The sequence below is a fragment of the Perissodus microlepis genome, chromosome 20 (assembly GCF_051167445.1).
Source record: "Perissodus microlepis isolate ML-2025 ecotype Zambia chromosome 20, ASM5116744v1, whole genome shotgun sequence".
Lineage (NCBI taxonomy): Eukaryota > Metazoa > Chordata > Actinopteri > Cichliformes > Cichlidae > Perissodus > Perissodus microlepis.
The window spans coordinates 21,250,042-21,375,795 of NC_140480.1; the positions used below are offsets into that span (position 1 = coordinate 21,250,042).

Here is a 125,754-nt window from a genome sequence, read left to right on the forward strand (position 1 = left end):
TTCTAAAGCACCCAAAATGTTTTGGGAGTGTATAAATTAAATCTCATACCAATTAATCTGTCAGAGCAATAATTTGTAAGTCATGTACAAATTATTTTCTTCTTTTATGCTCTTTGCTTAAGCACAGAAAGGTATGAGTTTTCTTCTGAAAGTCTGGTGGGAAAACATTAATGCTTAACACAAGCATGCTACAAAGTAGGCAGCATCTCACTCTGTCTGAGGCACAGGAAATATCCATAAAACCTCTCAGAGGTAACAATTATCCAAACACACTGATGAGCTCAGAGTACTTTGAATATCACTTAATTTCTACACATATTCTCAAGATATTAACGTTTGTTGAAACATTCTGGGTAATCTTTGTGTTGAAAAATGTAAATCCTATTTAACTTTTCCTTGCAGGTTGGGAATGTAAATAAAATACATAGTGTGGCTTGGACCCAAATTTGATGTCAGGAAAATCTTCAGAATGAAACGAGTGATTCAGTTTGGCTTCATATCACTGTCACCAGGGTGCAGGATCTTAAAAATGAGCTAACTGTTGTTGGCAATATTATGACAGATGTGACTAGAAGAGACGTACTGGCCCTGGATGATGCTCAGGCAACTGAATGGGAAGATTAAAATGACAGTACTTCTTTGGTTTTCAGGTGGGTTCTTCTTTGTTCACTACCGCTGGAAGGAAACAAAAATAGTGTTTCTATTACAGCTTTTTAATTAACTCTCTGTCCTGCGTTACTGTCTTCCTCTTACTTGATTTGTGGCAGCATGCCTTGCAGGTACAGGAGGGGAGGTGTTGGCAGATGATAACACCTCTAAAACTGACAACACCTGAGCACAGTGATCCATTTAAAACAGTTCTTGAAGCTCAGTTTCTGTCCTAGCTGACACTTTTTTTTGCACCATACTGCATCATACTCAACATTCTATCCCACCTATCTTCTCACAGCTTGTCTTAAACAAATTGGCTTGTTCAGTGACTTCTGCAGTGACAGACTTCTACTTTTACAAACACAGCATACAGAAAGAGATCACCATTGTGTTCCTTTGTGAATTGGTCAGTTATTTCAGTTGTGTCTAACCTACTTTAATACTCTTCCAGCTAGAAAATCTAATTAGACTAATATCCTGTGTTCGTGGATGACTTATTCATGTATGGGAGATTGGATATTATTATTCATTGATGAAATTATTGTTACTGGCAGTGTAGTGTAGTTTGGGTCACTACAGCATGCAGACTGTGGAAGTGAAGACAAGGGTAGGGATTCTAAATGAATTTTAAGCAGGAAATGATGACTTGGCTTAGGTCTTAACGAGGACATTTTTCACATCATAAGATGTGGAACCAGGATCAAGAGAAGAAAGAATCCAACAAGTAAATAAAATGCGAGCATAAGTGTGAAAGCACAAAGGATTTGATCCCTGAAACTATTAAAAACACTGCAAGTACTGGCACTTGGAGAAGAAGTTTATGATTAAAAGCTGTCCCTGAAACTGGAGCCTTGTTAAGATTAATTGTACTTCATTACTTTGAAATAAAGAAGGAGGAAAATGTAATAAATTCACATTTTGCTGCTTTTTGCTGCCAGTGTATACAAGGACCTTGGGATTCATCTACATATGCTCAGCCCTGTTTACACAGCTAGTTCACTCATTATTTGGCTCACTGAAGTAAATTTTCACATAAAGGGACAACAGTCAGGCACCCTTCCTGGTGCCTTGGGCAAGATTAGGATTTGATGTGCAGCGATTTAGGTAATTAAGTAATTTATTATTTATATTCTTCACAAAACAAACCAGATGATGTCTGTTAGTCTGGATTCTTATTGATCGACCAGCTGCAATTACCATCGTAACACAGGCTGTGGGAAAGTTGCTAGATGATAGTGTTGTCAATGTATCAGGACAAGAAAGCGGAGGACAAGCTTGTTGCAGATGGAAAAAGTTTGCTTTATGTGTTTGAATGTGAAGTGAATGTGTGCCTATATAACCTGTACCTTTTTATTTTTAGTAAATCTAATCTCAAAGTTTCTGATAATAAAAACCTACAAAGTAGCAGGATGCATGAGATATAATCTTGTTCCTTCTAGCTGAAAATCCTAGTTTAAACCACCACCTCATGTGTCTCCAATTTTAAACTTTGCTTAGTGTGTTTGTGCTTTCTCATTTGCATTTTGCTTTATTTCAAAGTACTCCCCTGCAAGGGGAAAAAACACTGCTAACGGGGTACCCAGTTCATTGAAGTATAACCAAATGGGGTCAGAATGTGACGAGCCGGCAGTGAGGATGTGTTGACTTAGCTTCTGCAGTCACTCCACGATCATACTTGCCTCCCCATCCTGCTACTGGCAGAGTGTAGCTATTTTGGCAGATGGCATTCAGCAGGGACATCTTGTTAAGGTGAGGTAGCCAGATCACGTCCATCTGTTTGCATGGAGTGCAACTGCTCTCAACTATATCTAAATCTGCAGGGTTAATGCAATAAGCCAGGTGTGCAAGGAAAAGAATGGGAAAAAATGATGGGCAGAAACAACAGCAGCTGATAGTGTTTTCAATCTCCCATGAAATGAAATGGGGAAAAAATATTTGGCTTTTTAACGTTGTTTCAAGGTCAAAGATGCTGCTAAAACATAGATTTAAATATATGAGCTCAATTTATACTGTATGAAAGCCTTTCAAGAATAATTCTTTTTCACGTTCATAATATATGCACGCGTACAAGAAAGGAAGTTCATGTAAAAACCTCTCATTTTAGGTGAATAGCTGACAAATAATCACCACTGTCAGTCAGGATTCGTGTTTTGGAAGTGCACACCGCTGTTGTAAAAGTCAATTAGGACTAAAAGTCCATGCCATCCTCTTAATGAAACCCCAATAAAACATGATGTGCATGTTTGTGTGTGCACACAAGCAGGACATAATACAAGAAAATAGGGATAGACACAAGTTACAAGTTAGCAGGATTGCTGAGACAGAAAGAGGCTGACCTTCACCTCAGGCAATGCTTTTCCTTAGAACATTTTTTTTCCTCAAACTGAAGGCTGATGCTCAAAAATACACGGATCAGTAAAGTAATCTAGTTGGCGGTCGCTTGACAGGACCGTCTGAGATGTATGGCTACAAGCTGATATGACAAAAAAAAAAAAAGTCTATTATTGACCTTTGGCCTAGGGTAGTGACAAGTGCACTCATGAGCTATTTCATGCTTGAACATGATGTTTGCGATAGCTTTTTAATGCTTAGTGCAGAACAATCAAAAGCTGCTATGTTTTAGGTCAGGGAGGCCATTCTTCCCATTACTAACCTCCATGTTTTTCCACTGAAGATGAATGAAATCCCCACATAAAGACAGATATATGGAACTACTACCAGATCATGGTAAATGGCCTGTATTTGTATAGCGCTTTACTAGTCCCTAAGGACCCCAAAGCGCTTTACACATTCAGTCATCCACCCATTCACACACACATTGGTGATGGCAAGCTACATTGTTGCCACAGCTACACTGACAGAGGCGAGGCTACTGGACACTGGCGCCACCGGGCCCTCTGACCACCACCAGTAGGCAACGGGTGAAGTGTCTTGCCCAAGGACACAATGACCGAGACTGTCCGAGCCGGGGCTCGAACCGGCAACCTTCCGATTACAAGGCAAACTCGTGGTTGGTAAGATCCAGTAAGTTAAAGTGAGGTAAGGCTCTCCAGGAAAAACACCAGAAAAGCAGTAGTGATCAGCAGGGGCTTGTGGCTATCCCGTCACAACAAGAAGCCCTGCCTATGTCTGATGCCTGAACTGCACTGGACCCAGTTTCAGTGTTTATGGTTGGAGGACTAAGTTGTTTCTTTTAGGGCTCTGTGTATAGTATTCAAAAGTAGTTAAAGAAAACCCCAATTAAATACCAAATAATATTTATTTATCATTCCATTTTACTTCTGAACAAATGATATTGCATTGGCTAAATATACGTTACACTTTTTTTTAAAACAATCTTTAATAATTTTAAAACAAGAAACAAAAGCTGTAAACATTTTCACAGTGCATCTGAAACATCACTGACAACAATGAGAATAATTTAATACATCTAACGCATTTGTTCAAGCCTATGTAGTTAGACAGAATTGTTTTCATATACATACATACAGACACACATATACATATTTACACAACACATTCAGCTTTGTTTGTGTCTAAGAAGCTGAAGAAAGGGGCATCAAAACTCCTGGTGTGTGTGTTCTCATGAACAAAACTGCATCTCAGAAAATAAAAAGGGAAACATGGATTGATTTAAAGACTTGGCTGTTTTAGTCAGAAAATTCTAGTTGCATTGCTCAATTACATTAATCTTTATTTACAATGCATTAATACAGCTATATGGACACAGTGCAAACAGAATGTAACATAATATTCTGACCAAGCATAGACTCAAAGGTCTTTGCCATGTTGCCAGGCTGTATCTTGACAGAATATAGAGATACAGAAGATACAGATACAGAAACCTCCAGAAAGAAGGTTAAGATTAATATGATTAGCAAAAGTTTTAACACACTCTAATGGTGGGAACAGGATTTATTAATGCAAGGACTAACTATAATTGCACCAAGCTTGAACTTTTTCAGACAGCTCAGACATATTGGCACTAAATGTAACCTCCCTCATTGTAAAATGCTCATATAAGCTTGTTTAACAACATTAAAGCCTTCAAAGTACTTAAATCTTTCAATTCAAGTTCACCAGATGCATGCACATTAACATCATTATAGATAAGTTTTCCACTTGGATAATGGGCTTTATATTATGGCCAATTGAATATCCAGCCTTTTTTCTCTTTTCTATAGACATTAGAAGGGAAAAAAAGGAAGTAAGCAGCTCGTTTGGACTGAAACCTTGTTTGGACTGCATTTAAAACATCAAGAAAATAAAAATCATCACCATTTCAAGACACTGCAAGGTGTTGCTCCATCTCTATTTTCATGTTTTGACTGATATTTATAATAACATACATCATAATTAGGCATTTGAACAAACACGTATTATCTTCATCCATGCAAACAATCTACATGAAATCCCTGACGTCAGATATATACAATGCAATATTATTTGAAGGAGTAAAGCCAGTGTAGATTACCCAGGTGAATGGCTAGTAGTACAGACTGCACACCTAGGTACTTGCAATATTTGTTCATAGAGTAGAACAGAATAGAAAAAATAGACATCAGAATCAGATGTTCACAGTTATGTTTCCTGTTTTGAATGTCCTTTTTTTGCCCAAAGACTGTGGGCAAAACAGAGCCTATCAAGCACTGGACTTGAAGCCGAGTCTTTGATATGTTGTTTTTCATTTTCTTTTCTTTTTTATTATGTTAACCTGGATATTGGTAGAAAAATATGACAGTCCAAGACAGTATTTTTTTGGCTTTGACAGTTAGTGTAAAGGTGACTGTAACCTTTGGTTGCAGCATGACAAGCAGAAAGTTCACACACTTCAGTTTTTATACTACTTTTCTCATGTTTAAAATGTTATAGTTACTATGAAACCACCATCATTAGTCACATATCAGAAAAATAAGTACAATCATTTGTTTCTTTCTAGGAAATGTTTACCATACCATCCTGCACACAGTTCAAAGGCTTTGTGTCACTTTTTTTTCCAACCTGGAGGTTGTGGAGCAAGAAACAGCAATGAGCTGCTTACCCTGAACATCCAGGAAATCTTTGATATATAAATGAAAAGCTGGAGATAATGTTGTCTACAACATCCTCATAAAAAATAAAAAACTGACTCTATGAGTCCGAGGAGAGCCTGTTGTTGTCTTTGCAAAGGGAGCAAGTTTTCACATGTACATGAGTCAGCTGAAATAAACTCGAGCTCCAGACGGCCCGAGGCTTTCCTCACCTCATTTCACAGTTAGCTCCAGGTTCAAAAGATTCTCAAACTTGAACTTCACAACACTTGACGTATATAACTCTTTTAATATGGTCAGACTCGAGATTTTCCATTGCTTTTATTCTCGTGAAATCTCATAAAATAGTTTTAAGAACAATCAGAGTTATATCACAGCAAATACTACAGATCTGGGCTTTGTAAACTCTGAGCTGAAGGTTGCCTGGGGTTATCCCACTTTAGAGACTGAAGCAGCTGTCATTTGGTGTTCAGCCAGGAAACAGCACTGCAGTAGAAAACGCAAAAGGCTGCACTGTTGGTGGTGTGTTGCATGAGGATGAAGACGCACCAACCTAGTATCATATTGCATTAAAGTACCTCCTGACTGATCTTTAGTGTCGGTGTGGGAGAGTTTTTATGCGATGCAGAAAGTGTTGACCTTATTAGCTTTGATTAGTCGCATAACCAAAATGGATACAATCATACTTATGGCCTTCCCTTATCTTAATGACATTTTAGTTAATGAATATTGTAGGAAATTATATATTCAATAAACTATTAAGATGTGACTAACTAATAAATAAAACCAAACTAATCATAAAGTCAGTAGTGGATCTGATTGAGTAACATATTCATGCAAAGCTGGTTTAAGTAATAGATGAGTCCCATCAGATGGCAAAACACTGTGAAGTAATTCCTAACACCGAGACAAAAGTTAGAATTACAACACTATGAGACATGCTTCTGCAACCTACCTCTCTCATATTCTGCATTGCTGTCACATATTTAATGGGTATCTAATGAGTTATCACATTTAATCACTATTCTGCCCTAACTTGTGTCTTTTCTTTGCAGAAGTAATTTCTTTAAAGGTGGAGAATGTGGCACTTGTTCATATCTGTGACATATATAAGTAAGCATGACTTAGTGCTCATACGTGTTTCAGAAAGAATTCTGCTAATATTTTAAAAATTCCTGGATTTTGAAATAGTTAATAAGTTTGGCAGTGTTTTTTGGGACAATTTTATTAAAGCTGCTTAAAATAAATTGGACTTCCCCCTCCTTTTCTTTCCTGGCTCATCCAAGGTTATACAGTTTACTGCCTGTGCACAGTACCAGAGCAAGTGAGGAAATACTGTGCAGCTGCTGTTTTCGGCATCGTCCACATTTGAATAATATTGTGTGCGGCTGTGCATATTCATTTTCATATTCAATAGACCTCAACACAAAGTTTTACATGCACAAAACCAAAAAGAGAAGTACATAATTCTGCTGAATCTCCCACGTATCAGTGTTCTAGCCTCAGCAAACTGAGCAGTGCTAATGTCAGCCTGAACACAACTTAAGTTCACAACTGAGAAATAAGCCTTGAGCTAACAAGCGTCTAAGCCCAGGGCTAAGTGTCTTGTGAAAAGCCCATGTGGAGTATTATAGTTCAGGTGGTATTAGTAATTTTGAATCCATTTCTCCATAAACTGTCCCGACTGAGGCTAGAGGAGTTATTGTAGCAAACAGCAGAATGCACCACATGTGCTGACCTGGTTGTTTTGCATGACTTTAAGCTAATTATTCCATGCCAAACTGAACGTGAAAGCAGAAAATCTGAAATGCTTTTGTAGTTTTTGTGTGTGTGTGTGTGTGTGTGTGTGCGCGCGCTTGTGTGTAAACTGCACAGAACTGCAGTCTTTGGTCTCAGCCTTTCTGTAAGAAAGGAATCGTGGTATCAAAGTCATGCCAGTTAATCACAAGTTGCACTCCAGCACATCTAATTAATTTTGCCCATGGCAGGTCGTTTTGTACTTTTGAGTTGATGGCCTATGCTGTCGGGAGGGAGGGGGTATAAAATTGCTTGTTGGACAAACATTTCAGTTAACCTCATCCATCCTCACTATGCTTTTTTTTAATTTTTATTTTTTTATTAAAATAATGTTGATGGGTGCTGAGGCAAAGCCTTGTGTCTCTCACATTAAAAACAAGCAAAAGAAGTACTAAAGGCAAGCGTTCTATCCACAGGCAGGCTTTTTTCTCCCATTTTGTTAAAATGGCTCTGATTAAAAGATCGCTCAGCTTTATTACAATTTTGGGTCTTAGTCTCATAGGTTTGGTGCTCAGTGAAGCCAGTAATAATAACAACACACTAACTTGTTTATTTGCGGAAATTTGGAACTGGACAACATTTTTTTAGTACCCTAATTAAAGCCTCTTTCCAAGCCTTAAGGCAACCAAAGTTAATGAAAAAGTTTGTTTTTCTAAAGTGCTTGTTTCAAACCAAATAACCATCTCACTTTTTCCTTGGCTAGTTGGGCTTCATTGTAGAGATGCTTCTGTGACATGAAAAAAAATCCTAACCCAAAATATGAAAAATAAGCTTTTAAGTTCTAAATGCTGCAGGTGTTTTGTTTTGTTTTTTCATTTTATTTATTTATTTTTTCTTCTTCCTTTTGAAAAGAATGAAAATATGACCCAGCTCTGCTGCCAAAGGCAACCTTATAATCTCAGGCTCGGAATTCAAGATAAATAAATCATCAATCAGCCTTTTAATTAGTCTTTTCCACAGTTAATGTCATAAAAGATACTAATTCATTTGCAGCAGAAATTCTGCACAAAGAAATTTCTTTTTGCTCTTTCAAACTAGTCTTCAGAAACTGCTAAAACCACCCAAACAGAATGACTGACAGAGTTCAATGTAGTTCTGATCACAAACAGGTAGTGTCCATAAGTATTTGGACAGTGTTTTCTTTTTTTTTGTGGCAATTTTGCCTCTGCACGCCATCACGGTGAGTTTTAAATCAGACAAGAAGTTTAACAAAAGTAACTGCAATAACCTAAAGCTTAAGTTCAGAAATTACAGTCATTTTTATTGTATTGTATTTTATTTTATTTTTTTCAATTTTATATGTCCCTCAATTTTAGAGGCTCAAATGTAACTGGACGATTTACTGTCAAAAGGTTTCATGCCCAGATGAGACCTGTTCCATCGTTACTCTACGACAAATTAAAACTGATGAACGAATTGGAGTTAATTGCTGAACATGATTTTTGGTAGCTGTTCACTCTAAATGTTGATATTTTCATTGTACATTAGGCTAAAAAGTCATATAAAATCTATCAAAGAGATAGTCTAAGGAGCTTGGAAAGAAAGTGGCTGAACTTCTTTAAGTTTTGTGAAGATGTTGCATGAAGACTTTTCACCTCTTCAGTTCTGAACTTCAGAACTGAAGGAGCGGCTTGGATGACAGGTGAAAGACCTTCACAAAGAAGTCCAGTTGCTTACTGTCCAATCTCCTTAGACTACCATGACCTGGATTACTGAGAACGTACATGGACATATCAGAAAAAACATTAGGACTGGTGAAATCAACAACTTGGTGACGTCCATGTTCTAGATTTCAGGCAATGATTGACTGCAACGTATTTTCATCGAAGTATTGAAAACAATAAAATTATGTTAGTTAGTCCAATTACTTTTGAGTCACTGAAAAAGGGCTTATTATAAAAAATGGCTGAAATGCCTAAACAGCTGACACTCTCCACTCCATCAAAATCTTCTTGCCTGGACAGAGGTGACTAGGAAAAATGGAAATAGAAGACAACATCTCCTCCCTGCAGATATACCTTCTGGACAAAAAGGTGGCTCACCAAGCCACATCTTTCCCTAAGTGCTTTGTATTAACACCCAAAGTGTCTGCTTTAACTATAGGAGTAGAGGTTTTGATTTCTCCTCGACAATGAGGTGAAAGCACTCTTTTCATTTTAGATACAACAACAAAGACAACAACAACAATAACAATAACCCTGTGGTCCTTCAATTTGAGGCATACATAAATACATAATATTTAAATACAGTACTCGTAATAAACAGATAAAATGTGGTTCAGGGAGTAGGAAGTTTCATCGTCAGTTCCTCCCTCCAAGTCCAGCGTAAAATGACTTGCATGGTGTCTCTTCAGTCTTGGTTTACACTTGAACTGATCAGATAGTTGCTGACACTTGTTCATTTGACCTGATAAAATGCTGATGCACACACCAGTGAAATGTTTGGCTTGCTTATCCTCCTGTATTGGCTTTTAACCACATATTTTTTTTGGCAGTATCACATATTTGAGGCATGAAAGTAGTTTTAAACTTTTTTTTTTCTTTTAAATCAGTCTTACCATTTTTGTTTGTTTGTTTGTTTGATTGCATTTTCACTTTCCCCCCAACTTGCACTTACTGTTATTTGGGCTTCATTCGTGCCACTTTTTGCTTCATACTTCATTTTTACAGTGACTTGTTGTCTAGTTCCTCCACTTGTTCCTCTAGAGAAAGTCACTCTGCATCTCATTGGAGAGCTGGCTGACAGCCACTTCACTGTGCACGGATCCTTGAAGAATCCTGGCGGTTTGCTGAGGACTGTAGTCTATACAGCTTTCTCTATTACCGGTGTCTGTTTCTGGGCAAGGACAGTGTCTGCAGGTCCTGTGGTTCTCTGGTAACCCATTGGATAACCTTGTAGAGTTGCATTCTTCTTTGTGATGGGACTGCCTGCAAATTCCCTTCTCTGCAGAGCCACCCTGGCACAAACATCCACAGAGTCTCCTTCTGCAATTCGCCACATCTCGACACAAGGACTTGCGAAAATTGGGCTTGAAAGCCAGGTAGACGATAGGGTTGTAAAGGGTGGAGGACTTGGCAAAGATAGCTGCCACAGCAAAAGCTATAGGTGGTACAGTTGTTGAGTTACCAAACGCTGCCCACATGGACACAATAGCATATGGACTCCATGCTGTCAGGAAACCGATGCAAACTGCCACTGAAAGCTAAAAAATAGACACAACACAGCAAATAACATGCAATGCAAACATGAATTCATGAAGGAAATAATATTTAGTATAAGTCATTTGAAAAGAAAATAATGCACGTACCTTAACGATAAGCGTTTGTGCATTGGTGATCTTGTTCTGTGGGGACATATGCTGCTGCACAGCCTGGTGTGAGCCACGGACAGTCAGCAGGATGAATGTGTAGGAAAGAAAAATTATAGTGCAGGGCAAAATATAGCAGAAGAAGAAGAGACAGATGATGTAGCTCATAGCTGCAGAATTATAGTTCGGCGCATGCCAGTTGATGCAGCATGCTGTACCATAAGGCTCAGGCCCGTACTCTCCCCAGCCCGACAGGGGACCGACAGCAAAGACTCCAGCGTAGCACCAGATGCCTGCAACCAGCAGGCATGCATGGACATATGAAAACTTGTTACCTAAAGAAGAGTGTAAGAAGGCAGAGGGAGGACAAGAGAAAAGAGTTTTAGAATTGATTATTGACAGATAAGGACATAAAGAAGATATAGTAGGCTCCATTTAAGATACACTGTGATTTATTAACATACTACAAGTAGTACTGCACTTATCCAGCAAATAAGGGGCTCAGAAAAAAAATGCCAAAACAACCCTGGCAACTAGTGATGTGCGATACCACTGATTTCCTTTCCGATCCGATACCAAGTAAAATTCAGGGTGGTATCGGCGATACTGATCCGATACGATACTTTGTACAAAAACTTATTTTATTTATTGTATCTTTTACTGTATCTCAGATTATAGCTTCATAATGATTACGGGACATCAAACTACTTGTTCTTATCGCTTAATAATGCAGAATTATCATATAGAAATAAAAAAGCTGAAGTTGTGCCTATTTGAAAACTTTGCCTGCAGCACTAAAGGACTCCGTGAGAGACGTCTGTCTCGCCCTAGCAGCACCTGTCCCTGTCCCCTCCTCCTCTTCAGTTCGCCTCAACATACGCTCGTCATATTCTGTGATATGATTTACTGTGAGGTGTTTGACGAGGTTAGTGGTGTTGCCACAACACCTCACTGTCTTACCACATGTATCGCAAACCACGTCTCGGCTGTTTGTGGAGGTAAAATACATCCACGCATGACTCCATTTACGCTCAGTCATTGTTGTGAGTGCGCACGCCAAGGGGCTGCGACACATTTATACAGCCGTATTTCGCACATGAGTATGAAAGGCGGAACAGGAAGTAGTTCCTTCAAAAGTAGACAATTATATAGTTTCTTTCCATTGTGTTCCTGTTAAAGATAAACTACAAATTTAGTTTATCATTACCAAAATATCGATATTTTAATATGAGAATTGATTCTAGAACATAAATGACTGGACTAGAAGGAGAGAGCATATTTCTCCTGTTTTGGCTTCCCTTCATTGGCTTCCTGTTAAATCCAGAATTGAATTCAAAATCCTGCTCCTCACATACAAGGTCTTAAATAATCAGGCCCCATCTTATCTTAATGACCTTGTAGTACCATATCACCCTATTAGAGCACTTCGCTCTCGCTCTGCAGGCCTACTTGTTGTTCCTAGAGTATTTAAAAGTAGAATGGGAGGCAGAGCCTTCAGTTTTCAGGCCCCTCTTCTGTGGAACCAGCTTCCAGTTTGGATTCGGGAGACAGAAACTATCTCTACTTTTAAGATTAGGCTTAAAACTTTCCTTTTTGCTAAAGCATATAGTTAGGGCTGGACCAGGTGACCCTGAATCCTCCCTTAGTTATGCTGCAATAGACGTAGGCTGCCGGGAGATTCCCAAGATGCATTGAGTTTTTCCTTTCCAGTCACCTTTCTCACTCACTATGTATTAATAGACCTCTCTGCATTGAATCATATCTGTTATTAACCTCTGTCTCTCTTCCACAGCATGTCTTTTATCCTGTCTTCCTTCTCTCACCCCAACCGGTCGCAGCAGATGGCCGCCCCTCCCTGAGCCTGGTTCTGCCGGAGGTTTCTTCCTGTTAAAAGGGAGTTTTTCCTTCCCACTGTCGCCAAAGTGCTTGCTCATAGGGGGTCATATGATTGTTGGGTTTTTCTCTGTATCTATGAAGCGCCTTGAGGCGACTTTTGTTGTGATTTGGCGCTATATAAATAAAATTGAATTGAATTGAATTGGTATCGGAGGAATCGATATTTCAGTATCTATTCGCACATCACTACTGGCAACACTCTTCTAAAGTTGATTTAAGGGGTAATAAGTGAAGATAAGAACAGAGGAAACCTTATCATGATACCACACAGCCCCTTCAGCAGGATGCCAGCCCGTTTTTATGGTTCAAGCTGATGGTGGGGGGAGGTCATTTTGCCCCAAGGCACTCACTCAACTGTGTCAGCAATTACAGTTGGCTTTTATCTGATTTTGGCCACCCATTTCCCAATCAGAACTCCAGCTATCCACGTGGCACATGAAGGAATTATTATTTCTAAGAAAGTCCACAACTCTCCCTTTTATAGTCTAACCCACTGGAAGCTATTAGAATCATTCTTACATAAAGTAGCGTGAGGCCAAGGATTTCTGAGGAGCAGATATGTTGGAGGCTTGCTCTGAGTCAATAAATTACACTTATTCTTGGTCTAACGTTCTGCAAGCAGATGGGATAAGTTGGTGTGAAACTCCTGTCACTGCATGGTTGCAATTATTGTCTGGATCCAAACATCCACATTGTTTTGTTTGTGTGCTTGTTTGACTAGGAGGGCTGTGTAACAGTGTATAAAAGCAAGAAAACAACACATTTGAACAAAGTTTCTTGCAGGAAAAAATATATGACAGTGTAATTATTTGTGCTCATTTGCATTTCAAACACATTTTCTTGTGAAGCTTGTAGTCTCTTGGCTTTTATTCTCTGCATTATAGACTGCGCGCCACTAAAAAACAGACAAGAGGAGCTATTTCATAACACAGCCTTCAATTATAATGTGCCTATTAGCCAAAGTTAGGACAAATCCTGAAATATCTGCATCATATACTGTAAGTGGACACTTTTCATTAGATGTATATAATCTCCACCTGCATCTCATAACTCATCCGGCAGCACTACATTAGTTTTGTGCTCTCTGTGCTCTTTTTTCCATTTGTTTTGATTTTGTTTCTTGAACAGCTTGACCTGCTTTCCTATTATATTATAGTACTAGAACATGCCTGTTAGGCAGGGTTTTACCTAGTGGACTATAAAGATGATCGATGCAGCTCCCAGTTCTGTGATCCCTGCAGTGTGTATGGGCAAGTGTGCAAAGGATATAAATGAGAATATTGCTTAAATCTGGCACTTAATCAGCACACCCATTCATCGAGTGAGGATAGTAATAAGGGTTCAAAATTAAAACTAAATTACAGGTTATCAATTAATTTATACTGCATATATAGTGTTTTTTAAAATTATGATTTATGAATTATAAATTATGAATTATAGTCAAGTGCTGCTTCGGATTATCAAAGTTTCAAATATTAAAGAAAAGGATGGTTTAATGAAGCACATACAAGTAAATGATAAGTCTTGAAAATTAACCTTTATCAACCATGAATTCAGTGCTTTTTGGATGTGCTAACAGTGTATTGAAATGTTACACTGACCCAGAATCAGCTATTTGTGCTGGTTTGGCTTAGTCATAGACAACTGTGTAGAACAACACATTCTCAGAGCCCACAAAACGTAACTGTGCTTTTTAACATTTTGTGGAGGAGTGCAGCAGCAGAATTTCCCCCAGTTTATAGTGTCCCATAAAACCCTTGGTTTCTATGGATTCAAGAGGAAAGGGCACCATATTACCATCAGATTTGTAGCAGTACAAACGCCAGCATGATGGTGAGAACTAAAGAGGTAAAATCCAGGATTAAAAACAAAATGCAAAACTGTGAATAATTAATATATATGACACAATGAAATTTTAACTGGTTTATACTGTCCAACTACACAAACATGAATGTTGCAATAAATGTTTCTCTTCCCTAATTCTGTTCCTGATTTTAGAATTTAATTTCAAAACTTTAGCATTTCTAAATCTGGTCTTTTTTTTCAATAATCAGTCTACTTTTACTCTTTTACTGCTGCTAATTAGCAAATAGCTGAACCCTTTTAGTTGTGACTGGAAAAAATCTCATTATTCTATCTGAACTCAATGGGAATTTTATCTAAAACTCCTAACCTTGAGATTTTTAGACTATGGATGCAAACCCACAAATAAAAGAAGGTGAGTAGAAGTATGATTAGTGAAGCTTCGCATAGCAATAACACTGAGAGTTTTGAAAGGTTGAGATCAAGGAATCAACACCTTGATTTTTAACCCAGAATAAAGATGCCTTTGATGCTTTCATGATATTTAGATAACTGAAATACTGAAATGTTATATTCATTACAGTTTTTAAGAACAATTACCAGTTTTTCTATAACAAATCATACTGATCTGAAGTGGTAAAAATGCACATGTGAACAACTAACATTTTAAAACACACAATGAATGACAGGAAACACAAACTTTTATGTATTAAAATTATTTGGATTCATTCAAGTCATCTATAGAAGCCTTTCTTGCTGCTAAAGCTGCAGTCATTAGTTGTTTTCGGACAATGACACATTTCGCGTTGTAATTTCTGTCTTTGTACACACCAGAGTGGATGATTAAATAAATTGTGACAAAAGTGCAGACTTTCAGCTTTAATTCAAGGGGCTTAACAAAACCATTAAAATAGTACAGCTATTTCTGGCCTTCATAATTTTCAGTGTAACTACTAATATAAACCTTGAGGAAACCCTCTTGTTATCTAGTCATGAAGACATTTATTGACTATAGACATATCGTGATTATAAACCTTGACAATGACACGCAAACTACCGTGGAGATGGAAGAGTTTTTCTTAACCATGGAAATAATTCTGTCATCATGTACTTTAGTTCTCTTCTGTGGTCTCTCATGCCTTTTGGCTGTTGAGCTGAGCAGTGCATTCCTTCTTTTAAAAAATATACCAAACATTGAAACCTTTGCTTCAGGAGCATAAATCTGATGGTTTATTTAGATTTTTCAACCTATAGATAACCCCTGTCACTTACATCGACAACTCTTGGGATTGTTTATTGAGAATTCCAGTGGAAATATATCACTAGAATTTTCAACATCAAATTTTCAAATTTTAATTTTCAAACTTTTGGAATAATAAGTTAATGAAATACTTTTTTTAAACCCTCTAAATTAAAGCTGAAAGTTTCAATCACATCGAAAGTGTTAAAATTAAAATGCAATGTGGTCCAAGGAAGGTGAACTGATGAAGCAACAGTGGGGACATTGGTGCCGATCTCTTCTAGGAAAAGAAAATGACTCAGGTTTCAGTACTGTACTATCCTGTAAAAGACCAACACAACTCTGAATTTATTAGTAATCCCTACAAGAATGAAGCTAAGCATGCTGCCAATAAATTGTGAATAACTGTGTATTTTTCAAGTATAAGACCTTGTTGGAAAATACATGTTTAAAGATGGGGAACATTTGAAGGCCCAACAAACATCTTCTTCAATAAATATGATGAGGCTGCAAGATGTTATAGCCTTGAAAATTAACATTACTGCAGCATGCCCCCTTACACTGTGTAATGAACTCTTGAGTTGCTGATGCACTTTGATTAGTTTCTTTTTCCAGAATCAAGGATTTTGCCTTCAAGGGGGGGGGGGGGGGGGCAACAAACATCATTATTAACAAGGATCAATATGGGCAAAGCCAAACTTCAAAAATAATTACTGTCAAAAAAAGAATACTCATAATATTTGTAAAGTGCCTAGTTTGTTGGCAAATGTGTACTTTTTTAATGTGGGCTAGAGCTACCATAGAGTGAGAGGAGGAGTACACCCTGGACAGGTGACCTATTCATTTATTAAACTTGTGTACTGTGTTACAGTACACAGTAGCTTCTTGTACAACATAGAATTTCACATCTATATGAGCAGGTTATAGAGTTAGATTACGAGATTAAAAGTGACATTTATGAGAACTGTCAGTGTCAGGAATAATATCACTTTGCATAGTGGCCCTAACAACATGTTAGGACATGTTGTTAGGGCCACATTATTCATAATTTAAACATATACATATATCACACAGAACCTTTGGGGATGTATGATACAGAATAAGAAAAAAACCCTTCTGAAACATTAACTTGTCTTGGTCTTCTTAGAGCTAAGGAGGAATTAAGCTATATCTACACTGGAAGCAATTTGGACCAGAGACCATTTGGTGACTTCAAGTGACTATTGAGTAAATGGAAATAACTACTGGTGATGTGAATGTGGCAGGATCACAGATACGTTTTTCCCAACTTCCAGGCAAACAATTGGTAAATAGTTTGGTTTTTGCACTTTTTTCTATCCCTAAGTGCTTTCTATCTAACATTCACAATATCATGAATCTATAGATCAACAAAAATGCAGACCAAACTCCTAAGCTACAGCCAGCCCTTTGATTCCTTGACCAAGTCAAATAAACAAGGTAAGGTATTTAGTGGCTAAGAGGCCAAATGTGGATATCAGATATGACTTGTTCATCCTAAACTGTAACAAGAATGGAACAAAGTATTTAATCATGTCATTCAATGAAGAAAGAAGAAATATCTGTTAAATGTGCAGGATTGAAACAGGAAAAAAAAGAGATGCATTAGCTTGGTCTCATTCCAAGGGCATGAAACATTGATGTTGTGTCAATTTGGTAGCATCTCACAGATATGCTCCACGTGCCATTTTTTTGTCAGCGCCTTATGTGCACAGTCTAGGCAGCAGTGAGACAAACCTCTCACTCACATGTTTGTAATAGACTCCTGCATATCATTTTAATGGAAGGGGTAAACACGCATTGAGGTAATTTCCAGTGCCAAAGCCTATTTTCTCTATCTTCGCCTAAGGAAGTACTCTGTACAGCACAACCTAACCAATAAGTTAAGTCCATCCATTCATTCTTCCACTCAATCCAATTCAGGGCTGGAGCCTATCCCAGCTGTCTTAGGAGAAGAGGCACCCTGGGCCTGGACAGGTTTCCAGTCTGTCACAGACCTAACAGTAGAGACAACCACTCACATTCACACCTATGAGCAATTTAGATTTACCAGTTGACCCCAATAATTGGATTTCTTTGGACTGTGAGAGAAGCCAGAGAGAACCCACACAAGCACAGGGAGATGCACATGCAAACTCCACACAGAAAGGCCCTGGCCTGATGGTGGAATTGAACTCAGGACTGTCTTGATGTGAGGCACCAGTGAGTCAGGTGAGAATAAAAAATAGCCACAAATGAAACAAATAAAAGGGTTAAAACAAAGCCAAAGCTCCAAACTCAAATATCCAAAAGGAGTATAAACAAGAAACTAGCATACTCCACCACCACTCCTCTCAATGCAGACTTTTTCTAGTAACATCCAATAATGCTGCTGCTTTGGCAGCCACTTAAAAAACAACAACGACAACAAAAAAAGAACAAAACAAAACACCTTCTGGATTTGTTTGTGATGTTATCTGCGTCTAACAAAAGAATATTACTTGATGCACTGCAATGTGTACGTGTTGGGAGTGTATGTTGTCTCTCTGTGCTTTTCTTTCTCTCTTCTTCTCATACTCCCCAATGGCTACAGCAGATTGCTCTCCCTCCCTGAGTCTGCATGGGTCTGCCAGAGGTCTCTTCCTGTTAAAATGAGTTCTTCATTCCCACTGCAGCCAAGTGGCTGCCGGGATAGTTGGATTGTTGGGGGGCCTTGGAATAATACTGTAGAGTCTTTAGTTACAATATAAAGCATCATGAAATAATTATTGTGAAGTGATACTGGAAAGAGGCAGGGACACTTGCGTCTTATGCCTGAGAACTCCCATAGAGAAACAGTTTGACACAGCAAAGTAGTTCATGTGAGTGAGTGAGCATAAGTTTGGTTGTGATTCAAAATGAGTTGCAGAATGAAAAAATGTTAAATGGAAAACACCTGAAAACTTGCTAAAAGGTTTATGTAGATCATCCATGGAAAACAACCAATAATGGAATTACATTTCAAGAAAACTCACTGGGATCACACATGCCATTAAAGCGACTCACACAGAATCTTATTTCACTGGTTTCACAATAACCCTAAACAACCATGTCTTTGATTTTCTTCATTGCCTCAGTTTGGGTCATTCTCGCGGATCACTAAATTCCTTAGTATTAAAATAGTGCATTGTTTCACTATTATGATGATAACTTTATGCTGAATTGCAATGTAAAGCATTAAAAACTGGTGTTGTTACCGTAGTTAGGACAGCAGACCTTGAGCCAGCAGACACAGGAGAGCACCGTTAGGTTGGTCAGACTGCACAGGCCAAACAAAACACCACAAAAGGCATACACAGTACAGGTTGTCTCATTAAACAACCACCTGAATGGAGAGAGAAAGAAAACAGAACATGTGTTACTGTGTGATATTAAGTGAGGGTTTGCCTGCAAATTCCCTTTGGTGAATTTCAGTCAATGAGACTGCAATACATTTTCTGGTCTCCTGGGTCATATTCAACTGTAGCATGCGGTGAAGCACTCTGACCCAATAGTGGTGCATATGACAGCTATCAGCAGCAAATCATCAGAGAATAAGACAGCAGGCAGACAATCATAGGAAGAGACAGAAGACAGACAAAGGTATTATGTAGGATGCATGAACAAAGGAGGCATAAATGCTTTCCACATTATCTAAAACATTTTTATCAGTGCAACACAAAGAAAATATTACAAAAATAGGAAACATGTTATTGTCCAAAGCTCAATGACAGTGGAGTTAAAAAGACATTTGCATTGTTTATTTTTTTGCACAAATACTACTTAAAATCATACACCTGGAAACTTCACACAGAGTTAAACTGAAAATGCTGGCTTTTCATCTGCACTACACAGGGCCTTGCTATGCTACTTGTGTCTTTCTCAGCATTTTTTCCAACCTTGAGTAGCATCTGTAGTCATCTTTTCAGGCTGCAGTTGGCCTCAACAACCTTGTAAAGCCTCAGAGGCAAAACTCTGGCCAAAAAGTCAGAAATCACTTACTGCTTCTTCCCAAGGTCTATGCTATGAGCACACAGCAAGAATTACAAGCAAAAATGATCTCAAAATTAGAATATCAACGTTTTCATAAATGTGGAGGGTTTTTTCAAATTTTGATTATTGAAGACACTGAAGACATTGCTCTGAAAGATTAAAGTGACAATATCAGATATACCATTAATGTGTTGCAAATCTAGCATGATAGTATATTTCCACCTCCATTTTATACACATGGAAAAATCACAAAATCCTTTAAAAATGCATTTATTTGTATTTTATCTGTCGTATCCACAAACAATCAATATGATAAATTTATGTCTGCAAGCATCTGCTTACAAAACCTTAATTTGTCTTTTAATGCATGTCCTAAACTACTGCTCAGGCTGTTAAAGCCCTGGTTTTCGTCGGCAGCTACAGCCTTGCCTTTCAAACCACTCCTCTAACCTCACTCTTCATCTGTCTTTTTCCTTCTATCCTTGTCTCTCATGAAGATAAAAATGTGAAGATGACATAAAAGAGGACTAGATGAAATTTGAAAAAAAATTGAAAACCTGAATTGTCACTCACATGTGTGTGTAGGTTGAAGGTATTGCAAATGGAAACAAGGTTACGGTCATGCTCAGGTCACTGATGGACAGGTTTACCACAAAGAACTCTGCTGGCTTCAAGGAGGACTTCTTTCTATAGGCCACGAACAGCAGGATGCCATTTCCAAGCACCGACAGCACACCTAGGACACAGAGCAATATAATGTAAAGAGCTGAAGAATTTGAGTCCACATTAAAAGGATTGACCTTGGGGGGATAAATCACTCACCAAAAATGGCGTAGAGCGTTCCCATGATGAAGTCATTGTCTTTTGATATTTTAGACATGAACAGAAATGTTTCAGAGGCATTTCCCATCTAGAACAAAAATGGAAAAACAGACAGGTATAATAAAAAGGAAGAAAAACACAGAGAATATGTGTTTTCACCCTCAGGCATAAAAAAAACACAAAGCAAAAAACACAACGGCAAAAATATCTGCATTAAAATGTTACATACTGATATCTTTGGAGGATTGAACACAACAACAAAATAGTTCACCCTGATCAACACTGTGTAAATAGGAGGCCATATCAAGCATATTTCCTCATTTACATCAGACAGTCATTAAAATTCAGTGACAAAATGAAATGGGTTTGCAATTGTATTTAATGTAACTCTCTTTCACCAACTTTCTGAAAGTGGGAACATATCAGCCACATAAGTAAGAATTCCTTGAAGTTGATGTGTTGGAGGGCAAAAATGGATAAGGATTGTAACTTAAGGTGACTTTACATGTCATGTTGGGGGCTGCTACTAATTTTCATGGTTAGTACCTTCCAAACCTTGTCCAAGGAAGATCAACTGATGAAGCAACAGTGGGGACATTGGTGCCCAAGGAAAAGAGTGCCAAAACTGCATACTGCAAACCATTTTGTTTCACACTTAAATGTGCTTGTGATGGACATCAGGACTAGACCATAGGTCAATGAAAGACAGTGAGGGTGGTCTGATGAGTCATGTAATTCTTTTTCAGTATGTTTACAGGCATGCTGCTGAAGTGCTGGCTTGTCCTTTCAGTTCTCCAGATGTCAGCCTGGTCATGCATCCATTGCATGTGCAAAAAAGTTACCCTTGTACCTTATTTTTCTTGCTATACTTCAAGAGACCAAAAGTCTTTTGGTTGCATATTGTGATTCTACAGAAGAATAGGCAAGTGGCTTTAATGCTTCCCCCTGCTTCTTTTTGAAACCTTCAGAAAATTCGCGCAGTCTCATCAAAGACTAGAGCAGAGAAGAGAACAGAAGATGGTGCAGAAATCCGATGCCACCCTTCACTTCATAATCACTCTTATCTTGAAAAGCAGGCAGAGATGTGCATACACAGCATGACCCACTGCCAATACAGTTTTCATTGTGACCAACACAAGTTGCTGAGGTAAGCTTTCTAAAGAAAATTATGGGCGGAGATAAGATGGAAATATATTCATAGCCTTTCTATTTACTCAATTACTTCACCTGTACTGAGGGGCACAGGCAAGTTAAATCACCTGGGGTTAAGAGTTGAGCTGCTTGTGTATAAATCCCTATAACCATTCACACTAGAATTTATCTTCAAAGAGCCAGAGATTTCTTTGTGTGGGTTTTCTAATTCAATTTTATGTGGCCCTTATGTGGCCAAGCATCGCTTGTAAGTAGATACAGTGTTGCTCAAGTTTGTGTGTAAGTGTAAATACTTGCTTTAGTATTTGCATAAGTATTGAGATATGCAATTTCAGTATTTAATTAGATTTTTTTCTCATAAACTGCTGGATGTAATATGCGACAAGCTGTAGTTACTACATCAGCTGATATGTATACTTTCAAGCCAGCCATGTTTTGTGACATATGATTTTTCGCCTTTTCCCTTTTCATTTGTTTTTTAAGATTAAATAGAAATATTACCTGAAACATCATATTTTAAAGTCCTAAAAGTTAATTGTGAGAACCTAATTAATCAAATTATATGAAACCATTACACTTGTTCATTTATCTAAGAAAAATAATTATACACTTCACGTTTGCAAAGGGCCATAATAAGTGAATCCCAGATTTATCAGTATGTTTGGTTAAATTAGAATTAAGTGTTTTCAATGGCACTAGTGGCAACTGTTCGTAGGAAACAATTTTTATTTAAGAAAGAAGGCTCTAATAAAATTTGATCTTCGCTTCATACCATGATGGAGAAAAAGGAGAAGGCTGGTCACGTACTTGATAAATACTCCACTTAGACAGGGTATACACATGAAGGAAATTCAAGACTATTGATCTGCTCTTCATGAGCGATCAAACGTCACTCCAGAAAGAGTTCACAAGCAACTACAAGCCTGTCCCATATTTGCTAATGTTCGTGTGTCAATAATCGTGAGAATACTGAGCAACAATAAAGCACTGCGTCCCCAAAAGAGCACTTGTGCACATCTGTTTTCTGCTAAAAATGAAATGATAGGCTTTTGGAATAATGTTTTGAGGACTGATGAGACAGTAATAGAACGTATTGTCTTATGTCTGGGGAAAGAAAACCACTGCATTCCCATTTGTGGAAAATGGTAATGGTTTTCAGCCTGGAGCTTGAACACAGAGCAAGTTGGAGCAGGTTATACTGTATGTGGAGCATAGGCTACCATAGTGATATATCCTAGTAAAAAGTGATCTACCCGAAGATACCAGACTAAGGGTCTAACCCTGCCACACACTACAGGCCCATTTTGAAACGGACAGCTGTAACTGAACCTTGACAGGGTCGTACAATTTGAAGGTGGAATAGAAGACAATACTAAAATACAACTAAAAATGGGGAATAAGACACCAGTTCTTGGTAATTGGGTGGACAGTAGCCAAAAGAGGGATGGAAACCAGGGAGTCAGGGACCAAGCTGAGAATTAAAAAGTTGATTGATATACAAATTTGTTTTTCAGAGATTCTAAAAAAAGAGGCAATCTTTTTTTGCATGTTTTATAATCAGGTCCAGAGAATGGTGGTTCAATTTTTGTATGATGGGCAGATAGCTGATTACAGTTTTTAGTGATGAAGAAAATGGTCAGCATGCAAACACAGAGGTATAAAGGAACCCAGAGTGAATGTATGCTGACCTCAAGTCCAGTAGCGAGAGCAAGAAGAAAATACTTACCAATGAATAGCAGAATTAATGAATTAATTAAAATACACCAGAAGTTCATCAACTTCTGGTGTATGAACTTCTTCAAATGAAGATGCATTTTTTTTAATATTCATTGAAAACAAAGTGGTTTTTTTCTCTTGATAAGTGAACAATTACATAATAACAATTACTCTTATCAAAAATAATTGTTAAATTGTCATCATCACTGAACACGTTGCTGTTAAAAAAACACAAAACAAAAACAAACTCTGCTTTATACCTTGTCTTTTTATTCCATTTATGTAATGTGATCCCAAAGCAAAAGTATGCTGCATTTTCAATCTCCTTGATTGACCTGAAATTTCAGAATCAGTTCAATAATCCACAGAATGCTTAAATCTTCTGCTTCTCATTCTCCTTCATCTCAACCTGACTCAAGTTTGACGACTTTTCACCAAGGCAGCACCAAATGGATATCTCATACATGAAAACAAACAAATGCATATTTATACCCTTTTCCTGTTTCGCGTAAAGCAAAACATCCCAAGACACAGCATTTGAAAATGAATGATGGAATAAATGTGCTCTTGTTGTGCACTCAGACTTTCAGACTACATTTTATGTGCAGTTCTGAGTATTTGCAACAAGCGAAGTGTACATGGGAGCCAAGCCAAACTTCCATTAAGGTTTTTTTATGCTTTAATGAATAAACACTGAATATTCAGCATTCAGACATTTGTATTCAGACTTCATACCATGGCTGGACTATCAGCAAGTTGATTCTAAATGTTTGCAAATGATAAAAAAAAATACTCTACACATCACATGTTGGAACAACATTTGTGCTAAAGCAAGGATATTTTCACATGGGCTGTCTATGTCTATGGCCCGAAGGGAGGTAAACTACTGTACTGGTCAACCTGAGTTGTTTGTGACTGTGATTATGGGTCATGAATGAGGAGATACTAATGATTTTATTGGCTAAAAAGAAGAAATAGATGGTTACGGTATATGAGAAGAAGAATGTGAGTTTGGACAAACAAATAGGTATGGACAAATACTTTATTTGTAACACTTGGGTGTTGCTGTTCACTCTCCATTATATCATTTAAAATTTATATTAGTCTTAATAAAAAAGTGTGTTGGTAGCTCTGGTTTCAAAAACATATATTTCAATTGGCAGTCTGTTCAGGAAATGAACCATTTAAATGAAGAATGTGGCAAAATTGAAAAGATCAAATAATGACATACAGCATACCTGGGCCTCAGAGACGCAGCTATGCAGACCTTCTCTACTAAAATGTTAACAATTTGGTGTGATCCATTTTTAAAACATTTTCATGTTTGTTTTGGTTCTTTTGACGAGTTGTTAATATTTGTTATTGCAGTAAAGCACTGCAGCTATAAAGTCAGACCATCTACAGGTTTAGTTGATAAGAAGCCTGATGCACTCAAACAGCATTATCGAGTGGAGGAATACTGTAAACTACACAATCTTTTAGCTTACAATCACCTATCACTCTTCAGGAGGAATGAAAGATTCATATATGTGCAATTTTTTAGCACAAAATATTAGGAAAAATGTTTTCTGTTACCATCTATAATTATTTATGAGTAAACTAAGAAACTAGTCAGGTAAGACACAAATAGCAGGAATTTCCACCGAGATTACTTGAAATCATATCACCACCTCTCTGTCATTATATTATTGTATTATTAAATAATTCAGGTTCATCTTGTTGATCATTTCAGGTCTTGGGCTACTAGAATGACACATTATTTAGGTTACAACTAAATATTACAAAAAAATCTAGCTGTTGTCAGTATTAACAAGCAAATGAAGTAGAAGTACTTCATATATTTGTTATAAACCCAAATTTACTACTCTTTTGTGTATAATTTAGGCTATTAAGAAGAATGTCCAAAAAACTGCTTTATCCATCTATTTTTTGCAGCCACGACACCTCATTTCATTTAGCATGCTTCCATAAAAATCAGACATCAGCTATAAACAAAAAATGCACACAGTTCCCTGTAAGGGGTAGAATTTGAAGTGTGATTTCATCTGGTCTACTCTAATGAATGCAATATGCCAACAAAAAGAAACACTGAAAGAGCACAAAACAGAAAAGAAAATTCAGTACAAAAGGTTGAAAGAATGTAAAGCAGCTTTAATACGTGTAATTTTAAAGAATCTGGTTAAAGATAGACAATAACAAAAGCAACAAGGTTGCTCATTGTTTCAGCATAATAGGTGGTTTATGTCAGGTCTGAAAGATACCTAATAGCAGGGCTGAGCATCTGGGGTTGCCTAAGAAATAGATTAGAAAAGTTGTAAATGAATCCTTTACACAAGACAGGATTTGAAGGTTTCTTTATTGAAAGGATAAAATTGAAGGTTTTCTTTAGCACGTAAACAAACAAAACAAAACAAGAAACAAAAAAAACAAACAAACATCTTCGCTACTGCTGAAGATTTATCCCAAAAAAAAAAAAAAATAAATAAAAGAAATCAGACTACCATCTAAATCTATTGGGTCTACTGCTGAAGATTTCTAAATCCCTCATCTTTAATTGCATGTTTATGCTTTTGCATACAGTTTGAAAAGAGCCAAAGAACTGACTGTTCAGTTTTTGTCAGGCTCTCATAGGAAACAAATATAATAGTGGCTGCAGATTTGGAGCCAAGTTATGCAGTTATTCTCAAACGATTTCAAAATGTGAGAATATAAGCAGTGAAATGACTGGACTTTGCATTGCTGCCACAAGATCTGGGCAAATTAGGCACTGAGCTGACCATGAATACATGTCAAAGTTCCTCTACAGCAATGTGAAAGACTGATATGGAAAAATAATACTTCAAGTTATTGCTGCTAAAAGTGCCTTTATAAACTGTTAGTGTTCTTAGATTTCCATACACTGCTTTTGTACATTGGCTTAGTTTTTGTTAAATAAATAATCACACTGTGGACCAGATATTTTCTTATATGTCGTAATATGTAAAACTTTAGAATTAATGGAAGGTGTAGTTTCTTTTTTAACCATGGTTATACGTACTGGTTTTACCTTGAAAGATCAATAATGGAAATGTTCCACGTTAGGTTCTCTTTCTATATTTTAGCAATTTATTGGCAGTCTTGAGTATGAGAATGTCAAGCACTGGCACTGGAAGCTGATCTATATCAAGCATGCTGATTTATGGAGGTGATTTATGGATTATATGTTATCAATGAGACCAGTATGAAGGTTCATAAGATCTCACAGAATGTGATAGTTTAGTGTGAAACCATTTCCTTAAATCAGGGTCACATCTAACAGAAAACATAACTCTCTGCTGACTTCTTATCAACACTGTGAAGGCTGCTAAAACTGTCTGTCTTCAGCTTGCCCTCTTTCCATACAAGTGACAAGCTTCAAAACAGAAGTACTGTACACACAGAGACAGAGACACACACACACACACAGAACAGACCTTCACATGACACCACGTCTGCCTGTCTTTGTGATTATTTACGTTACCTCCCACTTCCTCCCTTTTACAATCTGCTCTTCTTGCGGCAATGTCAGGGGTACAAGGGGCAAGACTGGATTAGCAGTCTGAGAAGATGAAGAAGATGAAGGCAGAGACACTTAAAATGAGAAAATGAAAGGGGAGGGACGTACAGCAAGATAGGAATGCATGCTCACCCCCATTAGTTTGAAAAGGGGAAAGTGCAATAAAATGTAAGAGAAAGTCATAACATGATTGTCAGCTTCTAGCCGAGTTGTGGAATTGGAGCTAATCACTGTAGAGAACGTCTTGGGCAGCTTAAGCCTTGCTGTCACACAACCGGAACTTACAGTCTTCACGAATTACATGTACAGACACACAGTTCAACAACAAAGAGCAAGGGCAAAATTTTCTAGGAGACAAAGGGAGGTGGAAATGTTATAAAAGGATTGTAGGCCGGGACAAATAGGCAAGGACAAGTGTAGGATGAGAGAAATCCTATAACTGAAATTGTCAGAAGCATCGAGGGCAGAATGATGGAGATTAGTCAGAAGAAATATGAGACAAAGAGAAAATTTTGTAGAAATGAAAACATCCACGCAGCTCTCACATATCATTGAATCCCCTTGTGGAAAGAAAAGTGATTAAGAGAGCTGGACACTAAAGAGTCCAGCTTTTCTTCTGAAGTTATTTGGAAAACAGATGACTGTTTCTCATCCACTGAGTCCGATATCAAAGACAGCAGTAGGGGAATAACAAGTTGCACATATTTGAATTTGCAAGTCTTGAGTCTTTGGAATAGGGGTGTTTAGCTCTCTATGGCATGGCGTCGCTCTCAGGCAACAAACCACATTTATTTGATGAAAAGAGTTTGACCTTTGACCTGAGTGTTTATTCTTCAGGAACCAAAATCTGCACAGGATACAATGTCAGCTACTTCTAACGCTAATATCATGTTTGAAATAAGTATACAAAAACATATGTGCGTGTACATGAATATATGAAGAAGAATATTTTGGTGTTTTAAAGACAGATTTTGATTTCATTTATTTATTCAAATAGCATATTTTTTTAACCTTTGTGTTCCAACATTATGCAGTTGGAACACTTTTTTAGGGCAATGATGCTGAAGCAGTCAGTGATTGATATATCAATCCCAAAAACCCCAAGCTTCTAAAAATGAGGGTGAAATATTTTTTTCTCAGAAAAAGACAAAAACAAAATTTAAATCATAGCTTTGAAGATTAGCAAAACCAGCTTTTCTTGAGTTGTTTATAATACTGTAAATTGCTTTATTTGTTCTTATATATGCTGCATGTAACAGACAATACATTTAACTCTACATATCTTGCTTCTCAGCAACACTGTGCTTTAACTGTGCTCCACCATTTGACCTTAGAACTGAAGAAGCTTCTCGGATGAGAGGTGAAACGTCTTCAAGTAACTTAAAGAAGTCCAGACGCTTTTCTTTGCAAGCTCCTTTGACTACGATGACCTGGATGACTGAGAACCTTCACAGACACTGTGCTTTAATGTTACTCGCTACTGTGATAAGGACAGCATAAATAAACAACATCACATTTTCCTGAGTGAAATGCTTGATTCACAATGAATAAAATTATCTAGGGAAGAGCTATTACACACATGATTGAATTAGCATTAGTGTTGCTCATAATTAAAACATGCTAAAGAGGCAACCTGATAACAAATAAATTGATGTTTTGTTTTGGAAGAAATTACTGCTTTAATCATCTTTGGTAACATGTAGTCTTCAATTGTTTGCCTTCTTTCTTCTTTGTGCAAAGGGTTTTGATATTACATACTGAGATTCTGCAACCTTCTATGCCTGTGTTGTTAATTTTTAACTATCAAAGAACTTATTGATTATTGGTTTAATCATTACTGAAGTATTGTAACAGAATATGATTTGCATGTAAATTCTATGTTCACTTTTCAACATTTATTTTTTATCATCTTCTATATGTGGTGTGTATATGTTAAAATTGCTGTGACATCCCTTATGCTCCAGTTATGCAGGCCTAGCGACTGGTTAACTACTGCCTGGTCATCACTGGTTGCTAGGAAAATGCTTATTCCCTGACCGGTTGGGAAGTAGTTGTGGGAGGTTGCTAGCAGTAGCTAGGTGATCTCAATCACAAAGGAAGAATACAATGTTGCACTGAAAACCTCAATCTGATTGCTTTGGTCACTTGCAGTTTGCTGTGGTCATCCTTAGTTAAAGATGCTGACTTTAATTCACTTCAATTCAATTCAATTCAATTTTATTTATATAGCGCCAAATCGCAACAAAAGTCGCCTCAAGGCGCTTCATAGGTACAGAGAAAAACCCAACAATCATATGACCCCCTATGAGCAAGCACTTTGGCGACAGTGGGAAGGAAAAACTCCCTTTTAACAGGAAGAAACCTCCGGCAGAACCAGGCTCAGGGAGGGGCGGCCATCTGCTGCGACCGGTTGGGGTGAGAGAAGGAAGACAGGATAAAGACATGCTGTGGAAGAGAGACAGAGATTAATAACAGATATGATTCAATGCAGAGAGGTCTATTAATACATAGTGAGTGAGAAAGGTGAGTGGAAAGGAAAAACCCAATGCATCATGGGAATCCCCGGCAGCCTACTGTCATGGTCCCTGTGCCACGCTGGTCGACCCTCTATTGGGCAATATGTTTGTGGTTTGTTTGCTCTCTCTCGCTCTCTCTCGCTCTCTCTCTTGCTGCGGCGACGCTCATTGCGGGCTCCCGCTGCTGGCCCACACACCTGCTCATCACCGCACCGGCCGCTGATCCCAGCTGATTACTGCACTACTTAGATGGCGAGTCTGCACTAGTCTTCGCTGGATCGTTGAGCTATCAGCGTCAGTTAAACTTGTGTATCTGCCAACCTGTATCTTGAAAGCCTTTTGTTATTATCCCGCTAACCCGACGTTTTGTGTTTAGATCGTTTTTGGAACCGGATTCTGAGAGGAGTGACTGAGGAGGAACTTTTGTGCAGAAAGTGTGGAGCACCCTTCCCCCTAACCCTGTTTCCCACGGACCCTGGCGACCCGGACCTGTTTCCCCTGCAAGTTGTATATAGCCACTTGGTGATTGTGTTCACTGTGAATAAACGCACTGTTCTTCGCTTAACGGAATACCCTGGCCTGCGCCTGAGTCTCTTTCGGAAACCATATCACCTACGTCTATTGCAGCATAACTAAGGGAGGATTCAGGGTCACCTGGTCCAGCCCTAACTATATGCTTTAGCAAAAAGGAAAGTTTGAAGCCTAATCTTGAAAGTAGAGATAGTGTCTGTCTCCCGAATCCAAACTGGAAGCTGGTTCCACAGAAGAGGGGCCTGAAAACTGAAGGCTCTGCCTCCCATTCTACTTTTAAATACTCTAGGAACAACAAGTAGGCCAGCAGTGCGAGAGCAAAGTGCTCTAATAGGGTGATATGGCACTACAAGGTCATTAAGATAAGATGGGGCCTGATTATTTAAGACCTTGTATGTGAGGAGCACGATTTTGAATTCAATTCTGGATTTAACAGGAAGCCAATGAAGGGAAGCCAAAACAGGAGAAATATGCTCTCTCCTTCTAGTCCCTGTCAGTACTCTTGCTGCAGCATTTTGGATTAGCTGAAGGCTTTTCAGTGAGTTTTTTGGACATCCTGATAATAATGAATTACAGTAGTCCAGCCTGGAAGTAATAAATGCATGAACTAGTTTTTCAGCGTCACTCTGAGACAGGATATTTCTAACTTTAGAGATGTTGCGCAAATGGAAGAAAGCAGTCTTACATATTTGTTTAATATGTGCGTTGAAGGACATGTCCTGGTCAAAAATGACTCCAAGGTTCCTCACAGTATTACTGGAGGCCAAGGTAATGCCATCCAGAGTAAGAATCTGGTTAGATACCATATTTCTAAGATTTTCAGGGCCGAGTACAATAACCTCAGTTTGATCTGAATTAAGAAGCAGAAAGTTAGTGGCCATCCAGGTCTTTGTGTCTTTAAGACATTCCTGCAGTTTAACTAATTGGTGTGTGTTATCTGGCTTCATAGATAGATAGAGCTGGGTGTCATCTGCATAGCAGTGAAAATTTATGCTATGTCTTCTAATGATGCTGCCTAAGGGAAGCATGTATAGTGTAAACAGAATTGATCCTAGCACTGAACCCTGTGGAACACCATAATTAACCTCAGTGTGTGAAGAGGACTCTCCACTTACATGTACAAATTGGAGTCTATTAGATAGATATGATACAAACCACTGCAGCACAGTACCTGTAATACCTACAACGTGCTCTAATCACTCTAATAGGATATTATGGTCAACAGTATCGAACGCTGCACTGAGGTCTAGCAGGACAAGCACAGAGATGAGTCGACTGTCAGAGGCCATAAGAAGATCATTTGTAACCTTCACTAAAGCTGTTTCTGTGCTGTGATGAGCTCTGAAACCTGACTGAAACTCTTCAAATAAACCATTCCTCTGCAGATGATCTGTTAGCTGTTTGACAACTACTCTTTCAAGGATTTTTGATATGAAAGGAAGGTTGGAGATTGGCCTATAATTAGCTAAGACAGCTGGGTCTAGAGATGGCTTTTTGAGTAAAGGTTTAACTACAGCCAGCTTGAAGGCCTGTGGTACATAGCCGATTATTAGAGATAGGTTGATCATATTTAAGATCGAAGCATTGATTAATGGCCGGACTTCTTTGAGCAGTTTTGTAGGAATGGGGTCTAAAAGACACGTTGATGGTTTGGAGGAAGTAATTATTGAAGTTAGCTCAGAAAGATCATTTGGAGAAAAAAGAGTCTAACTTAACATCAATGGTACTAAGAGTAGCTGTAGATAATATTACATCTGTGGGATGATTATTGGTAATTTTTTCTCTAATGATAAAAATTTTATTTGTGAAGAAGTTCATGAAGTCATTACTAGTTAATGTTAAAGAGATGGTTGGCTCAAAAGAGCTCTGACTTTTTGTCAGCCTGGCTACAGTGCTGAAGAGAAACCTGGGGTTGTTCTTATTTTCTTCAATCAGTGACGAATAGTAAGATGTTCTGGCTTTGCGGAGGGCTTTCTTATAAAGCAGCAAACTATTTCTCCAGGCTAAATGATGATCCTCTAAACTTGTGACACGCCATTTCCTCTCCAGCTTACGAGTCATCTGTACTGCAAACGCTCACCAACGAGTGCTAAAGAAATGGCCAAAATTGCAACGTAAACTGGAAACAGAGAGGGTTTGCCTTCAATCTCAAAATTGAACCTTTTGAGATAAGTTGGTTTCATTAGGAAGGTGCAATGCCAAGGTGTTAGCCAGATGTGCCACAGGGTTGTAACAGGGTCAGTTGTAACAATTTCTGAGTTCCCATTTCTTGCATGTAATCTTTTCACTATGCTCTGTTTCTGAATATAGCAAAAACTTTCTCTTTTACACCAAAACCCAGTTTGCACTGCACAACACGTTAGTAAATCTGGAATACCCACACTATAGCAAACATCTCCACACAGCCAGTTAAGGACACCTACTTTTACAGCACCGAAACTGATAATGATTAGAACAAACTCACTAGAGAACTGGACTCACATGAATCTTTTACAGTTATGTTCTTTTCAGTGATGTATATTCTCTGCTACATTAAACCGACCCTATTGTTCTTCAATACTGGATGCCAGTATGAGATTAAATAATGATGATCTTGTTCATTTCCTTAGGGACTCATTCATCCAGCTGGCCTATATCCTTTTCAGCTTGAAGCCATAATGTATTATTGTATGCCTCATTTTGTTTTCATGCAGTTATCCTTCAGAAGCGCTATCTCCAGTATGCAGTTGGCATACTGTAGTAGACAAAGTTACTAGATGAACAGAAAATGAATGATTGCCTTTGAATGAACATTTCACCTTGGAATGAAGAGGATTGCAAAGAACTTTCCTGCTTTCCCCCCTATTTTATTATGATTTTCATACCTTTATCATAGTTTTTATTCATGCAGTCTCATTCAGAATAAAAATGCAATTTTCAGAGAGATCTAAGGTTGAAATTGCAACAATTATTACACACGTTAAGAAACAATTCAACTGACATTCAACACAGACAATTAAATACAAAGATCTGATTCATGTGCAATTACACATGAAGAGAAAAAGCAACACTCGCCAAAAGAACTATTTACTCAATCCTTTAAAATGATTGAAAACTCATTACCAGTCCTGACAATTTGAAGTCCTTGAAACAGGACAAGGGTATTTAAAAGCCTTTTCCCTCTTAAAATTATTCTGATTCTCAGGCGAAACATTTGTAAAATATTGTGAGAGCTGTGCTGATTGTACATTTTACACATATATGCAAACAGATTGGAAAGAAGCAGCCGAAGAAGAGATTTGTATATAAAATTCAACCAATGGGAAGGTCTGCAGACATACAGAAATGACCACTTAGCAGCGACATACATAGAACAGGGATATATACTCAATTTCCACATCCACTAATAAAATGTAAAGCATACTGGTCTCTAAACTCTTTAGGTTACTGACCAGGTGCATTCAAAAAGAGCAGATCACAGTAATACAGTAAAGGTATAAATAACTGATAAATAAATAAATAGTAGAGACATTAAGTGTTTCCTTACTTGGAGAGAGAGAGAAACAAAGTCCTTAAAAAACAAGAAATTCAATTCAATTTCAATTCAATTTTATTTATATAGCGCCATATCACAACAAAAGTCGCCTCAAGGCGAATGTAATTTAAGTTTCAGCTTGGACTTACACACTCCTTGTCAAAACACTTGGAGATAAAAGAACATAATGAAACACTGCAAACAATCCTTTGTTGAAAAAAGGCTTTTTGCCAACAAAAACATACACACTTTGGATTACTTTATTAAAGCAGTAATAACACAGTCATATATTTTAGACAAAGCCCTGCTTTCTTTGTACACTTTTTAATTTTTGTCATGCACGCCTCTGTGAAGACTATCCAGAATTTCAAGAATATATTTAAAAATTAAAATTACAATTAATTGTGTTATTACAAAATGAAAGACAAAAAATACTACAGTACAATGGTGACTGTGCTGTAAAATTGTAAGGGATGAGGGTGGATGGACTGAAGTGATCTCAAAGGATACACAGCTACCATTTTTCTCTCATATTCTTATATTTTGCAACTTTATCTTTAAAAAGAGATGAGCTACCAGGGTTATATTTGCAATGCTAAAGCTCGTTCACGTTCATGTTTTCATGTGTGCATTGTTTGCCAAGGTGTGTTTTTCATTTGGAGTAGATAAAGGAGCTTGCAAAGAAAAGCGTCTGGACTTCTTTAAGTTTAAGTTTACTTGAAGACGTTTCACCTCTCATCCGAGAAGCTTCTTCAGTTCTAAGGTCAAATGGTGGAGAGTCCCAGATATAAACCTAGTGGGAGTATCCCCCCACAGAGGGACAAAAGGACCCCCTGATGATCTTCTAATCGCCTGAGCCAAGGTGTGAAACTGGGTGTGGGTCCCAATCAGCCAGAGTTTCGGGTGTGTTCATTGTGAAACCTGGCCCCACCTTATCATGCGAATTCCTGAGGTCAGATGGCCCAGGATGTGAGTGGGCGTTAAGGCGTCTGGGAAGGGATCTCAAAACTGGATTATAGATGGCAGAGAGTTGGTGTCGTAAACCCCCGCCTCTGTTCAAAGATGGTCGCTCACAGTGGACATAGATGGCTTCTTTCACTCCTCTTTCAAACCATCTGTCCTCTCTGTCCAAAATGTGAACATTGGCATCCTCGAAAGAGTGTCCTTTATCCTTAAGATGCAGATGGACTGCTGAGTCTTGTCCTGTGGAGGTGGCTCTTCTGTGTTGTGCCATGCGCTTGTGAAGTGGCTGTTTGGTCTCTCCAATGTAGAGGTCTGGGCATTCCTCGCTGCACTGTACAGCATACACCACATTGTTAAGTCTGTGTTTTGGCGTTTTGTCTTTCGGGTGAACCAGTTTTTGTCTGAGCGTGTTGCTGGGTCTGAAATGCACCGGGATGTCATGCTTGGAGAAAACTCTCCTAAGTTTTTCTGATACACCGGCTACATAGGGGATGACAATGTTGTTGCGTCTGTCCTTCTTATCCTCCCTCGTTGGTGTCTGGTCTTCTTTTCTGTGCCTCTTTGCTGACTTTAAGAATGCCCATTTAGGATAGCCGCACGTTTTGAGTGCTTCCTCTCAGGAATTCGCATGATAAGGTGGGGCCAGGTTTCACAATGAACACACCCGAAACTCTGGCTGATTGGGACCCACACCCAGTTTCACACCTTGGCTCAGGCGATTAGAAGATCATCAGGGGGTCCTTTTGTCCCTCTGTGGGGGGATACTCCCACTAGGTTTATATCTGGGACTCTCCACCATTTGACCTTAGAACTGAAGAAGCTTCTCGGATGAGAGGTGAAACGTCTTCAAGTAAACTTAAAGAAGTCCAGACGCTTTTCTTTGCAAGCTCCTTTGACTACGATGACCTGGATGACTGAGAACCTTCACAGACATTTGGAGTAGATGCGTTTTCCTAATCACTGCCACAGGTTTAATTCTTTTGTCAAGTGTTTAATGTCAGAGTTTTGCTCAAAGTGAATTGCTGAATGGCCAAAGTGCAAAATAGAAAATGGCTCTCTCTGCAGTAGAGTATAACTTCCTGTACCTGTTACACAATGGTGTTTTTGTGTTGCTTATCTGCATAGCCAATTTAATTTAAAAACTATAAACAATGTCTTATTTCACAGTGCAATATTCACGTGCATTATCCAAAGCACACTCTCTGTTGATTCACCTGCTAATTATATTCACAGTAATCACTCACTGTAGCTGTGTCCCAAAACCTAGGCCACATCCTTCGGAAGCCACATTTGTAGACCGATTACATCACAGCCAGGCGACGAAGGCTGTCCCAATTCGAAGGCTGCTCCAAACGTGGCCTGTCACTACCCGATCCCTACCGGAAACCCAATCGGTTCCACGCATGCGCAAATCTTATGTCACTGCCTCTCTTTGCCAACATTGCGACAGTTAAAATATTTGAATGACCCAGCACCCAGTTAGCTCCTAGCATTTCTCGACAGCTCTGCCTCGTTTTTGACTGCCCGGGACATTTAAACAATGGATACCTCCGTATACAAACAAATTCATGCTTTTCTCCTCAACGGAGAATAACAGCGCTGCAAAATAAGAAGAATGGCGCCTAATTACAGACTTAATAATACAGACTTGGTAATATTACACGTGAAGATTCATCAGCCAGATTAGGTGTAGGGATGGGTACTGGTATCTGACATAAACGGTAGTAACCAGACCGAAAAGCAGCGCACATTTCGGTGCTTTTTTTTTCTTGAGATGTCATTCTAGCCAATCATTTTACCTTTCCAAGGATAGTAGCAGGATAGCAGGTACGTACGTTCTTTTAGAGCAGAGCTACAGATTAAAAATGCCCAAGGCGAAGCAGTTAAAAGTCTTGCTGTACTTCACAGCAAAAGATGCAAACTCAGCAGCCTGCAACAAGTGCTTTAAGGTGATACTGTGCAAAGGAGGTAACACCTCAAATCTGATGAAACACCTGGCGATGCATAGCATTTTTTTAAAAGCTGAGAAATGCACCATATTTGATAACTTGCTGCAAGACCTCACACCGAGCACATCTACTGCGGGTGCGGTGCCTGTTATCGGACCCAAAGTTAGCAACATCCCCCAAGAACCCGAAGATTAGAGTCCTGGCCCCTAGCCCTGCCAGTGTAGCAGAAATGATGACGGATGATGATGGCAGCAACAGTCGTTCTTCTCTGGGTCAGTAGCTTAATGTTGTTCGTGTGTAATTTACGCTGAGTAGGCTAACCACATTATTAAATTAATACACGCAAGGTGAACTAGCAAACACCGTCGTAGTTACATGCAGCTGTCTTCTTGTTTGATAGAGTGATACCATATATGCCCTATAGCTGCAGAAAAGGCTAACATTGTTATCTTTTTAGTAAAAAAAACAGCTAAACATGAGAGGTTTTAGGACAAAGTTTGTGTTTTCCATTGTTTAATTACCGGTGCCAACCAAAGGAGTTATGTTGTATCAACAGAAAAATTTTGCAGAAAAAAAGAGACTGCTAAAAATAAAAACATAAGAGGTTTTTGGACAAAGTTTGTGTTCTCCATTCTTTAAGCACCAGTTCGAGCACCGGTTTAAGCACCGGCACCGTTTCAAAAGTACCGGTTTGGCACCGGTATCAGATAAAACGATAACCCTAAACGATACCCATCCCTAATTAAGTGTTTACTGACAATTGACAGTGATAGCGGACATCATCATCACAATTCCAACAATCCTCTCCACACAGACGAGCATAAACATACTCGACTATCACTAAATCAAATTTAACATGCATACACAAACACGATTTGTTATGACGCAAGTTCAGTTCACAATAGCGCTCATTTGCTCGGTCAGCAAGTGGCGGTATGCTCATACACTGGGGAGTAAATCACCATTAAACGAAACAGAAAAAGAAGAGAACATCTGCACATGCACGGTACGGATCGGGGAGTCCTGATCAGTAACTATCTTTTTATTTTTCGTTTTTGTCTACATTATATTGAAAAGTTTCATTATTGCAAACATTTTAACAGATACTTATTATTGTTAACATCTTAACAGATACTCTGACCCGTGACTATCGTAAAATGCTTAGAACGGAAGTAGACACCTTTCGCACATGCGTGGTACCGATCGGGTTTCCGGTACCGATCGGGTAGTGACACGGCTGACAAATGGGCCTGAATTTGAAGGATGGGTCGGGTGTATTCTTCGTGGCCCACCATATCCCAGTATTCAAGCCAATTCCAGTTTCCAACAATGGCGGCAGCTACTTAGTTTTAATATTACTCATATTACGCTTTCTGGGTCACAAAATAAACTTAATATATTTTCAGGCGAGAATGTAGGTGTGTAAACTTCAAATATCTGCTTGTTTTATCAAGACATCACATATATGCAGAAGTGATCCGACGTTTTCGGACATGTCTGTTACCGACCACATCAATAGCTAGCCGGGGGTTCAAGGGTCACTAGAGCTGGTAAGAACAGCGGATTCCCGGCACATCCTTTTCAGACCTTCCACGGTCTTTCGCTTCTCAGGTTAAACATGATATATAAGTCAATTAGATAACTTAAAAATTTTATTGTTTGGCTTTTTTCAGTGTTTTATTTGTTCCTGAGTAAATCGGTTTGGCTGAGATTAAAGTTATTAGATTAGATTAAATAAAACTTTATTAATCCCTTGGATGGGTTCCTCCGGGGTTTTCACACAGCTGAGTAAACATCAAACAGAAAACTGATTAAACAGAAGCGTGACATGGTCGAGAATTTACACCAGTGTCCTGTTATATTTTAGATAATAAGGAGCAGACGGCTGAATTTATTAAACTCCACCAAGACAATGGTACGCAAATCTGAAGGCTAGACCATCCCATTTCACAGCCTCGTACTTCCGGCCTTCTCAGTCTTTGAAGGACCCAGTCCACGTAGACTGCGAAGGCTGGGTCCTCCGAAGGATGCGGCTTAATTTTTTGGACACAACTTGTGTCTTTACGGTTTCTCTAGCTTAGCTTACCTTGTAGTCGACTCGCTAGCAGCATGGCTTCTTCACCTATCCCTCCTGCACTTTCCTGCTCATTGCATCAGATGTTTAGTTACTCCTTGGCAGTAATCATACCTGTAATAAGTGTAGCCTGTTTGCACCTCTGGAGGTCAGGATCACTGAATTGGAGACCTGGCTTTGCACCCTTAAAAAAAAAAACCATAACTAGCCAAGTCCCTGTGGCTGGTGCAGCCGAAGGTAGTGCAGGCCCCGCTAGCTGCCCCCCCGACAGACTGTCCTGAGCAGCTGGGGAAACAGAATGGCTGGGTGAGGAGGAAGCATAATCCTCAACAGAAGTCCCTGGTACACCACCAGCCCATTCATGTGTGTAATTGTTTTTCCCCACTATGTGACACACCCACTGGGGATCAAACTCTGGTATGATTCTGGACTGAGACATGTGAAGCTACAAACATCAGCAACCATAGTCACAATTGTCTTCCAGGGGCCAGAGCAGGCAACATTGAGGGAAATTCAAAACTGCTGGCTAAGGGTAAACGTAAATTCTGTAAAATTATAATTCATATCAGCAGAAATGACACCTGGTTACATCAATCGGAGGTCACTAAAATCAATATTGAATCACTGTGTTACTTTGCCAAAACAATGTCAGACTGCAGTTTTCTCTGGTCCCCTCCCCAATCTGACCAGGAGTGGTATGTTTAGCCGCATGTTCTCCTTAAATTTTCTGAGTGGTGTCCAAAAAACAATGTGGGCTTTGAAGAAAATTGGGAAACCTTCTGGGGAAAACCTGTTTTTTTAGGAGAGACGGCAACCATCCCACTTTGGATGGAGCATGTCTCATTTCTAGAAATCTGGCTAAATTCATTAAACCCCCCAAAACATGACTATTGGGCCTCTCTGCAGTTTCTCTCCTCCTGTTATCCCCACAAAACCCTTTAGAGACTGTGTCTGCTCAAAAAACCAAAAAAATCACAAAGAAAGAACAATATTGTATCCACAGCTGCACCAAAGAGTAAAACAGTGAAATGTGGATTATTAAACATTAGATCTCTTTCTTCAAAATCCCTGTTAGTACATGAATTAATAATTGATCAACAAATCAATTTACTCTGCCTTACAGAAACCTGATTACAGCGTGATGATTATGTTAGTTTAAATGAATCAACACCCCAGAGTTATACTAGTTGTCAGAGTCCTCCAAGTGCATGCCGACATGGGGTGGCAGAAATCTTCCACACCAGCTTGTTAATTAACCAAAGACCCAAACAGAATTTTCATTCATTTTTTGTTGTTATCTACTTTACACAGAGTTTTTGTCTGAATTCTCAGATTTTGGGTAAGTGCTCAGCTCAGATGAAATGGTGATTGTGGGTGAAAAATGACAGCCTCAACATGGCATTTAATTTATTATTAAGCTCAAAAGGCTTCATTCAAAATGTAAAAGAACTCACCCACCACTTTAATCACACTATTGTTGTTATTTGTTGCTATATAAAAATTTAATTGAAATACAATTGAAAAAAAAAAAAAATTGAATTGCTTTCGGTTAATTTATAAAGGGTATCACACTGGCTCACTACTGCACAATCACATACAGGTACAGGTAATACTGCTGATGCTGCCAAACTCAAGGCAACATGCATGTGATGTAGAGAAAGTCTTATGACCAGACTGTTAACCAGAATTTCCTTTTCATTTCTTTCTTGCACATTTTTTATTTCTTCTCCTTCACTTTGTTGTCTGGGTACTCTTAAATATAAATAAGCCCACTCAGTGTAGGCAGAGATAAGTGTTAAGTTATTGGATTTTGATAAAGCTATACAGCTGCATACTGGATCAACTGGTCTTTCTGGTTTCTACATCAGTCCAGCTGTGAAGTAAAAAGAATTTACAAGTCCATTAAAAGACAGAAAAGAGAGGAAACAGGCGCGCGCACACACACACACACACACACACACACACACACACTTAGTAGCTGTGTGAGGTCAAGCAACTAGAAGCTTGGCACTTACCAAGCCATTACAAGTCTAGTTAAACTTATTATTAATAATTGCAAATCTTGCTACATTGACCCTAAAGTGTGTATGCTTTAAATCCAAATGCACAAAAAGGAGCATAAATAAAATACCCAGCCCGAGGGATGCATCTTTGAGAACTGAGCAGAGTCTGAACCAGAAGGAAATGATACAGTGGGAGCTAGTTACAACAAATAAGCACGATTATGTAAACAGGACATGAGTGATTATCTCCCAAAGCCCCCCTCCATCCAGATAAGAAAGCCATGGAACATGAAGAATCCAGTCCTATGATTGCCCCCCCCCCCTTTTTTTTTTTCTTTCCCAGTGTTTGTGTCTTACCCTTCTATGATTAAAAACTCATCAATCATTCTTTACTCCGTAACCCAGTAACAAAATGCTGATGCATTCCTTGTTGCAACTTAGCATGAACTTGTTTAAGGTGTGGAAGGTGACCCGACCTCCCTCTGGTCACATCACTGGTAGATTTTGAAAAATCACGGTTGTCAGAGAGCCAGAAATGTGGATATAACACATCATAACTCACAGTAAGTGTCACTGTGAATGCCATTTCATACTTGCAACATTGGCAGTTAGAGCCAGCAGTATTTTCAGTGTCCAATGATGTAGCTCAATCCAGGCTTGAGCTACATCATTTCTGACAGGGCCACTTTATCAATAACATACAATACTGTGCAAAAGTCACGAGTCAACCCACATTTCTTTGTACTTTGCTTCCAAGGAGCCAGACTTTCTGTCAATATTTAAAGTGTACGTAAGTAATAGCTCTCCAGGCACTCTGGAGGTCTTTTAAAGTTTTTCTTTGAACATTTGCTGCTTTTACGACTCATTTTCACTCTTGTCCTTGTGCCTGACCATTTTGAGTGGAAAGCTTTTTTTTGTTTGCTGAACACTGACCTATGAATCATTCAAGCACAACATCCAAAGAAGAGCTTTGTCCTTCAAGAAGCCTTCAGAAGATTACTAAAAGAAATTACAAGATAGTTTAGATAAGGATAAAGGTGGTCATACAGAAAGACTTTAAAGCTTAGTAGAATTGAACAAACTCTGTTTTTTTGTAGTTCCATAGATATTTGCAGATGTTTCCCTAGAAAAACATAAAGAAATGAAAGTTGACTGCACAGTACTGTGTATCAGTTATTGAGGACAGAGGATAAACTACCCAAGACAAGCTCCATTTGGGTTTATTCCCTTCATTCCTCATCTCTGTTCCTGTTGTTGCTTCCTGCAATATGGTTCTTGATGAGCGAAGGAGAACGAAAAGAAAAAGAAGTTAAAATGTTTGTAGATGTATCCCATTGCTCTTCTTCCCTACCACAACCTCTTGTCTTCATCATTTAACCTGATGTTTCATTATCCCTAAGGCTATTCATTCCTCTAGCACCCTATTTCAGCCTGTTTCTCTTACATAAATATGGTTCCATTCTTTTTTCATCAGCCTGATATCAGTTCCATTGCTGTGAAGGCAGAGTAAAAAAAAAATTCCATCTACATCTTCTGTTAATATGATGTTAAAATGGGGACAAGGGTTGAAATGTAGCAACAGCCATAAACTCTATGTACAGCACATCAGTTTCATTCTCCATACTGGAACTACGTTAAACTGCATTTAAAATAAAATAAATTAAATAAATAAATGAAATGAAATATGCTTAAACTGAAAACAACACTCATGGAGACAATAGTTTAGTGTCTGTGTGAGTGACTGAGTATCTTGAGGACTGAATTTGTAGGCCACTGAAAATCACTGGTGTGTTTTATTGACATCACCTGTCTCTATTCATATTCATTAAGTTTTTAAGATACCTGGTGGTGGGGGAGTCTATAAATTTGTCCAAAATATGCAGAAACTGTGCAATTAAAGAAAAAAATCTTCTCTGAATACCAACACATGTATTGTTTTGTAGTTTTAACAACAATATAATTTAGGTAACATTTTAAGCAGATTTATCAAGTTTTTTTTTTTTTTTTGTCTTTTTAGATGATGATGGTTTAGCTTTATAATTGTCATATTTTTGTCGGATTATTACTGAGAGAACTACTATATGTCTTGATACCAGTTGTTAGAAAATCTAATAAACTGTAACTGTTAGAACAGAGGAGTTTAAATTGAGAAGGAAATGCTTCCTTGGTCTTGTTCTTCACTCGTATACACATCCTAGTATAACATGAACTGTTGATGAATGAAATGTAAAGGTGTGCATTGTTTCTTTTTTGCAAATGGGCTGAAAGGTGCACAAGGGTGGCATTGTCAGAACCCTGGAAATAGGTAAAGAGCTGTTCCCTTATTTCATCCCACGTGTAACCTGCTTTCCTGTCATCTTCCGCGACCACTTTATAGGCCTTTTTTTTTTAAATTCATATTAGTTTTGCCTGTGCATTTCCACTTGCCACCCTGTGATTAGGTTTGAATAATTACTTCAGTATTAGTACATAAATGTACAGCTCAATCCTAAAACACAAGCAAAAACACACAAGTAAAAAAGAATTAATAGGGAGGCAATTACGCTGACTTAAATTGATGGTGAGCGAAGACTGTGTTGTTGTGCCCGGCTGGGTGCCAGTGCAAGATGGCACACTGGCATGCTCCATCATTGAGTAAAACTCCTCAGCGACAGTTTGAGCCTGGGGGACTGATTCACAAGGCTCTTGAACACTTGAAAATCAATTTAAAAAATAAACAAAGTCAGATTGTTCCAGGTCCCACTCCTACCCTGATACAAAGCAGGCATAGCCAGCCTATGCAGCCTAACATTGGGAATATCATCAGTGATAATCCTTGAAATGAAAGTCAGGTCACTTTGACAAAGAACTCATGTTTTCTTTCTACCCAGGTCTGTGATTCTCATGCACAAAGGGTCAGAATGGGAATGCCTGGAGGAACATGTCTAGATTGCTAAATGCATAGCTGCCATGTGATCAGCTGATTAGACATTTGCATTAAAGAGCAGTTGCTCAGGTGTACTTCACAACGTGTGTAAGTAGTGTGGATTTTTGGCCATGTTTAGTGTAACTGATGTTAGCTGGATGCATCTGTTTCCTGATGTCTTAAAGCCTTTCTGGGGTGACAAAGAAAATAGAGCGACAGGAATATCCCACTGTGCTTCAATTAATTCAGTTACCAGTAAATATCAGTAATTATAATTTAAGTAAATATCAGTTGACTGGCACATTTCTCTAATGAGCAACCCAGGCCCAGACTTAATCTTAGGTTATGAAACATTGCCACATGAAAATACAGGTTTGCATGTGGGGGGTCGAGTAACAGCAGAATCCAAAGCTTTGATCCTGCTGCATAGCTGCTGGTTCCTTTTTAAATGAGAATAGCTGCTGACAAGACTTGTAGACTGAGAGCTGTGCTGGCACACAGCCAGTATGCTGTATAAACAAGTGAATTTCATGAAATTAATTACTATATGCAAATGTGTAGTTAATATATATTATATGTAAATCATTTTCATCTTGAAGTTGCAGTAATTTCAGACTTTTTCACTTTGAAGTTACTGTAGGGTGTACTATTTTAGCTATTAGCAGTTGGCTAATCATTTAATTAGATCCTGGACTGGACTGGACTCGCCACAGATCCAATACAGTGGGTCATGTTTTAAGTTAACTAAACTTAAAATTAACAAACCTTTTAAAGTAACAAAACTTCAGTTATTAAAGATAAGCAGACTGCACTTAGTTCCTACGTGATATTTTACAACGTACCTGTTCCTCTTTTTGCACATCTCTTCTTCCATTTCATTGTGCCTGTTCCCCCTTTGATCCACAACCTGCTTTTGACATCCCTGACAGTATTCCTTTGTTGGATTTGTTTGCCCCCACTACAAATCCACCAGGATTTGTGGGATCCCACACCTGGCAATAAAGTCTTTGAACTGTTCCTGCTTCTTAGATCATCATTACTTCAGCCACGTGTCAGGTACATTCAACCAAGACATGATTCTGTTTGATTATTTTTGCTTAAGAAATCTCTGGAAATGCTGACTGTTGATTTAAATTACTTTAAATTAATGTGGGAAATCGAAACATTTTGTCTTTTAATGGCTTGTCCAAGAACAAGTGCAAAGTGAGCTATGACATTTAGGTAAACCATGTTTTTAGTTGTACTACACTAAATCTTTTTTTTTTTTTTTTAAATATATTCACACCGATCAGTAGATAAGTCTGTCTGATCTTTTAATCCCTGCAGATAACTGAAAAATAAAACATGCCCTGCATGTTTATACCTGCTCCCCATGCAAGAATGTGAGTTTTGGAAATAACTTCTACACATGACAGCCAACTGTGTTTGTATTTATTATGTCCAAATGCTTCACACATTTCAGTAGACTGCTGCAGCTTCCTGTTCCTGTTTTTTGTAGGGGGCACCAGATTACAGAAACAAATCTGTTTTGTATCTTATTGCTTCTTTTTTGAGCTTTTTGTAGCAAAAGTAACATGTTTAATAAAAGGTGTGTTAAAGATTCAACATTTAAAAGTAAAATCTAAAAAAATGATAATTAGATTACAGCTGAGAAAGTAAAGCTTTAGTTCATGGTGATGTAGATGATCTTATTCAGATGATCTCATTCAGAACAAAGACAGTAGTGTAAAAACAACAGAATTCACATTTTTCTTGAATCACTTGAAAGCGAGTGATTCCAGCTCATGGTCATCTGGTCAGCTGAGGACTCAGATGACTGAACTTATCACTAACTGCTACGGTTGACTCTTTTGTTATGTCACCTCAAGATAGCCTGCCTGTCAGTGTCATGATTACCAATGTAGTGAAAGCAAGCTCTAGGTTGGGCAGATAAAAACCTGAAAAATGGTCTTAAATTATGAACAGAATAAGCAGGGTGTTACAGAGATTTGCCTTCAGTTGATCTAAAAGAAAATGATATGATAGCGATCATATAATATGCTGTAAGCTGTATAAGTGACTCTAAGACCATGAAATGCTTTCAGATCCTAAAAAGTACATTTACTCCTTAGCTAATAGAGTGAAACACAGTCATCATATTATTAAAAACAAAAAACTGTGTTTTCTTTTTTGATGGTGTGAGTAAATTCACACAGCATGTAGTGATGCTCATTGTCCAAAGGTGCACAACCTTCCATAGTGCATGACACCATGTGTGTGTTACTCCAAACAATGAAGCTCATGTAAATCAAATCCTTTGCTAGGGTTGCTTGCGCTACACATATACCCTGACTTCCACCTGTTATATCTCCATCTGTTCACCAGTTTGTCTCTGACAAATCTCAAATGGCACAACAACACTCATCATTAGTGATTCCTCTTGGTGTTCTTACGTTGTCTGTAATATCAGTGAATCCAACAAGTCTTTCTTTACTGAGACGATAGACGGGGGCGATCGTGGCTCAAGAGTTGGGAGTTCGCCTTGTAATCGGAAGGTTGCCGGTTTGAGCCCCGGCTTGGACAGTCTCGGTCGTTGTGTCCTTGGGCAAGACACTTCACCCGTTGCCTACTGGTGGTGGTCAGAGGGCCCAGTGGCGCCAGTGTCCGGCAGCCTCTCCTCTGTCAGTGCGCCCCAGGGTGGCTGTGGCTATAATGTAGCTTGCCATCACCAGTGGGTGGATGACAGGTTGTGTAAAGCGCTTTGGGGTCCTTAGGGACTAGAAAAGCGCTATACAAATACAGGCCATTTACCATTTTACTGTCCCATCTGCACACCTCAAGTTAAGCTTTGGGCTGCTGTAAACACAAGGCTTGGGTATTTGTTTACACAAGGGTTTTTTTTCTTTGTGGCAAAGACATATAGATGTATCTTATTTGTTTGTTTTGTGTGTGTGTGGTTGTGAGTGAAAAGGAACAGGCTAGACTTGGGCTTCATTTCTCATAGAAACAAGAAAAGAGTTTTTGATTGTTTACCTCCGAAAACCAGGGTTCAAGCAGCATCATTCAGAAATAGCAAGTTCTGCCATGTGTACAAAAGAGTTTCAGGCTAAAGGAGAACAAACATTCTTCTCCTCCTTCATAAATCATCTTCATGTTGCTGGCTTTTTCCTACAATGTGCTCTCTTTCCAACCTCTGAGTTGAAAGGCAGCAAAGAAATATACTTATGAATAATTGTCTGTTTAAATTTCAGTAGGTTAATCTAAATATGATAATTGCATGGCACAGAAAGAAGGAAAACATTTCAGTTTGATGGGCAGTTCTCCAACAAACCACCACTGCGGAATACATCCCAAACAACATGCAGGTGTTTGGTAAAAAGAGAACGTCAAACCTGAATCTCATTACATGCTGAAAGAGCAGCATGCAAAGAAAAGGGATAAGGAACAAATCTGTCACAGGTGGAGACTGCCAACGAGAGAAAAATGTTTATGTCCCAAAATGCAGTTTCACAAATTAGAAAGCTGATACGTTTGCTTCTTTCCAACTTTCTACAAAATGTTAAACATTTGTTTGAGAAAATCGTGATTAATGCGGATTGATCTGCACTTAATGAATTATCAGTTACTGTTAAACCAGTTTAATTATGATACAACCAGTCTTGTTGCAAGGCAAACATTAATGCTGTATTGTGTTCAGGGGAAGTGCTAACAACAGGAAAGATCAAAGGAATGGGTTACTGGATGGAGGGAGAAACATTTTCCAATGCCGTATTCCTTACATAACATATTTCAAGTGCTTTGAGTGTTTCAAAATAAAGTTTCCATCTTTAGTTGGCGTGAGTGTACATATTTCAATTTTGCAGGAAAAACTAAAGACATTTTTTCATGTTCAGAATATATATATATTTAATAACTTTCTAACATGGCAGATACCTTTTTTAATGATGTATTCTTATGTTAATATAAAAAAAGTCACTTCTCATAACATACTTGCTGCTACAAATTTCCAGTTTCTCCTCCAAAGATAATTACAGGAGACAGATTTGCCGGAGGAGGGTTTTGTTCAGATTGGTAAACAAATTTGTTGTTGTTTGTTAGTTTGTTTTTCAATGCTGTCTTCAATTAAACTACAGCAGCGAACTACTTCCTTCATCTCTTATGGGAGGTTTGTTTAGTTCATTGCACAAATGTGACACCATATAAACACAGTATTGTTGCAATGAAACTCTCTAGAACATCATACACACTTTAAATACACTGTGAATATGTTTACCGTTTCTATTACAATGCATATACTCTTGCTGAGGGTTTGCTCAAGTTTAACTGGTTGACGGTAGGCATATATGATAATTTTAAAACTTAATGGAACATTGTGCAGTATGGTGGTATTTTTAAAACTTCAGGGTTTTGCTCGTTATTTTCCTGCATGCCTGTATCCACCTGCTGCCACTGTTGGCAGCTTTTGAGAAGCTACACTTCAACCACAGCATGCATCTGTCGGGTCTGAGTCTTGTGTTCTAAAGGTAAATTACGTGAGGTTAAAGTCGAGTTGCACATACATATATATTCCATGTGAGTTGGTTATGTTAAATGCATTTAACTGGCCTCATGCATGCTGTATCACATTAATATTTACATTATTTATGAGCCTTTAGGAATTCCTGCTTCTTTGCAAACGTACATTTATGCAATTAAAAGAAAACACTGAACGAGACTAAGACTGACCATACATCCATCTGCTAAAGGAGACAGAGTAAACGCGAGACATCACAACTGTTATGGAGACCAGTTTTAGTCCCTCAAATGTGAAAGCTAAACCTGAAGACTTATTGTCATAATATCAAGAGAGTTATCCTTGTTACAAAAAACAAAAACAACAACAACAACAACAACAACAAAACAAAAATAAATGAAAACAGAAGCAATTTAGAAAAAAATAAAAATGAGTCCAAAGGAAATGAGGAGTAAACTAGAACATCCAGGGAAGGCATGTCAGCAGGCAAAGACCACTGTACAAATCAGCAAAGAACAAGAGGATGACTATACTGTATATACACAGACCCATAAACAGTGGAAAGAAAACAGATGAGTAATGAGAAGTAGTGATAACTATCAGAATACAGTGAACACAGAGACAGGAAGTAAAACTTACACACAAAATGAAAGAAAACAAACCTTCCAAAGTAAAACACTGTAAAACTGAGGAACGCTAACACAGACATTCATACCAATACAACACAAAAACAACCTACAGGATACATACTGAACACGACCACATGAAGACTTACACTACACCTAAACATAGAAATGACACACAGAGGGACAGAGAAAGAGAGAGACAGACACAGAGAGAGAGAGAGAGAGAGAGAACAACTAATACCACAAATATTAACAATAACTAGATTTAAAAGGCTTTAAAATGACTTAGGATGAAAATCAAAACAGTAATCCAAACCCTAAGAATAGAAAGCCTATAATATAGCAAAGACTCTAGATTCAAAACAATGCTTAAATCCTTTTGTGGGAATAAAGATAAACAGAGAAAGACTAAGGATAAAACAGAAAGAGAAATAAACACTGCAAACAAAGTGTCAAAATTAGGAAGAAGTAAAAAAACTCAAGGTTACAAGTACAAAAGCATAACTAGCTCTTACAAAGGTCAAACTTTAGATATGAATCAAATCTAAAGTGAGAACTGAACTCCATAAAACTTGAAACCCTGGAAGGAATAAAAACTTCACTAGAAATAAATCAAAAACCAGAAACTAAGAAACTAAAAGCCCAGAATCCAAATATTAAAGAATACTAAACTCAACACTTAGTGACACATGCCACCAGTGCACTATGTATAAAGTTCACAGTTTGGTACAAGACAAAATGAATAAGTTTAACATTTGTGTAACATTGGCGTATTAGAAACACTAAATCAATCTCTAATAATATTTTTTCTCAAATTCTATAAAAAAGTCAATTCAATATTGACAGATTAATTTGTTGATCTCTGGGATTTGAATGTTTTTTGTCTTCCATTCTCAGCTTTTGACCACTTCTGGCTCTGTGATAAGGGTCAAGATGTAATACAATGTAGTTCGCAGTAACTAAGCACACACAGTCTCTCACCGTTTATCATTGTGGTCAACATCTGGTTTACAGTAAAAACAATGCAAATCAGAAGAAAATAACTAACAAAAAAATAAATAAAAACAAAAAACTTGCATGACTGTCATTTCTAATTCCTCATCTGTCAGAATCCAATTTCATTTCCCATTTCCATAAAGTAGAAGCACACTTCTGTGCTTCCTGAAAGGCCGCACGAAACAACTGTGAGAAGAGCAAAATACATGCACACAAGGTAGAGATTAAAAAGAGCCATGTCTGGAGTGCAAGTAAAATATATAACTTTGTTTAGAACTGGTAATTTTCTTAGAAGTCCTTGGGCTTTAAATAATGAAATAAAGATAAGACAGTAAAGGCAGCGTGTCTCTGCTTCTGTTTCTTGGCATGTGGCTGATGGCAGCCCAGACTGCGCTTTTATTCTCTAGTTGATATCCTGAGATCTCAGTGCAAATAAAAAAGCTTTCAGAAACACTGCACCACTCCTCAATATACAAACAACACACACATAACACAGCCTGCAAGATTAGCTTTGAAAGCTCATTTTATCGACAAGCGTGAGCCAAGCTGAGAGACAGATATAGGTACGGCAGTGAGGCAAAGAAACATACTTCCGCACTGCTAGACAGGACAGGTGTGTATTTGCCCACATGCTTTGCCTAAACAGTGTATCCATATCTCATAAAAGAATGATTTGTTACTAATTAGAAGCATGATTCATTACTAATCAAAAAATGTGAACATGACTCGTCACCACATGCCCTGCTTGTTTGTCATGGCATTAGGGTATTTTTAATTCTACATATAGTGATTGAAGACATGTTTTTCACTTGGAGTGCTTAAACTGTGCCTTTACTGTCACGGCGTGGCCATCAGGAACAATAAGTGGACCCAAGAGCAGATTCAGAATGGAGGCTTGGTAGCATGAACTGAGTGCTTTGTTTACAAAGTGAACACAAAAAGGCATCTTGAAAACATGAACTAAAGCTCTGAACAAGATTATGAATGGTTAACATGAACTATGAGATTCTAGACTGAGGTTAACTAAATGCAATACACATGGACAGTGAGGTTCCGGGCTGGGGCGACTGGATTCAGGTGCTCGAGCTTGACAAATAAAATGTGGTTCGAGAGCTGGTGGTCTAGGCCACTGAAACAGAGGGAGAGGAGAGTCAGGGCGGTTCCGAGGATTGAATGAATACTGGTCCGGTTGTCTGCAGGTGAAGTGATGCAGGAGGAGGAGGACGTGAGGTAGAGACCTGGGTGAGTCCAATGGAGAATTGTTCAAAGGTTTTCAAAACAGAGGAGTAGGGAGGCAGGCAGGTGAGGCTGAAGAGCATGCAAAGAAATGTTACCAGCTGTGGGTGAACAGAGGAGACCAACATCCAGGCGTGAGAGGTTATGGCAAGGTTGGTTAAGTATTTTCCATGATCCGAATTGGTTAGCAGACAATCTGGCAAAGGCTGGTTGAGAACAGTCGTCTTAAATACAGCTGATCTGATTCGCTCCAGGTGGGAATCCTGGGAGGAGCGATGAAGGCTACACCCAGAGGGGGAATTACTGTGACTCACCCAGACCATGATATTTACTTGTTTTTGCTAATGAAGAAAGGTAGGCCTAAGAAGTACAACAAGCTGTTCATACCTGAGGCCTTAGAAACTCCCAAGCAAATACTCACAGCCTTGACAAGCTGTTCTCCACTGAACCATCCGAGGTGTACTCTCAGTAATAATCTGAGAACAGCCCCACCAAGGCTGGAGACGGAGCAATACTGGAAGAGCATATTGGAGGACACAACCCATAACAACAACGCCCACAGACCACAGCAACCTTCCTGAACAGAATCAAGTAACCACCATAGCTGCAGACATCCAAGAAAGAATCTCAAGCATGAAGAGTTGGACAACACTAGGCCCTGACAAGATTTACCCCTTGGCTTAAGAAGCAAACTGCACTCCATGAGAGTTCGGCAACAGAAATGAACCAATTGCTAATGGATGAGACACACCCAGAACTGCCAAAAGCCAGTCAGTTCTGATCCCCAAGGATCCACAGATGTGATCAGTCTATAGCCTCAGCACAGCATGCAAGCTCCTGTTGGACAGGCACATTGCTCAGTCATTACATGAGCAGCGTTGAGAAAGTAACTGGCAAAACACCAGAGGGAAAACACCAACTACTAATAGACTGATAGAGCACCCACTGAAGAGTGTAAGACCAGACAGTGTACTGACTACAGTAAAGCCTCAAAAGAATGCCTTACACATTGATCCTGGAGAGTCCAAAACTATACATGATCAACAGGAGCAGTCTCTTCGTCTACCACACCAGGAAAACCCCCAGACAATCCATCACATGCACATAACAGCAGGGTTCAAGATGCTAGCTGGCAGAGCATCCAAGATCTCTGTCCAGAAGAGCGCAGTCCTCAGGAAAAGCAAAGACAATGCGCAGGACCCTCAAACTCCCAGGCCTCTGGTAGAGGACCCAAAGTTAAACATAAAGACGGCACACAGGGGCAAGTGAGGAATTAAAGTTTTCTATTGAGAGAGAGAGAGAAAGTGAGAGAGCAATCAACTGCACTGTTGCTCAAATAATAGAAAGACCTTGATCTGGTCACACACTTATCTGGTTGTTTTTTGCAGTTTTAACTTCATCCTTAACTCGAATAAAGTTACCAAAAATAGTTTAGAGTTTCAGTTTAGACAGACAGAATAATAGATTTGTTGTGCAGTGTAGAGCTGCATCTGCATGGTGAAAAAGACACAGTGCGACAGTTCTTTGGATTGCCCAATGCTTTGCTGTAAGTGGCACAAAAACCTGGTTAGCTATTTAAGAACAAGTCACGGATGAAGCAGGAATGACCTGACTTTTAATGAGTGCTTTATCAATACTAACTTCTGATCCAAAATTTAGATAATGTTGATACCAATTGTATACTAAAGAATTGATGGAGAGATAATATTTAATAAACGTAATAATTCACAATTTTCCCTTTTATTCATTTGTCATTTCAGACATACGAATTCTTTTGAATTATTTTATCCTGAAGTGTACAACCATCTCGTGTTTTCAGAAGGACTAATGGCATTGACCATTTCTTTTAGCTTATTCGTACAAGATACGTTACAAGGTAAGTTATTAACTGTGCCCATAATTCAGTCATATTGCAATTCAGTCAGAGCATGCTGGAAAAAAAACTTTAGCATGCACCCATGGCTTACTCTGAGGCAATGAGTATAATGTGAATACGTTTTAGTACTTTAGATATATTTAAACTTTTCTTACTTGTTTTTATTTCTTTACCTTGTATAACTTATAATGTACGTATAGCTCCGAGCAGAAAATACTTCTCCTGGGAATGCAATAATAAACGGTAAAGCAGACCAGATAGCAGATCACTCTTTCAAACTTATTTTAATTTAACTGTGTAACCTACAGTGTTAATTTCATTTTGTATAGCCTCCAGCGGCTCTGTTTGTAATTACACCCACTGTAATCAGTGCATAAAAATTTGCATTTCCAACATTATGTTCCTCACGCCTTGTATGCTCCATCCTGAACGCTACCATAAAAAATAAATGTTTTGCTGAAGTGAAGTAATGAATTAATTAGGTGTTGTAATAAGTTTTAATTCAGTTTTAATGCACAGTTTTAAATACCACACCCCTGAAAACAATATTTTGTACTCTTAAATGTTTTCATGCATGCAAATAAAAAGAATTATGTTATTCTGGCCAATTTATTATAAAATAGTTCACTTTTTATGACTGTTATTTGACTGTTATTATAGCCTGCCAGCAGTTTAGGAAATTTTTTTCTGATAGATTTTCCCTGGGTTATCAGCTTGGAGTTAAAGAAGACTCTGTTCACTCTTGCAGACAGAAACAGGCCACTGGCTTCCTTCACTAAGAGTTAGAAACAGTAACTCTAGTGAGCAAATAACAGCGTCAAACTGTGGCTGATCATGTGGATTTTATGGCAGATCTGTGCCGTTTCGATGTGTTCACTAGGGGAAGGTTTTTGACATCTGAACAGAGGGCCTTTCAGGAGCACTCTCTGACCTATGGAGAAAGGAAAGAAACACAGGGACAGTCTCTTCTCATATTTTTTTGGATTTCTGGATACACAACTAATTATGGTAAAAAAAAAAAAAAAAAAAGAACGAAAAAGTGGAATTTGAATAATATGTCCCCTGTGAATAAGTAAATGCCTACCTTATCATCTCAATGTTTTCCAATTTCCTTGGCTTGAAGGACATTTGTGGTGATGGCGTGTGAAGATTAAATGTCAAAGTTTAGTTGCTAGAGCCTGGGTTTGTTTTCCACATCAGGTCTCTTTAAAAATAATCAAACTCTGAACAGAAGATGGTTTATATGAAGCTGTTTTAGTAACTGGCCAGTTCTGTTTATTATTATTGTGAAAAAAGGAGGGTCTCAAATGAGACATCAACTGATACACTCTTCTGACTGGGCTATCATGCACATAAAGTATCATGTGCATGATAAACAGAGACTCTGTATCTGGCTATTAAAGTAATATTGTATGTTTGCAAAACATGCATTTAACTGTACGAATGCATTAATGAAAAGCTTAAATTTAATAAAACAATTCTCGCCCATTTAATCTTTTTCTTGCTTTCAAAACTTCAAATGTCTTACTTGCATGTACAAAATTACACAAAAACGTCCATAAGGTTCAAGGCAGTATAAAGAAAAAGCATTCTTCTGTTCTGGCTGCAACTTTTTAAGCTAATCTGTTGAGTGCAAATGCCAGCCCTTGTGACTGGAGTTGAGGAGCAACTTTGGCTCAGGACATATAATGGGTGCTCAAGTCTCCTCTTGTCTGGGCAGGAGACTGAAACCTTAGTTGCCCCTGATGCGACTGATGTGTGAATTTTAGATTAAAAGTGCTCAGATGTAGAGAAAGAAGTGATTGTGTCAATGAGGCATGTTGTACAAAAACCCTTTGAGGGCTCAAATAGAGTTGAAAAGTGCTACACAAGTACCAGACTATTTACTATTTAGTACACTTAATATAGCATGAGTCATCTGTTGGACATCTGGTAGATCATGACTCTATTGCATCTGACAGCCCAGTTGGGCTATTGATGTCACATGTGATATGTGACATCAATAGCCAACCCCTTTTTGACATTTCAGTATTTGAATGTGTGCTGGGAATACTTTCTAGAGGGCAGCGGATGTGTCAGACAGCTGCAGAAAGTTAACATGTGATTAGTTAAATTAAAAAGCTGTCAGTGTCTGCTGTGGAGTGGGGTTTTTCTGTCTTGTTAAGGTCAATATTCATATTACTGCAACTGTGTACTGTCAGAATATTAGATTTTTAAAAAAAGTCTTGCAGTTGTCAGTGTTTTGTGGTCTTTGTGGGCATGGATTTTTGCATGTGTGTGTGCCTGTGTGCATTGCTCATTGTTTTGGTGCTCTGCATTGCTTTAAGTGTTTTGGGAATCCAGGGTTTCAGCCTTTTTCCATTATGCTTCTGCATGAAAAGAAATCAAACAGTGGCATTTGGTGCAGAGAGAAGCACAAGTCTCAGGTGTTATTTTATTCTGAGTGGTAGAATGATGGTGGTTGATGGTGATTCTAACTATGAGTGATGGACAGGTGTTTATTTCTAACACCTGCTCTCACCTGCTCCTCAGCACGCAGAACTGTTTAAGTCAAATCCCCAACTGCAGTTTTGTTCAGGATTATTTTCTTATGCACCTCTGAACTCTCTTTATTGAAACTGCTGTATTTACGTCTCTTAGTGGAAGTCTTGCAATGTGCCTCTGCAATGGGTGCTGGATCTTCTCTAGTGTCAAAACAGCAAGAAAAATAGTAAGAAAGATAGTTACGGGTAGCTAGCAAACGATTCAGTAGGAATTTTAAAAAATTGTCAAAATGTCAAATGTTCTCACCAGGGGCGATTTTAGCCAAAATGAATCAAAGCACCCCGAAAGATTTCTTACTTTTTTTTTTCACAATATTTGCTGTTTGTGTGACACACTACTAAAAATATAAAAAGATTACAGTACTTGGTTGAAACGTAACATTTCAACAACAAAAGTATAGATACCGCCCCCCCCCCCCCCCCAATGTTCCCTCTAATTTTTCATGTGTCTGAGCGAACACACAAACTCCCTGAGCGGTCCCTTGGATCACTGTGAGCGACATCAGACGTGTGCACTGTGGTCACACCGGCATCTAATCCATCCAAATTACATGGTTTATTAAAATAATCAAATTACAGTGTTTACATTTATGTTAGACTATTTTTAATTAACTGCTTTAGCCCACTTACAATGAAAATTTAAAAAAAAAATCTAGTCATTGACCTGTGTAGCATGTTAACACTATTGGAAGTAAAAATAACTTGAACTCCAATTTCGAAAACACAACTTACTTTTTTCTTTTCTTTTCTTTTTTATAAAGCTCTGACTTGTATTATGAGTATGAGTCTGTGGTCTGGGAGAGAGTCCTGTCTGCAAAATATAGTATATAATGACCAATGCTGGGCAATTAATTATATAGTTACTTTTTCAAAAAAGTAACTCAGTTTGGCAAACAACAAAGTTTTTTCCAGCTATATTTTTTTAAATGCAGCCAAGGCATTTTTAAATAAACATTTCAAACTATTTACAGAACAATCAGCAGTTCTGCGTCAAATTTGATGCCACACAAATCATTTGTGCCACTCCAAAAAATATTTCTGTCCACTATGAGATAAAGAAGAACAACAGTCTGATACCTGCAGGCCTGACAACAGGAGATGTGTCACTCCTGTAACACCTGTAACATTCAGCAGTCGCCTCATTGTTCTGACACACACAACAAAACTGCATTACACACTAACTACACAAGATTTGCGCTAAACGTCTCAAATCTCTCACATCTCAAAGCACCGCCGTCACTCCTAAAACTTCCCCCCGTTTCTTAATAACTAGATGCCACGTTGCCATATCATTTTTTGATTGGTCGACATGGTACTTTTTTGGACGAATAGGAAAGGGAGAGGGGGGTGGAGCTTGTTTTTGCTCACAGTAGTGATGGTAAATTTGATTCTTTTTACTGAATAGAGTTTTAATGAGTCACTCACCAAAGTGAATCGAGTTTTTTGAGTCATTTGGTTCACTGAGTCAGTCGACCAGAGAGTGCAAAAAATGTACATTTTCACTCAAACTTAATTTGTTTCTCTTTTCATGTAAATCCTACTGCTAAGATGAATGATTCTAAAAGAAAACAACTATTTTATAGAGCAAAAATTTTTTTGTTACGATACTGGATGTTGTGTTTTTCTCCACAATTTTAATTATAAGCTAGATACATTGCTGCTAACAGGAACAGGGATGAGTCAGTGAGTCAGTTGGGCTTGTGAATCATGATTCATGAGTCAGTAAAGTGATTCTTGAGTATTGAACGATTCGTTCATGATTCGCGCATCACTAGCTCACAGGCTTTTGAGCCTTTTTTCTTATAAAACGCCGTTTTTACCGTTTCTTCCCGCAGTAAATATAAACAACGGTAGTATTCAGCAAGGAAACCAAACATAGCAGATATTTTTTATCATAACTCTGGTTTTACGTGGCCTATCAACACAATTTAAAAACTGGTATAAAGTCCACACTTTTTCCGTTAATTGTTCCATCTGTCCTGCTCACACATCTCCAATGGTTGTCCACGTTGTCATTAACGTGGCTTCACTCCACATCAGCACGCCGCTTTGCTAGCTAAAACACCGGTGTCGGCACATAAGGACGCTGTCATAGCCTGTCAACAACGTTGATTAGCTGCATATATACGAATGTAAATCGCATTATTGGCTGGACTATGGGATAAGGTGGCATCGTTCTAATCCCATACTGGAGCAGCCAGTCACTTACTGACTAACACTGCAAAACAGAATTGTTAATTGTGCGCCACGCAGATTGTCTGTGCGCAGAGACCGTGCCAGCAGTGCGCAATTGAGGGAACATTGCCCCCCCTTTCCCAAAATGGTTTGTTTTGCGGAGCAGAGGTGTTAGTGCCTGGCTTAAAACAGGACATATTAGCTGCATTTAACCTTCAGTTACTCTTTATATAGTTAGGTAGGAGTCAGAACATGCTTCTTTTTAGCTGAAAAACATTACACCCAGGTAACCTGCAGTGTTGAAAACTACGATGTTTGCTACCCTACAATCCGTCCTGCTCTGTAGTTAAATCAGCGACATTTGACCGTCCTGTTGCTCCCATTGAAATTTATATAACCTATTTAAACTCTAAAACTTAAAATTGTCCGTAGCCTACTGTTGTTACCACTGTCCTGTTTGAAATGGATACTGTGGCGTGGGTGTGGTCTCTGGCCGGCTGCAGAGGAGGGGTGACGCAGTCAGCTCCCGGGGCGGTGTAGGGGCGGGGTGAACAGGTGTGCTGAGAAGTGAAGGTGATTGTCACTCTTTATATGTTCGCAGTGACAGTCGGAGGCGGAAGAGTGGACGTGACAGCAGAGAGCGGGAGTGACTGTGTCCCAGTGAACTGAAAACCACAGTATTAATAAAAGTATTGCTGTCCTCACACCTGTGTCCCGTGGATGCTTTACAGGACAAACGTTACAGATACTAACGCTAACTGACTGGATGCCCATTAACCTTATAACTCCTGTTGTGTGTGTGTGTGTGTGTGTGTGTGTGTGTGTGTGTGTGTGTGTGTGTTGTGTAGAAAGAGACAGCCAGGTTCATAATGGATATAAGGAAGCCACATTCAGGTAAAAGTGTAAAATCAAATGATCCGTCAATCAAGAATAATGTTGGATCAGTGTTTCAATATTTATATCTTTTATTAGATGTTCATGTGGTTTGGTTATTTGCCTTTTGGTTGAAAGTACACTGAGAGAGGACTTTTTGTTAGTGATCTTAATAGTTTTTTTTTCATATTAATGTAATTTTTCATCTAATTGAATACAATCTATTTGTGTATGATTGTCAGTCCGAACAGGGAGAGAGGAAAGAGGGGAATGTGAGGAGAAAGGGCAAGGTCAGGAAGAACCAGGTAAGAAAACAGACAGGGAACAGTGACAGGCAAAACAAAAACTGTTAAACTGACAAAGAGAAAAAACCTGATTTTACTCAACACAATCTGGAAGTTGTGTTCTCCCTATATTAAAGCTGCTATACAGAATCTGCAAAACAAACTGGGTTGAAACATTTTTGACCCTCTTTAACAACATTCCAACATAACACTATAATTGATTGGGGAGATTAAAATTAATTATATATTTGTATGTGGTTCAGCCACAACTCTACTAAAACCTCACCCAGTAATAGGTAGGCCAACTTTTGGACCGTCCAGTTGTCTGTATGACTGCCGCAGTACGTACGTGAGGAGCTGTAAAGAGAAGCAGAGTGCTCTGTTTATATTCTAGCTAGCTTGTTTCAAAGATTCTGTACAGCAGCTTTAAATGTTTTCCAAAAGCACACATACACTTACCTTATCAGTGTTTCTCAAACTTTTTACAGTGTGTACCACCTGATAAAAAATGTCAAGCTCTCCTAAGTACCACCATGAAAGCATGAAAGTCATAAATCTTACAACACAAAATTAGTATTATTAAATTAGTCAAATTAGTATCTGCAGTAAAGATTTTTTCATGCATTGTATACGTTCTACCACAGGCAAAGTTGCCTCTATTTTTATATATATTTTTTCTATATATTTTGTAATAATTTATTTGTAATAATTTATTCTGTTTTGGGATTGTTTTTTCATGCATCTGTATTGGATGCATAACTGATGCAGGGACTGACAGAGACAGGGAAGAAGTCTCATTTAGGGCTGGGTATCGTCACTGTTTTCTAGAATTGATTCGATTCCGATTCACAAGGTGCCGAATCGAATCGTGGATCGAATCGATTCGAGCCACGATTCAATTCAATTCGATTTAAATCTGGGAAATTTTGCCTCAGACAGTCAGGAATATTATAATTCAGATCAGTACATTTACATATTTTTGTATCTATAAAAAGGAAGCTGACACTTTCCAGACTTTATCAAAGGTGTGAGCATCACAGCAGATGCCTTTGTGTCAAAGTAGCTGAAGATAAAACACAGAAAAACATGAAGGTGATTTTCCTGGCCTGGGATTTTATAAAAATATTCTGCAGTACATCAAAAACAAAAGAAAACCATTAATCAACATATGAACATTATCTCTGAAGTAACAGCGGTTTTATTAGAGACACAGCGTTTTGCATTTTGTATAATTTTAAAAAGTTTAAATTTGTTCAGAAGCCTATTGAACAGCAGTAATGAGGCTTTCTTTTCAGAAGTAAGTAAAAGGAAAAAAACAGCGGCCGACAGCCTGTAAACAACGGTAGACTTGTGCGTAACAAGCAAGCGAATAATGCAGAAAACAGATTTTTAAACGGGAAACTGTTCTTGAAGTATACTGAGAGAGCAAAAGAGAGAGAGAGAGAGAGAGCTGTGCATGAAGTGTGGTGGAAGCAAAACAGCAAAAGTCAGAGGGAATTCATGACGATGTTTTTGTGAAGCGTAGTTGGGATCTTCTTTTGCTGCTGGTTCGGTCAGTATTGTTTGGAGAGAGATAAAACTAACAGCTTTAGAATCAGCGCAAAAAGGGCGTAAACACAAAGTGCGGACCCGCCGAAACATCAGAATCAGCGAGCTGTCGGCTTTCAGCCCCGACCGTGTCCGTGCCATCGGGTGAGAAAGGTGACATCTCACTGATTCTGATCTGTCGGCGGGTCTGCGCTTTGTGTTTACGTCTTTGTGCAGAATCCGTGTACCTGCTCTCATTTACTGTTTTAGCTGTTTGGTGGTTGTCGAAATTTTGTGAGGTTTAACCTGAGATTCTGGCGTTTCGGGCAAAATCGATTCAGGATTTTAATGAATCGACATCACGTTATCCAAGCCAGAATCGATTTTAATCGATAAATCGATTATCAAAACCCACCCCTAGTCTCATTGTGACAAGTAAAGTGTATCTTGGCTGGCTGGGCAGCTCTCTGGGTGCTCAGCACCCCCAAAGCTCTGATCCTAGAATCGCCCCTGGTTCTCACCCTTCACCTTCCACACTATGGTGGGCTGTTTAACTGAAATGTTTTTGCTGTAAACGGTTCTCAGTGATCATCCTTCACATTAAATTCAGGTCAGTTTGAAGCAGAAGTTGGAAGTGGTGCAGCAGTTCAAGTGGTTAGAACGTCCAGGGAGTATCATAAAAATAAGAACCACCCTCGAAGCTTTCTGGACATGTCTGAGAAGATAACCATAAACTTTTGAAATGCCAACTGTCTGCAGAGAACCATTTCAGATTGGAAATCAACATTTTTGACATGCACATATTTCTGTCATGACAAATGCAAAGCATAAAGGAACCAACTTAAATAAGTTACAAATACTAAGGACTTTTATGGGGAATATTTATTCTGTTTGGGTATTCAAACTGTATTGTATAGTACTGTATGCACACCAGCCACACTATCAAAACCACTGACGGGTCAAGTGAATAATGCTGATAATATTAATACGAAGCTATTTTCTGCTGGATATTCTTGGTTCCTGACATTCATGTCTATATTATTTTGGCATGCATCTAAACTCTGTTTCTCGCCAAGCAAACCCACTCATGGGAATGGCATTCCCTGACACTAGTGACCTTCCTCTAGCATGATAATGCACCCCACCACACTGCTCAAGAATAGCTAGAAAAAACAACACAGCAAAACTGCCCTGATCCCCATCCGACCGAGTGTACAAGTGATGCACCAGAACAACCCTGATCATAGAAGTCTTTACACACAGATCTGCTGCAAACATGTGACACCCACTGTGGATGTTATCAGTCCAGATCCTGTATCCATGTGTCAATGTGTCAGGGGCTGTTTAGTCATGTAACATGACCAGTGAGGACAATAACTGTATCATTTCACATCATCACATCACCCAATGACAGTATTCTGGTAAAATAAAAAGCATTTCAAAAACAGGATCACTTGCCAAGGAAACACTTTTGAGCATGTCATTGCAATTACCATGTAAACCACATCTCTGCAAGCCACCACAACTTTTAGTAATCCGATTCCCTGATTCGCTACAAAATGCTCTGTTGTTCTAAAATAAATAAATTATAAAAAGTTTTTTTATATTACATTACAAGTTAGCCAGTCATGAACTTCAGCATAACAGCCTTCAAGGCTCTAACATCCTGACTGCAATGGAATGAACAGAAAACAAAAAAGTAAAAGACGACTTACTAAATTAATCATAGAAGACATTATCACTGTAACCTCAGGCGGAGTCACTGCTCTACAGATCTCCTTAGATGAGGTCAAGATAGATAAGGTTGAACACTTCAGATCAGTGCTTTATTTTAACCTCACAATAAACAACAAATTAAGTAATTGGCCTGCTGTTTTCCACGAGGATATCACTGCGAAAGAATAAAACCAAAACACACAATAGCATTTTTGTTTGTTTTCTATGAACTGCTGAACTGACCAGTTACACAAAGAGGGGGGAAAAGGGGGTCACAAATGCTTTTATAATATACAAGGAGCCTTGTGTAAGACAATAATGAAGAAACTGTTTCAAAAAGCGTGCAAATTTCATAAGACACTGCTTAATTTTGTAATTCAATAAGTAAAACTTTAACGACAATCGCATATTTACGTACATCAAACCCATGTTTATATCATGGTTAAAAGTTACAAGTATCTCCATATTTCACTGGTTATAAGAACAGGCTGTGAAGGATTACCAAAAAAAAAGGCCCAAACATACAAACACATCCAAAACTTGCGTGCCATTTTCCTTGTTTGATGGACACTATTAAAAATGTTTTCTTAAACTCTTAAACTATCTCTTTGTTAAACTATCTATGCATTTCATCAATAAGATAAAAGAGAAAGAAGGACAATTTCAACAGCATCTCTTAGTTTCTACATGATAAAGAAATGCTCCTGTAGTAAATGAAAAAAATTGTAAATTTACTTCCTAAATTGTAAGCAGTAAAATGGAAAATCACAGAAATCTATAAATTAATTATCTTGGTGTATTGTGAATGGCTATGGGGGAAGTCCAAAATTTGTCCTACTTCATATTGTCCGAAGCCATCCAGCGGACCGAAATTGAATCTTTATCAGACCAATTCTGACCCCCGGACACTAGATTTGACACCCCGGCTATTCACCCTAAAAGGTTATGGAAGCCAGAGAACACCTTTATAATAAGACACAAGACAAAAATATCTCATACTTGAAGGAACGTATACCTTTACGTGTACCTTTATGTACTCTCGAGGGAGACTTGATAAGAACACTGCATATGAAGGATTCATGCATTCAGGCTATTGTATAACATCCACATGGGAGCTGAACAATAGGCTATACTGTGTCATACGAGTTCAGCCAAAGGAGTCTTCGTGAACTATAATGGTTAATTCAGTCAGCTGATGACAGAATGAGGACATTAATGGGATCTTTTTTTAGCAGTATTACACAATCAATGACTTTATTCAATGATGTGGTTCTTTCCGGTACAAAGAAAACTCAAATCCTTGTTTGGCATAGTACTTTCTTCCCTTTTTCCAGAACCTTTGCACTGAATATGTCATACGCTTTAAGTTATAAAATATGTATGATGATGTATGCGGTTCTGCTTTTCAACCGAAAACACTGACTTTCAATCAAAGCGATAAAAATATATTCTGTTGTAGTCAAACTGTCGAGTTTGTACTTAAAACTTTTTTTTTTTTTTGCGTTTTTATTTTAAACTAAATGTCAGCATGCTAATATACACACTTTGCAATTATGCTGATGTTTACAGCAGGAATAGAGATTACAATGCATTTTGCATAGTGAGGATCACAAACCACAAACAATTAAAGCAGAGGGAGTCATGTTTCGTACACAACTTGCTATGTTCCATAGTGCTGGAAAGAATGTAGACCCGCTGATGGCTCTTCCTGAAAAGTCAAAACCTCTTTTAAGTTGTTCTTCCTGAAGGAAACAAAAGCTTCTTTTTTCTTATTCTTTTTTGTGGGTTGCAACAGCAGAGTCATCTACCTCCATTTCACCCTATCCTCTTCTGTCACGCCAACCCTCTGCATGTCCTCCTTCATTACATTCATGTATCGTCTCTGTGGTCTTTCACTTTTCCTCCTTCCTGTCAGCTCCATTCTCACATCCTACACTTAAAACAGTCATAACACCTGAAATAAGATTTAAGTCTGCTTTTATTGTACAGTGCAGTGAAGAGGAGAAAGAGAGTGGGGGAAGAAAAGAAAACAAAGGGCCTTGGGTTGGAGTCAAACCCTGACTGCATTCAGCCTTGCAACCCAAAGTCACCTGCTAAGCCTGTGAGCCCAGCCAACTCCCTGGAAAAAGGATATTTTAAGGTTTTTCAAGAAAATGAAATTTATCTGTGGGTAAGGTTGCAATTGAACTTAATTTTTAATTTATTTACATCTAGCTTCATACATTAAATATGAAGCTAGATGCTGAAATCCACACACAAATCGTCTGACAGTTATTATAATCACATTTATAGTTTATAAGCATTTTACCATGTTGGCTTGGCACATTAGAATACCAACATTATCCAACACATAGTGTAGTGTCCCAATTCATCCTCTGGCAATGATAAAAGCCTGTGTTACACTTAGAGTACTGACAACCCACACAAGATATTCCAGTTAAATTAAAAAAATCAGACTTGCTATGGTATAGTAAAAAAAACATATCAAAGGTCCCAGTAGCATTCTTCTCCTGTCCACAAAATGTAGAAAATTTCATAACAGTCTAACTAATAGGCCAACATTCCCTGGAGCCATGCCACTACACAAAAAGCAGAGGTGTCACAGCGTGCCTTCAAACAAACATCAAACTGATTTCAGCCTAAACAGAAGGAACAACAACACATAGAGACAATCCTGTTAGTGTATCCAGCACCAGTGCTTACGAAGAGACAACTTGCCAGTTTGCAGTGTTTTCCAAATGACCGCAAAACAACGCATCCAAGTTTTGACAAAAAACACCCACAGATACTGACTTTTAAAGGGGATTAGCTGGGAATTATATGACTGGTACTTTATGAGAGCTTAGGGAATCACACATAAGCTTAGGTATTAAACCTGTATGCTAAATATTTGATGTTTTCTCTACTTCAACCAATATATAACACAAATCGCCATATAAAAAAAGATGTATGTAAAACGTATGACTATAAAAACTATACAATTTTTACATTTTTATCCAGTAGTAGCCGTGTGTTTGGTGAGTATATACTTTAACAGCGATTTGTTCCCTTTGAAACGGCACAGCCGCACTATTCTCATGTTGCAGAGTGAAGAAGTCATTTATTATAGCATTCAGTGACCCAGAGGAAGGCTTACACTGAAGAATCTAATTTTGGTTAATCAAATGGCTACAATGGAGAAAAGCTACACCTCATTTGCATTGTCTGTTGGCTGATTCACGGTAATGGAGTGAAAGCTGGAGAACATGTGCATGCGAAAAAGCTTCGAGAGATAAAGTGCTGGCAAGATGCCAGTGTTTGCTCACACCCAGAGCTTGCTCATAAATGTAATTTACACCCACCTCAAATCAAGGTCAGACATCTATAAAAAAAATATTTCACCGATGTTTCACTTCTAATTTCAGACCCTTTCTAAACTCCCTTCTAATTACTTTACAAGCTGGGTTATATTCAAAATTGTGAATTTGTGGAAATAGGATTTATGGTGACGGACAGCTTGACCCTGAATCTTGATATGAAACTGACCAAAGGAAATGAAGTAATTGATAAAGGGGGGCAGAAGAGAAGAGATCATTAGACTGATTCAGTGGCAGATTATTTCTTGGACAGATGGTGACAGAATACTGAAATAAACACATTAAACTAGACTCTTGAGACTGCTCATTGAGTAGATTTACCAAAGTAAAGCCATTGACTTCCAAGCATTTGCTGTACTTTGAATTCAGGGCTGTAACCAGGGAATTACTGAGGTCCAGAATTTTGCCTCTTGATCCGTCATATTTCAAATTTAGCACCTGTGGTCCAATAAAAAATGGATAAGGCTATACTTCTAAAGAGACAAGATGCAATATAATCAAAGCCAGAAATTTAGAAAAGTCTGAGGGACTTTATTTTACACAGTTTCCCACTTCAGCTGGAGGAGCTGTTTATGTAGAAACATGAAAGATGAGTGTTTTTTGTATAAAACAAGGAAATAAAGTAAACCTTAAAAAGTTATTTATTCACTTGAGATTTAAGTAGCTCAAGAGCAAAAGTTATTCAATGTCTTTGACCCTACTCTGCCTCTCATTCCCTCCTGGCATCTAAACCAACCAATTATCATTCCTCATGAGTCATGCGTCAACCTAACCCTCTAAATACAATCAAATTAGAGGCACTGTGGAACAGGACATAATTTAGGAAAATTCCTGTTGAGTCTTTTCAAAGTAAAAGCTATCTCAATCCAGATGGATTATTTACCAGGTAGCTGAGGGAAAATATACATCCACAATGACAATGTTACAGTTACACTATACCTGAATAGAGCACTCACTCACAGCTTGTCACATACGTTGGTTAATAAAAAAACTTTGAAAAACTTTTATTTCAAAAATTATAGTCCATTTCAACATAAAAGAACCCCCCCACAAAATTTCAGTCATTGGTGATTGGAACACAAATAAGCTGTTGTTTCAATGTTAGGACGAGTCAGATCTTAAAACACTGGGTACCCTTTTTGCAATGTACAGTCCAATGGATTTCAGCAGAAGTCTATCAGATGTTGCCTTAGGCAACTGTTCGCTACTCGTAGTGTCAATGTTACAGTGAGTGTTGGTTAAAAGAAAGCCAGGAAAAAAGGCTTGCGTTTGTTCAAAGTTGTGACAGGATGCATTAAACTGAAACTATGATGCGTTTGGTTGTCTAGTGAGGAATAATTTCATTGGGAACAATCCTTTCATTCAGTCAGCATTTGTATCCTGCAGCCCAAAGACCAGTCTGTAGTCAGTGCATCAAAGCAAAATTATTAGATTGGCCATGAAGATTTGTGTTAGACAAAAACAATGCTTGTCTAGTTTCTTATTGAACTTATCTGACATTAATGTATGCACTGTTTTCATGTTGTGTTAAATGAAGATACTTATTACATATAGGGAGAGAGTTGTCTACAGGTGGATGGTAGGATGAAGGTGGAGGGGGTGTGAGAGAACTGTCAGATGGAGAAATTTGAAACTTTGCAGCCTAAAAACAACACAAAATTGTAAGGCCTGAAGAAACTGCATGTTACCTATGTATGATGCAGTGCAGCTTGGGATGTCTGCCTGAAAAAATCTTCAGGCTCACTCCATTTTGAATATCCAAATACAAACTGTTTAACCGCCAAAATACAAGTCAATAAACATCACAAATGTAGTGTAGCGTTGTTTTTGAAACAATCTAAGAAGCCAAAGGAAAAGAGATCATGTAGCCCTGACCTCTGTGTTACTGTTGTTAAGAGCTTTCACTACAATGTGAGGAAGTGATATTGCTGAAAAACTGATAGAAAAAAACTAAATGTCACAGCTTGCATTGGCAGACCGTGTTTAGGGTCGAAGAGGACCCAAATGCAGACACTTAGAATAAAACTATAATTTCACAAAAGGCGAGCAGTTTAGGCAGATGTAAACTGAGGCAAACCTGACTAGAACTAAACTGGCAAAACTAAATGCTAAACACAATAGACAAAGAATAAAACCATGCGCATGATAAGAACCTGGACATGGAAAAACCTGGATAAATGAAGGCAAAAACTCAACAGATGACCTGACACTAAACAAAGGACGACAGAGGACTTAAATACACAGAAGGGTAACGAGGGAAGTGGAAACACCTGGGAAACACAGCTGACACAAATGAACACTGCTGGCACTGCGGGCTTACTTGTTGTTCCTAGAGTAAGTAGAATGGGAGGGAGAGCCTTCAGATTTCAGGCCCCTCTTCTGTGGAACCAGCTTCCAGTTTGGATTTTAAGATTTTAAGATTAGGCTTAAAACTTCCCTTTTTGCTAAAGCATATACTTAGGGCTGGATCAGGTGACCCTAAATCCTCCCTTAGTTATGCTGCAATAGGCATAGGCTGCCGGGGGATTCCCATGATGCATTGAGTTTTTCCTTTCCAGTAACCTTTCTCACTCACTATGTGTTAATAAACCTCTCTGCATTGAATCATATCTTTTATTAACCCTTTAAGACCTACCATAGAACCAAGTCCGCCAGAGCTTATATTATATTTATACATGTTGTAGTGCCATTTTTGGGAGCATTTCAAGTTGATATACATCAATACAACCATTATAGCCTAAATTTTAATAATATGTATGCATTAAGTGCATAGTACTTACATAAATTGCAAAAAAGTGCAATAAACTACAAAAAAATTTAAAGCCGTTTTTGTTTTTTTAACATATATTTCTAGTTAGAGAAATTTAAGAGGCTAATCCCTCAAAACTGTAAATACAAAAAAGTTGCAGAAACTAGTTTCCCACCACAGGAAATTTATTTTAAGTGTCTTCATAGTTTTATTTTTGAAATACACCAATTTTCATATACTGCAGGAAAAACGAAAATAAATATTATCATGCAAATTTGCAAAATAACAGCATATGCATCAAAATAAACTATTTCCAGCAGTGCAATATGAGTCCTAAGCATCCCAGAAACGACACAGAAAGTCATAAAGTCAAACATAACTTTTAAAAACACCAGTATAGGCTCATAAGGCCCCGATGGTAAAAAACGACATTTCCGCAAAATGACGTCACTTACGGTTTCGGGCAGGTTATGGCGGACATGCGATAGTTCACGCTGATGGACGTAGGAAGTGTTATGAACAGCTGATCGGATCGGCAAAGCGTGTTTCTGGAATATTATGTTTTTGTTGCTGCAAGCGCTTTTTATGCAGTTTTTGCAAAGCTATATGTGGAAGGAAACTGTGACCTAGGACAAGCTGATGGCATAAGATGTAAGTACAACTCCTCCAGTTTCATATGCAAAAAAAGTTATTGCGCTAGCTTACGTGGTTGCAGTGCTACCAGGATTTAAAAATAGTTACGCAAAATGGAGCGTGTCCGCTCCGACCGGCTTTAAAGGGCTAATCTCTGTCTCTCTTCCACAGCATGTCTTTATCCTGTTTTCCTTCTCTCACCCCAACCAATCACAGCAGATGGCCGCCCCTCCCTGAGCCTGGTTCTGCCGGAGGTTTCTTCCTGTTAAAAGGGAGTTTTTCCTTCCCACTGTCGCCAAAGTGCTTGCTCATAGGGGGTCATATGATTGTTGGGTTTTTCTCTATATCCATTATAGGATCTACTGTACAATATAAAGCGCCTTGAGGCGACTGTTGTTGTGATTTGGTGCTATATAAATAAAATTGAATTGAACTGTATTGAATTGAACATGACACCACAGAGGAAGCAAAACTAAACACACTGAACATGGAAACAAGACTTTCAAAATAAAGCAGGAAACATGGAGAGACATGAACTGGGACACGCAAGCTTGACACAAGAGACAGAGAGAGGAGCAAGAGAGGAGGAGGGACACAGAGGAGAGAGACACAAGGGGAACCTACACAGACAAGGATATAATACATGATAAACAGAAAAAGACTCAAGTAGACATGGAGGATAACATAAACTAGACTAAACTTCAACTAAGACGAACTAATAATAACCCCAGAACTTAACCATATCTCATAAGTAATCAAAAAACACAAAATAACTCAAAATGCTGGGTCACAGTCCCAGCCCCCTGACACAAATATTCCCCTTTGAGGTTGTCACAAGGCAGATGCTACTGTCACTCAAAGAGCGCATTTATCCACTCAGATCTGATTATCTGTCTGTCAAGTTCAGTTATTCTCCACTTAATTCTCTGACTCTCTGACTATTCATAAACAGTAAATATATAAATTTGTCTTAACCTTTTAGATGCTGCAAACAGAGGATTCTCAATTCATGCTAGTCACAGAAAGTAGGAAGTAGCGGGAGATTATGAGACTTTGTGGCTTGCTCAAATGTCTCAACAGTTTTATGTAGATAAATAGAGTCTAAACATGTTTGACACTGTATCTGAATTTGTTAAGTCAAACCTAAGGAGTAAAACAATACACTGGGTGAAATCATATTTGTGTCACTGTTATTTTGTATTGAATTGTAGCCTCATAGGAATTTTGATATGAATTGGTTTTTTGTATGTATGCGTTGGCGTCCTAAATGGTGCACAGCTCCAAGAGACAATGGATTGATTGGAAACATTGTACAGGGAGTGCAGAATTATTAGGCAAGTTGTATTTTTGAGGAATAATTTTATTATTGAACAACAACCATGTTCTCAATGAACCCAAAAAACTCATTAATATCAAAGCTGAATGTTTTTGGAAGTAGTTTTTAGTTTGTTTTTAGTTTTAGCTATTTTAGGGGGATATCTGTGTGTGCAGGTGACTATTACTGTGCATAATTATTAGGCAACTTAACAAAAAACAAATATATACCCATTTCAATGATTTATTTTTACCAGTGAAACCAATATAACATCTCCACATTCACAAATATACATTTCTGACATTCAAAAACAAAACAAAAACAAATCAGCGACCAATATAGCCACCTTTCTTTGCAAGGACACTCAAAAGCCTGCCATCCATGGATTCTGTCAGTGTTTTGATCTGTTCACCATCAACATTGCGTGCAGCAGCAACCACAGCCTCCCAGACACTGTTCAGAGAGGTGTACTGTTTTCCCTCCTTGTAAATCTCACATTTGATGATGGACCACAGGTTCTCAATGGGGTTCAGATCAGGTGAACAAGGAGGCCATGTCATTAGTTTTTCTTCTTTTATACCCTTTCTTGCCAGCCACGCTGTGGAGTACTTGGACGCGTGTGATGGAGCATTGTCCTGCATGAAAATCATGTTTTTCCTGAAGGATGCAGACTTCTTCCTGTGCCACTGCTTGAAGAAGGTGTCTTCCAGAAACTGGCAGTAGGACTGGGAGTTGAGCTTGACTCCATCCTCAACCCGAAAAGGCCCCACAAGCTCATCTTTGATGATACCAGCCCAAACCAGTACTCCACCTCCACCTTGCTGGCGTCTGAGTCGGACTGGAGCTCTTGGCCCAGTCTTGACGTTTCAGCTTGCGTGTCTTGTTCAGTGGTGGTCGTCTTTCAGCCTTTCTTACCTTGGCCATGTCTCTGAGTATTGCACACCTTGTGCTTTTGGGCACTCCAGTGATGTTGCAGCTCTGAAATATGGCCAAACTGGTGGCAAGTGGCATCTTGGCAGCTGCACGCTTGACTTTTCTCAGTTCATGGGCAGTTATTTGGTGCCTTGGTTTTTCCACACGCTTCTTGTGACCCTGTTGACTATTTTGAATGAAACGCTTGATTGTTCGATGATCACGCTTCAGAAGCTTTGCAATTTTGAGACTGCTGCATCCCTCTGCAAGATATCTCACTATTTTTGACTTTTCTGAGCCTGTCAAGTCCTTCTTTTGACCCATTTTGCCAAAGGAAAGGACGTTGCCTAATAATTATGCACACCTGATATAGGGTGTTGATGTCATTAGACCACACCCCTTCTCATTACAGAGATGCACATCACCTAATATGCTTAATTGGTAGTAGGCTTTCGAGCCTATACAGCTTGGAGTAAGACAACATGCATGAAGAGGATGATGTGGACAAAATACTCATTTGCCTAATAATTCTGCACTCCCTGTATACAGTGTATATAAATGGCATCAATGACACACATATTCCTATCAATGCCCCAATGATACTGCACCAGCCGAAAGCAAATAGAGGGGGTGGCACTCTATTTTCCTCCGAGCCTTTGTCACAAAAGCAAGCTCCACAACCTCCTTTACTATCATTTGTGCCATGGATGTGCTGTATTTCTTGATCCCTAAACTCCCTAAAGTGTTTTTGCTGATCACAGGTTCACAGATTTGTAAGTGCATTGCTTGAATGTTGCTATATTTTGTTCAACTCACCCTTCCACAGAAATGCAAAAGAGAAGGTGGCAGTAAAATATGAGTCTCTAATATGAGATACTGGAGGTTGTATCCTTGTCTAAAATATACTGTTATTCACTGACTTGTATTTTTACAGTATTTTTTTGTTTTTCCACTATATAGAATAACATCATAAGAATATATCAGTCACAAGCTTTGTACAACAAACAATGTTCATTACACAAGACACACTGTGAAGGAGTATTTTTTTTACTTTGTCGGATGTCTGCCGCTGTGATGGTTTCTGGATCCTGGGCCATCGTAAGACCTCAGGCACCGGTGGCTTGGTGTATTTTTAGGCAGCCCTTTCTTCATCACACCTTTCTACAGTTCTGACAGTTGGCTAACTTCTCTCTGTGCTACCTTGATCTTGGCCATCATGGGGGTTACTGCTGCTGGGTACTGTTCATCTTATTGCCAAGCTTCTCAAGAATCACTGTTGCCTTGGTGTAAATCAGCTACTTTGGTTTCAGTGATGGATTGGCCTTAAAGCAGCATTCACATCTTCTAGCAGGCTTTCAGAAAGTACTTCATGTAGTCTTGGTAGTATATAGACTCTTTAAATAAGTAAATTGTGAAATTCTGATACTTTGGCAACAGTGACAGATTTCAACAACTAGAAATTACACCCCTGCTGCAGGTGGTTTTAGCACTTACATTTATGGGTTCCTGGAGAATTTTGGCGTGATGACATTTATTACTTTTTCCTGTGAACACTAATTAATTTTTGCTGCCTCGTGTCAAGAATTAATCATAAAACTTAGCTGACGTATGACTTCTCCAGGCCTCTGTAGCACTTTCATGTCTCTTATCTTTACGGTATGGTGTGAAGGCTTTTTAATAATATTTTTTGTTCTGGATGTTTTAGATTAGGAAGACATGAAGTCCCAAGTACCTTTGGTAAATGCCAAATCATTAGGTACAAATAACTAGGTAATCCCTGAAACTGCATAACTTTTGGAGCATTTATGGTCAGCAGGGATATTTTTTATGAGTAATTTTCTACAAAACCCTGACATCAGGGTTTTGTAGAAAGGTTTTGTAGTTTGCTGATAAGCTGCTGATGTCATACACTAAAAGGATCCTGCCTTATACATTATACAGTACATCTTTGTGATTTTCAGCTTTTATTTTATAGCATGAAAACATTTTTTAGTATATCGGACACAGGCAGTCATGTTTTTCCTAAACGGTGTAGTCTTTTAAAAACCCTATTCATGTGAGTGGAACAGCCAGCGGAAGCTGTTTTTCCTGATCTTGAAATGCATTTTTCCCTTGTAGAAAAATACATGTGTGGATGACTGTTTTGTGCCAGGATGTCCAGTGCACAGACTGGAGGTGCAAACAGGTAGGAGGTTCATTCATATCAGCAGGTACAAAGTGAGTTATTTGTATATTGGTGGAACGTGTCTGCTGCAGTGTGAGTTTTTCAACAGTTGGGTTATTTTCAAATTCTGGTTCTTTATCTGAAACTGGTGAGCATCATATTACTACATTTTTTAAAGAATTCAGAGTGTGTCACGCTCAGACTTGACACAAATGAGGTGGTTATAGGTTGATAGAAGGTGTGGGGTGGTACTGGGGATTTGGATCTGTGTCAGACATGAAAAGGGAATGGCAAGAGGGAGAATAGCACAGAGATGTAATGTAATCTTTCAGAGGAAAAGAATGTGAGAGATGAAGAGGCGACACTGTAAGATATGTGGACTGTTCTACTAACTGCTTGTCAGAATCCATAGTGAATCCTAAATGAATCACCTCGAAGTTTACGGCAATGGAAAGCCTGTGTGCATAACACATGTGGGAGAAACTCTGTGCACTGCAGCACAGAGTTTCTCCACCATAATCTGGTATTCTTGGTTTTATATCTTTAATCTTGCATAGGTGTTGCTGATGCTTTATTCTGAATGACTGGAGGGAGGATTATGAAAGACAACAAATGGGTACTTCCCATTTTTGTTGCCATGGATGCATCTTGGGAACAAATTTGTTGCTGTTGCAAATTGATTTTACTTGAGTGATTGGACTTGCTTTTCTTTGAAGATGGCAAAGTAGTAAATATTTAAATATATCCATATGTATGTGTGCGTGTGTGAGAGCGTATTTCTGTTTGTGTGTATGCATATGGATTTACAGATAGAAGAGAACTGAAAACCAGACAAAAGACACATACTAACAGGATGCTACATGCTCCAGCTGTAAAGACATGATAATCAGTTTTAAATCCAACAGTGTGTTGATTTTATTATACTTGCTGGCTAGGTTGTTGGATATGTCTATTCAGCTTGCCAACTTAAATGTGTTTGCCTAACATTAGTGTAGGCACATTTTAATAATCACATATAGACAATATATGACACACGCTATATGAAACACAATAATATAGTTATTGTATTGTAGCTTCTTAAGTGTGGGAGATTACAGCACCATATTTAAAGAGGAACGGAGACAGACATCTGGCAAGTATGAACACAACCTATTAAATTACCAATATAACTGAGTGTGTAAATGTGATGGAATTTAGCACACAGGTGTGTGTGTGTGTGTGTGTATGTGTTTTTATTTATGCATTTGCTAGTGTGCTGGTGTATGTGTGCAAAATCATGTTCATGTTGTCCTTATAGTCTAAGCTGAGAGTGACAGCCTCATACATAATGCATTAAGAACATGAGGATAAGGATAGTTGACATTTGGTTGCTCGTCATTTAGGATATTTCTTCCCTGGGGGGGACTACGCTCTCAGATAATCACACATGGGTATTAATACACACACACACCCTCAAAAACACACACAAGTTGCTGTACATAAGCCAAAGTATACAGTATTTCTCATCCGGGTACTGTAAATGGCAGATGTTCAAGTCAGAGTCAAAGGCTGGATTCAGCTCTGTGTAACCGTATTAAACAATAGCTGATTAAACAGCTTAAAGCACAGTGTGCATGCAGCATGGGCTCATGTGTCTACAATGCTTAGTCAAATGTGAGAGTTACAGTCAAATATGTATAATTCAAGCATTTTTAATTCTTATTTTTTGGTTGCAATTACGACACAGTTACATTTTTTTTTTTTCATTTTTATAATATTTGTCCAGAATGTAAAGTGTAGCCACACTGCATCAGTTATGGTATTTAGACCAGCATGTTACATAAGTTCATGTTGTCTACTGAAGCATATACAGTACATAACACACATAACTCTGTGACACAGACATGTAGGAAGCAGCTGCGCAGCCAGGGCTTACTGCTGCAAGAACACTTTTATTTTTAAACCGTCTGTTTATTTCATCAAGAGGAGATCAAATGTGGGGAAGGATATGAGCATGTCACAACAAAACTTAAATAGCTGTCTGAACATTTTAGATTTATGTTTGTCAGTCATTTACCGGTTTACTGTTTTGTATAGTTAACTAAAGCCGTGCGTTGGGTGAACACTTTTGATTATAGAGTTGTAAGGATAAAGTATGTGCCAGAAAAGATTTTTATTTTCAACCTTTGACTCACCTGAGTTAATCTCCTTGTAATGTGAGTAAATTTAATTTTAAAAAGGCAACACAGCACATGAATATTGTGCCACTTGCGATAATGTCAATATTGCACCATACTAAATACATCAACACTTAAGTTGTGTGCACGCCGAGGGCAATTTTTTATAGCCAGGGAACTTGTGAGTATGGGCGAGAGAACCACAAGAGAAGGGAAGTGGGTTTGGAGCTGAACTCGACTTACAGGTGAATATCAGCTTCAACTCAAGTAGCAATTTTGCTTTTCAAAAAGAAAACTATGCTCAAGAAAGGCTGTAAAAAAAAAAGAAAGAAAGAAAGAAAAGAAAGGCTGTACGACAAGCCGAGGAATTTCAGAAGAGAACGGTATACATGCGAACGGTGTGACACAGTGTTTAGAGAAAAAAAATGAAAAGATACCCTCCACTAAAGGTGGTTATGGTGTGAGCATTAGGCTGAGAGTTGAACGCTCTAATTGGAACACAGTTGGGTATTTAAGGCATTTACCATTGTCATAATTAGCAGACCTCTGGTACTCTTTGCCCTCAGTGAAAACTTTACCTGTGACATCCTCAAAATCCCAATTAATCTCTTAAGCCCCAAGCCTACCTGATCTCCTGCTTTTTGCCTCCCGTATCAGCTTAAGAGGTTAAAAATGATACCAATTAAAGAAACATGAAAATTACTTCTGTGCTGTTTAAACTCTGAAATGACTGTGAACACAGAAGCTTTTTTTTTTTAATGTTGTACACAGACCATTTAATGTAGGCAATTACTGTGGCCACAGTCTCAGCCTAGTAGATAGAATTTAATTCCACATCACATGATCTCTTTTTGTAAAGCTAGCAAGCAAGACTGTTTTTTCAGCCAACTTTATGAACATTGTGTAACCTGGAAATTTTTGTATAATAATTTCAATATAGAATTGAATATACTAACATACCAAAAGCCACTAAGCAGCCACTGAAATTCCTCATGGATTTCTTAAATTCACTGACTACAGCAAACATTAGGTTAACAATTCACAGTATAGGACTGACTGAACATGTGAGTCTTTATACTGCAGGCAGTAGTTGGCTGATGCTATTACTGTAACTTTATCCATAGCAAATTCTGCAGAATTTTGCAAAACTAAACCCATAACCAATTTGCAGCTACACAGCTGAGTAAAAACACTCTATTTGGACATTTAACTCTGATTAGCTGCTCCTAACAAAACAGCTTAAATGGTCCAATGCTGGAAATTACACAATTCTAGGGGAAGCAAAAAGAAATTGCTAATGTTTTGATGAGAAAGGGAGAGAGCAGTTGGCATTATTTCTTTATTCAGGGAACCATTATGATCTGATTTTATGCTGAACGTGAGCCTGTGAAACAGCAGGGCACAGTCAAAGGAGCTGGTTACCTTGCTCAGAAGTTGGATTCCGACTGTTGCCTGCAGCTCTTCATCTACACCTCAGTGTGGAAGGTCCTTCTTGTTCCACTTCACCCTGCATCATCTTAGACTGATTCACTGTTAAAATTGTAGAAAATGCCAGTTTTTTTGTTTTGTATGCAGCTTCAGTGATATGAGATCGCTTACAAACACACTGCAAAGTTTCCCTCTGACTACTTCATAATACAAATGCTTTTAAATATAGCTGTTGTTAAATGTGTTCAGCATGATTTCTTTTGAAATCCTGACTGTTTAATTTCCATTATCATGACTAAAAACATTTTGTATGAGGGACATCAGCTTGTAGTATTGTAAATTTTGCAGCATGTTTATGATAGCAGCATATTCTCAATCACCATTTGGCAACAGTGTAAGTCACTAATTTTATTTAGTCAATAATTTAATTTTGACATTTTAATTAAATTTCATTCATTTATTTTTTTATTTAATACGTATTTAATCGTAATTTGCAAATTTTATTTTAAAGACTTTAAAATTAATTAATTAGTTAATTAATTAATTTTTAAAGAATTTAGTTAAAACTCTTTCAACTTTGCCATCGATGGTGAAATGTTAGTACAGGTTTTGGATTCAACATGTTCTCATCCAGATAATTTCAGGCAAGGCCTTGCATAAACAACATACTGCAGCCTTTCGCCAACTGAAAATATCTGGTGGCATTTTCATGATGAAACAAATGGATACAGCTGGACTGTTGAGCAGCTAGACTTCTCTATCAGAAAATAATGGGACAACATTCCTCTCCCAAAAGTCCAGCAGCTGATCGCCTCAGTACCCAAACATTTACGTACTGTTGTTAAAAGAAAAGGGGAAGCTAAAGATGGGCAAACATAGCTCTGTTTTTGAGACATGTTGCTGTCATCAAATCGAAATGTCCCTACTTTTTTTTTTCTTTCTTCAAATGGTGCATTTTCCCAGTTTAAACATTTGACATCTTAGTCACCCTTTCTATTATTGCTCGGTAATAAAGTGGTAAAAGTAGGGTAACAAGGTAAAAATGAAATCTAAATAATTACTGCTCAATTACCAAAATAATAACCACTGAATATCCAAGTATCGTGGCAGCAACAGTGGTCACATTTGAGTAACATTACACTAAAATTAATATAATTGGATAATAAAGGGCCAAAAACTGGGTGTAATAATGTGGCTGCACTGCTCGGTAATAAAGTGGTAATAGTAGAGTAACAAGAATGTCATAATGTGTGATTTCTAAGTTATTACCACTAATTACCTGTGGTAGTTTCTGTGTGATAAGCAGGAACCACAGCTGCAAAATTGCCTTTAAAGTGATGCACACTCACTATTGACTTAATTAAATCTAAAACCATGGTAAAAAAATAAAATGTTCTGTGTACTTTTTTTTTCAGCCATAGAAGCACATCATCTAACGTGTAAATCTCTAACATCCACTGAATCGAGCAGTCTCCTTCTGTGTGTTGCTGTACTTTTTCTGAGAACCGATTATCCAGGCACACTGCTGGGGACTCAAGTAAGTGCACCCTGAAGTTAGAGGTCGGCGGTCTCATTTTAGGTGCCTTTTCGCTGTTGCTAGGCAATGGGTGTAGCCTGTCACTCTAGTTGCTAGGCATCATCACAATCAAAGGCAAATTATTTCATGTGATGATGTCACACCTAGTATTGTAGGATATGGTAACTCAGAGAAGTGATTTTTTTACTAAGCGTTTTAAAGAACCATTACTACCTCAATGAGTTGTCACAACTACTGTCAAATTACAGCCACTCAATGTCAATTGTTTTATTGGCGGGCATTTGACTCTTGCCTTACACAGTGTATATTCAGCTTTCAGAGTGTTAACATCTGATGAGAAGCAAGAAGTGCAATGTGTCTGCCTTCAGCAAACATTAGGTGTAAAATGCATGCAAAATATTACCAATTCAATAACTGATATTCATTGTAGGTTGGAGAATTGAGAGGATTTTCGGTGTGTTTGCAAAAGTAAAAAGTCAAGACATGGTTAATGAATGTCACAGAGCAGCGATTGCCCTACTGTACAACCCTTCACCACTTTAGTAACTCCAAAGTGGATTCATTTAATTAATGCTGTTAAACTGCATTCCTACACTCTGAAGTTGCAGATTAGGACACTAAATTGCAAAGAAATGCTTTTTTGGACACACTGAGGAAGTCAAGAAATTCTTAACTTTTATTAGCTCTTTATGTTTGTCCTTAAAATGCAATTTCATATGGTCCACATACAAAGCATAGAGTAGAGATAGTGCTGCGTACAAGGAAAAGCTAAGGATTTCAAATGAAGTAGTCTATAAATAGACTAAAGAGAAAAAAAAAAGGTCTTTTTGATGTAAATTGGGGTTCTCAGCCGTTCTGTGTATTTGTAATGTATTAAACTCTCAATATGGTAAGAAACAAATGAGAATGAAAGCAAAGAGTGTATTGTGCTCTTCGGTGTCACATTATCCCTTGGGCATGTCCTGTGATTTCTGCTGATTTGTGCTGGGAAGAAGGGGAAATCTTTGACAAAATTGTTATGGTCTTTAGAAGCTCTGAGATCAGACTCAAGCTAAAAAAGCTCTTTGTAGAAAACTATGTGCTTTACACTTGTTCTGATTTTCATAATGCCTTAAGCAGCATTTTCCAACTTTCTGTTTAAGACATTCTTGAATGAAGCTGGGATTTGTGATCTGTTATTTATATGGTTTGGTATTGGGTTTTATTTATTTTTGTTTTTTAATTTGGAAAAAAGTGAGCAGTGTTATTGGAGGGCCAGATATGTAAAAGATTTATTTTATTGATCCTGTTATTTGTTTTTAAGCCTGTAAAATTTCATATAAAGGATAACGATTATAAAAAGACTGTTTGAATTTTTTTAACAAGCAATAAATAATTTTGACCTTTATTACTTTGACTGTAAGATAATTATTGTTGCATTAGACCAAACAGAGTAATAAAAAAAAACGAGTTGCTGTTCTATCACCCAAGACTTGGACTGATTGTAATAACACAAAAACACTGCACAGTAGTGTGTCCATATACACTGTAACTGACTAAATGCAATTATAATTCAATTATACCTACGTAGTTAATTATGGTAGAAGCATATTAAGATGTACTAATACATCAACTACTAACAGTAGATTATCATTTAATTTCCTGTCAGATTCTCAAACATTCATTCTGCATCTTCATTAAATGTGCAAAAAGATGAAATTCAAATGACAGACATCAAGTTAGCAAAAGTAAATGAAACATGATTTAGTTGGCCCACAGCCACACGCTTGGTTTTACAAGTTAATGGATCAATGAGCCTTTCCGCCAGTTTGTGTGTGAACATAATAACCACATGTGTGACTTTCCACTGGAAATATGATGAATCTTCATTCATAATGCACTCCTATACACCGTCAGTGACCTCTTCCACTTACATCTCACCATAAAAACAAGGGTAATAAGGGGCAGGGATAGCTCAGTAGGTAGAGTGGCGGCCCCATGATCAGAAGGTCGGGGGTTTGACTCCACTGAACGGCTACCCTGAGCAAGGTACCATCCCTACACACTGCTCCCCGGGCGCTGCATTGGTGGCTGCCCACTGCTTCACTGGGTGAATGGGTTAAATGCAGAGGAACTATTTCCCTATGGGGACTAACACGCACACTTTTTTTTTTTTTTTTTTGAGTGTGTGCGTGTTCATGTGTGTGTGCATGCCCTCTTTATTCATAATCAATGACGTAACCTTGATTATCGTTCTAGCATGCTAGCACTTTCCCCAACTAAATAGATTACATTAATTTGTTCTGGCAACTCTTCAACCCATTTTAAAGGAAAGATGTAAAATAACAGGAGCAAATAGAGTAAAAAGTAGTAGTCCGGAAACATCAGGACACCAACATGATGTAATCACCTTGAAGAAAGAGCAGATGTGGTGAGTGGTCAATATAAAATATCACCTTCCTAATACAAAGGTACTTGGGAGTTCTCCTTCATCTGCTCCATAAACCTGATTTATTGTGGACTCAGTCTTTCACACCCACTGGCACGTCACTGCAACCCGCCTTCCCTCCCACATTGATGTGGAAACTGATGCTTGAAATAACACCTCCATAAAGTCACAGAGTGCGACTAGCTGGGCTATATCATGGGTTATAAATAAATAAAGTCAGATTCAGATGACACATACATACACGCATTCATCCACACACACCATGTGCCACAAATAGGTGTATACATAATAAGTAGGGCATCAACCAGCGATTATTATGAGGATCTTAAATGTCAGAAATGAAAGACAAAAAGATTCACCATTCACTAAAGTCAAAGGGATGTCTTCATAACTTCATGTTAGACCTGCAACTAATAGCTCAGTTTTTAAGATTAAAGAATCATTTGGTCTTTAAAATGTCTGAAACAAAAACAAGGTCACAAAGATCTTTGAGGATTCATAAAGAATTTCTGATAAGGCTGAAATTCTTGCCAGTCTGAACAAGACTTTAATTTTCTCTGGTTCTCTTAACATTACTTATCAGATTCCCTCTAATGTTTGCTCTAATGATAATATTCTCAGAAGTTATTCCTTTAATTTTCTTCCAGAGACAGTCCCACAGGTGCATAAAGCCCTCAAACATTTAAAAGCCAGGAAGTCGGCAGGTCCTTTTAACCTCAAACTTTTACTTTTTAAAGCTAGCAGTGGATTTTATTACTCTGCTTTTGCCATATCTTTTTAACCCTCTCAAGGCAGGCGTTGCCGATTTGCAACAGTTAAAAACTAACAACCTGATTACCCCACATACATATTTTATGAGTTTTTTTTTTTTTACTCAGAAGTACCACTGCAGGACTTGGTTGTGCATTAGCAACAAAAAGTTTACTTTGAGCCTGAGAGGGTTAATCTCTCTGTGGCAACTTATACAATTTATCCAGATAAAAACAGCATGCAACATTGAGCCTTTTATTGACATCTATAAAGCTTTTGACTCTGTGGATCAGTTTTAAACTGAAGACTTAAAGACCCATGTAGGAAGGCTTTGAATAATATCCTGTTGGGCAGATTTCAATGCAATCGCCCAGAGTACCACTTCTAGCTTCCTGGGCTCATCTGAAGATGTGCCCCAGAAATTGGTCCTCGTCTCCGACTGATCCTTCTATTCATATTGATTAAAATATTTGAAATTCAAATGTCAGCTTTTTTATATAGATGTTTACTTTGTAACTGCCTCTAGTCAGGTTGTTTAAGTCCCACTACAAATCAATACTCCACAGAATTCCCTGTTTGATTTAAAACCCTGTGTTATTCTCAAATGCTAAACCTTCCACTGAAATTCACTGAAACTTTAATTTATCAGTACTTTTTATGTATCTCAGATATTTATCATGTTCATTTTTAAAATCACTACTGTGGCTACGTAGTGTTTTGTTTGCCTCTACTGATATCTTATCAGTGGAGGCGTTTGTGGTCCTTGAATCCTTAACATTAATCTTTTCCCATGTCTGATCCTCATCATTATGCAGGGCATATACAACTACCAGCTACTGACAGGTGAGATTAATTAATACTGTTACAAAGGTGTCAGTTATGTGGAGGGGGTGGAAGCTGGGGTATATATCCTATTAGACACAGTCATTCCTTGGAGAGCTAAATGTGGGTAAGTGATAGGACCTAAGAGATTTTTGAAAAGAGACAAACTGTGATGGGTAGAAAGGGTCAGATGGCCATGTTCTGCAGAGGTTAGTGGAAGGAAGGAAAACCAATGCATAGGTGACAGGGATGTGGGCATAGTGATGTGCATGGGAAGTAAAGGCTGGCTCTGATCTCTAATGTTGTCACACTGCAAGAGCTGCTGAGGAATGGTTAGAGGACACACCAAAGACTTCTAGGCATTGACTTATTTTCAGTTTGATATATCTTCTGTGCTGTAAGAACAACCTTACAATGCGACTGCTGCTAAAGTCTTAGTGCCTAATGCTACAAGTTGCCTTTAGAGTCTTTGTTTGTTTTACAAGTCAAATATTATGCAGCTGGTTTGTATATAGCCTCCCTAAGTAATTAAATGTCTTTGCTTTGCCTGTCAGGCTTTTCTAGTCTAGCGATGCTGTGATCATCAAATTAACAGATGCACAAGCGGTTAGATTTCTCCCTGTGATACTTTTGTTTTTATCTTTAGCACTAAACACCTTTGATAAAGATTTTATCGAGCTGTGATTAAATTAGAGAACCAAAAAGCTTGAAGGCAATCACATTTGATTTAGCTATTTGGGCAAGCTTTTGCGTCATACAACAGTTCAAGAAGGCATCATTGTAACTGAGCAGAATTGATTAGATAAAATCAAATCGAGTATTCAGTTTGGTTAGCTCATAAGATAACCAACATAAAGGATTTGTTCTAAGCCCATTACCACGAGAAAGCCTTCGTTCACATTTGACCTTTCCGTGTCAAACTCTGATGGTAAACTCACCATAAAACACCAAAGCAAATAGAGTTAGACACACTGGAGTCTCAACATGAAGCGCACAGAGACAGAGAGAGATTCTGATAGATACAGCTGGCATTACTGAGGGAGCAAAGTATCTTTGGTCAAGCTCCTCAGGAGAGACACTGATGATCCCTATTTATGTTTTATGAGAGTCTTCACTACAAGTACATTCACTGACACAATTTACAAACACATCAACCGGGAAATCTGAGTCGCATGTATGGCAGGGGTACATTTTGCTCCATGTTACTCAAGGTTAATCAAAGTTTAATAGAATCTTCATCTTATAAAATATACTCGGTGTACAGAGTAAATGACTCAAATGTGTTTTAGCCATAGCTATTGTGAGTCACATGACAGATTTAAAGTGACTTTAATTCAATAGATGATGAAACAAGAAAACCAAATAACTCAACAGCATAATCTTTTAAACCTACACTTACACGCTCACCCAGTCACCTTTTATTGCATTAACTCCTTAAGGAAAAGAGTTACTCTTGGATGTAAGAACATATAGTAGGATTGTGTCTTCGTTAATTCGGTAATGTAAGAGCTTTGGGATTTCAGCACTTGATATAAGCAAGTCTATAAAAATGTGTGTACATGTTAAGCAGGTCAGACAATAAACAGTGAAACTTGAGCTTGGAACAAGCTTGGGACAAGCTCAAGATGTACTTGGCTACATGTAGTTTCTTTATTTAAAAAAAAATATTATTCTAAATTTACAAAGCTTGTACAGCAATACTTTATAATCAGAAATTCAATATTTGAGCAAAGAAACAGAAAAGTTGTACGAGTCTGGTTAGAACACCAAACACATCCAGTCAGTAAAATAAATGATCTCCTTACCTTAATGAGAGGGTATGCCAGGGTTGGCTGGGGATCATGGGTGTTGAGTCAGGTCCAGTGCGAAGCTGGTTAAATCTTCTCACACGTGTGGTAGTGCTATGAAAACCAGTAGAGTTGAACATGCATAGCCACTGGTAAACTCTGGTGTATACTACGCGCTCAAGTGCTCCCTCACCGAGTGAGCACACAAGTCGTCAGCAGCAGCAGCCCGACAGCTGTGCTCGGGGAGATCCAAGAGTCGTCAGATAGAAACAGACATGCTGCTGCCTTGTGCTGCCGGTCTCTGCTCTCTCCAGCACTCTCCTCTGTCTCTCAGTCTGCAGCTCCCACTCTCTCACCAGTCTGTGTTGCTCTGCTCTGTCTCTCTCTCCCCCCTTAAATCTCGCTCTTGTACACACATGCTTTTTCCACACTGCATCTGCTGCCTCGCTTTCTCTCACAAACACACACACATGCGCACATCTCTCTCAATTTTTATGTTCCAGCATTTTTCTTAACACACCACGTTCTCCTTGTAGTTACCCCAAATAGTCTTTAATGGTTTAATGTCTCTATATTTTTCGATTCGTTCTAGTTACTTTTCCTTCTTTACAATCTCTCCTCCCAGTATTTTTTTCTGTTATCACATTTTCACTTTTAGCCCTAACCCTTGATGTACATTGAATTTTAGAGATTTAACATACTATACAGGAGAAAGACAGACGCACTGAAGGGAGAAAGATGAAAACAGAAAGCTAACCGTGAGAATGCAAAGGCACAATGACACACACGCACAAAATGAATATCTTGATGTGGGGAGTTCTCGGGGGTGGACTGGGGCACAGGTTTGACTTTGAAGTGCAACTGAAAGCAAAATGTCATGCTTAATGTTCGCTCCCTTAGCACAGTTTATTGCTACCAGCAAAGTCACACTAGTGTGGGTACATTTGCTCCCCAAGTTGCTTGAATAGAATTTCACAAGGCTGGAGAAAAAGGGGTCCCAAAAGCTGCAACAACACAGAATTTGCAGACCACACTAATTATAAACTATTTACATTTTCATACACAAGATAAAAATATGTCTCGGCTGGAGTTAAAACGCATGAAAATTTCAGAAGATTGTGTGACAGGGGTGTAAAGTGGGAAACGATTAATTTCCAGTGCCCCTTATTCAGCATTCATGGGTCTGAGCGAATGCATCTCAGCAATAGCAACATCACCACGTTAACAAAATCTATCCACATACAGGCAGATATATATACATCTGCCAAACTACTCTCTGTGCTACCTTTAGCTACAGCAGGTGTCTTCAGATCCAGATTTTGCCACTAGTACACAAACACAGAAAGACAGACTGAAAACAATGCCAGCCATGCTGTCGCAGCTGGTTGAGATGTCACATCTGTCTTCATGACTTGAATGTGTGACATGACATACTGATGGGCGATGGCATTATGGAATTTTTCCAGTCTTTTGCCCTTGACCCCACTTTTTTAATATGCATCGCTTGCAGTGTATTGAAAATGTAGCTATGGCTATGAAAAAGTTAATATTTCTCAAATTAAAATTTCATATTTAGTCTTTTTCTTTCAGTTATTCGTCTTTATCATCTCCCTTCATCTTACCCTATTCCTAGCATCATCATGCTGTCACACCAACCCTGTGCATGTCCTAACAGTGGTAATAATTTAAAAAAATTCACTGTTGTGTGTCTCAAAAGGAGGCAGACTGTAATAGTTTTCCAGGCTTTCTGATGGTCTGTCAAAGTTCTTCCTGTACCTCACCATTTTCAGATTCAAATTACTGTAAATGTAAAAAAGGAAGTGACTAAACAGAGCCAAAAAGAGAGGGACAGATGCTCTATTGGTCTTGAACTGCTTTTTAGGCAGTGGTGTTGGCAATTTTGACAAAATTGATGGAATTATGAGTGCAATACAGTCAGTACGGTCAGATCTTGGTCCACCATCCAGTACCATATAGAAAACATCTGACTGGCAACAACTTAATTCTTGAGCATGATAGTGGTCCCAAACATACTGCAGTTAAAGCATACATGAATATAAAAACACACAACTGAGCAAAGTCTGCCTACCCAGAGTCCCAGGGACTATTATTTAAGCAGAGAATTGAACAAAAGGTCGCCAACACATTCAAAACACTTCTGAAGAAGAGTTTTGAATGTCCTTCAAGAAGCCCAGAAACTATTCTTGAAGACTACGTATAAATATTACAAAAAAGCTTATCTAACAGAGTTCAGGCAGTGTTGAAGAACAAGGGTGACCAAACTAAATGCTGACATTGAAGTTATTTAAAATTGTAAAACCCTTGCTTTATTTCCATTTATGTCTGCACCTATTTCCCCTTTTCCTAGAAAAATATAAATACATGAGGGAGGATTTTAGACTTTTGCATACTATTTTGTAGAATAAGAAAACTGTTGAAAGCAGAGTTAGTTCCATTGTAGACAGACATAGAGACAACACACAGTGTTGGACAGGTGCATACTTGACATGTAAACTGTAAGGACAGTTGAGACAGGCTCTAGGTAACAAATGCTGAGTGCACACATGGTGATACCCCATAGCCCATCACTGATAGCCCATCTAACACAAGAATAAGGATGTGCAATTCTTCTCTAGTACAGGGCAGAAGAGGGGCTAACAGTGGCTACCTGTCACCCACAGCAAAAAAGTTCTGCATTTGAATCTTCTGCAGATGGACCCTTTGGTACGGAGTTTGCATGTTCTCTCTGTGCCTCGGGTACTCTGGATTCCTCCAGAGTACATAGAATAAAGTGTTGTATGGGCAAATGTTTCTTGTAGTCTAAAGTCCTTTGAATGTAATGATTTATTTATGAATGAATTGTAAAAATTTGCATGCAGCGAAGGATTCCTGATCAATAATTTTTTGTTTATTCTGGGGGAGCCAACATCTTCTTCATCATTATCAGCACATTTTTTAATTTTAGTACAAATACTTAAAAGTGTAGTAAAAGTAGCCAAAGTGATAAAGTACAGACTCTGAAATGTACTCACAGTAAAAAGTCTTTGGAGAACATTTCTACTAACTATTTTTGTGCAAAGAGAACAAACAAAAATAACTATTTTTGTTATAATAGTATTTGTCTCCACATCTAAACAGACTCCACACAGCCACTGTGCACCAGGGCAACACAGTGTTTGGCTGTAAATTCAAGACAAGCTAATCTGTTTGTCCTAATGTTACATGTGAGCTCTAAATTTCCAATTTAACAGATGTTGCAGAGAAGTCCTCAACTTTAAATGTAACCTCTCTTCCTCTCCTGTCCTGCCTTTCTTACATCTTTCACCTTCTGTGAGTGAAGCCATCTCACACTCTGTTCTCTTCCTGGGAAATACAGCACCTGTAACTTTAGTTGGCAGACAAACTGCGTGAGAAATTGCACAATTCTGTGCTTTGTTTCTGAAATTTGTTGAATTGTTTGAACAATTGCATTTTAAATTACCTGCCACTTAAAAAAACATTGCTCTCTTTGCGCTCGCTCCTCTTCTGTAGCGCTAGCTTGTTTTCCTCATGAGTATTCACTATTTTCCATATTAGTACTAGAACTCATAATGAGTTATGAGTGAAGTATGTGATCTATGTTCCTTCACACGTTCTCATGCCAGGCAAAAAAGAAAATCTAAGGACAAATAAGCAAAGAAACAACATAAGTCTGCCAGACAGCCGAAAGGCTGGATCAAAAAGGCGGACCCAAAGGCAGACTCAACAGAAGGGAAGTTTCACAGGAATGGAAGGTTTATTTCATCTTTTTCTCAAGAGACTGAATCACAGGGGCAGGAAAGAGACAAGAGTCTCCTTACTTTGTTTGGCAGAGCTGTGGAGCTTTGAGGGGGAAGGGGAGTGTCCAGGTAAGTGTTGAGGTGTCCAAACAGAGAAGGATACAGGAGGGGAATTCCTTCGACAGGTGTTTGCTGGAGCAGAGAGCCGGGCAGGTGAGTGATCTGGGGAATCCTGAGAGCAAGTGAGCAGGTGAGTGGTACAGGAGCCGTGGATGTTGCAAGAATGGCCAGCAGGACAGTGATCCAAGGAGTTATTGAAATGTAGGAAAATATGTCCTTAGGCTTTGAGATTGTAGCATAGGGAGACGGAGTATTAACATTTGGAAAACAAACTTGAACTCATACATGGAGGCTGATTTACCACTGGGAGTAGCAGATGATCTGGCAAAGAGTGGAAATCAGCGCTGGCCTTAAATGCAGGACCGCTGATTGCTGCCAATGGCTTGCAGGTGAGACTGGGCTGGCCCTGGTGCCAGACTCCGCCCAAGACCAGCGAAGCCAAGGTGGAGGAGCCGAGTGGAAAAATAACAGAAACACAACACTTCCCCAGATAATGGCGAAGTAAGCTTGTTTTTTCTGTACGGAGTATTTAGTGAGACCTTTTCCACATTTCAGATCCAACCTTGATCCATAAATATCTGAGAGCACTGAATGGTTTACCTGCTTGAATTATCGGAGTCAGCCTCACTGGTTTGACAACAGGAGCTGAAGCAATGTTCGTTGCTTCCAGCTGTTTCAGTTAATAAAATATGGCGTGACACAGCATGCGAAAGCATTATCCATAACTATTCATTATTTCTAGTCAGAACTATCAATTACTCCCGAGATAGATTCTATCAGGACCTAACAGCAAATCAAAATCTACTCTGTGCAACTGAGACAGTTGAACTGTCACACAAAGACGTTTTATACACAGCAGTTGCCTTCAGGTTGAATCCTGAGCTCCATCATTGCTGTTGGGAATGTTTTACAGTCATGGGCCACTTTCTTAGACCGCTTTTGCTTTCAAAACTGCCTTAATTCTTCTTGGCATAGATTCAACAAGGGGCTGGAAACAGTCATCACAGATTTTGGTCCATATTTTGATACAATATCTTCACACAGTTCCTGTAGGTTTGTCAGCTGCACGTCTATGATGTGAAACTCCCATTGCACTATATCCCAAATGTGCTCTATTGGAATGGGATCTGGTGACTGTAGAGACTATTTGAGGACAGTGAAGTTATTGTGATGTTCAATAAATCAATTTGAGTTTTGCACATTATCCTGCAGGAAGCAGCGATCAAAAGATTAATATACTGTGTTCATAAAGGAGGGACATGGTCAGCAACAATATTCTGGGAGGCTGTGACATTTAAACAATGCTCAGTTGGTACTAAGGATACTACATTGTCCTCTGATCTCTGGCATCAGCAAGACTCAATCAACTCTTCAGCAAATTGTGTCTTATTTAATATTTTTCTTTTTTTCTCTGGATCATTCTCTGTAAACCACAGAATGTAAAATACTCAAACCAACTCGCCTGGCATAAACAACCAAAAGTCAAGGTCACCTAAATAACCTCTCTTCCCCATTCTGATGTTCAGTTTGAGTTTCAGCAGGTCAAATTACCGTGTCTACATGACTAAATGCGTGGAATCTTTTAAAACCAAGATACAACCAGTCTTTTGAGGTAGCAGCACCAATGTTTCCTTTATATTTCCCTCAAATGTTATTTAAATGTCTGTTAAAAACACATTTCTGTAAGTACGTTTGTTCATGATCTATATTTTGGTTAGTATAAATTTGACTTTTCATGAACATTTACAGTGTTTATTGCGTCTGTATTTATGTCTGTACAGTGGTGTGAAAAAAGTGATCCCATTTTTTTTTGTATGTTTGTCACAATTAAATGTTTCAGATCATCTAACAAATGTAAATATTGAACAAAGATAACACTTGTAAACACAAAATGCAGCTTCTAAGTGAAGCTGTTTATTATTAAAAGGATAAAAAGTGATTGCCCATTAATCCTAATAAATGGTTGGGCCACCCAAAGCAGCAACAAATGCAGTCAACCATTTGCAATAACTGGCAATAAGTCTTTTACTGCACTGTGAAGGAATTTTGGTCCAGTCATCTTTGCAGAATTGTTGTAATTCAGCCACACTGGAGGGTTTTTCAAAGATGAACCACCTTTTTAAGGTCATCTGAATTAGATTCAGGTCTTTGACTAGGCTACTTCAAAGTCTCCATTGTGTTTTTTTAAGCCATTCAGAGATGGATTTGTGTTTTGGATTATTGTCCTGCTGCAGAACTCACTTATAGACAGCAGACAGCAGAATTCATTGTTACATTTACTGTCCTGAAGCAGTAAAACAGACCCAGACGATCACACTACCACCACCACATTTTACTGTTGGTATGATGTTGTTTTTCTGAAAAGCTTTTACTTTTATGCCAGATGTAATGGGACACACACCTTCCAAAAAGTTCAACTTTTGTCTTGTCAGTCCACAGAGTATTTCCCCAAAAGTCTTGGGGTTTACCAAGATGTTTCTGGCAAAACTGAGCTGAGCCTTTATGTTCCTGTTGCTCAGAAGTGGTTTTTGGCTTGGAACTCTGCCATGCAGGCCATCTTAGCCCAGTCTCTTTCTTATGATGGAGCCATGAACACAGACCTTAACTGAGGCAAGTGAGGGCTGCATTTTTCTGGATGTTGTTCTTGGGTCTTTTGCGATGTCTTGGACAGGTTGTCGGGGTAATTTTGGTCGGCCAGCCACTGCTGGGAAGGTTCACCTCTGTTCCATGTTTTCGCCATTTGTGGATAATAATTCTCACTGTGGGGGAGAGATCTCATTTACTTTGTTTCTCATTTGTCCCTGAATTTCCTTGGATCATGACATGATGTCTGGCTTTTGAGAATGTTTTGTTATACTCCACTTTGTCAGGCAGGTCCTATTTAAGTGAATTCTTGATTGGTGACTGACAGGTGTGGCAGTAATCGGGCCTGAGTGTGGCTAGAGAAATTGAACTCAGCTTTCCAAAGTTGTGATACATGTTGTACATGATGTTATAGCAGATGTGCTGGTGGAGTGGGGGGCACAATCACTTATTCACACAGCGCCACCTGTGGGCCACCTTCATTTAGAAACTGCATGTTGTGTTTACTTTTATCTTTATCTAAATTTTAATTCTTTTGATGATCTGAAACATTTAAGTGTGATAAACATACAAAAAATAGGGAATCAGAAAGGGGGGAAACACTTTTTCACACCGCTGTATGTACTGAACAGACACCTTAAAATTGTTTTTGTTTGTTTTTTTTACCTACCCTAATATCTCGATCATGGGTGCCTCTCTTGGCTTATTGTCTGTCTTTGTCTTTGTCTCTGTTTTTTTTTTTCCTTTCTGTTTTAACGATATGAGTGCTGGGACCATCTGTGGTTTTTGACAAAAATCAGAAGAAAACAGAAATGGCTCCTAGGAATACGTGGAGTGTTTTGTTGAGGAAAAAAGAGAAGATTGTGGTCACATGTCAGTACACACTGGACTGTAACAAATCAGTAATCCTTGTGTCTCTCTCCAGCATGACTACAATAGGACACACACTGATGCACTTCCCATGAGCTTGTCAGGGGATTGCTATTGAATAATCCATTTGACTTCTTATGATTCTTAGACCAATAGATGTGGAATCATCATGACTGAATGCATATTTTCAGGTTTTGAGGAACCACAGCTTTTTCAAATTTAGCGTAGATAGTACAGAATCTTAGGCTGGAGAGTATTTACTACATAAACTATTTTCTGTTGTAATTATAATGCATCAGTGTGCCAGGATAATATCACTTTTATCTGTTTCCCTATAGCAGCCATAACAGCTTAGTACAATATGTGTTTTTATTAACTTCTCATAAAACATACTGGTTCAAGGATAAATTACAGGGTTTTTACTAAAATTATAAGACTTTTATACAGCACCTGAGCCAACTGAGCAAAAAAAATAAATACTGAGACACATTTTTTCATTTCTGGTTGCCTGGTTGTGTCTTATCTTTCTCTGTGTCACTGCAGGGTCAGGTAGGGCCCCCTCCAACCGCCGACCTCCACTACCCAGTTTCACAGAGAGAAAGAGAAACAAACATACAGTGACAGTGAACCAGGTGCAGTGGAGATAACACACCTCTCAAGGCTTATGGGTATTTTAGTTGTGTTTTAGTGTTTTTCTGTAGGTTACATGTGTTTTTTAGGTTCCAATTCTAAAGTTGGAAAATGAATTTTATTTTCATTGCTTTTTAAAAAGCTGTAAGTGCATAATTGAACGAACTTTCACACAATATAATGTCATGTAACAGTGTTCATTGTGACATATACATATTCAACACCATAATAACATAATAATTGAAAAGGGAAGATATGCTGCACAGACATTTGAGCATTACTATTATCCAGTGTAAGCTCCGTGTCTGTGATTCCAAAGTGTTTGTTCTCTGTTTCAGAAAGATAAATATCTTTGTCTTAAAATGGTCAAAAAAAAAAGATGTCAGAGGACTCCAGACTGAGAGTTGGTCTGTGTTTAGCTATTCATCAGTTAAACAATCTTTCACAAGTGGGGATGATTTATTATTGTGATACCGTTCCCTATGCTTCACTGGGCTGATTTCAAAAGAAAAATCTAAGTGTGCGATCAGCTAAAAATGAACCACAGATTACCAGCCAAAGGATTTAATTAATATTTAGCCCTTGTAAACAGCTATGTGCATGATTCTGCCCTAAAACAAACCAATCAACAGGCATTATGGTGTGAAGACAAAGCGAGTAAGACAGAGAAAGAACAGAGAAATCCAAAACACAACTGGGAAAATGTTCTGTAATGTTTCGCTTGGGATGATGAATGTTTTTGGGAGTATCGACTATGTGCCATAAAAAAGACACAATATACCATCATGAAAACATAATCCCACCAACAGTGCATTATGGTGGCATTATGGTTTGGGGCTGTCTTGCACCAACAAAAGGAAAAAAATTCCCAGTTTTATTAAGTTAGGTGATTACTGCAGGTCGGGATGTCCTTAATTTGAAGCTGAGTGAGAATTGCGTTGCGATAGGAACCACCAATAACTGCAAACAGTGAAGTAAATCTATTATAAAATGTCTTCAAACAAATAAAACCCTCCTTTTGTACCCAGCCATAGGCCAGAGATGAACCCAGCACACATGCTGTAAAATAACCTTGAAACAAACACTTACAGTAGAGAATGTTCTCCTCAGTATTGTAAAGCTACACACTACACACACACTACACAGCTATCTCTATTTATTTAAATATTGTAAGCCTGTTGAGCAGACGAGGCCTGTCCATTTATTAAATCCAAGTGTAAATTTACACTCACCCCAACGGGTCGCGGCAGATGGCCCCGCCCCTCACTGAGCCTGGTTCTGCCGGAGGTTTCTTCCTGTTAAAAAGGAGTTTTTCCTTCCCACTGTCGCCAAAGTGCTTGCTCATAGGGGGTCATATGATTGTTGGGTTTTTCTCTGTATGTATTATTGTATGGTCTACCTTCCAATATAAAGCACCTTGAGGCGACTGTTGTTGTGAATTGGTGCTATATAAATAAAATTGAAATTGAATTTAAAGCAGTGCAAATGTTTAGAGGATTTGCTAAATAAATCAACAAAAAAGCACATTAATAACATGTAATAAAAAGCAGCAACTGTCACCACTGAGCTATATATTCATATGTTTATATTTTTTCTCTTTTTGTTTCCATTTCTTTCCAAAATTTCCTTTTTTACTTTTTTTTCCTTTAAATATTTACACTGAAAATGTGCAGAAGAAAAGGTGGGCGGACTAATGAGCTACAACTGCAAAAAATATGTTTTTTTCAATTCAAGCCGTTGAATTTGACCTATGCATAGTGTCATCACCCATGAGGAACACTTTATTGACTTGGCATGGATGAACAGTAAACTAAGCGTTGGTTCTCGCAATCATTGTCACTGTGTAGGCAGAGTGCTACACACAAGCATACCTAGAGCCGCTGAGATGTGTCAGCCTTTCTTCCTGTAACACGTAAAAAAATGTCAAACCATTACATCCTTCAGAATAACAGTACTAGCACCATAATACACCATTAGCGTAACTAATCTGTCTTGGGCAAGTTTCCAACATGCACACAGGTTCTAGGAAGGTATCACTCAATGCAGAAAAGCAGAACATTATGTAGATTTGGAAAATGCCAAGCAGGTGATATACAGCTCTTTTATTGTGATATATAGACGAGCAATAACGTGGGCTTTGCACAGGCCACATACTGTAATGTAGTCATGACGATGATGAATTTGAATGTCAGTTCATCCAACTGAAACGAAATGATAAATCACTAATTGAGTTTTACAACTTGACAAAGCGATAAGAGTGACCTTGCACTGGAGTAAACAAGCAAGCGTGTCCCGAGTGTGATCAAAGACGCACACATGCTAATGACTAGTGTGTGGATGTGGATGTGCTCCTACATCACGGAAACCTAAACATAGCTAACATTCTTTAAATAGTTATAGCAGCATAAATATCCTTATACAGCATTTTGATAATGTATAGTTAATGTGTTTGCTTGACACACATATGCTTGTTTACGTGGTTGAATTTTTTCTCTTTAAGTATACTGAGGACAATAAAACAAACAAACAAAAAAATCCCAACAAGCTTGTCTCAGTTTTTGTTTTTTCAACCACACCACATCTCAGTCAGTCAACCCTTCCAGAGCTTCTCTACGTGTTTTGATGATTATTTCTGACACTTTCTCAATCCTCTGGCTCATTTTCAGTCCATGTCTCCATGTCTGTCCTCTATGTAGGTCACACATGCTACTTTAGCCACTTATTTGTCAGATGGTTGGTTCCAGTTAATGAAGCAGAAAGCTTTGCATCTATAGTTTGTTTCTTTTTACCCTTTTAGAAAGAAGAAAATGTTAAGGACAGTTTGTAAAAAAAATAAAAATAAGGACGCTTGTAAGTGGGTGGCAGAATGGTTCTGTGGTTAGCACTGTTTCCTTACAGCCAGGACGCATTGGGTTCAAATGCAGCCTGGGGCCTTTCTGTGTGGGGTTTTCATGTATTCATCGTGTCTGCATGTGTTCTGTCCAGGTACTCCAGCTTCCACCCACATTTTAAAGACATGCACAGGGTTAGATTAATTGGTGAATGTGAGTGTGAATGGTTGCCTGGTGCTATGTGTTTGTGATAGATTGGCCACATGTACTTGGGTCTACCCTGCCTCTTGGCCTATGACAGTTGGGAAAAAGCTCTAGCTCCCCTACTGTGCTGAATTCGGTAAACAGAAGAAAACAGATTGCTGGATATTTGTAAGCATTCAAAGCTTTTCTAAGGTCTTGCCATAGGATGTCAGTCATGTTGAGATCTGGACTTTGACTGGACCATTGCATCGACTTGATTTTTTTTCTTTGCTGGCATTTTATTTATCTGTCAGACACACATTCTACAGCTAGTATAAGTTGTTTGTGCTGATATGCTGTGTTTGGATTTTGCCAATGTGCATTACATTGCCAGACTTGTTCAGTTGTTTTCTGATTGCACTCTAACATCCTAACTTAAGCCAGTAGAGTCTGAGATGTAGTCTGTTTTCTGTTTTTCTTTGAGCATTGCAGGGTCTGACCTTGCAGTGAATTTGCAGGAATGTCCCCTCCTGGGAATATTGGCAACTTATTGTTTTGAATGTTTTTCCAATTGTAAATAATCTTTCTCACCGTAGAATAATGGCCTTCAAATCATTTGGAATGGCCTGATGACCATCCACAGACTGGTGTGGAACAACAATCGTTTCTCTGAGGTTATTTTTAATGTCTGGCATTGTTTTAAAACACACCGTAATGCTCCAAACCCCATAACCTCCCCAAATCACTGCTTTTAGAGTGGTGTTCATGCTTATTGACAGAGATGGGCAGTTACTGTAATCTGATTACTTTTTTCAAGTAACGAGTAAAGTAAGGGATTACTATTGCAAAAACGGTAATTAGATTACCGTTACTTTCCTGTAGGAATGCTGCGTTACTGCGTTACTAAAACCGTGATTTTTTTGCGAGAATGTCTCATGACAATGACGTAAGCGAGTGCGACGTTCTTGACAACAGCTGTGCACAGATTAACAATGGATAATATATCGAGTGCGGGAGAGAGTATGAGCGTGCAGCGTTTAAAGCGTGGAAGTACTGACCTTACTTTAAGTTTGATTCCATAAAAAGTGACAAAAACATTAACGTCCGTTGTGCGTGGGAAGAAAACTTCTTTTTACAGCGAAAAAAAACCCTAAACAAGCACCGAGTGCGCTACCACGTAATGGGAAATTCACAGAGAAACTGCCGTATCCTTCCACTGACCGCTGCGGCACACCTGCACCAGAGCACACCTCCGCCTACCCCACTCCTGCTTTACAGGTGAAAATAGAGCAACAGGACCGCTAGTCTTTGATTTTATTTATTTTCTGCTGTGTTTTACTTGCATCTATTTGAAAGACTGAGTGTAAACACAAAAAAAATATTTTATTTTATGTGCTGGAATGTGCAGAAAATAGGTTTAAATGTTAAACTAATTTCTTCAAGTCAGAGAATGGTGCATATAATTTAATTTTTGCTTGATGCATAAAGTTAAAAGATTAAAACTGATAAAACAAGTTAAAAAAAAAAGAGACTTTTCCATTTGATTACATTTTGTATGATGGATTATGCAGAAAAAGTAGAATTGGGCTGAAAGATCTGTCGCTTTATCACCTATTCAGGTTGTAAATCGTGTTTTTAAAAGTAACTAAGTAACTAAGTAATTAATTACTTTTGAAAATAAGTAATCAGTAAAGTAACGGGATTACTTTTTTGGGGAAGTAATCAGTAATTAGTTACTGATTACTTTTTTCAAGTAACTTGACCAACACTGCTTATTGATGATCAGCTTGTCAAGTATACAGTATTTGAATTACCAGTGCCTGTTTGCTACTTACCCTCTTAATTTCTGTGGAAGTTATAGCCGTAAGGATGTAAACTGTCGTGTGCATGCGACTGCATCTCATACTACTTATTAGCTTTTTGCCAGTCTACAGAGAGTCCCAGTTCCCTACTAAATCTTTGCAATCATCTGGATAATCATAGTCCTAAACATCTGGATTTCTCAGTGTTCTAATAAGAAGCAACTCTCATATTGCATTTTTCTTTCATCTTGCAGTCCCCTGACTCCAAATACAACAGTGCATCTCCAGGCACTCCTTTCTCAGTCTCTGCACGTAACTGGATTGTTTGGTTGCTGCCTGTATTTCAGTAACAGACTTACTGTCTTATAGTTTAGTAAAAATTGCTGTGGACAATTTGCACTGCAAGCATTGAAAGCTTGATTTATAAAGTAAAAATAACTGACAACATTATCCTCTGTCAGTATTTGCAGGTGTCATAAATGAAAAAGCACATGGTGTCCTTATTGTGAATAGGGCTGTGTGCGCTCTTGTCTCTCTACTCTCATGTAAAATACGACTCTGCTTGAGCACGTCTGGCTCTGTGTTAAGAGTAATGTTGGGTGAAAGTTAATTCAAAGTTTCCCACTGAGCTCTAAAATCTTCTGTCTGCTTATCTCCACACCTACACCAGCCAGATCTGCACCTGCATCGCATTCTTTCCTTTGTTTCACTCACCAATTCACACACGCATACAGAGATTTTTGTTTTATTGTTAAAGATTCTGTTGTGTTTTAATAACATGTTCTGAAGCCATCTCACTGCCATTTCATACTTTTTTCTATGTAATGTCATGGGTTAGCTCTAATATAATCACAACTGGCACCCATCATTTTATCTGATTTTTTACTTAGTATAGTGTTTTTAGGATTTCAAGACCCAGAGTTAATGATTTATGAGAATGATTAAGCCAATAAAGTGACTGGATTTGCATCTCTTTATAAATTAAAGCTCTACAATCTGGGTTTAATCTTTCATAAGTTTCAGTTATTAGATTTGGCAGTTCCTTAAAATTAAGGTGGTGGCTTTGATTTTTAAATAATATACTAGTAGTGGCTTTGCAGTACCTACAAAGCAGTATGAGTTATGAGTTTATACTTTTACTGTAGTGTAACATTGTGCAAAGGTCTTGTTACCTCAGTTTCCTTTACGTCTTTGTCTCCTTTAAGCAAAATACTGACTTTCTTGTTCATTCATTTTCAGGGAAGTATTTTTTGTTTGTTTTTTTAAGTTACATAAAAGGTACCCAAGTCAATGGATGAATCATTGTTTTGTCTTTTTATCTTTTGACATTTTGTTACTATTCAGTTCAATTCAGTTTTATTTATATAGTACCAAATCACAACAAAAATTGCCTCAGGACACTATATTTTAAGGAGTAAAGATCTTACAATAATACAAAGAAAACAGAGAAAACCTGACTAGTAATTAAATGCAGAGAGGTGTATAAACACACAGTGAGTGGAGAAGGTGACTGAAGAAGAAATCCTCCAGCAGCCCAGACGTATTGCAGCATAACTAAGGGAGGATTCAGGGTCACCTGATCCAGCTCTAACTATACACTTTAGCAAAAATGAAAGTTTTAAGCCTAATCTTACAAGTAGAGATGGCGTCTGTCTCCCGAATCCAAACTGAAGGCCAAACAGAAGAGGGGCCTAACTAATAATTAAATGCAGAGAGGTGTTGTGACAAAGTGGGCTGAGAACACCATTTGTCCAAAGTCTTAGTTAACATTCTTGTTTTGATTTAGCCATATCTCATATGTATTCTGTAATAGGTAAACATCTACTATCCCAGGTTTGTTTATGTTTTGCACTTTTACAGATTATATAACATAACATCTTGGTTTAAATCAATTCTGACAAAGTTTAAGTTAAAATGTTATTTATTTTAACTGTTAATTTGTGTAGTCTGAACTCGCCTTACCTACCTGTGTTCCAGGAACAAAAGGAGGAAATATGGTTTTATTTCCTGTATTTATAGCTTCCTGGTTAATCTGAGGTCACAGGAAGAGACCAGGTGAAGAAGGGAGAATCTTTGTAATTTAATAAAGTTCAGGGAAATGACCAGGTCAGTGTAGCTGTGTGCATTTTGACCTTAGTTTAGCTTAGTTTGATTTAAGTTCAGTTATGTTTATTTGTACTGAGTTAACTATGGAGTTGAGTTTCTTATTTATTTTTGTAAATATTGTTTGGTCACAATATGGTGAATGAATCGTTTCTACACTGGACAGCATCTGTCTCCTGCACTTCTTTGGCCACTTAAGTCAAGTTCTACCACAGGTGTATAAACACATAGTGAGTGAAAAAGGTGACTGAAGAAGAAAAAAATTTAGTGCATTATGAGAATCCCCCAGCAGCCTAGACCTATTGCAACATAACTAAGGAAGATTCAGGGTCACCTGATCTAGCCCTAACTTCACGCTTCATCAAAAAGGAAAGTTACTAGCACCCTATAACAAAAACACAGAATTTGCTCCCATTTCCCACTTTAAAAGTGCCAACGCTAACACAGTTTGACAGTCATGAAGTATTATTTTTGCACCAACAAGGTGATTCCAAAAGAGTAATTAGCGGAAAACCTGGAATTGCAGTGTGCCCTTAAAAAAATGAGGTAAGTGAAGGATAAAAGAAGAAGTGGAACCCGTAATAAACGATCTACACTAGATGAACAGTATCTGAAAGTCATGTCCCTGAAAATTCCAACATCCTGACGCAGGACCTGAGAGACACAGTTGACCTTCAGTTGATCCATCTGCTGTTTGCTGAAGCCCCATCGGAAATGCTGAATCTTAGTTACAATTCAAAAATTAGAGAACAATTATAAACTTAACCTCTTCAAGAAGTTATTTATTTGCCATTACTGCTGTTTCTTGCAGAACAAGGTCAAAGTGACGCTTCTTGGTGGTTCTAGTGTTAAAGAAATTAGAAAAAAGCTGCTCGCAGGCTGTACTGAAGAATAAAGTTGGGTCTAATAATAATAGAATAATAGTCTAATAATACCTCATTAGACTCATTTTTGCCTCATATACTATATTTCCATTTATGTTTGCATGTTGCTTCACCTATTCCCTATTTTCCTATCAAAATATAAAGAAAGGGTGATCAAGATTTTTGCACAGTTGTGTATATCCTGATAACATCTAGTTTCAAGGATTCTGTGAAGCTTTATTATTTTCTGCATTTCTAAAGTCTACATAGGCTCACTATCTTTTCTTATCTTTTCTATTAGTCTTCCAGTCTGTAGTTGTTTATGATAAGGATTAGCCCTACCTCGAGCCATTTTATCATTTCCTATAATTGTATGTCAGTCCTTTTCACCATAGTGCTGTTGTTTTCATTCTTCCCCTGATACACGTGTATAGTACAAGACTGTTTAAATCACTGATAATACCCTAAGCATTAAGGTGTAAAGTCATCTTCCTTTTTTCCACTACACTGAGAAATGGTTATTGTAATATTACATTTTATGACAAATATTAAGCAAAATAAGACTTTATTTAAACTGTATTTGGGGGATTAAATTAGTGTCCACTAAACTGAAGCAACTGGACTATTGCAATACAGAAAAAGCACAGTAAAACCTAAAGGCACAGTTTTGTCATGGTTTAGACTACACTTCTCCCTCATTTAATTTATTTCTTGGGGTTTTTTTTTTCTTCTTCCCTGTGTTATTGTGAGTCACCATTTTACACCTCGGGTGCACTTTTCATCCTGCTGCCAATTCATTTGTGCACCCCTGATTCACCTACCAATCCTGCCATTTGAACACTAAAGCTCTGTTCTCCACCAGACCATTCAGGCTGCCAGTGCAATAGCTTTTCATGCTTGTTCTTGCTACACAATCCTGTGTTTATCAGTGCCTCAGGTTCTCTTCCTTCTCTCCTTGCCAGGCTTTAGCCAGTAGTTCATCTCCCTCAGTCTGCTACCCTCCACCCTCATCAGTCAACCTGCTGCACTCGCTCTGGCAGCAGTATGTCTGCTTGGCACTCACCTGCTGCAGCACCTTCCTGACTGGTCGCATTACCATCGTCAAACAGAATTCCTGCATTGCTGAAAAGCCTTTGAACTGTTACCAGCCTTGTCTGAGCTCTGCATTTAGCTCCTAACAAAGTTTTAGATAAAACAAATGGATAGTATGAGTTTTAAAACTGAAAACACAGGAGGAGACTTGCTATAATTGTTAAACCAACTGGCTGGTCCTATAATGACTTGTTGAAATATAATTTAAATCAGCTTAATTTATCAAAAGGCTACTGTTTTTACTGTTTTTTTTGTTTGTTTTTTGCTTTGTTTTACACAGTGTATTAAGTAATCTGCATTGTTGCAAAGCTATTTGATTTTTGTGGTAAAGTGCTGAAAATGAATACTTACAGTATCTTTTAGTTGCCTTTTCTTAAATATTACTAACAAGCTCTGGTTACAAGAACATTTAGCTCAGCTGGCGTTACATGTCTTGTAACACCAGGCGACCTGTTTTTTTCAGCATCTACTGAACGTTTAGCGTTGACGTCCGTAGGACCTGTACTGGCTATTTATAGTCCAAATGATGTCTTTTCAACATCAAACTATACATGGTTTTTATACTGCTTCTATATGCTCTGTGGTCCCATGTTTCCAGAGGGTGGAGGACATGTTTTCTATAGGCTACTAATTAATTTTTCTGTAGCTTTGTTTACTCTTTTGTATGTGTTTCCAGTTATCATCTGCGGCTGAGAGAATGAAATGACGTTATTGGAAAATGATGTGGAACAATGTGCCACCTTCTGAAATGGGACTAGATCATATCATAGTGTATGAGTGAAGGAATGCAGAGTGATCAGCTGACATCTTCAAGGTGGCGCGGGCTCTTGACACTAAAACAAAAGTGAGCATCTGCACAGTGGATTTTGAGCAGAAATGTCCCCGGCTTCTCAAAGAGAGTTTGCAAAATGCATGTATTGACAAAGGCTGTCAAGCAGATAGTTCATACATACACATCTGCATAAACTTCTCATACTTTCCATCACAACTTCTCTCAGTCCAGCTACAGCCACATTTACTTTCTCTTACAGTCATGAGTTCTTCAAAATAAAACAGAATACCTGCAAAAATGAACTATATATAAATGTATGCAAATGCTCTTTTAAATTATTAAAAACATTGTACTCCTTCTCTAAATACTTTAACTATTATTATTTTACATTTTAACATGGATTTCAATGTTTTTAATATTTCTACACATTTTAATAAATGGCAGTTTTAACCTGGTTACTTAATTGGTTGATTAAATAATTACATTAAATTAAATAAAAACATGAAAATGTAAAATAGCAAAAAAACAACCCACATGTACCAAATAAATCAATAGACTAACACATAATAAACTGTGTTTGTTTATGGGTAATCTGTATTTATATGTATGATGTTGATAACAACAATGTTGATGTTTGTAAAAAATATATATATATTGCATTTACTAATGATTTAAACTTCCTGTACCTGTCATAGACATTCACAGGATGTTCCAAAAAAATTACTCAGTTCAAATGTTGAATATCACAATGCCGTTGGTGGTTGGATGTCCAAATTCTGGACGAGATGTCCAGAATTTGGACGTCCAACGGACTGGATATAGACATGACCTGCACATCTGTCTCGTGTCCAGTGTTTAGTGGGATTAATGTGGTCAAATCACAGATTTTTTTCCAGGAGCGCACAAAGCCAGTAGTACCTTTCAGACAGCAGCTATACACCGAGCCTGACAAGGTTTGATACCAAGACATTTATTGTGGGTACTGGATGAAAAGTAATAATTTCAGATTCTTGAATTGGTACTCCCATGTGATTACACAGTGTGACAGCTTGCTATTTACTCTGGATCCATAACAGTGATGGAGACATGGGAGCTGAGGGTTAAAGTCATCAGTTATGGTTTGTTGCCTTTCTTTCTTCTAGCTTGCTTTTTGCCCTCTAAACTTTTTTTATATTATCTTTTTTTAAAGTCCCTGCGGGTGTGAAATATGAACTTTCCCCCAAGCTCTCTTCCCATCTGTCTTTGTCTGCACCTCTACATTTCTCACTCTGATCCCTTAATATTTAATGTTAAAGGAGAATAAACAAGGACAGAGATAAATATTGTTTTGCCCTGCAGCAAATGAGGGATGGATAACACAGGTGAAGTTCAAGCATGATTGAAGCCAGGAAGAAGAAGAAAGGAGCCTTATAAGCCTTATCCTCTATAAGCATCACTTAAGGTTTTCTTTCATTGCTTGCTTTAATATCTTGGTATCCCTGCACAGAGCGTCTCAAAGTAAAACTCATGAATCAAAGATCAAACTAAAGAAATGCAAAGCATGCTGCTGAATTTAAATTAAAATTGTTTTGTTAATGTAATCTCAGTCAATTCTACACCAGCTTATTTTTAATTCAATTCAATTCAGCATTATTTTATCTATACAGCACCAAATCACAACAAAAGTCACCTCAGGGCACTTTATATTGTGAGGTAAACCCTACAATAATACAACAGAGAAAACCTCAACAATGATATTACCGTGGTGGCCCACCAGAGGGCTCCACTCACACCCAGGTCTGGAGGAGGGGGTTTCCTGGGTTTTGGCGCAATGTATTCAGTTGATGTTTGGTTATGAATAAAGTCTGAGGAAAAAGCTAGAGCTCATGTGTCGTCTGTACGTTCACCCCCACATTACCCCCTATAAGTAAGTGTTTTGGCGACAGTGGGAAGGCAAAACTCCCTTTTAACATTCTCGTGTTTTTCTAGCGATCTTCCTGTGGTAATCTTCTTGTATCTTTGTGAATAGATTTCCCTGGACCTGTCCTCGTGTTACCTATGCGACCGAGTGTGTGAGAATTGGATCGAGCTTTGTGTTTCTTGTGGATCGGAGGAGAGTGAAGAGGAGCATGTGGCGTGGAGCGTGGACGGAGTGTGGACCTAGGAGCGTGTGTTTAGTGCAAGCTTCTTTCCCTGTTCGTGTACGTTCCCGGAACCCATCTTTTCCCCCACTTTGCAAATAGCTCTCCAGGTGTTTCTGTAAATAAAGACTCTTTATTGTTCTCGACCCAGAGCCTGCGCATGATTCCGTTCAGTAACACTATGAGGTCATTAAGATAAGATGGGACCTGATTATTTAAGACCTTGTATGTGAGGAGCAGGATTTTGAATTCAATTCTGGGTTTAACAGGGAGCCAATGAAGGGAAGCCAATATAGGAGGAATATGCTCTGTCTTTCTAGTCCCTGTCAGTACTCTTGTTGCAGTATTTTCAGGGAGTTTTTAGGACACCCTGAAAATAACAAATTAGAGTTGTGCAGCCTCAAAGTAGTAGATGCATGAACTAGTTTTTCAGTGTCACTCTGAGACAGGATATGTCTAATTTTAGAGATGTTGCACAAATGGAAGAAAGCAGTCTTACATATGTGTTTAATATGTGCATTGGAGGACATATCCTGGTCAGAAATGACTCTAAAGTTCCTCACAGTGTTACTGCAGGCCAAGGTAATGCCATCCAGAGTAAGAATCTGGTTAGATTCCATATTTCTAAGATTTTTAGGGTTGAGCATAATAAAATCAATTCTATCTGAATTTAGATGCAGGAAAATAAATATCTTTGATTTATATCTTTAAGACATTCCTGCAGTTTAACTAGTTGGTGTGTATTGTCTGGCTTCATGGATAAATAAAGTTGTGTGTCATCTGCATAGCAGTGAAAATGTATGCTATGTCTTCTAATGAAACTGCCTAAAGGAAGCATGTATAATGTAAACAAAACTGGTCCTAGCACTGAACCCTGTGGAACTCCATAACTAACCTTAGTGTGTGAAGTGGACTCTCCATTTACATGAACAAATTGGAGTCTGTTAGATAGACATGATACAAACCACTGCAGCGTAGTACCTGTAATACCTGCAGCATGCTCTAATCGTTATAATAAAATAATATGGTCAATAGTATCAAACACTGCGCTGAGGTCTAGCAGGACAAGCACAGAGATGAGTCCACTGTCAGAGGACATAATATGATAACTTTTGGCTTTCAAGAATAAAAGGAATCAGGTATCAAACTAGTTAGGCAAGTAAGCACTTTATTAATCTTTTCATGGGTGTGCACGCATTCGTAGAAAGAACAATAATACTCAGAAAGGTGTCATATTTGAACAATCATTGCCTGATATTAAAATGGTTGAGCCTAAGGCAAACGTTCTCCACCTGCCAAAACATTGACACAAGACACGTTGGGTGTATTATTTACCTGATACGCCCAACGTGAGAAGAGATCCATGTTCCTGGAAATTTTTACCAGTCATGATAGCACTGGTTTTATTTTGTTAGCTATTCTTTATTCATGGCGACATATTTAACAGGAACCCCTGCAAAGGTGATTTTGAGTGCATTGTCAAAAGGTTTTCACTTCATTAATGGAATGCAAAAGCTTATGTGTTCATTTAAAGCCTCAGTGCTCCTCCTATTTTTCGGTACCCACATGGAGTCCACTTCTGACCATTTGAATTTGTGCATTTGTAATGTGAGCTGAATCAGCAAATGTCTAATTTGGCCCCAGTATAGTCCACATTCTTTTTGAATTTTTAATGTCTTTCTTACGCTTCATGTTTGCTATCTTTGCTAGTACATAAATAAAAAGATTCCCAGCTCCACCAGCTCATATGGGCTAACCCATAAATATATAAGAGAGAGATAATGAATCTGTTCCAGTTAAGTGACACTAATTGGTGGAAGTGAAGTCGCCAGATGGAGCTGAATGGATCAGCTGTGAGTCAAAGCAGCCATGCACCCAACTTTAACTCTCAATAAACCTATTATAACATGCATATTTATATTCTATGAATTGACAGCAAAATAAAGCCAGAATTGTTTTTAATCTAAAAATTGTGGCTTGTGGTATCTTGTTGTAAGATATTGTAAATAAAAGAATCTGTGAAAATGTTTCAAGTTTTGCAGATATTAAACTGAAACTTGAAACATAACGTGCACCTGACAAGGTAAGTTGTCCAACAAAAGTTACCACTAGGATTTGGCCAGTTAAAACGAGAGACACTTTCATAACACTGAAAACTCTGACTTTAGGCTATTGCTATATAGCTCAATAAGTCATGAATCTCGCTTCATAGTACACCTGCCTCATCTGGAGCAGGTTACGTCCTTGGGAATTGCACCCAAATTATCTACTGGTTTCACTGACCAAGTGTCACCTTTACCAACTACAAAAGTTCTCCCTAACAGATATCTAATTTTGTTGTCAACATAAAAAATTATTTATTTTAAAACAAGTGCAAGAATAATTCACTAAAAACCAGTTGTATGGGGATCGAATGGCTGCATTCTCCCGCAGCACCTCCCACGGGACACCTCGAGGGACACGGTCGAATGCCTTCTCCAAGTCCACAAAACACATGTAGACTGGTTGGGCAAACTCCCATGCACCCTCAAGTATCCGTGAGAGGATAAAGAGCTGGTCCAATGGACGAAAACCGCATTGTTCCTCCTGTATCCGAGGTTCGACTAGCGGACGAACTCTCCTTTCCAGCACCCTGGCATAGACTTTCCCAGGGAGGCTGAGGAGTGTGATCCCCCTGTAGTTGGAACACACCCTCCGGTCTCCCTTCTTAAAGATGGGGACCACCACCCCGGTCTGCCAGTCCAGGGCTACTGCCCCTGATCTCCACGCAACATTGCAGAGGCGTGTCAACCAGGACAGCCCTACAACGTCCAGAGCCTTCAGGAACTTGGGGCGGACCTCATCAACACCAGGGGCTCTGCCACCAAGGAGTTGTTTAACTGCCTCAGTGACCTCGCCTCCGGAAATTGGCGGGTCATTCCCCTCATCCCCAGACTCTGCTTCCTCCTCGGAAGACGTGTCAGTGGCATTAAGGAGGTCCTCGAAGTATTACTTCCACCGCCTGACAATTTTCTCAGTCAAAGTCAGCAGCGCTCCGCCAGCACTATACACAGTGCAGGTAGAGCACCGCTTTCCCCTCCTGAGATGCCTGACGGTTTGCCAGCATCTCTTCGAGGCAGTCCGAAAGTCTTTTTCCATGGCCTCTCCGAACTCCTCCCACACCCGAGTTTTTGCTTCAGCCACTGACCGAGCCGCATTCCGCTTGGCCTGTCGATACCTGTCAGCTGCCTCCGGAGTCCCACAGGCTAATCAAGCCCGATAGGACTCCTTCTTCAGCCTGGTGGCTCCCTTCACCTCTGGTGTCCACCATTTGGTTCGGGGATTACCACCACGGCAGGCACCAACCACCTTGCGGCCGCAGCTCAATGCAGCAGCTTCGGCAATGGAGACGCTGAACATGGTCCATTCGGACTCAATGTCCCCAGTCTCCCTCGGAATGCTGTTGAAGCTCTGCCGGAGGTGTGCGTTGAAGATCTCGCGGACTGGGGGCTCTGCTAGACGTTCCCAGCACACCCTCACTACACGTTTAGGTGCACCGGGTCTGTCCAGCGTCCTCCCCTGCCACCTGATCCAACTCACCACCAGGTGGTGATCAGTTGACAGCTCAGCCCCTCTCTTTATCCGAGTGTCCAGAACATATGGTCGCAGGTCTGGTGATACGATTACAAAATCGATCATCGACCTGCGGCCTAGAGCGTCCTGGTGCCACGTGCACTTATGGACACTCTTATGTTCGAACAAGGTGTTTGTTATGGCCAAACTGTGATTTGCACAGAAGTCCAATAACAAAACACAGCTCGGGTTCAGATCAGGGAGGCCGTTCCTCCCAATCACGCCCCTCCAGGTCTCGCTGTCATTACCCACGTGAGCATTGAAGTCTCCCAGCAGGACAACAGGTGGAGCACCTTCCAGCACCCCACCCAGGGACTCTAAGAAGGCTGGGTACTCTGAACTGCCACTCGGCGCATAAGTGCAGATGACAGTCAGGACCCGTTCCCCGACCCTAAGGTGCAGGGAATAATGTATTATAATCCAATAACAGTTAATTAACCTTCCTCAACTAAATAAATAACAACAAAATAATAAAACAGCCTTTAAGGCAAACATTTATTAAAACCAGAGAGTACCATTAAAAAAATTTAAAATAAAATTAAGGCTTGAAAAGCAGTAGCCGTAACCCTGCAGTGGTTTAAAATACGTCTTTAACGCCATCCCCAGGTGCATTTTCAATTTAACTTAAATTTCAACAAAAAAAACCGATTCATGTGGACGTTGTGATTTCAGAGCACAATCAACTGTTTGGGGGACATTAAATCATGAAGACATTTAAAGGGTTTACCTTGACTGCTCATAAAACAAATGACCCCACCGGTCGGGCTCAGAATTCCAACTAGAACCAACTCTGTTGTAACATGTCATTTGTGTAGCTCAACCAAAGACGATTATTAGTGTTAATGAATGTAGGGCACCTAACTAGGGATGGGTACCGGTATCCGGTGCCATGATGGCACCGGTTCTGACATAAACGGTAGTAACCAGACCGAAAAGCAGCGCACATTTCAGTGCTTTATTTCGGTGCTTTTTTTTCCTGAGCTGTGATACACTTTAGATTCTAGCCAATCATTTTACGTTTCCGAGGATAGTAGGCGGGTCCAGGTACGTACGTTCTTTTAGAGCAGAGCTACAGATTAAAAACACCCAAAGCGAAGCGGTCAAAGTCTGGCTGTACTTCACAGCAAAATATGCAAACTCAGCAGCCTGCAACAAGGGCTTTAAGCTGATACTGTGATACTGTCAAAGGAGGTAACACCTCAAATCCGATGAAACACCTGGCGACGCATAGCGTTTTTTTTAAAAGCCGAGAAATGCGCCGTATTTAATAGCTTGCTGCGAGACCTCACACCGAGCACATCTACCGCGGGTGTGGTGTCTGTTATCGGACCCGGAGTTAGCAATATCCCCCAAAAACCCGAAGAGGAGAGTCCTGGCCCTAGCCCTGCCAGTGTAGCAGAAATGATGACGGATGATGATGACAGCAGCAGCCGTTCTTCTCTGCGTGAGTAGCTTAATGTTGTTCGTGTGTAATTTACGTTGAGTAGGCTAACCACGTTATTACATTAATGCATGTAAGGTGAACTAGCAAACATCATCATAGTTACATGCGGCTGTCTTCTTGTTTGATGGCAGATACTCCCTTCACCCTGGCCAAAAAGGCTAAAATGACCAAAGAAAAAGTGGAAAACAGTTAAACATGAGAGGTTTTTGGACAAAGTTTGTCTTTTTTCCATTGTTTAAGCACTGCTTCCAGCCAAGAGTGATACCATATATGCCCCATAGCTGCAGAAAAGGCTAACATTGTTATCTTTTTACAAAAAAACAGCTGAACATGAGAGGTTTCTGGACCAATTTTGTGTTCTCCATTCTTTAAGCACCAGTTTGAGCACCGTTTAAGCACCGGCACCGTTTCAGAAGTACCGGTTTGGCACCGGTATCAGATAAAACCTAAACGATACCCATCCCTACACCTAACTAAACATTTTACATACTTTAACTTTAAAAGTGACCATAAAGTTGCAGTAGAAACAAGGAGAGCAGGAAGGATGAGGTTGTTACATGGTATTTATGTCTGTCCAATATGTTCAATTACAATTACAGGTTAGTATAACTGCCTTCAGTTTCTGTTGGTTACATTAATTATACTCTATATACTCTATAACTATGCATTAACTGTCTATACTTTGCTTTCTGCTGTGGTGAATGCTGCTCGTGAATTTCATTGTATATCCTGTTTTCAATTTTGAAACTCATAATGTGCCTCACTCACACTGACATATAGAGGTATAGAGAGGAGCATGGGAATTATGACAGTAGGGCATTGGTAACACACTCTACCTCTTAAGCAACTATAATAATACATCTGTATAATCTTTGCACTGGACACACTATTTCCCAAACAAATTTCCCACGTGTGGGACTAATAAAGGTTATCTTATCTTATCTTATCTTATCTATGTTGTTTGATATTACAGTTAGTTTACTTTTATTTTTAACAAGCTTATAGGAGATATCCAATGTATGATTACAACAGACTGGAAACAAATCAATTAAAAATTACCTGTATAAAATTTCTCCTGCCTCATATTCAACGTCATCTTTTCAGGCATGTCCAGACAGTTTCCACCACAGCTGTTATTTTCATATTGTTTGCTGGAAAACCTGTTTCAGCTGCTTACATTTAGCACATTTCCCTTTCACCAGAAATTGAAAATGAACAAAATAAAACATTGAAGTATAAGGACAACTTAACAGCAAATAAATAACAAAATTACAGTATGTATTAAACAGTTCAATACATCACAGAATTAAAAGTCAATACATCATATAATTAAAATCAAACAGAAGAGGCCAGAGAAGATGTGTTTTAAGGCTGGGAGACAGGGAGACCTCAATATTGCAAATGCAGTGTAAAAGAGAGTTCCAAAGAAGAGGGACCAGTTAGCTTGCAGCTCTGAAGCCCATGGTGGTCAGGTGAGCAGATGGTACAATGAGACTAACAGAGGAGGAGGATCTTAGAGTATAGGAAGGAGTGGCAATGTGCAGAAGATGACAGAGATATAGAGGAGCGAGATTATGGCGAGACTTAAAAGTAAGAAGCAGAATATTAAAATTAACAGGCAGTGAAGAACTTGACAGTAGTTCTGTGGAGCTGGTTATGGTGTTGACATGATGCTCTTAAAATGCAATTTTTGCCTCTTTTTTTTTTTTTTTTTTTTTTTTTGCATGACTGATGATCATCTTTGCGCTCCACCTTTATCACTCGCTGGATTTCATTACCAATTTCATTCACCTTTTCAAGAATGAAGATCAAGTTGAAGACTCACTGTTTTGACATACTTGAGATCAACTGCACATTGCGGAGGCACAAGTGCAAGGGGAAATAACAGGACTTCCAACAAAAAATCTAAAAATAGCAGCTGTGCTGACTGATCCAGAGGTGCATGAGATAATGACCTTGAATGTGAGATCAGCCACATTTAAATCAGCCAAGGCTTTTGATATTCATGGACCTGTCCTCACAATTCTTTGATCAAAACCTGTTGAAAGACAAGACCCCATTTCTTTGTGACACTGCCGCTAATTGGATGGGGACTTGTCTGAATTGTTTGCGTAATGTTTTTTTGTGATATTACTCTTTTCATGTATAGATATCATCAAACTGCCTCAGTGCTCCCACTTTTTGCAGGTTTTACCTCTATTTGAAGACAGTCTTCTAGCACATCCGTTTTACTGTTTCTTACAAGAAACTCACATAATTTATGTGAAATTCTAATTTTATTATGAATAATTGTCGGACACGGATCAGTAAGTTTCTTTTTAGATCTTTGATTGGTGTTACCCAAGTTGCCAAATTGTCTGTAAAACAAAGTGAAGGTAATCTCAACCCATCTGTTACAGGAATTAGCGACCCAATATAAGGACCACATGCACAGCTGAGCAATTTGCAGGGAATGTTAAATAGACACATACTAAATTTGAACTTCACATGACAGTTATGTATAAGCAAAGTTAGTGTTTCATTCAAATTGCAGTAGATTCTCTGAGTGTGATGGATAGTAATAGCCCCTCTGTTCAGCCACCTGTGAAAGAACACAAATGCTGGCAGTTATGACTAACAGTGATGAAAAGCTAATGTGTGATCTGCGTCAAAAATGCATCCATAAATCTCAAAAGCAAAAAAGCTTCTCAGAACCAGTTCTTAAAATTTTACCACTCTGGAGAGTTATGCTTGCAGACTTTTAACTAGGGCTGCACGATTAATCGTTAGAAAATCGCGATCTCGATTCATACTTATGTGCGATCTCATTTCCAAATGACAACAATTTAAAAAAAAAAAAAGACGACGACGATTGTACCGCATTTTGATCCGGGACGTAATCTTCTTCCGCAGGCACAAAGAAATTACGGAGGCTATTACTTATCACCTGACCAAAGATATGGCTCCCATCAACACTGTGCAAAACGAGGGATTTAGGAAAATGATCAACACCCTAGACAAACGCTACACAGTGCTGTCCCGCAACTATTTTTCTATTGTTGCACTACCTGCTCTATACACGCAGTGTCGAGCAACGGTGGAGACGGAATTTCAAGCAGTACAACATTTTGCGGCAACCACAAAACGTGAGACATTTGTTGTTTTTATGTTTATTTATTGTTTTTATGTTCAGTTTCAACTGTTACGAAGTTGATGTGCAGTTAATAAGTGCAATAAATATTTATATTGGAAAAGAAAATCGTGAGAGAATCGTGATCTCAATTCTAAGCCAAAAAATCGTGATTCTCATTTTATGCAAAATCATGCAGCCCTACTTTTAACCCTTTTTCACTACAGACGCAATATGAGTTTCCATTTATGATTGGCCTGTGCACTGCACTTTCTGCTGTTTTGCAGCAAAAATGATGGTTAAGTCTGTTTTTTGTAAATCTGAAGACTTAGTGTGCAAACAAAGTGATGTCACTGATATTAAAAAGAAGCTAGACAGCTAAGTAGCAACATTTTTGGCAACATGTCACTTTTGGTTTTTGATATTTACAGTTTCTCTTCTCTTTGATGGGATCACTGATGGATTGTTTCATGGGGACTAATACACATGTCCTTGGTTGTGATACAGTATACTATTTCATGGGTTCTCAGCTAGTGCAATTTTGTGTGTGAGAAACAGAAATGTATGAATTTGATGGCATGAACAATGCATTGAGCCTGCTGCTATCAAGGTGAGATGATGAAACCTTCTTAATTAATTAAATTAAATTAAATTAATTAAAAGTTCAAAGGATTAGTCTGACCTCAGAAGAATTACTGCCTGTGCTGTAGACTATGCTGCTTTCTTAAACTTGTTTAAAGAATTGTTCATAATTGTTTATTTTCATTTTCATTATCAGAGAAATTTTGTTGTGGGTTTTCAAGTCTATTAAAATGCTCTCCATCCTTTTTCTGCTACTCATCTGGGTCTGGGTCACCAGGACAGGAGTCTGAGAAGACGTCTTTCCCTCTTCCTGACCACCTGCTCTAAAACACCAAGGTATTTCCAAGCAAGTCAAGAGATCTGGGTTTGACTTGAGGGAGTTTCAATAGCATCCAACTGCCAAGGCCTTTCATCTTTTGTCTCCATGCCTTTTCCTTTGATGTTGTGTTTTGACCACCACCTGATCCACATTGCATGGGACCCTTACTTCTCTTCTTGAAGGTGTTGGATCCACAGGAGGGCTGGCCCATGAACTATGTTACCTCTGGGTGCAGTAACATAGTCCACTGTTTTTTTTTTATACCATAAAGGCCTTGTGAATCACATTTAGTTTGACCCCTTCACCCAGGTGTTGAAAAACACTAATCTTAACCTTTGTGATCGCAACAGAACATGGGGCAGGTGTAGAGTGGATCATCTACCAATCTGAAGGTCAGTGGAGTGATTTCTGAGTCATGCAGCTTGCTGCGGCTTGTGGAAAAGGATCCTTAGTCAAGATACTGAACTCCGAGTTAACAACAGTGCATTCATCAGAGTTTGTCCTTAGGTATAGATAAAAGCATTGTATGTGTATTGAATGTGTGTGTTTGGGTGAATGAGACTTGAAAGCGCATTGAGTGGTCAAAATTAAACACCAGTCCATTTATCATTTATAAACCCGTTAACTACGGTAAGATGGCAATTCATAGAATTCGGTTAATTTTGTTCTATGTACAGACAGAGCTCTTCTATCTTTCAAGGCAATAATTTCAATTAAATAGTGTTTTCAGCACAATGCAAAAACTTCAAGGACCACATACTTCTCTCACTTTGAGCATGCAATTTTTAAAGGTCTTTTTTTATGGTTCTCGAAGTATAGCAGACAAAAGAAATCACTTGACTTTTGCTTCTTCCATAAATTAATCGCATGACTACCACTTTCACTAACTGCACTGACTGAACCGGTGACGAAGGGCAGTTGACATCACACCTTCATCACCGAGCAACAATTACACTTTCTTTCACTTCTTTGACAGCTGGTGTAATTCTAAGGTTACCGCCACACATCACTAACCGCAGTATTATTAAAGCCAGGCCAAGAAAAACACTACTGTGGTTACTAACGTGAATCATCCAACATCAGCTCAGACGTTTAGAAAAGTAAGCCGGTACAGGGCATGAGCATATCCATCCAGCTCACAAAGACACTGGAATCACCAACGCAATCGCATTGCATTCGGCCAGAGATAGGCTGTCTACTAAACACAGTGAGTAACCAAGGCTTCAGGAAAATTGTGAACATGCTGGATGAAAGATGCTGTTCTTTTTTGTGGAAAAACCGGCACTACACATCATAGGGGGATATACAGAGGGCTCTTACAGCTGTTGAGTACATTGCTACAAATTTCAGTCACATCTGTCATGCAGGTATACTGAATGAAGTTAAACATTTTATTTTCTGCAGACAAATACAGTGTTTATTCACATGAATTTCAGTGCATTTCCTGGAAGCAAAGATGTTTTCATTAACAGAAATGTGACGCAATGTAAAAAGTGAAACAGAACTGTGGATTTAATTTTCTGATAAGTGTATTTTTCTTCTGAAAGATGCACTAAAGGTGAATATGGAGGAACAAATTTGTCATTGTGTAATGATGTGAAAGCAGTGTTTGTCTTACATGAAAGTATTATATGAAGGCTGTGTGCAGGCAGGAGTGGTAGTAGGAGGACCCAATGTTCAGACACCCGGAGGCGGAACGTGAACTCAAAAGGGCAACAAAACTAGGAATACAAAAGACACTTATGCAGACAGAACGCACAGCTAGATAAGGGTAGATCGCGACTCCAACAAAATGAAACACAGGGCTTAAATACATAGAGGGAGCAATGAGGGAATATAGGGAAAATAATTGTGATAATTAATGTGCAGTCCTATATAAATTGTTCCAGAGATTTAAAATATAGGATTGCACTTTTTAAATTAAATCTGCAGGAAAGACTAACATACCTTCAGTGCAGGATTGATTCCAGTCTGAATAATAGTAACTTACACATTATGAGCCTTTAAAGCTGGCAACCACACTGATAAGATCCTGATGATGACCCTGATAAAGTCTGACTGTGCTCTGGTCTTACAGTGAAAGTATTCATTACACGTGTGCTTGGAGTTCTTACCTTTAAGCGACTGTGAATTCCTCACTAATGTGCTATTTCCTGTTGCTATTCCTTACACACAGCAGCACAGCTTGAGCATGAGATGACGTTTAAACCATTAGAAAGAAAATCCATCAGACACACACTCCACTAAATACTTTTGATGGTGCAGGGTTGTTATAATTCTGAGTGCAAATGAAAACCTCAAATTGCAGCTGCCAGTTATTTTCACAGTCAAACCAGGACATGGTAGCTTTGTAAATAGTAAAGTAAATAACACACAACTTCAGTCATGCATCTAGCAAGCTTCTTCCAACTATGGTTTCTGACTCAAATAATATACAAATGCAAGCAAAAATATTAACTGCAATTTGTCTGGAAATCCAAATATGATTAGTGGATGACAGTTATTTGTTTGACAGTTTAGCCTTCAGCAAGAGTATTTTATACATATGCAGCAAGAATCTAATAGCCGTCCCCTATAAACGCCCATCGGCTCTAGACTTCAGCTAGGATTGTCTTCTCATATGCAGTGCACTGTTTGATACGCAGCCACACCACAGGGAGCATCTCTACTGGTCTATGCATGGCTGAGCACCATCCTAACCACTGTCAATGTAAAGAACTATCAGCAGGCATTTAGTCCTAATTATGTCCCATCATTGTAATTATCTTGTGTGTCAGTCACAGAGACACAGCAAAAGACTGCAATACAAAAGTGTCCTTACTCATGCAGTCTGTATTCCTATATTTAATGCCATCATTAATGTGATCACTGTGTTACATATGAAGTTAAATCATGTGATCTGGGTCAGCAACTTCTTGGTCGCCATGCACTCATGTAGTTGCAGTAAGTGTGGTCTTAATATACAAGAACATATAGTATTAATATAGTCAGCTGCATTAAAACTGATTCAGAGTGCTGAGATTGATAGTGTCATTATCAAACAGTCAGTGTAACAGATGTGGCGATCCATCCTCTTCATCTTATTAAAGATGTGGCAATGCAGCTTTCATTATTTAACCTCCCTGACTGGCAATAGCTGCTTGTTGAGTGACATAGGTGACAAGAAGATTCATTTCAAAGGGTTCTCCTTGTGTACATCAGTTCTTACGAGTAGATGGAAAATATTTCATACTGTACAGCAAACCGCTGTCATTCTCGAAGTAACACATTATGAGTGTGAGATGCTGGTATCTCAGATGTGCTTTAGGCATTCTTTGGCATCTGCAGTAAGATGTTTCAGATGGGTCATCCAGTCCCAAGTGGTACATATGGACACTTGTAAATGGCACTTTGGCATCAGATTTAAATACAGTGAGTAACCACCATCTTTAATGCAAAGTTTAAGCTTTTTCAACTTGATTTTCACCATAACGAGAAAAAAAATAGAAGCTATAAAAACAAGTCTAGTAATAACACTGAAGGGTTTAAATGTTCTTTTCCCAAGTATTTCAATTAGTGAGCTATAAAGGGTAAATGTGTTAAGTGTTGTTAAGGGATGCATTTTAACACAATCCACTTTCTAACCCCATTAAACCTCTTAAATAATTAGGTGCAGATCTTTTAACTAAGAATTAGATCTAAGTGTTAGAATTTGATCTAAGTGACCTAAACTTGTTTCCAGTTACTTTGGTCTTGTTCTTTGGATCTTTGGAACAAGCTGCCAGCTGACCTGAGGTCAAATACAATACATTGTGTGTGTGTGTGTGTACATGTGTTGACTTATATTACATTTCTTTGGAAATTTTACTCTGTTGTTTTTATTACTTTAAAGAAAAGTGTACCCACGTAGGTTTACCAAATACGTTTTTGTCTTTAATGTTTACATGTAATGAAAAAAATATATAAATAAAATGGGCTTTGCCATCTTGTTCACCTACACCTAACAGTAATTTTTGGTGCGTGAACCTTTTAGTTTATAGCTGAAGAAAAAATGAAAAAAAAAAGAAGAGAAAAATAAGGAAGTGAAAGCAAAGCACAACAGTATAAAGTGCAAAGTTCCCAAAAAGGGTATGAGCCATAGTCTATTGGTTAAAAAAAGATAGCTATCTCCTGGCATCTAATATTATAGCTGCTGTTACATCAAGCCATCAACACCAGGGACACATTGTGTTTATGTGGCTGTATGGGAGAGTGTATATCATATAATCTCACTATATTACACTGTTACTTGAAAGTATTATTTTAAAACAAAGAAAAACTGTTTTATTGTAAAAGTTCTACTAGGGCATAAATTTATGTATTTAAAATCTTCTGTATTCTGTTTTCTTTGCATTAGGTATTGTTACAGTGTCAAAAAAAAAGAAAAGAAAGAAAGACACAATTACAACGAAATACAAAACTTAAAAATTGATAACAATTACAGGAATCTTCACGATTCACCTTTTTTTCACAGAAATTTTCATTCACAGAAATGATGCAGTGACGCATTCAAACATCATTGACAGCATAGGTGATTATAACAGCTGGCTGTTCTCTAAGTTTATTGCTTTTAGTGGAAAGGAAGCATTAGACAAGACAGGAAAGGAAAAACTGGTGGAAGGAATTATGATAATAGAAGAAATGACAAAGAAAGAAGGACAATCAGAAGTGAAAGACATAAAGCAAATATCACAAGAGATGCTGCATCCAGGTGCCAATAACTCTAACATGCTTCTTAAAATGCAGTGCTATTCACAGTGTGGGGCTATGATATGATAAACAGCAATCACCTGCAGACAATGTGCCTGAAAAGGAGCAAAAGGTAAGATGCTTTTTTTAAGGGTTTTTACCAGAGAAACTGAATCAATCAAGCAACCATATAGATGTTGACTGGGTACATAAGTCTTCTCTTTTCGCCTTCACATTTTAATTATGAAACATTTTCCATTAAAATCCAGTCAGCTGCATATGGAAGCCAGCAGTTCCACTGCATGTGCCGTGCAAGTGATGAGAGGAAACCAGGTATTGTGTGTGCACATGCACTGGTGTATATTATCCACATTTATTAAGCCTTCAATATTATATGGCTAATTGAACTGACAGAGTGTGAATTCAATAACCAGGCCACTCTGAGCCTGGTTGTTGACCTTTAATGCTGATACAGCAGCCACACTCCACGGATGGATTTTGTTGGACTGTAATCGACATGTGAGAGGTTTAAACAGCTTTGGAGACTGAGGTGCAATAAGCCTCTTTTCAATACCGTAATCACTTACCTGCTGTTACACCAAGTTGGTGTTGTATTGACAAATACGCAGATAGCTTAAGGCACACAGTCGAGTGTTTGTGCATAGGTGTTTGCAGGCGTGTATACTTTTGTTTGTGTTGCAGCATCTATGGGTTTTCAATTTTACTTAGAAATGGATTTCAGATACATTGTCCAGTGTTTTGATGGGGTAACTGGGATGTGTATGATATAAATACAGGACTGATGGAAGCATTGAGTGAGTGATGCCTTCAAATAACCATTGTCAGTTTTTAAATTGGTTCTGCTGATGCATTCCTCTTCTCACTGAGCGTAGAAAGGTGTGAGTGTGTAAAGATAGAGGGGGTGCGGTGGGTAGAGCTATTAAACCAGACATTTAATTTAGCAGTTAATAAAAATCGCCTACACCAGTCATGACGTAAATGGCCAGGAGTATCAAATTCATGCAGCATAGGCGACATTCACAGAGAACTCAGACGAAGTCCTATTACACTGGAGAATGAAATCTTATTCTCACAGTCGATGCATGCGAAGGCATGATAAACTTCAAGCAACACATAGAGTGATGCCATGAGGCAATTATTATTACTTTAGCTTATTTTACTTTGTATTTGTGTAAGATAGGAGCAAAGGTGGGCTTGGAATATGAGCACAATGTACTTACAGTTTGTAATTTTCAGTTTTCTTGGGAATAAAATATGTTTTTGCACTGTTTCCTGATAGTTGGTAGTTTATCTTGTTTTTCCTTGTTTAGACCAACTGAATGCATTATAAACAGGTCTTATACATGCTCGGAGACAACTGGAACACAAAATCTTTTATGAAAATTTAAATGCAAATACCAGTTTGAGACCATTTGTGTGGATGTATAAAGACTAGAAGTGTTATTTTGACTCTGTGAAAACAGCAGTAATGGCAGAAAAGTCCATTTCTTGAGTACACTTCAGAGTACACTTCATTTCAGTTTGGAATGATAAAATATATTTCAGAATCTGAACAAGTTATTGCCTACAAAAAAGAAGATAATTTATATTTTACTAAATTAATTATTCTGAAAGTAGAACAGTGGAACTTTATCACAGCATCTATAGCTGCCTCCTTTTCACCAGACCTCTCTATCTGTCATCCAACATCCACTCTGCAATCCTTCACCTCTTCAGCTCTGCTCCTCAAGGCCTGAAACCCATCCACATGTCTCTTTTTTTCCATGTGACGAATAAACATGAAATATGAAAGATGATGGGGTTCTATTCTTGCAGAGTTTATGATTTTAAAATGGCAAAGAAATTTAGCAGTTTGAGTATTACAGAGAATTTGGATGTCAAGTTGACCTGTTATTTTAATGTGTTTTTTTCATCAGTCTACAACGCCCGGTCTTGCCACTGCCAGGTCATTTACAGCTATTTATCTTACAGAGAGAAGTCTATTATGTGTCGTTTTATCAGTTTTTTCTCCTCTCCAGTTCTCCGTCACACATTTTGTTATGCTGATATTTGTTGTAAGTTTATCCAACTGTGTCCAGAGGCAAACTGAACTCAGGGGTTCCACACTTAGTCACATTTGTACATTTGTCTGGTCATGTCAGACTATGGAGAGCTCTCATTTGTTCAAACAAAATCAGTGTGAAATCAGGACAATCCCATGGGGTCTTTCATGGACCACACAAATTTTATGAAAAGTGTAATGCTGTCCACATTTTTAAATACAGAATGAGTTGTTAGAATGTAGTGTATAATTGCATATCAGCTCTGTAGAATGCATGTTGATTCTTTTGCAAAATCCAATGCACTCAATCCAGTGCAATTAAGCATGGTGTTCTGTAAATGTGTCTGATAAACTTATCGCAGTCAGTTCTCCAGGGTTTTAAAAAAAGCAAGTGATTATAGTGTAATGAGCTAAAGCACGCTGAAGACAAAGCTCACAAATGGCAATTCAATAACCTGTCCAATATATAGAAAAAAAAAAGGTCTTTTTATTTGGCACTCAGTAACTCTTACAAGAAATGTAAAAATAGCAAATTTCAGAATCACAAATTCACAATCTGCAAACGGTCATGTGACACAAAGATGGCATATAGATCATCCAATACTCATCCAATACTCATCCATTCTTCTTGACATGCAGTACTGTGCAAAGGTTTTGGGCAGGTGAAAAAAAATGCTTTAAACAAAGACTGCTTTCAAAAATGTAAGTGTTAATGATTTATTTTCATCAATCAACAAAATGCAGTGAATGAACAAAAGAGAAATCCAAATAAAATCAATATTTGGTGTGATATTTGCCTTCGAAACAGCATCAAATCTTCTTGGTAGACTTGCAGAGTTTTTGAAGGAATTTGGCTGGTGGTTGTTCCAAACATCTTGGAGAACCAACCACAGATCTTCAGTGTTGGGTAAGTTACTTTTAAAAAGTAATTGATTACTAATTACTAATTACTTAATCAATATTGCATTTAAAATACTTATCTAATTACTGTGTCTGAAAAGTAACTTAATTACTCAATAAGTAATTTAACTAAATACTTCTTAAAATCCCTATAAACCTTGAGTGGACAAACAATAGAAATTAAACTCTTTAAATAATAAATGTTTTTTTTAAAGACGGAGACTCTACAGTACGCAGCGGTAGCATCTCTTCCACAATGTAGCCTGCAATCATTTTTTTAAGCTCACCTTCAGATGCTTTCTGTGCTGCTGAAGTAAAATCAGGTTTTGCCTGCTTATCAGGCGTTGCCGCGGTGTTATCCATGGATGATGAACAAGGATCACTCAGAAGTGTTCGTCTATGCTCTCGTGTCAGGCGCTTCAGTAGATTACTCGTGCTATTAACAGCGGCCAATAGTTTTTTTCTCCCCAGGACATAGCTTACATATTACTGTAATGTTCTTGTCTGCTTGTTTCAGAAAAGTAAAGAGACGGGAATATGTCCATTTCATAAAACAGCCACAGGCTTCAGCCGAGTCCAACATCTTCCGCTTTAGAATACGACTATGCAGCAACACGTTACACCCAACACTGCAGATCTTCTGTGGATGTAGCTTCCTCACATCCTTCCGACTCTTCATGTAATCCCAGACACATTCAATGATGTTGAGATCAGGGTTCTGTGGGGGCCATACCATCACTTCCAGTACTTCTTGTTCTTCTTTACGCTGAAATAGTTCTTAATGACTTTGGCTGTATGTTTGGGGTTGTTGTCCCGATGCAGAATACATTTGGGGCCAATAAAAAATCATTTATATTTCTGAAAGCATTCATTTACAGCATTTTTTCACACCTGCCTAAAATGTTTGCAAAGTACTGTACATGCTAATCAAATCTATGTAATGTGTACTTCACAGTTTTGATTGTTGCTACAGTGAAAAAACATTTTAAAATGCCGTTTAAAGTTTTATTTTAACTTTTTAATTACACCAGTCATTACGGTACACACCATATCACCACACACATAGAGGGAGGGTTCCCACCAAGACCCTGGTTCGTACCAGGGTGGCCGGCCTCTTGTGGGATTGGGTGCCCTTTGCCTCTGGTCCTCTGGGGCTCTCACCCTTTGGCCGTGAGTACCCCATCTGGGCCCTCCCTCCTTCTCCTGCTGGGATGGATGTGTGGATGTCACTGAGATGTGTGGCCTCGGGTCTTCGGTACTCTTGGGGGCCTGGTTCTCCTGGATCTATCTTTGTCCACACACATACAGGTGCTGTATGTTTGCTTTTCTTACAGGAGCTGTTGATGATACGCTGTGCATTTATATGTGTACTCTATCCTTTTATTATATTTTCCCCTATTTTCTCCCCCCTTCCCTTTTTTTCCCTCCGACACTGTCATACCGTATCACACATAATGTAATAACTGAAATAACACAAATACAAAAACAGCTCTGATTGGATTAATATATGTTGTGACCATTTGCTTATACAGAGTTTTAGTATCAACATTTGGGTTCTGCGAATGGTTTCATTGTTTTGCTTCATTTCTAGTTGTATTTGGGTTTATGGTGTTGGTCAAGTTCCTTTTAATTTTGTATTGTTTTATGTGGCAGACATTTCCTGGTTGGTTTCTTTATGCTTATATTCTCACTTTTAGTTGTTGGTACTTTTTGACATATAGTAGTTACTGTTTGCCTTAGTTGTAGGTTATATTCAGCTGCTTGAGTTTCAGTTTATGCTGTTTCCCCTGTGTTCTCTTATGTATTGCTGTGAAGTCTATGTGCTCCATGTTTTCCCTGTATTCAGTGTTTTCTTTTGGTATTAATTTTTCTCTTATGACATCTATTTCATTTTCCTTTTGTGTCATTATCTCACCTAGTTTCAGCGATATCTAGTTCCCAAGAGGTCTCCTGATCTTCAGTGTATATAAAGCCTCAGTGTCTGTTCACCCCAGTCTTGTGTGTCTCTTCTTGTGTCCCGATGTGCTTTTGGTTTGTTTTTAAGCCTGCCTTGTGAGGCCTGCATTTGCATCCTTTTCTATTCCCTGCTTCACACCCCAAAATGGCAATCATTTTTGGGTCTTTTTGAAGGTATTTCCCACTCTACCCACTGTCATCCTGACCCAGTCTTCTTTGAACTCTTCACATGCAATAGATTTTACATTTTAAGAGCAGGAAAGAACAAAATAAAGGATAAAAATAATGAGTAAAATGGATAATGATGAAGTAATACATTTAGTATGGAAGATGGGAAAAATAAAGTTTTGTTGCATGGGCCCAAAGAGCCACCATACAATGCTGTTATTCTTTGATCGTGACATTAAAATCTGTGGTTCCATTAGGATTGGTAATGACTAAATCAAATGTCAGTCTGTTCTTAAGCGTACTTTGCTTTGCTACACCTGCCTCACCCTGTTGCTATGCTTTTATACTAACAGCAGGGCTGTCAGAGCTGTCATAGTAGTTGCAAAATTGCAGTACTGAACTAAAACATTATGCATGTGCATTAAGATAATACTATGATTATTATAATTGAAGTAAAAATATATATGCCATATGGCAATTGTGCAAATAATGGTTGAAGTTCTTAAAGATGGGAAAAAATGAGTGTAGTTTTGCTACTAGTTTACTTTCCTTATTAATATTTAAGAGTCATAATGGGGAGAGGTTATCTGTCATTTTCGAGTTTAATAACTTTGAGACTGACACCCATTGGTTTGTCCTTGCTAAGTGGAAAACAGCTCGGATAATTTGGTTGTCTGCCTCCCCATCTATAAACATTAAACATTTGCTAGTTTTGTTTAGCATTCTTTCCTTATAATTTTCAGACCATCCATATTGAAAGGTAAAAGGAGCCGTCCTCAAAAAAGAAAAATCCCACCTGTTACTGTGGAGTTGTCACTGCTACTGGATACTCTGCTGGAACACAGTAAAGCTGTGGGTTGTGGGAATGACCCATAATGTTTTATCTAGGGGTCTAGATTTATGCCTGTAGTGCACTGCCATGTAAATAATTTGCATTTACTGAATATGTACTGACTGAGTACCACTGTTCAAAAGTTGAATAAAGAAACAAACTAATTTTTGCCTTTTTTTTTTTTTAATTAAAACCACTTTGTAGAACATCACATCAGTTACAATGTAGAATCCATGTCGTTTATAGTTTACAAATGACAAAATGTTTACACAAAATCATGACAGCGTTTACATGATATCACCCACTACTAACACTACTTCTGAAAAATTACCACTATTTATACAGCACAAGACTTAAGAATATTTAACAGGAGCAAGTTTCATTTTTCCCTGGTTTTACTACCACACTGTTCACCAAAACGCAGCAAACCTTCACCATCTTATCCAGAAGGGTCACCTCTTCACCCTCACATGGAAGAAGTAATTTGATTGGCATGGTGGTATGTTTGAAGCAGGTCCCTTGTGTAGCGCTGGAACCCAGTCACAATGTGTTTCATCCATTTCATAGACTGGTTTGCTGCAATAATGCCAAATAATTAGCAACTCTATAAATAGAAGGTAGTTCTGCAAAATCACTCAGTAGGATGTTTGTTCTAATTTGCTATGAGCTCAGAGTGCGTCGAAAATAAAACTAATAGGCTATAAAGAGTGATATGAACATATTTAGAACTTACCAGAATGAAAATGTGTGGAGCACCAACAGATATTTGGAGATGGAAGAGAATTGGATATCAGCTCGTCTCACAGCGGCTATCCAGACTAGACACCTTCTTTTGGTAAGGTCCGCCAGGTTGGGAAAGAATAAAAAGATATACCATTCTCAAGCTTATTCCCTTGCCAGTCGTGCGATCTAACAATACAACCGACCGCACAGCAAATACGAACCATGGCTGATGTATGTGCTTTCGCTCCTCTTTCGCTTGAGCTTTGTTTGGCCCAGGAAGATGGCGCCTCAACCAAAGATCCTGGCCACGCCCCCTCTCGTGACATCACGCTCCAAAACCCTATATCTTCTTTTACAATCTAAACAAGTGCATTAAATGGTGGATAAATGGTGATTCTAAATTGGCCACAAGTGTGAATGAGAGTGTGAATTACTGTCTGTCTTTGTGTGTTAGCACTGTCCAGAGTGCATCTTGCCCTGTGACATCAGAGCTGTCTCGATGAGGGTTGTACTCTGAGTGCATTTCGGGGTTGTTGTTGTTTTTTCTATTTTCTTGCTTCCAGTTATCTGAAGATTCACAGCTCTGCATAAGAAACAGCTGTGAATGCATTTTCTGAAGTCAACAGCCACGTTTTGACACTTTGTAACTTGTGTCATTAGATGCTATTAGCTGTGTTTACTGGCTAAGATAACTGGATTTCTATTGGGAAAAATGCATATACAAGTACGTGTAATTTAATTGTGTTTTGGGATGGGGCTTTTGTTTCCTGATACTGCAAATCATCAAATCATTAAAGGTTTTGGCTAGTATTTGGGTCCATCTCCATTAATATGAAAACGAAAAGATATTTCATAAAGTCCCCCTGAGGTGCTAGAAACACACACACACACACACACACACACACACACACACACACACACACACACAAACATAATTTTCTGTGTGCTTTCCATATGTCAGTTTAAGTCATGTTTGTATCTACGTCCCAGTGAACAAAGTTACATAATCAAAACCCCAACAGGGAGAAAGAAAAAGAGAAGAAAACATAACAGAAGTCATTACGAGATGAGGCTAATTCTCCTCTTGGCTCAGGCCCCTGATGAGATTCTGAGTTGCTTAAAATAACCAGAGTCAGCAGCATCCCACTGTGGACCAAAGTCAGAGAGAGAGAGAGTGATAAATCAGCAGCCTGATGTGGCAAATGCAGAGTGTAGGCAAGTCACCAGGCTGTACAAATGCAATATGTGTGGTTACATGTGTGTGAAGCATTAATAAGTATCATATTAAATCTTGATACTTTTTGGTGTTACTTATATTTATTTTATTTTATTCTAAAAATAATCCAAGGAAATTTTTACTTTGGTATTTGGATTGCATAAAGTACTTAATTTCAAAAACGTAATGAGATCTAAAGTGTAGATGGGATGCAAATATGAAGTGGATGAAAAATATTGTACAGGTCAGTGGAACGAATGTATGTCAGTGCTGGGGCACAGGAGAGGGAAGGTGAAGCCACAGAGAGCACAGAGGAATCAGAGCACAGCAGTTCTTGTTTTGCCTGATATCCTCCTCAGTGACACCTTCTTCCTCAGGGTATTGTGACATCTAGAGGACATGTCTAAGCAACTCTTATCAGGCTTTACAACACACACACACATACACACACACACACACAAACAGTATGAGCCCCACTCAGGCCGCAGCTTAAGAAAAATGTCCACTGTGTGGGTGCATGATAACAAAACTGTTCTATTTGATGCCTTCCTCTTTCAGTACAGATCTGTTACTGTTATTTGTCTATTTATTTGTTGCAGAGGCT

General features: G+C 38.4%; 1 protein-coding gene and 1 pseudogene across 1 annotated transcript; one reads left to right on the top strand and one right to left on the bottom strand.

Moving 5' to 3' along the window:
• Positions 1–3,891: 3,891 nt before the first annotated feature.
• On the bottom strand, positions 3,892–84,186 carry opn7b (opsin 7, group member b). Its single transcript, XM_084917148.1, has 6 exons — positions 83,812–84,186; positions 20,555–20,642; positions 20,306–20,468; positions 18,958–19,085; positions 10,786–11,120; positions 3,892–10,680 (listed from the first exon to the last, which is right to left on the bottom strand). Exons 2-6 carry the CDS (start codon positions 20,640–20,642, stop codon positions 10,180–10,182), a joined length of 1,215 nt encoding a protein of 404 aa, XP_084773274.1. The 5' UTR covers positions 83,812–84,186; the 3' UTR covers positions 3,892–10,179.
• Positions 38,534–39,391, top strand: LOC146364467 (uncharacterized; annotated as a pseudogene).
• Positions 84,187–125,754: the final 41,568 nt, after the last annotated feature.

What these genes read in the sequence shown, in the direction of transcription:
- opn7b (XM_084917148.1), bottom strand. Translation starts at nt 20,642, where the DNA reads ATGGGAAATGCCTCTGAAACATTTCTGTTCATGTCTAAAATATCAAAA. An exon ending in GGTCTGCTGTCCTAACTACG is followed by an intron (nt 11,121 to 18,957) that starts GTAACAACACCA and finishes ACTCTTCTTTAG; the next exon opens with GTAACAAGTTTTCATATGTC. An exon ending in CACAAACGCTTATCGTTAAG is followed by an intron (nt 10,681 to 10,785) that starts GTACGTGCATTA and finishes TCTATTTTTTAG; the next exon opens with CTTTCAGTGGCAGTTTGCAT.